The 144,179-nt window shown below is 36.4% G+C and overlaps 1 protein-coding gene, 1 long non-coding RNA gene and 1 pseudogene across 3 annotated transcripts in view; all 3 read left to right on the forward strand.

The window, feature by feature from the left end:
- The window catches only part of GMNC (geminin coiled-coil domain containing), a 9,343-nt gene extending 7,423 nt beyond the window's left edge, over positions 1 to 1,920 (forward strand). Inside the window, exon 5 of the mRNA XM_082625699.1 lies at positions 1 to 1,920. This exon is cut by the window's left edge and continues 1,098 nt beyond it. The gene's annotated coding sequence lies outside the window, so the exon portion shown is untranslated.
- A 25,842-nt stretch (positions 1,921 to 27,762) lies between these two features.
- On the forward strand, positions 27,763 to 85,725 carry LOC309806807. Its single transcript, XR_014294445.1, has 4 exons — positions 27,763 to 27,925; positions 68,401 to 68,580; positions 84,939 to 85,012; positions 85,618 to 85,725. It is a non-coding gene; the product is annotated as an uncharacterized lncRNA (long non-coding RNA).
- On the forward strand, positions 37,998 to 42,201 carry LOC309806530 (putative E3 ubiquitin-protein ligase HECTD2; annotated as a pseudogene). Its single transcript has 2 exons — positions 37,998 to 38,003; positions 40,552 to 42,201. The product of its transcript is annotated as a putative E3 ubiquitin-protein ligase HECTD2 (transcript).
- Positions 85,726 to 144,179: the final 58,454 nt, after the last annotated feature.

Genomic DNA, 144,179 nt, shown 5'->3' on the forward strand with positions numbered 1-144,179 from the left:
AAATAACTGGGGGTGGGGTAGAAACAAGAATCTTTGCCCATTGCCATTCCTGAAGACATAATGTAGGTGTCAGTAATGTTATGTGTAGTGCAGTTCATTAACTTGAGTGTCCCATGATGGAGCTGACAAAAAAATCTCTTCAACACCTGGAAATCTACTGATAAGCAACAACACTGGTAAATTAAAAGATAAAAGAGAATGAAAATTACTTCAAAATGCTTGCATGGTGTATCAGCTTCTATAGGCACCTGGCATTGTGTCTGCAACCAACAACACTCAAACAAGAAGATTTTTGAGGAACTCGTGGTAACAGAATAAATCACTATCCTAAACTAATTAGATACTGATACACTTCTATTCCTGAAAGTATAGTCTAGCCTAGCTCTGACACTGTCTTACTTATCCATTCAGTCATTCATGTGTTCATTTGCTCATTCATCAACACACCCAAAATATTTGTAGAACACCAACTGTGTACCAGGCATTATGCTATGGGGTGATGATAAAATGTGAACAAGTTAGATGCTGTGGCCACGCGCATGAGACTTAGACCCACTCATCTGCTGTGGCCTTGAGAAAGCTACTTCTTTGGTATGAAAATTCAGTTTTCCCAACTGTAGAATACAGAAGTCAATGTAGATAATCACTGACATTCTGTAAATTGAGCCTGGGTCCCATCAGCTTTACTCCAACACTGCCATCCCAGGGCACTGTTCTCTGCTTTTGATTGGCATTGCAGATATGTTGGGTGAACATTTTGTATACAATTTTTTAAAAATGTGAGCCATTTGTAGTTAACAATAGAAATCATTGCTCTGATCACAGTATTCTTTTTCTGGTATGAGCCCATTTCTGGGTTAATTCAGTCTGTGTGAGAACATGCATCTAAAATACAGAGACATTATTTTCTAAATAAGTGTGCATAGATTTAATGGAAATATTGACATCAAAAATCTCTCTTTCTAGATTAAAAAACATGTATTCTTCATGTTCATGCTAGTTCTCCTTCTTTCCAATTCCCCAGGCTCCCTATCCTTCCCAAAATAAGTTAGGTATCAAAGATGTGCACCTATGATTTTGGGGGGACCAAACTTCAGTTGATGATAAGACCCACTATGTTGTATGTCTTTCCCATTTTTCTTTATTCCACCCTTCAGTAAGTCATCTGTACAATCAATGCCTGAGAGCATGAGTATTCTATTTGGAATTCTTTGTGACTAGGACATGTCTTTTGTTTTTTTTGCTATTTGGTTTTTGCTTTATTTTGGTGATGTGAACAAATGATCTATTTTATAAAGTTTTGCTACCACCCAGTTTTCTTTCTAATCCGTGAAGGGGAATCAAATATATTAATTATTTTCATGACTTGGGAAGAAATAGAACACATTCTATTTTCTAAAAACAAAAACCAAAACAAAAAAGTGCCTTTTACATTCTAATATCTGTTCCCCTGTATGGTGAAATTTATCTCTTTTTAATTACAAATGTAAGAATTAGAATTGACTGTGCTTTAATAGTAGGAATCAAGAAAGCAACATAAATATTTTGAAAGTCTAAATGATCAAGCTGTAAAACAAAATTGATTAGTCAACAAATTGTTTTGCATTTCTTATGTGCCTCATCATGTATTAGGTGCTATGAGGAAGCACCCAGGCTTAACACATTTGGTACATACAACAAAGCCACATAAAATGTAATAGCTTTTAAGTGAAACTTGGTCTCAGCCCAGTTTAAAGAAATTACAGCATGTTTGTGGTAAATGATAACTCGCTCTGGCTTATGCGGGAGAAAATGACCACATATTCTTACAATCATATCTATAGGCATTTGATATTCACTGGAATTATGTATAGAAACTTATTTTACTGATGTTTGAAAAATTAGAAATTTCTCTCACCTGAGTATATGTTCTAAGTTTATGGTTTTTTTTTTTTTTTTTTTTTTTTTTTTTTTTTTTCTTTTTGCGGTATGCGGGCCTCTCACTGTTGTGGCCTCTCCCGCTGCGGAGCACAGGCTCCGGACGCGCAGGCCCAGCGGCCATGGCTCACGGGCCCAGCCGCTCCGCGGCATATGGGATCCTCCCAGACCGGGGCACGAACCCGTATCCCCTGCATCGGCAGGCGGACTCTCAACCACTGCGCCACCAGGGAGGCCCCTAAGTTTATGGTTTTACCATGCCCATCCAGTAAACCAGAGTTAATACTTTACTAATATAAAGTGAGAAATAAAAAATAAATAGCACTTTTGTGATTGCAATGAATATTTTTATATTGTGCATAACATTTTCGAATAATGGATTTTCTTCTCCTAGGTTTTAACCATAATCTTTTGATGTGCACCTCTTTTGTATGGTATATGTGGCCAGACTAATATTTTCAGCATTTAGGGTTCAATGGTTCTTTCCTTTATCCAGGATACATTAATGAGACTTTCAGATGTTAACTGACCTAAAAGGTCAAGTGCTTTGTGTGTACAGCATTCTCTTACCTAACCTCCCATAAAAATTAGAATCCAGTATCAGTTTTTAAAATTTGATCACAATTCCAATGTCCTCTAATCATCTGAAAATAATTCATACTTGTATCTCACTAACATCTGGAAACTAAGGGCAATTGGAAAACCTTACTTATGCAGGTGACATTTAATTGTTTAATACTGCAGTAATGCTAAACTATAATTTTGAAAATTTTGAAGAAAAGAAGCTATGTGTATCAATGAAAGGAATTAATCTGTTTGATCTATTTCAAGAAAACAGAAACATTTTTTTAAAGTGTGACAAATCAACAACTGACCTACTAAGTATAGAGTTAATACACCTATGATTTTTTTTGATAACTTTACCTCTTGCCTGTAAAGTCAAGATATGTAATTTACATTTGTTTCAGTTTACCAAAAGATTCACATAAGGTCAATATTAAATGCACCATTTAACAAAATTTTAATAAATCAAAATAATAAAAATTTAAATTAAATTTTTAATAATTTTATTTGGTTTACAAACTACAAATATATGGTATATTTCTTAACATATTTGTCATTTTTTTATCTACATTTTTTGTTACATGAACATAACCAGACATCCAGTTATGATTCTTAACGTTGGATACTCTATAAATGTAAGATATAACTTAACACTTAATATTTTAAATGATTTTGATTTGTTTATGATTTAAAATATTTCTAATTATATGTATCAGTCAATTTTGTAATGACTTTATATCTAATAAATAAATAAATGACAAAAAATGTAATCCTATTTTTTTGGTCTTATTTTAGAAAATATTTCAGTGAATGAACAACAGACAAAAACAAGTTTTGGGTATTTATTTCTGCCATAAATTTTGTCATAGAAAAATATATGTATTTTAACTTCCAAATAGTGGTATGATTAATAATTGAGGCACTCATTCAACAGATATAATCTATGCCAGGCTCTGCAGAAGATATAAAGATGAAATATGAGCTCAAACTAACATAGCTATAAATGAGAGAATATAACTTAAACATGCTTAATCAAAGCAAGGGAATAATTAACGTTCATAATTAAAAAGTTTGTGCTTCAGATATAGCTGGACCTAGGTGCTCAAGCAGTATTGTCAGGAATCTGGCTTGGGATCTCAAGGAAAACTGATGATTAGGAATGAATTCTGGAATGGTGTTAAAAGATAGTGTCACCACACAAAAGTACGGCAGAAACCAGGATGAGATAAGCAATGAGAGCCTAAAGAGCAGCAAGCTATATCCCATAAGATATTGTCTAGTTTTGTAACATTCTCATCTTTCACATTGTAACCCCTTCCCCCCTGAAATGAATAAAGTCTCAGTTAAATGTTCCAGATTGGTCTCAGTCATACCATGGTAGATTATGAAAATATTCGGGTGTCTGTACATACAAATTGTGAGCAGATTTTCCCTGAGGTCACTATAAAAGCCATATATCTATCCCTAAGGGGAAGATTAATATCAAGAGAAATAATTTGAGACTTGCATATCAGGCCAATAACCCACTGTTACACAGGTTACCAGTAATGGATAATCTGGATTTTACTTAGTTTCCTTACAGGGATTTTTTTTTTTTTCTTGGAGACAACTACCTCTGAACCTCACTCACTCTAAATAACCCTTGGAAATGCATGTCATAAGTACAGGTTACTAGAAACATCTTGATTCCCATTTTACAGAGAAAACTGGTTTTAGTGTTTTATAGATCACATTGTAACAAGTAGCTGAGGCCCAAAGTAAACCCTGGCACTGACTTTAGACCCAATTCTTTTTCTTCTATATTACACAATGATGATGTTTGGGACCAGTAAGTATATTTACAGTCTGCTGTCTGATACAGATAATTATAAGCCTCAGAGCTAGAGGCTTGGGAGTATGGGAGTTGTCTTAGATCTTTGCTTACATTCATCAGAAGGCTATTCTGGGGTCCAAGCTTTCTTAATCCCATCATTGCTAAAAGGGATTATTCACAAAAGACCTAATTAATCCTCCACCATTTCAAGAAAAGGGAAGTGTATAAATTGAAGACTATTGTAGAAATTTGGGATAAAGAGAGTGGGATGGAAAAGGTAGACTACGCACAGTGAAAAATATTAATATGCTTCTTAAATGAAAGGAAGATAAATTGAAAGGGCAATAAATCTCTCTTCTAATCTTGCTACTGCTGCTAAAAAGCCTAAAGCCTAAAGTAACAGTTTATAAGCAATGCTCATGAAGTCTCTTTCTTTTTCCCTTCGTACAGGAAATAGATTTTATGCCTGTTGAAGTAATAGCATTATGCCCTCTCCTGTCAATCCTTTTAAGTATAACTCTAGGGACAGTAAAAGAGTTGAGGAGGGGCTTCCCTAGTGGCGCAGTGATTGAGGGTCCACCTGCCAATGCGGGGGACGCGGGTTCGTGCCCCGGTCCAGGGGGATCCCACATGCCGTGGAGCAGCTGGGCCCGTGGGCCATGGCCACTGGGCCTGCGCGTCCGGAGCCTGTGCTCCGCAACAGGAGAGGCCACAACAGTGAGAGGCCCTGCAAAAACCGTTGGGGAAGCATATTTACAATGCTGAGCCCACTTCTTCTAACTTACAGGGAGCATTCTATTCTCTCCCTTTGGAAATCAGGGGTTAAATGATATTTTTTCAGGGGCACAGCTGACGTTTTTCTTTCATCTCTTTTCCAGGCTTATAATCTGAAATAATAAGGCACTGAAAGGTTGTTTCAAGGTAATTTCTCATTTCAAAAGGGTCCCTAATACTCAGTGGATGATCCCTCTGGGATAAGGCCTAGGATCTCAGATCTGTAATCAGGAGCATTCCAAAGGTACTGCTCCCTCAGGGTCCTCTGTTTGCTCTGAAGCTGAGAGGAGGAGAAGCCCTTTAATGAGTGTGGAGTGAGAAGTCAGAACCCCTAGTTATAGTCAGGCAAAAGGCTGAATCACACCCTCCTTTCAATTTAGTCTCCTGAGATTTGCCACCTTCCATTCTTCTTCCATCCCTAACCGCAGGGGAGTCAAAATGGATGGAACCTGAAAGTGACGTCTGCACAGTGCACCCCCTGCCCCGTCCACTGGGAGAGCTGTGGTGTATCCCAGGAATCCCAGCCTCCTTTGGGAGCAGAGCACCATATTGCTATAGACTTAGCCTTTCCTTCTTTTGATTTTAATGATCATAAGTAGTCCACCTAGTCCATCCTATTGTCCTCACTCTAAATTTCTACAATAGTTTTAATTAATATGCTTTCTTTTGAAATGATAAAGGTTGGATTAGGTTTCTTATGAGCTGTTCTGTTAGCAACAAAGGAAGAAAAAGGGCTGAACATCCAGAATAGTCCTCTGATAAATGTAAATATCTTCCTTCCAACGGCCTTGGAGTGGGCTTAAGAAAGATTGTTTAATATCTATGCTAATCATTAGCATTTATTTGTGTCAGTAGGTCAGAATACTGACAAAAGATTCACATTCCCCTTCCCTACATTTCAGTGATATTATGGAAGAAGAAAGGACTCTAGTCAAAAAATTGAGCTTCTTCCCTCACAGCTGTAACATCCCAGGAATTAATTTAGCATTCCTCAGCCTTCGTGTATTCACCTATAAAATGGAGATAATGTTTGCCCTATCTCATAAATTTGTGAAATAATCTTTTAATTTTTAAGAACCATGTGTAAGCTAAGATTCTGTTATTTTTCACAATCTTCACACAGAGTAAATGTACATTCAATTTAATTCTTGAGTAAAAAACTTCATACTTCATAAAATGCCATGTCTTAAAACCACTTATACATATTTCTATTGATTCAAATCAGTAAATTCTCTCTGTTTTTCTCTTATGTTCAAAGTGCAATTTTATGTTCCAAGGCCCATGCCTTAAAAAAGTTTACAGGTTAGTGAGTGGAGAGGAACTAAGAAAGGAGTCATTGAAGGCATGTTGAGACATTCATTGGATATTAAGTTAGAATTGCATCTGTAGAGATAGATGCAGGAGGAAAATAAAGAGAAGAGAAGCTCAACAGGGTAAACATGAGGCCTATGAAAGGAATGATCACTAGCTCAGGTGGCTTCAGGGTAGATTGTTTATAAAATAAAATATCTATTCTTGGAATCCAGCAGAAATTTCTGTACAGTGAGACCCGCTACTGACTCTACAAATGTGTTATTAATAATAGAAGGAGGCACCACATATAGCACCCAAAAGAGTAGAGGCAATAACTTAGATATGCTATTTGCATCCTTAAAATAAAACAATTCATTTATGATTTTCATGCCTATTTACATTGGTATTGATAACAGTAACTTTACATGGTTTACCATCTAAATGTCGTTAAATATATTTGCCATGCATATCTTAAGGGAGACAAATCATTTCCATGGCTGGTTATTCAGCTATTATATTTTCAACGTCTATCTGTATCTTACTCACTCAGTAAAAATTTACCTAGTAACCACCATGTACTAGTCTATGCTTTGAGTGAAAAAGGAAAAACAATGAGTATGGGAGATAATACAAAACAAACATGTATAATACACATGTTTTTAAACTTTACATTACTGAAGAAAATAAAAATAGTGATGTGGAATTTAAATATAGAAAGATAATTCCAGATTGGGAGAGGCAATTATTGCAAGTATGAATAAGTACTAAGGACTGAGGAAGTGACATTTGACTAATGGAAGTTGGAAGAACATTTGAGAGTAAAAAAAAAATAATGAGAATAAAATAATGAAGGAAGGAATTTTGGGTGCATGAAGTAAAGTGATGATATATTAACTGGGAAATTAGGTGGTAATAAATTGTAGATAACCTTCTATTCATCTAGAAACATTTTATTGGGTTTAGACTTATTTTTTAGAAACTGGTGTTCATGCAGGCTTTAGGGAAAGAGAATTATCCACTTATAACTATATTTTAGGAAAATAAAGATATCAATAAACGTAGGGGCAATAAGGAGGAGGTGGAACAATAAGGGGTTATGTGAATACCTTAGCACTGGCAGTAACAATAGAGAGGAAAGTCAGAAAGGATAGTATTGCATTATTTTTTCCTCAGAAGAAATAAAAATAAGATTTTATTTGTCTATCAAAAGAAAATCTTTAGCTGAAGTATTATATGCAGCATTTTTGTTGACCTTACTTAATTCTGTTGGAAAATCTATAATTGAGTATGAATTCTCATTTTTTCTTGCTCTATTTCTCATCCTCCCACTGTCTTAATTAATATTAGCTTGTTCATTTTCACAGATGAAAGAAAGGGAAGATAATGAGTTCCTGAGCTCTCTGTTTTTTAAAAACTGATAACCATTATGTGCTTAATAGAACATAGCCTAGTCATGTGTGTATAAAATTTTTAAATCCTACACAAAAGGCAGGATACACATGATCAGCCCCTTCTTTTTTGTTATTTCACTGAATATTTACATGCTGAATTGAGATCCATTCAGCATTTCATTTTTAACAATGCTTCCCCCTATATACTGAAATTCGTGTAAAGAAAATACTTGAATATAATTTATTATAGACATAATTTTCAAATAAACTGGAAAATGTTTATCTATCTTGGTAGCTATTCAAAGGTTATTCATTGAACAAATATAACGTTAATAGAGTACTTAATATGAGATGCTAAATTTGCTCAATTTAGGAAATAAATACATATGTGATACATCCCCTTGTCCTCAAAAACTTTTTATCCTAGTTTGGGACACAGATGTATAAACAGATAACTTATATATAATTATATATTTACATAAATTAAAAACTTATTGAGAGGATTTAGCAATAAGATGTAGAGGAAAGGGCACTGCAATGAGAGTCTGGAAGTCTGAGTTCTAGTTCTTTTTGTCACTTATACTCTGTATGAATTTGCATTCTAAGTCATTTTCTTTATGAAACAGATTCTGATACAGAAATTTGCATGCAGGAGATTTTCATGGGAGCGTTCTCAAGAATAAACTTCTAAGGGGACTACTTGCACATTTGGGAAAGAAGAAAAAAATGAATGGTGTCATGGTCAAAACAAAGCCTTCAGCTGAGATGGCCCTTCAAAATTGAAGCAAAGGGCTTAGTTTTTTGTACCCCGACATTAGAAGTGGGATTAATCTTGGATGGAGCAGCTCCTTTCAGCTGAAGTTCACCCCTGGAGAGCTGGGGGAATGAGTACTTTAATCCTGAAAGGGATTTTGGATGGTGCATCTCTTACAGCGTTCCTTAAGACGTACTTCTTGCATTGCTCTGATCCAGTTGCATCAAAAATAAGTTCATTCCATATGAAAACATTTCCTACAGTATTCTGGTTGATATTTGGTCTTTTTTCCTGGAGAAACCTAGAAGAATTTTAAAACTACAATGTTCATGTAGAAGTTCATCTTGGGATTGCAATGATATCCATTATATCTCTTGTTTATTGTCCATTCTTGGAGCACTCTAAACTTGTGCTAGCACCTCTGCTTGTCTAGGTGACTCACCTTGTAGTGACTCAGACAGTTATTCTCATGTGGTCTTCTCACCATAATGATCTTCTCACCATAATCAGCAGTGGCTGATGCTCTTGTCCATTTACCATTAAATTGAGTAAGAGAGTACTAAGAGTTATTCCAGTGGCTCAAACAGATGTTAAGCATTTCCTCCATATTACCATTTTGTAATGGTAGCCCACTCTCTTCCTGATGACCAAGATAAAGTACTCATACCAGTGTTGTGATTTGTGATTCTTTTCCTTATCTATTAGTCTCTTGTCATAGGAGCCCAAATGACTTAGAAGTAACCACAGCATAAAATTCTATGGGACTCTTAGTGTATCTCTGATGGAGGTGTTTCTCCTCTAAGAAGAGGACATCCAGAAAGCAGATGTTAAAGCACAAATTCTCCAAGTAACTCAGTGGGAGTGAGAGTAAGTGGTCCATTCTTACCTCCTCTTCTTTGATCTGGGACCCATATATTTTACTTAATGGGGGCCTAGCACCATAAAATGGGTCACTGATTTAGAGTGTAAACCACATCCTGGAGGATAACATATCACTCTTGTGGGTTATCACCCTTCCGTTGATGCCTCATCTGCATTACTCTATTATGCTGGAAGATTCTGGATGGGAAGGTATGTGATGAGTCATATGCTCACTTCCATACCTCCTTTGGTGTAAAGTAGTTTCCTCTTTCTGAAATGATATTATACAGTATTCTAAGTAGTAGATCAAAAAGTCTATATGTTTTTAGATAGTGGTACTGGCCAAGACAGTAGTAAATGTAGGCTTGTAACTTAAATATGTATCTACCTCAGTCAAAATGAATTTCTGTCCTTTTCTGATGAAAGGGGTCCAATATACTCATCTTGAAACCAGATAACTAATGGATCTCCTTGAGGGATGGGACAGAAGCTCTGCATTTGTCTCCATTGATGGCAGATTGATATTAAGCAACAGCTAGAGCAAGATCAGATTTGGGCTGTTGAAGACCATGTTGGTGGGTCTGTGTATGCATTGCCCTCATCTTCACCACCAAGTTTCCTCCATTTGTTAGCTCATTGTGCTCCACTACAGTGTCATTTGGGCCTCTCCCATGGTTAGATTTTTCTCTGGTGAGTATTAACTTGTAATGAAAAGATCCTTACATTCATGTCCACTCCCAAAAAGACTTTTTGATGTATCACCTTGTCCAGGAGTGGGGCTGGGGGATAGATTTAGAGATTTCCACTTTACCTTCCCCATTTCAACAACTCTGGTCCTACAGGCCAAGAAACCAACATAGGGTTCTTCCAACAAGCAAATACATCCATTCCAATTATGTGTTCAAGGACCAGAGAAATAGCTTCTGTGATGTCTGGAGACCCATTGGACACAATGTCAGCTGTGCCTGGGCCAGAATTCCACTTATTATCAAGTCCTCACATGCACCCACTTTAACAGCAGGACCATAATAATGATCCAGACCCTCAAGTGTTAATATCAACTTGAAATCTATTCCATAGCCCTCAAAATGTCAGAGCATTCACATGTTCACAGTGTACAGTTATTTGATTAAATAGCCATAAGTTCTTTGGGAGATTAGAGGAGTCATAAGTCTATATGCATGGCATGATGTTCAAAATCATTCCTCATGGCGACTCAGCCTCTCCATTAATCGATGGATTCATTAATAGGGTTTGAGAAATGGCTCAGATCTGGAAACAAGACAAGGGATTAGAATACTTTATTGGAGTGGCTATGTGTACTCTTATTGGCTGACCATCTATCTTTCCCATAGGAATACCGTATCCTTTGAATCTTTTCCATAGTTCTTGGGCTGCACACTGACAGTGACGCTCATTACCATAATGACTTCAAACTTGCTGTTATCTGGCCTCTCTTATTTTAGGATCTTATTATCCCCATTACTATCAGTGAGCCCATTTCTTAGCATCTCCTATCATCTACTTTGGACTGGAGAAGATAGCCATCACTGAGCTTTTCAAACATGCTAGTTCCTCTCTCATCAGTGCATTGTTAATCACTTTGGTAAACAGAGTCATGGGGGCTTTCTTTCATAACATAATCAGCTATTGTGTTTTCTGACTTCACTTAGTAAATCCACTCTAGCATGCCTACTTCTCTAAGCCCTCTTTCACCTTCTGCCTTAGTATTTCTGTCATTTCTACTTCACTTAGGTGTGGGCTATTATTCTTTTCTAACTTCCATTAGCCATTTTAACATTGTATCATTGTCATATCTCAGGGTCTTGTATCACTTAGCTTTGTAAACTTTCTGCCCCTCTTTGATCCAACACATTTAGGATACGTTTAACTATGTGTACCCAAGATATTCTTATGAATATTTTAAGAGGAGAGGTGATGCATTCAAGACATAGAAAAGGGGTTTATAAAAGATAATTATCTGTTAAGAATTAATACATACTTATTGGAATTCTACATTAACTTGATGTTTCCCATTTACCTACATCCTTATCCTTATTGAATGTGGATACACTAAACATGGAACTTGGCCTCATTTTTTTCAAGACATCACCACTTCAAATGCACATCACTTTGGGCATACATATGTACACACACACATACACACACACATTTACACATATGTATATACTCCTACATCCTCCCTCATGCTGGACCAAGGAATTTAAACAACAGGCTTAAACTTGGTCAAAGGATGAGAAGAGAAGTTCCAATCTTTTAATGTTTAAGTGACCCCAGTTATGCATGAACGAGAAGACTGAATTCAACTTGCCAAGTAGGTCAGCAGACAGTACTATGAAAGATCAGAACAGTCTGGACATGGATTATCTTTTCCAACACTGGTTCATTACCTTCCATTTTAGTTCATGAACATTATCCGTTATATCAAGCCTGGGTTATCTAAGATGAAATAGCCCAATGCTGCCAGAAATAAGGTGGGTGGAAAATGACAGATAAATTGCTAATTCAATATTGGAATCCTTTGGGACCTTTTTTACCAAGGTCAAGTTAGAGCATCATGAAGTCATATAGTCACAACAGAAAAACAGTCATTATTGTAGAGATGAGAAATATTGACAATTCCAAAACAGCTTTTAAATATGAAATAAGAAAATTTATTGTGACTAGGTGTTTAAAAAGAAAATACTAAGAGAAATACTGCTAATTGATAATATCTTCTGAGCAACTCTAAGCTTATTTTTTTATGATTATCAGAGTTTGGGGGTTTCACATTACCGTTTAATGCCATGAAAAAAATACTGAATTTTAATGAAATCTAAGTACTTAGGTGTGTCTTTTTCTTTTATAACTTGGCATTTTATTTACCATATTTAATCATGTAGGGTATAGTCTTCTCCCTATGTCTTTCCTCATCTCTACATTTTGAGGAAAAAAATGTCTCCTCAGCATAAATCTACCTCCAAAAATAGTTTTCTTTGCATGATTTGGTTGGAAGAATTAGTCCTTATAGAGGTTTGATAAGGACACTTGAAAATAGAACATAGATTTCATTAAATGAAGAAAAAGGAAGAGTGCTTTTGAAACCTCTTAATTAATTTCATTTAAATGGCCCCATTAAAAGAAAAAAAATCATGAACCATGTGAGGAGACTGGCATAACTAAGATTGCTCCCATCAGCAGGACCATATATTAAGTCGACCCATTTGAAATTTCCATTTCTATAGGACAAATATGGTCTAATATTGGCAATTTCATATAATTTAATCTACCTGAATAGGTATCGGTAATGTATTTTAATGGAAAAATATCTGTGAAAGTGCTTAGCAAATTGAACCGGTAAACAAAGTATATAAACAAAGAGCTAGAAGTGGCTACTTTACATGTAATTGAAATTAATATATTTTTTCCTGAAGATGCTTGCCTTGATTGTAAAATAATTCTTTTTAATTTCAAAACTCACTGCTAAATCAGATCATTTGTAACTATTAAATACACTTTGGAGTTTAGTCCAAATGTAAGACCAGTAATAATCATTACAAAATGCCAACCTACCAACAATGCGCTTGTTACTTAAAAACTCTATCTTGGATTTTATTGGATGGAAAAGCTTTCCTCTCCATACAGAAGTGAATATCTTCACTTGGAGACCTTCAATAGACTGTAAAATTCTAAGTGTGTTAGATGGTGAAGTTATAGTTACTTACAGTCCTGAGTAATAAAGTAAAGGCTCTAATTCAGATAGTCTTCTGATTTTTGTGAGCCATTGCTGCCATTGTTGGAACAGTACTTTAGAGGGATAGAAATATTTGCTGCTTATTTTGAAACCACTCCATTGAAAACGCTGTCCTTTACATGTATTTTTTTTTTTTTTTTTTCTTTTTGCGGTATGCGGGCCTCTCACTGCTGTGGCCTCTCCCGTTGCGGAGCACAGGCTCCGGACGCGCAGGCTCCGGACGCACAGGCTCAGCGGCCATGGCTCACGGGCCCAGCCGCTCCGCGGCATATGGGATCCTCCCAGACCGGGGCACGAACCCGTATCCCCTGCATCGGCAGGCGGACTCTCAACCACTGCGCCACCAGGGAGGCCCCTTTACATGTATTTTTAACTAGGTCAACACACACCAGCATTCAGCAGTCTATTTTTATTCTAATAGGTGCAATCGAATGTAACAGTAAAGTAAGGAGGTACTACCAAGGCCAATAACTAAGTGACTTCAGTGGCTAAAATTCAGTCTCTGGAATTACTACTGTCCTTCTGTGCTGCAGCAAATTATAAAATTATAAAAGTAATTGTTAAAGAATGATCGTCTTGCAAGATTATTTTTTCAATCAGTGTGCTAATATATAACGAAGAAATATATGCCAAATATACCTCTAGATCCAGATAGCAAAGTAGCACATCATATTCCCCTAGTGTTTAGGGAAGTGATGAAAACATTTAACAGGTATTCAGAGAAGGTTTATTAAAAGAACAAAAGAATAAATGCATTAATTGGTGCATTAATTAATTAATAGATCTAGTGATCACATAGTACATCATATGTATGCAACACCTTACCATTTATTAAGCACTTTCAAATATATACAATATAATTTGATACTCACAGTATGTATGATGTACTGGAATGCACATATACTTTGGAATGAGAGGATAAATGTTTGAGTTCTGTTCCTGTAATTTTTTCTGTTTAGATAACTTTGAACAAGTAAATACTCTGAATCTGATCTTTCCACATTTGTAAATAGGATTGATAAAACCTCTATCTTAAGTGTTGCTGCAAGAATTAAGTGAAAGATTGCATATAAAAAAGTGATCAGTAAAAACAATTCAAGTGTTAGAACATCTAATTAGAGATGAATAAGCTTCAACTCTGGAAATTAAGTTACTTGATCAAAGTCAAACCAGTTTCCCAGATGTGGTTTACAACAGTACCATTATTTATCATTTTTATCATTCTTATGAGCCCCTTATAAGGCCACATAGAGTGTTTGTATAAACCCTTTAAGAACACATATAGCATTCTTACATAGTTAATTCCATTATCCCTTATTGAACATATTTTATTATAAACATTATATTTTAACATTTCATTCAAGGCCTCAAGGTCCCCCTTTTAATGATCCTTAATGAATGGCTTGTATTCATGAATGGAACAAGGATCAGATACCCAGACTTTCCTTCACTGACTAGGGAATGCATCACTGGTACAGGCAAGTATGAATGGTCAGATTCAGGAATTAGTTCCCAATAAAACTTGCTTTCCAAGCCCTATCATTGATTTATAGACCAATCATTTTCCATCTGAGCCAATATATGTCTGTTTCTTCTTCTCAATTTAATATTTTAACTTTGTGCCAGTCTTTCTAACTAGTTCTCACAATCATTCTGATATTTGCTAGTACTCACTCTATGTAGAATTCTCTGTTAAATTCAGTGATGAATACCAGACAGTTTAGAATTAAACTTTGGCTTCTGTATATTTGAATAGAGTAGGTAGAAGTTATTCTTTAGTAGTTCAATAAATAACAAGAAGTGCCTCTGATCTTTGAGAAGATTAAATTCTAAATGCAGATAAACTTCTTCCTCTTTTCAGCTAGATTTATTTGAAAACAATTGGCTGATACCCTCATGGATAAATTTATTAATAACTCCACATGGCAGTTTCAGTTTTTAGACTTTCTTGTCTTTTTCTTCAGATTACAACCAGATGCAGAACTTCCTTCCAAGAAACTCCTTTTCTTATTCCTCTCAAATTAAGCTAAATTCTCTTGATTTTCTCTCCCAGAGAACCCTGAACATTTTCTTTATGGCAATTCCTACAGTTTGAGTTTTTGAGGACAGGTAAATTTCCAATATTATTCATCTTTTTTTGCCCAATATTATTCATCTTTATTTGAGATATAGCATCACTCTACAACCCTGTTAAATGATTGCATGGACCATCCAAAGTGTTTTCCTCAATGGTCTCTCTTTCTATTAACATTCCTTGCATCATTCTGCTAAGAAGGGCTTCAATGAAGATCTGGTATTTTAGTCCAGAAAATAAATACCTCACCTTGTGCTCATCAGAGCTAGGTACAGAAGAGGAAAATTGGTTTAATAGACCAACTTTTCACAAAAATCATGAGGGAAAAGTTAAAGTCTTTGAAACTAAACAAAATATACTTTTCTTTGCATATTTCTTATACCGTATAGCAATCCTCTTAGTCTGATTGCATCCCAAATCTGACCTATAACTAAATCTACTCAAACATATGGCATGCTGCTTTCTCTTTTGGTGTTGCTGACAGAAACTTCGAAGATTTTAGAGACTTGTCCTGTAAGTCCCATATGTGACTCTTTTTGTGAGGATAAAGTCTGATGGAGACAGCTGGAAATCACATATCAAAACAAGGTACTAGAATCGGAATAGTCAGGGATTCTAGGGTAGAAGTCACCCTGGTTTTCATTGTAGGGAAGATAAATATGTAAGTCTGGTGGCCTAGCGGTTTATTCTCTCCTCTAAGTGATTCTGTATTCTTACTCTTTTTTTTCTTGGCTTCTTTGGATCTCTTTGGAATGTGCTATTCATTTCAGCATGGATGCACTCAGCAGTTTGTGGCCCACTGGGCTGTTTTACTTCACCGTCAAGTCGCGTTTGCCAGCTTTTATTGAGAAATAACAGGAGGTCATACACGGTGTCAAGAAAATGTTGGCATAGTTAGAGAAACAGGTATTGTATTAGTTGCAATGAATTCAGACCTACTGATGGTAGGATTAATGAAATCCGTGTCTGGCACTCTCCACAGCTCGATGAAGCTTACAATGAGGTATAGCTTGGACCCCAGAGAAGCTCAGCAAGACCCCTGGCCTCCGGCCTGCTTGATCAAGCCAGATTGGCCCAAGGTATTGAGAAACAATTGAAAGCCTCCTGAAACACTTACCTAGAAAGGGAGGAGCTGATAGAGGTGAGAAGAGAGAGAGAGAGGGAAGGGAAGGGAAAGAAAGGAGAGAGAAAGAAAGAAGGGAAGAAAGGAAGGATGGAAAGCAGGGAAGGAAGAAAGGAGGGAAAGAGGGATGGAAGGAAGGAAGGAAAGGGGAGCTTAGAGACAGAATTACATAAAATATCAATCTTTAGCAACTCCAAATTGAATTAAGATAAACATTAGTAGGAACAACCCTTTATTAATTGCTTTGTTGTAGATAAATCACTGGTCCTAAACCTTTACATGTATTAATGAATGTAATCTCACAACTACACAATGATGTTGGCCCTGCTTATATAACCATTTTACAGATAACAGAGTGGGGCATAGGGAGACTAAGTAAATTGCTCAAGAGTTCACAGCTAGGAAAATGTGGACCTAGGATTTGAACTCAGAAAATCTGTCTGCAGAGTCTGTGTTCTTAAACACTAGGTACAACTGCTTCTCTCCAGAGGCTGTCACCCACACTCAACTGGTAACCCACAAATGTGGCTTGGTGGACAGGGTGAGTGAATTGGGAAGGAATCCTAGAAATATCGAATGACAGATGTAATAGACCTCAGAATGTAGATATTTTTACAGGAATACTGGAGTGAAGGAACTTATATATCCCATGCTTTGATATGGGTAATTGATTTTTCCCCTAAATTTTGTCATGCCAGGGAGCCTATCCTCCTGTTCAATACAAACTATTTGCCCTTTAGTCCTTTCCTTTTCTTACAGACTCTGGAGATTATACTTCTTTTAGATATCATTTACTTAAATTCCTGAATGTATGGATGAGGAGGGTCAAAGAGGGGAAAGACACTGTTGTGTAGAAAGGCAGTGGGGGTTAGAGAATCCAGGGCTTCTGAATCCTAGGTGAGTGAGTATTCTTTGTATTCCACACATGGAGAGACCATGAAGAAAGGGAGAGATCAACATGGAAGGAGACTCCAAGAGAGATGGCCAGAAACTCTTTCCCTTTCAGAGAGCCAAAGATAATAGTAATAAAACTCGTTATGTTGCTTTATTTTGTGTTTAATTCAGCAGTACACAATAGCCATCCCTACCCCATTTTCCTCCTTCTTTTAGTGTTTCCAGAACTTCAGGAGAATCCATGAAACATTGATATCTGCAAATATCTATCCACGTTACACTTAAGTTTACATGTATAACTTCTGTATGGCTACTTCACTTCCCTCTCTGCCAGGACTCCTAAACTGACACCAGCTGTTTTACAAATCTTCAAAGCTGCTTCTGAAGAAGATCATTTAGAAGAGAAAATGGATAAAGACAAACCCTTGAACGCATTTCTACTATTATGCTAGATTTCCTGATCTTTAACGGGGCTAGCAGGATCCAGACACAGACTAACTGAATGCCATTAATTAAAGATTCAATGTCTTTTCCCCCAAACACCGTGGTAAAAACAGCTGAAAATATCATTCCATTTCTGAATCACAACTTGGACATTTGCTTTTGAAGACAATTTTTTTTAAATATTAAATGATTTTGTTCTTTATTATGCACAAATGTCACTAATGTGTGTATATAGAATGAATGAAAAATATGATGTTGAAATATTCTTATAAGATTAGATAAAGTAATAGATACAGAGTTCTGTATGAGTTGAGTATACATGATATATACAATATAAAATTACTAACCCTGTTTCCATAGTGTAGTGGCTATCAGGTTTGCTTCACACAATATAAAATTACTTTCAAACTGGGGGACTGGCAGACCACCCTCAAAAGTTTAAAAAGTGGTTTTCATCTTTTCTCCAAATAACCAAGTTCAAATTCTCAAACTAAAACCAGCGTGCAGTAGATTAAAACTTATTAGGTGAGGTATGAGAGACCATCTATTTATAAAAGGCAATTTGAGGTATTATAAAATAATTAACAGTATATTTGAATAAAAGTTTGTATGAAAATGAAATTAGTAAAATCTAGTAATTACCTTAATTTGATTTTTCTAGTCTCTATCAAATAATTCAACATTTATGCAGTAGTTTGTGCTGCTTCTTTTTCACATATTACACTTGTATTTGCATTATTGTCTTTTCAGGTTTATACACACTATTCTATTAGATTCAGCATCTTTTATCAACATTAAAATTACTTGTATTATTTACTTTTATAGTCATAAAATATATTTACTAAAGCAGATCCACTTTCATTACAATTTGTTTTCTAAATGTTATTACTTATTTTGCTTACTTGTCCTTCTCTGACATATTTCACTTAGCATAATACCCTCTAGATCCATCCACGTTGTCAGAAATGACAAGATTTCATTCTTTTATATGGCTGAGTAACAGTTCATTGTATATGTGTGTGTGTGTGTGTGTGTGTGTGTGTGTGTGTGTGTGTGTAATGTATATACACATATGCTACATCTTCTTTATCCATACATCTATCACTGGACACTCAAGTTGCTTCCATATCTTGGCTACTGTAAATAATGATGAAAATAACATTAGAGTGCATATATCCTTTGAATTAGTGTTTTTATTTAAATTAATGAATTAATTAATTTTTGACTGCGTTGGGTCTTCATTGCTGCATGCAGGCTTTCTCCAGTTGCAGTTAGCGGGGGCTACTCTTCATTGAGGTGTGCAGGCTTCTCATTGTGGTGGCTTGTCTTGTTGCAGAGCATGGGCTCCAGGTGCGCGGGATTCAGTAGTTGTGCCTAGCGGGCTCTAGAACGCAGGCTCAGTAGTTGTGGCCCACGGGCCTAGTTGCTCCGTGGCATGCGGCCTCTTCCCATACCAGGGCTCAAACCCGTGTCCCCTGCACTGGTGAGCGGATTCTCAACCACTGCGCCACCAGGGGAGTCCCTGAATTAGTGTTTTTGTTTTCTTCAGGTAAATATCTTTTTGATACTTTGTTGTTAGTGTATAGAAATGCAACAGATTTCTGTATACTTATTTTATATCCTGCAATTTTACTGAATTCATTTATTAGTTATAAAAGGTTTTTGTAGCACTTTTAGGATTTTCTATAGATACTATAATGCATCTGCAAATAATGATGGTTTTACTTTTTCCTTTCCAATTTGGATTCCTTTTATTTCTTTTTCTTTTCTGAATGCTGTGGCTAGGACTTCAACTAATGTATTGAATAAAAGTGGCGAGAGTAGGCATTCATTTCTTGTTCCTGATCTTAGAGGAAATGCTTTCAGCTCTTCACCTTTGATTATGTTGGCTGCAGCTTTGTCATATATGGCTTTTATTATGTTGAGGTACATTCCCTCTATACCCTCTTTGTTGGGAGTTTTTGTCATATCTGGATGATTAATTTTGTCACTAGCCTTTTCTGCACCTGTTGAGATGATCATATTATTTTTTATTCTTCTATTTGTTAATATACTGTATCACATTGATTTATTTGTGGACAGTGAAGCATCCTTGCATCCCTGGGATAAATTCCACTTGATTATGTTGTATGATCCTCTTAATGTATTTTTATTTTCTTAATTTCAGATACCACATTAATAATTTCTAGGTTTTCCATTTATTTCTTTTCTACTACTTTCAAGTCTCTGAAATTACGCATTTCTTTACTCACCCTACGGATCTTCTCTTGTAGATTCTTTAATATATTTATTATGGTTATTTCAAAGTCCTTGTCTAATAGTTTCAGCATATGGATTGTCTTTAGGTTGCTTTCAATTTACTGAATATTATTTTGTCATGGGTCATATACTCCTGTTTTCTCATACATTTTGCAATTTTTACGATGATATTGTGTGAAGAAAGGCTGATGTAGAATATACATTATCTATCCATTAAATATATATATATATATATATATATATATATGCTTCTCCAAGAAGTAATGCACTTTCTCCTTTTAGGTAGTGAGCCCGAGGGACTGATTAGTTCATTGCTTCAAGCAGAAATTGAAGTGATTATGAAAGTGTTGTGACTTTAATCCCTCTAGCAGGGCTTGGAATTAAATCTCCAGGAATTGAAGAAGTTCTTTTCTTTTCAGCCTAGCTCCAACTACTTGGGCCAAAAAAAGGCTAAAATTTTGATGTTATTAGGAGTTTCATTAGCTGCAACCTTAGTTAGACTGATTTCAACTTTGTCTTGTCTTTAATTGCTTTGAAAGCTTGCTCAAAACTGAATAAATAATGCAAGATGGTAAAGTCTCAATAAAGAAAGAGTCTTCTACACCTTGAGACTATGAAACTATAATACTGCCAGACCTTCAGGCTGCAATATCTTGATGAGTCTTTGGAGATTGCAAGACTGCAGCATTATAAAAATGTAGGAGGTGAAATCCCTTTACATCACTGAAACATTATCAAATCTCCAGATAAACAAGAGCAACAAAAAACCTTTCCTTAAATTCACTGAAAAGCAATGGACCTGAGTATTTCAAAAATGTAAGAGTAAATTCAAGAATGATGATCGCAAGAGACAAAGGATGCTTCTCTACCTGGAGTAGGTTGGAGGTAGTGGGTTGGGAAGAAACTAACCTGCCAGAGAAGGACAGTTTCTCAGATGAAGAGAAGCCAAACTTTGGGTTAACCTGTCTTCTGGTATGCCAGAATTTATTGTGTAAAACACCCCAAAGCAAAGACAACCCTCTCTGCTAAGTGTTTCTCTTATACAGGAAATTTGCTAAGTAAGCAGAGGCTAGAGGTAGCCCTGGGTAGCAGAAAGCATCTCTCAGTCTTTCAGGCTTGCAGTTTAAAAATCTTGCAGTCTTGAAGACTTGCAATTTCAGAACCCTGTGATCTCGTGGATTCTTTTTCACAGTATCGAGTCTATCCACACACACACATACACACACAATGTGTCTATTTCTTAGGTTTAAAATTTAATATATCTCTTAATACAATGTTAATAATTGTATTTCTTTATACTTTATCCACATGTCCTCTATTGTATGTCATTCTACACATTCTCCCTTGTGATATAATCCATTCCCATGTTTTTAATTACTGAACACTGATCTTTAACCCAGATCCCTTTCCTAAGCTTCAGACTTACTTGCTTTACTTGTTCTCCCCACTTGAATAACACACCTACTTCACATATTAAAAATGCAAACTTAATTCCTCACCTACTCTCTCCTAATTCCACCCAAAACCTGCCCTTTCTCTTCCTTATCACAGAGAATCAGCCAGATTCCCAGGTCTAAATCCTGTATAATATCATAATTGATTCTTTTTTTCCCTTATCCTTATATCCAAATAATTACAGAGAACTATCACTGCTATCCTGTAAACATAGTTTGGTGCCATCTATTTCTCTTTAATCTTCTACCACTAATAATTCTCAATAGAGCATTGAGGGACTCCTTAATGGAAGCTAATTATTTGGTGTGCCTCTAGACAGGCTTTCTTTATATATCTGTTCAATCATCATTTTGAAAAAGAAAAGGAGAGTAGAGAAATATGGCCACTGGCAAGTGTTCTGCCTTTCTTTTATTTTCCTGAACTATTATCTCTGACTCCAAACTTGCATATATGTCAGCAAAACAAAACCTTAGTAAATATTGATAATAAGACTTACCATTTAAAATGGCATGTTGCTTTCCATCTGTGGAAAGTTTGAGTTTGTTGTTTAAGGATCTCTAGCATCATCCTAAACAGCTTATCAAAGTATTCCTTCCAAAAACATATTGCATTCTCACAGGGAGGAGCTTTGATAATTATAAATTTCTCCATTTTCTTACATTTTCAGCAGTTTCATCATTTTGATGATTTTTCTTTTACCCTTCTTGTTTGGCATCCCCCCAAAAAACTTTCTTGCTGGCCCATCTCTCTATCCAGGTCAGCCAGAGCATTTCACACTTGGAATTGCAACAGCTCCCTAACTGATCTCTCTGCTTCCAGTATTGCACTATGCTCTTTTCTACCACACATACACTGAATGATTGAATTTCCACATTTCAGCCAGAATGATCTTTGAAAAATACAAATCATATCATTCTCATACATGAATTATTATAGTAATTTTCTTTTTCTCTTAAGCAAAATCTCAATACCTATCAGGACTTATATTTCCCATCTTACTTTTTGACATTCTCCATCACACTATATTTCCCAGGTAAAACAAATTTCTTTAAGTTACTCATGTATCCAGTGATGTGTTTTATGTCCTCTGGTCTTTTTCAAATGTTGTCTTCTTTTCCTGGAATATTCTTTTTTGTGTGTGTGTGGTACGTGGGCCTCTCACTGTTGTGGCCTCTCCCGTTGCGGAGCACAGGCTCCGGACGTGCAGGCTCAGCGGCCATGGCTCACGGGCCCAGCCACTCCGCAGCATGTGGGATCTTCCCGGACCGGGGCACGAACCCGTGTCCCCTGCGTCGGCAGGCGGACTCTCAACCACTGCGCCACCAGGGAAGCCCTGGAATATTCTTAATAGATAGCAATCCCTTACTCATCATTTGGATAAAATATTAGACTTCATTTCTCTTGGAAAGCCTCTCCTAACTCCTAATATCAATGTGAAAGGAAGGAACTTTCCTCTGTCCTTTCACAACATCCTATTCTCCCACAATCATACACTTACCACACTATAGCTTAATTGCCTCTTATTTTCTCTCCTAGATCATATGCTCTGAGACCAAGAGCCTAACAGGTACTCAGTAAATATATTTTGAAAAGGGTGATTAAATATGTGTACAGAAAACTCTATCACTAAGGCATAGTGTGATTCACTAATCAATTATTCAATGCTAAATAAATATTTATTGAGCAAAAATCTAATGCTAGTAATGTTGAGATAAAATCCATAGAATCCTTTGAGTTCCCACTCCTGTGAAAGATACTTTTAAGGAAATATGAGGTATATCTGGTTCTTAAATAATAGAAATACAGGTTCTAGAAGAGAGCTGTTAAGCATGAGGAATAGACTCTAGGGATGGAGAAGAATGAGGGGCAAATAAGAAGTTTTCATATTGGAAAATAACGGGGCAATTATTTAACACTTGTAGAGCTAGGTTGATGTCACCAGGATACAAACGTTCCTCTATATTAGTGAAAATCTCTCCGTTGGGGTGAATAAAATTTCTATTTGATTTGACTCACCAGCACTATTCTAAAAGTTAAAAGCTAAATAAGAGTTGTTTCAAATACCTTTATAAAAGGTTAACTCACATTTTTATACCCCCGTTTCTAAACCACACAAATGTGCCTTTTTTTCTGTATCAACTATTCAACATTTTTCCCTCAGATAATACTTGTCTCATTCACCTTGAACCCCCGCGCTGCGATACTTTTCCCAGGCAAGATGTTTGCTAATGCACAGCGCCATCTACTGGCCAAAGTTTGAAACCAACTTGGTACTCGCAAAAATATTGAAGCTTGTTTCCTGTGGAAGGACTTGTTTAGCCCTGGCCATGGTTAGATGTTTGCTAACATAATGGTATTAAGGAACTGTAGTAATAACCACTGTGATAAGCTATTCCCTTTATTAGATATGAACCTTGGATTAGAAAGAGGTAAAGGGATACTATTCTTGCTTTTGTGTGTGCACGTAATAAACTACAAAATATGGATTTATAGTATGTGGTCAATTAATACTGTAGGCTGATAGCACTCTGACATCATACTTCATATTTGAGACTATGAAGAAAAATCACTCATCTGGAGTCAGGAAATCTGGATTTTAGCTATGTGAATCTAAGTGCCTTCAGTTTTGTGTCTCAGTTTCCTCAGTTTTGTGTCTCAATCTCTCTCACTTGCCTTGGAGTGCTATTCTGGGAACAAAGTATGATAATGAATGTGAAAATATCAGTGAAATGTGAAACACATAAAAGTAACAGTCGTAGTCATGGTTAGCTAATGAAGTTGGATTACACCTTTCAGGACACAATTAAATCTGAGCTCTGATACCATTTCAAGCAGGGATTATAACTGTGATGCTTTGTTGGGCTGAGAAAAATGGAGCATACAGATTATTCATAAAGCCACTTGTGTTCTGGGAAAAACAGAAAATCCATCCCTCCAAGGATAATATTCTCATTCCCATGAAAGCCACAGTCAACAAGGGCTGAGCAGTGACTCAGAGAAGGAACCCATCCTACCTGGAAAGAGGTGGCTTCACCACAGGGTGGTCAAAAACTCTATGTGAGGGTACACACACATGGTCAGTGCAGTTTTATCCTCTGCCCTCACTCAGAGTCCATGTAGGAGGAAACACAGAACAGATTAGTGGCAGCTCCTCATCCCATTCCCCAAACCACAGTTGCACCATTTGCTCTGATGTCCATCTTCTCACTTAAGATTAATTGTTAATGTACATTTTACCTTTTTGAAAATAAAGGTTTGGGGGAGTTGTGTTTATGACTCTAGTGAACAGTGAGTCCAACTTTTATTTTTTTTTAACAGTTGAGAAAACTGGTAACCAGAGTAGAAGCAGCAGAAATTTCCTCCTGATATCACAATGATGCTAGATAGGGATCCAGATATATTGAACCCCCAAGTGTTTGGTTTAGTCTGCTTCATTTTGATGGGACGAGTTGTTGTCCTGGCTTTGTGGCTCTCTTGATCTACGTACACTCCAAAGAATGATTCTGATTACTGAACACCAACATCATAAAACTGATAACATCCGATGGCCAAATAGCTCCTCCCTGGCTTAAAAACAGAGATCACAAACATAGATCAGAAGTTCCATCAGTGGTGAAACAGAGAGGGTGGGTACTTGGATATCCAAGAGGGAGAGACAGCAGAGAAAGATGGGCCCAGCTGCAAGTAATTAAGAAGGGCCAATAAGGCTGAAAACAAGTCCAGAGACAGGCAAATGTCAGCCACCCACATAGGTGTCTGGTGTCATGGAGGTCAAGGAGGAGACAACCCAGGTGATGACTAGACCTGTGGGCAGGCAGTAGCCAGGGGTCTGGGCCCAGGTAGGCAATGGAACTCTCTTCTATATTAGGCCAAAGCCATGGTCCAAGGGTTAAAACTAGCCACCCCTCCTCAGTGAAGGAGTGAAGATCTGAGCTGCTTATCAACAGTGAAAAGTATTCTCCTCTTACTTTCTCCAGACTACATCAGAGAGTCTGTGGGACCTTTCAATTTTGTTCTGAACCAAGAGCAGCTCTTATAGCTTCTGACTCTAGACAGTGAGCACAACAGTGGCTGCTGACTCTGACCTTACATTTGAACACTTTGGAGGCACAGGTTGGAATTTCATTGAGTTTTGGAGACTATTCAAGCTCCAGAGGGAAACTAGACTCCTGAGAGAGTAGGTGTGGAGAAGCCTGTAGGGCCCCGACCAGCAGCTTTCCTCACTCAGGCCTCCATCTGACCCCTTAGAAGAGTACATGGGACAAACACTCATTTAGTTAGCTGGCTCTAACTTGAGGAAACACAGGGTGTGGTACTTGGAGTATGATCTCATGTGGCTCTGGACTGCTTCTTTTTTTTTTTTTTTTTTTCTGCTCAAGGGCCATGAGCATGTCTGTTTCTGGACCCAAAATCTATAGGAGATAAACAGAAGGCCAAGAAACAAGCTGGCAACTTATGTATAGATTCAGGTTTGAGCATCCTGAAACCCAGAGCTGCAAATTCTGGAAGAGAAACCTCCTTCCTGCAGGTCTCCTTAAATTTTATCCAATACCAAAGAGAAATTCAACAGGGGTATCTGAACTTTACTCAAGGTAAACAAACAAGGCATATCCATTGCTAGATACATAAGTCTATGTGTATCTAGAAAGCATGGCCTAAGCAGGACTAAACACAGAGAGTTCTGGTCCTTCCTGACCTAGACACAACTTGAAACAGTTACTTCTAAAGGTCCATATAGCAACGCTCATTCTGCACTGTTAGTTATTAACACTGGCTGCACGCTCTGGGCCCATCAAAGCATAGTGGATTTCTACTGTCGTTTAAACTGCAACCTTGGGCCCTGTGTCAGACAGCATGCCAAGGAGGATGGAGGCACATTAACAAATAAAAAGGAGGCCTGAAACATACCACCAAATTCCTCTGCTTCAACTATTCATTTTGGAGTCGCTAATATTTAATATTTAATGGGTGCAAATATAATTGATCATTTTAATTCCTTGTTTATTTGCACACATTTAAAAACCAGCCAGCTCAGCTGCCTGTCTGTTGACCCTGTGGGGTAAATGTTTCTGGTCAGTGACCTGGGAGCAGTCTAGACTTATTCACGGCAGAAACCTTCCTCTTCAGATTGTTCAGTGGCTTCTTAGGAAAATATTAAAGTTTGAGCCCTATCTGGAATCACTCACTGTGACTAGGATAACGCTGGGCCTGAAGTCACATAGGCATCTCAGGAAGAATTCTAGGAGTGATTTTTAGAGCCATCTCTGAATAGTTACTTTCAGATTCTATTATATTCAACACACATTTACAACAACCTATTATCGAGATGGGCTATGAGGATTAAATCACAAAATTGATGTGTGAAGTGCCTAGCAGCATGCTCAGAACATAGGGGCTAATATGTGTGTTAAAATACATACCACTAAGGTAATAAATATTTAAGCAGATATCTTAGAAAATTCAGATAACATCAAACATAATAAAATCACCAGTCAGCTCCTGCCGCAAAAATAATCCCTGTTACCACTTTCCAATCATTATCCTATCATTAAAATAATGATAGCTATGTAAATTATATTTTCTAACTATGTTGTGGATACTAAGATAGCTATCCCTGAGAAATGTTGTGTAAAGAGTACTGAATTAAAAGTGGGAGATTAAGGTTTTAGTCTAATTCTGCAGTGAACTAGCTTTCTGACCTTGAGAGATTCTCTCCATCTCCGTAGTTTCCATTTTCACCTCTATAAATGTGAAAGTAGAACTAGAAAATCACTAATGGCCATCTCCACTATAAATGAACATTAGAAATAAAGTTCTATTGTCCTCTTTTCTCTTTTTTCAACACATTCACCCTAGTATGCAGAGACATGGAAAGGATTAAATCAGTTAATGTGGTTGAAACTATTAAGAAGCAAAATTAATTCTCATGTACATTTACAATTTTGATAAATGATCACTTATGTATAGATATAAACACGCATGTGTGCACACACGTGTACAGACACAGACTACACACGTATTGCTGGTAGCACTAATTACCAATAGGTCATATGTAAGACCTGTCACAGTTTCAGCAATCAGGGAAGCTAAATCCACTTGGTCTCTTAACTTGTCAGTAAAAAATTGATGCGTTGTGCCTGCTCAAGCTCTGAGCTGAGGTCAAAGCACCCTTGAGGAGAAAAGAAAAAAGAATAAGTGATTTACAGATAAGGCCAATAGCCTTGGCACCAAGAGCTTTTGTTTTCTCAGCTCTAGGCCCTGGGAGAGAAGTGTATCTCAGCGGGGCACAAAGTGTTCCTCAAACAATGTTAGACACACGCCAAACTGGAGACCAGCCAGGCTTCAGCTACAACGCTGAATTCCTGCTTGCTGCCCATGGGCACACACAAAAGGCGAGCCCAGGTTACCACAGCCTCCCAAGTAAGGACCAAAGCTGCTATTTTTCATCATTAAGCGAATAGGCCATTCTTCTTCCTTCTGTACTCTAATCAGTGGCAGTGAAACTGGACTGGAAAAAAAAGTGGGACAAAGAACAACTCCAAATTATGGACTTAGGTAAGAGTGAACTCCCTTCTCTCAACTGCTTCTATGTCAGGAAACTGCCTAATTTACTACTGATTCTCTGTGTCATCTTGAGTTATCTGTTTTTCTAAAAAGCTATGCAAATATTAATATAGTAATTCTTCTCTGAATATGAAAGTAATGCTTATCATTGTAGATTTAGAAAATCAGAAGAGTCCAAGAAAGAAACTAAGAAGCTCTCATAATCTATAACCCATATATGGCTACAGTGACCGTTTTCGTGTGTATTATTCTGACCATTTTCATCTATGTGTAGTGTATGTATATATAGCTTTACACACAAGTGAGTAGATGTGGAGAATCACTGTTTTCCATAATTAGTAACACACAACACATAATGTTTTGTATTTTCTTCATTCAACAACACATCCTGGACATTTTTTCAGGCACTGAGTAAATTGTAAAATTGGGAAAATAGTATCGTTCAGGGTCATTATAAGTACTAAACAAATAAATGTAAAAGCCCCTACAATGGCACCTGACAGGTAGCAATCACTGATATAATGCTAATTCCATTAGACTCTAATAAACATGAAATGATTTTTCTGTTTAAAATACTCAAAACTATAGAGCAAAGCCATATCTGCAAAGAGAAGGAGAGTGTAAAAGTGTTTTGCTGAAGATCACAAGACTAAAAATCAGTGGCCTTTGAGTTATATGGTATTTCCTCCCGTCCCTTCCTAACGAGTGAGCCTGATTATATGTGAGCAGAGTCCACTGGCACAGAAATCATTCGATACTAACACAGCCATTCTATTGTCTGGCAGCTTTAGTCATTAGAAAATGCTACGTAATGTCAAGATCGAATTGTGTCTTTATATCAACCCGGTGATCCTAGTTCAAGGTGTTCAACAAAACAAAAAAGTTTTATTTTTTTTTTTTTGCTCAAGACAACTGTGCAGACAATGTAGGACAGTAATGTTCAGAACTGAATGTGTACTCCCCTGTGTTCTAATAGAGAGCACTCTTTTATCTTATGCTCAGGGTACTTTGCTTCTATTTCTGCAGTCTGATAGCTGCAAGTTATTTATTTATTTTCTAACATCTTTATTGGAGTATAATTGCTTTACAATGGTGTGATAGTTTCTGCTTTATAACAAAGTGAATCAGTTATACATATACATATGTCCCCATATCTCTTCCCTCTTGCATCTCCCTCCCTCCCACCCTCCCTATCCCACCCCTCCAGGTGGTCACAAAGCACCAAGCTGATCTCCCTGTGCTATGCGGCTACTTCCCACTAGCTATCTATTTTACATTTGTTAGTGTATATATGTCCATGCCACTCTCTCACTTTGTCCCAGCTTACCCTTCCCCCTCCCCATATCCTCAAGTCCATTCTCTAGTAGGTCTGTGTCTTTATTCCCGTCTTACCCCTACGTTCTTCGTGACTTTTTTTTTCTTAAATTCCATATATATGTGTTAGCATACAGTATTTGTTTTTCTCTTTCTGACTTACTTCACTGTGTGTGACAATCTCTAGGTCCATCCACCTCACTACAAATAACTCACTAACGTTTCTTTTTATGGCTGAGTAATATTCCCTTGTATATATGTGCCACATCTTCTTTATCCATTCATCCAATGATAAACACTTAGGTTGCTTCCATCTCCTGGCTACTGTAAATAGAGCTGCAATGAACATTTTGGTACATGACTCTTTTTGAATTATGATTTTCTCAAGGTATATGCCCAGTACTGGAATTGCTGGGTCGTATGGTAGCTCTATTTGTAGTTTTTAAGGACCCTCCATACTGTTCTCCATAGTGGCTGTATCAATTTACATTCCCACCAGCAGTGCAAAAGTGTTCCCTTTTCTCCACACCCTCTCCAACATTTATTTTTTCTAGATTTTTTGATGATGTCCATTCTGACCAGTGTGAGATGATAGCGCATTGTAGTTTTGATTTGCATTTCTCTAATGATTAATGATGTTGAGTATTCTTCCATGTGTTTGTTCACAAGCTGTATATCTTCTGTGGAGAAATGTCTATTTAGGTCTTCTGGCCATTTTTGGATTGGGTTGTTTGTTTTTTTGTTATTGAGCTGCATGAGCTGCTTGTAAATTTTGGAGATTAATGCTTTGTCAGTTGCTTCATTTGCAAATATTTTCTCCCATTCTGAGGGTTGTCTTTTGGTCTTGTTTATAGTTTCCTTTGCGGTGCAAAAGCTTTTAAGTTTCATGAGGTCCCCTTTGTTTATTTTTGTTTTTATTTCCATTTCTCTAAGAGGTGGGTCAAAAAGGATGTTGCTGTGATTTATGTCATAGAGTGTTCTGCCTATGTTTTCCTCTAAGAGTTTTATAGTGTCTGGCCTTATGTTTAGGTTTTTAATCATTTTGAGTTTATTTTTGTGTATGGTGTTAGGGAATGTTCTAATTTCATTCTTTTACATATAGCTGTCCAGTTTTCCCAGCACTACTTATTGAAGAGGCTGTTTTTTCTCTATTGTACATTCTTGCATCCTTTATCAAAAGTAAGGTAACCATATGTGCAGGGGTTTAACTCTGGGCTTTCTATCCTGTTCCATTGATCTATATTTCTGTTTTTGTGCCAGTACCATACTGTCTTGAATACTGTAGCTTTGTAGTATAGTCTGAAGTCTGGGAGCCTGATTCCTCCAGCTCCGTTTTTCTTTCTCAAGGTTGCTGTGGCTATTCGGGGTCTTTTGTGTTTCCATACAAATTGTGAAATTTTTTGTTCTAGTTCTGTGAAAAATGCCATTGGTAGTTTGATAGGGATTGCATTGAATCTGTAGATTGCTTTGGGTAATATAGTCATTTTCACAGTATTGATTCTTCCAATCCAAGAACATGGTATATGTCTCCATCTGTTTGTGTCATCTTTGATTTCCTTCATCAGTGTCTTATAGTTTTCTAAGTATAGTTCTTTTACCTCCTTAGGTAGGTTTATTCCTAGATATTTTATTATTTTTGTTGCAGTGGTAAATGGGAGTGTTTCCTTAATTTCTCTTTCAGATATTTCATCATTTATGTATAGGAATGCAAGAGATTTCTGTGCATTAATTTTGTATCCTGCTACTTTACCATATTCATGGATTAGCTCTAGTAGTTTTCTGGTAGCATCTTTAGGATTCTCTATGTATTGTATCATGTCATATGCAGACAGAACAGCTTCTTCTTTTCTGATTTGGATTCCATTTATTTCCTTTTCTTCTCTGATTGACGTGGCTAAAACTTCCAAAATTATGTTGAATAATAGGGGTGAGAGTGGACAACCTTGTCTTCTTCCTCATCTTAGGGTAAATGGTTCCACTTTTTGACCATTGAGAACAAAGTTGGCTGTGGGTTTGTCATATATGGCCTTTATTACATTGATGTAGGTTCCCTCTATGCCCACTTTCTGGAATGTTTTTATCATAAATGGGTGTTGAATTTTGTTGAAAGCTTTTTCTTCATCTATTGAAATGATTATATGGTTTTTCTCCTTCAATTTGTTAATATGGTGTATCACATTGACTGATTTGCATATATTGAAGAATCCTTGTATTCCTGGGATAAACACCACTTGATCATGGTTTATGATCCTTTTAATGTGCTGTTGGATTCTGTTTGCTAGTATTTTGTTGAAGATTTTTGCATCTATATTCATCAGTGAAGTTGACATGTAGTTTTCTTTCTTTGTGACATCTTTTTCTGGTTTTGGTATGAGGATGATGGTGGCCTCATAGAGTGAGTTTGGGAGTGTTCCTCGCTCTGCTATATTTTTGAAGAGTTTGAGAAGGATAGGTGTTAGCTCTTCTCTGAATGTTTAATAGAATTCTCCAGTGAAGCCATCTGGTCCTGGGCTTTTGTTGGAAGATATAATCACAGTCTCAATTTCAGTATTTGTGATTGGTCTGTTTATATAATCTATTTCTTCATCGTTCAATCTCAGAAGGTTGTGCTTTTCTAAGAATTTTTCCATTTCTTCCAGGTTGTCCATTTTATTGACAAATAGTTGCCTGTAGTAATCTCTCCTGATCCTTTGTATATCTGCAGTGTCAGTTGTTACTTCTCCTTTTTCATTTCTAATTCTATCGATTTGAGTCTTCTCCCTTCTGTTCTTGATAAGTCTGGCTAATTGTTTATCAATTTTTTTTATCTTCTCAAAGATCAGCTTTTAGTTTTATTGATGTTTGCTATTGTTTCCTTCATTTCTTTTTCATTTATTTCTGATCTGATCTTTATAATTTCTTTCCTTCTGCTAACTTTGGGTTTTTTTTTTGGTTCTTCTTTCTCTGATTGCTTCAGATGTAACTTTAGATTGTTCATTTGAGATGTTTCTTCCTTCTTGAGGTAGGATTGTATTGCTATAAACTTTCCTCTTAGAACTGCTTTTGCTGCATCCCATAGGTTTTGGGTCATCGTGTTTTCATTGTCATTTTTTTCTAAGTATTTTTTGATTTCCTTTTTGGTTTCTCAAGTGATCTCTTGGTTATTAAGTAGTGTATAGTTTAGCCTCCATATGTTTGTATTTCTTACAGATATTTTCCTGTAATTGATATCTAGTCTTATAGCATTGTGGTCGGAAAAGTTACTTGATACAATTTCAATTTTCTTAAATTTAGCAAGGCTTGATTTGTCACCCAAGATATAATCTATCCTAGAGAATGTTCCATGCACACTTGAGAAGAAAGTGTCCTCTATTGTATTTGGATTGAATGTCCTATAAATAGCAATTAAGTCCATCTTGTTAATGTATCATTTAAAGCTTGTGTTTCCTTATTTATTTTCATTTTGGATGATATGTCCATTGGTGAAAGTGTGGTGTTAAAGTCACTTACCATGATTGTGTTACTGTTGATTTCCCCTTTTATGGTTGTTAGCATCTGCCATATATACTTAGGTGCTCCCATGTTGGGTGCATAAATATTTACAATTGTTATATCTTCTTCTTGGATTCATCCCTTCATCATTCTATAGGTTCCTTCTTTGTCTCTTGTAATAGTCTTTATTTTATAGTCTATTTTGTCTGATATGAGAATTGCTACCTCAGCTTTCTTTTGATTTCCATTTGCATGGAATATCTTTCTCCATCCCCTCACTTTCAGTCTGTATGTGTCCCTAGGTCTGAAGTGGGTCTCTTGTAGACAGCATATATATGGGTCTTGTTTTTGTATCCATTCAGCCAGTCTATGTCTTTTTGTTGGAGCATCTAATCCACTTACATTTAAGGTAATTATCTATATGTATGTTCCTATTACCATTTTCTTAATTGTTTTGGGTTTGTTATTTTATGTCTATTCCTTCTCTTGTGTTTCCTGCTTAGAGAAGTTCCTTGAACATTTGTTGTAAAGCTGGTTTGCTGGTGCTGAATTCTCTCAGCTTTTGCTTGTCTGTAAATGTTTTAATTTCTCCATCAAATCTGAATGAGATCCTTTCTAGGTAGAGTAATCTTGGTCGTAGGTTTTTCTCCTTCATCAGTTTAAATATGTCCTGCCAGTCCCTTCTGGCTTGCAGAGTTTCTGCTGAAAGATCAGCTGTTAACCTTATGGGGATTCCCTTGTATGTTATTTGTTGTTTTTCCCTTGCTGTTTTTAATATTTTTTCTTTGTATTTAATTATTGATAGTTTGATTAATATGTGTCTTGGTGTGTTTCTCCTTGGATTTATCCTGTATGGTACTCTCTGCACTTCCCTGATTTGATTGACTCTTTCCTTTCCCATAATAGGGAATTTTTCAACTATAATCTCTTCAAATATTTTCTCAGTCCCTTTAGTTTTCTTATTCTGGGACCCCTATAATTTGCATGTTGGTGCATTTAATATTGTCCCAGATGTTTCTGAGACTGTCCTCAATTCTTTTCATTCCTTTTTCTTTATTCTGCTCTGCAGTAGTTATTTCCATTATTTTTTCTTCCTGGTCACATAACCGTTCTCCTGCCTCAGTTATTCTGCTATTGATTCCTTCTAGAGAATTTTTTATTCATATATTGTGTTGTTAATCATTGCTTGTTTGCTCTTTAGTTTTTGTAGGTCCTTGTTAAAAGTTTCTTGAATTTTCTCCTTTCTATTTCCAAGGTTTTGTATCATCTTTACTATCATTACTCTGAATTCTTTTTCAGGGAGACTGTCTTTTTCCTCTTCATTTTTTTGTTCTGGTTTGTTTTTACCTTGCTAATTCATCTGCTGTGTGTTTATCTCTCTTCTCATTTTGCTTAACTTACTGTGTTTGGGGTCTCCTTTTTGCAGGCTGCAAGTTCGTAGTTCTCGTTGTTTTTGGTGTCTGCCTCCAGTGGGTAAGGTTGGTTCAGTGGGCTGTGTAGGTTTCCTGGTTGAGGGGATTAGTTCCTGTGTTCTGGTAGTTGAGGCTGGATCTTGCCTTTCTGGTGGGCAGGTGGTGTGTTTTGGGCTGTCTGTAACCTTTTATGATTTTAGGCATCCTCTCTGATAATGAGTGTGGTTGCATTCCTGTCTTGCTATTTGTATGGCATAGGTTGTCCAGCACTGCAGCTTGCTGGTCATTGAGTGGAGCTGCGTCTTAGCACTGAGGTGGCAATCTCTGGGAGAGCTGTCACTGTTTGATATTATGTGGAGCCAGGAAGTCTCTGGTGCACCAGTGTCCTGAACTCAGCTCTCCCACCTCAGACGCACAGGCCTGACACATGGCCAGAGCACCAAAACCCTGTCATCCATATGGCTCAGAAGAAAATGGAGAAAAAAAGAAAGAAAGAAAAAAAGAAAAGAAAATATTTAAATAAAAAAGTTAAAAAATATTAAAAATTAAAAAAAGTTAAAATGTAATTTAAGAAAAGAGAAAAAGAGAAAGAAAGAAAGAAAGAAGAGAGCAACCAAACCAAAAAAGAAATCCACCAATGATAACAAGTGCTAAAAACTATATTGAAAAAATTGGACAGAGAGACCCCTCAGACAAATCACACAAAGAAGCATACACATCACACTCAGAAAAAGGGAAAAAGGAAAATATATATATATATCTACATTTAAAAAAATGGAAGAGAGCAACCAAATCAATAAACAAATCTACCAATGACAATAAACTCTAAATACTAAACTAAGATATACATAAAACCAGAAACAAATTAGATGCAGAAAGCAAACCCCAAGTCTACAGTTTCTCCCAAAGTTCACGACCTCAATTTTCAGATGATGTGTTGTCTATATTCAGGTATTCCACAGATGCAGGGTACATCATGTTGATTGTGGAGTTTTAACCCGCTCCTCCTGAGGCTGCTGGGAGAAATTTCCCTTTCTCTTCTTTGTTTGCACAGGTCCCGGGGTTCAGCTTTAGATTTGGCCTTGCCTCTGCATGTAGCTCGCCTGAGGGCATCTGTTCTTTGTTCAGACAAGATGGGGTTAAAGTAGCAACTGACTAGGGAGCTCTGGCCCACTCAGGCCAGGGGTAGGGAGGGTTACAGAATGCAGGGCAAGCCTGTGGTGGCCAAGACATTGCAACAGCCTGAGGCGTGTCGTGTGTTCTCCCAGGGAAGTTGTCCGTTGATCACAGTACCCTGGCAGAGGAAGTCTGTACAGCTCCCAGGAGGGGAGGTGTGGATAGTGATCTGTGCTTGCACACAAGCTTCTTGGTGGCTGCAGCAGGAGCCTTAGTGTTTCATGCCCGTCTCTGGTGTCCCCACTGATAACTGTGGCTTGCACCTGTCTCTGGAGCTCGTTTAGGTGGTGCTCTGAATCCCCTCTCCTCGAGCACCCTGAAACAGTTTTCTCTTTCCTCTTAGGCAGGTCCAGACTTCTTCCCAGTCTCCCTCCCAGCTAGCTGTGGCACACTAGCCACCTTCAGGCTGTGTTCACGCAGCCAACCCCAGTCCTCTCTCTGGGATCTGACCTCTGAAGCCAGAGCCTCAGCTCCGAGCCACTACCCATCCAGCGGGTGAGCAGACAAGCCTCTCAGGCTGGTGAGTGCTGCTCGGCACTGACCCTGTGTGCGGGTATTTCTCCACTTTGCCCTCTGCACCCCTATTGCTGCACTCTCCTCCATGGCTCTAAAGCTTCCCCCTCCCCCCCAACACACCCCATCTCTGCCAGTGAAGGGGCTTCCTGGGGCATGGAAACCTTTCTCCTTCACAGCTCTCTCCCAGAGGTGCATGTCCCATCCTTATTCTTTTGTCTCTGTTTTTCTTTTGCCCTACCCAGGTACGTGGGGAGTTTCTTGCCTTTTGGGAAGTCTGAGGTCTTCTGCCAGCATTCAGTAGGCATTCTGTAGGAGTTGTTCCACATGTAGATGTATTTCTGATGTATTTGTGGGAAGGAAGATGATCTCCACTTTTTACTCCTCTGTTATTTTGATGGTCTCTGCAAGATATAATTTGAAGGTAGAGGCAATGGGATTTCCTTACAAAATGAATATAGGTTATTAAATGAAGAAAACAATCAGTAATGTCTCCAAGGTTTTTGTTTGTTTGTTTGTTTGTTTTTGCCTGACTAAATGGAGAGACAGAATTGCTATCAATTGAGAAGGAGGACACTGAAGTTGGAGCAAGTTTGGGGCATAGAAGTAGCAGTTCATTTGAACAGGTGAAGGGTGAGATGCTATAAATTATCCAAATGGAGATGTTGAGGACACAGTCGGGTATACAGAGCCAGAACTTGTGAAACAAATTTGGTAACCATCAGCATAAAGTTGTCATTTAAACCTATGAGACTAGATGAGATCATTAAGGGAGTGAGTGAAGATAGAGAAGAGAAGATCAAGGACTGAGCCCTGGGTTCTTCCATATTATCAATCTGGAAAAGAGGAAGCCCAGGTAATGTCACTGAGCAAGAGTAACCTATGAGCTACAAGGAAAACCAAGATATAGAAATGTGAGTATTATTAAGGAATATGTAGTTAATATTCTCTTTGGGAACATTGACATGCTTTTTTTTTTGCCATTTTGTAAATATTTTTATTATGAGCAGAGAGCTATGGTTTTTGTTTTACAAGAAAGAGCATGAACTATGAAGGCCAAGATCCTGAATAAAATTGAAAAAAATTTACCTCTAACCAACTATGTGATGCTGGTCAAGTGCTGTATATGTCTTTAACCCTCCATTTTTCATCTGCAAAATATAATGGATATGTAAAATGTGTGCAAATAAGAAACTTTACTTTTATCAATTTGACATAAAATATCCTATATCTTTCATTTCCCCTACATGCTATGAATAATTCCAATGTTTCTTCATATTTTGACTTGCTTGTTGTAGAAGGAAAAATTATATGATTAGTATGTTTTATAATTTCATAATACATGTTTAACTTCTAGGGAAACTGTGCTTTCTCTTATTTAACAGCAAAAAATGTTTTGGTTCTTTACCCAAAGCCTTACATTTTCAATTCTTAACTGTTCTGGCATATAGTAATTTGTATAGTTTGTAACAGGTCTTTCTCTTTTGTTTCAAACAGAAATAAACTATTGTTGTGAAATATTTACAGACCTAGATTTCTTAATTTCTCAAAGTCCAATTGTGTACTAACATTCTGTTAATCACTGAGCTTTAGAAGAGTGCTTCCCCAGGAAGGAAAACATAAAACACCAGAGGCATGAGATCTGAAATTTTTTTATATCAACACCCAGTGTTTAGATCTGGTTCTGTTTAACATTCGCTTGGTAGAATCTGATATCCTAGAAGAGTAGGTAGTCAACTCCTTCCCTTTTCCTCTCTCTACCTCCATGTCCTACATAAACAAAGCCAATATATTTCCTTCAAATCTTGTATGTTGGAGCTTTACCCATTCCTTAATGTCTAACAAAAATACCACTCTTTCTATAAAAACGTTCTCATCTCAATCATTTGGAAATTTCTGATTACCACCATTTTATAATTGTTATTATTTTCAATGGGGATATATGTATAATTATTTTTATAAAGAGATTTTCTTGGACCATTTTATTAGATACTCAAGGATAAAGACTAGGCTTTATGTATACATTTACCTCATATAATTTAAATTTATTGGTTACTCAAATATATGGGTTGATACAACAATAGCAGAATACACTTTTTTTTTTTTTTTTTTTTTTTTGCAGTATGCGGGCCTCTCACTGTTGTGGCCTCTCCCGTTGTGGAGTACAGGATACGAACATGCAGGTTCAGTGGCCATGGCTCATGGGCCCAGCTGCTCCACGGCATGTGGGATCTTCCTGGACTGGGGCATGAATCTGTGTCCCCAGCATCGGCAAGCAGACTCTCAACCACTGTGCCACCAGGGAAGCCCAGAATCCACTTTTTTAAAAAACACTATGGAATATTCACTAAGATAAACCATATCCTGGGTCATAAAATAAACCTTAACAAATGTAAGATACTTGTAATTTTTATAGTATGTTCTATGAAAATAATAGACTCAAACTAGAAATTAGTCTAGTCTCTAAAAAAGTCTCTATACTTGGAAATAGCCTAAATAATCCTTGAGTCAAGGAAGAAATCTCAATGTAAATTAAAAATTCATAGAACTAAATAAAAATGAAAATACAACATATTAAAATATGTGAGATTCACCTAAAACCTCTAATCAATAATGTAAAAAAAAATTTTAAAGAATGACAAAAACATAGGAAAAGAATAACAAAATATACCCAAAGCAAGAATAAGGAAGAAATAATAAAAACACAAGTAGAAATCAATGCAATTGAAAACAGGAAAACAATAGAGAAAATCAATGAAAAAGAAGTTGTATCTTTGGGAAAAAAATAAAATTGATAATGCTCTACTAAGACTGACAAAGAAAGCAACTAGCAAAGACATAAATTACTAATATTAAAAATGAAACAGAAACATCACTACAGATCTTGTAGTCATTAAATGCATAAGAGGAGACTCCTACAAACAATTCTGCAATTAAATTCAATTTAGAAGAAATGGACAAATTCCTCAAAACCTACAAACTACTAAGGCTCAGTAAAGATGAAATAGTCAAATGAAATAATCTTATTACCTTTAAAGAAATTGAATTTGTAATTTAAAAGCTCTCCAAAAAGAAACCAGACCCAGATGTTTCACTGAAGATTTCTACCAAACAGTTAAAGAATACAATAATTTTATATAATCTCTTCCAGAATATAAAAGTGTGTAAAACATTTTCCAACACATTCTATAAGGCTAGTATCAACATGATATCAAAACCAGACAAGGACAGTACAAAATAAAAAGGAAAGAAAGAGGAAAAACATCTATAGGCCAGTATCTCCATGAGCTTACAAATAAAACCTGTCAACAAAATATTAGAAAATTGAATCCAGAAAAGTATTAAAAAGTACATCATTACCAAGTGAAATCTATAACAGGTATGGAGGACTGCTTCAACATTTGAAAATCAATCAATTTAATTCACCATATCTATAAGCTGAAAAAGAAAAATCAAGTGAGATATCAATTGACAAAGAAAAAGCATTTTAGAAAATCCAACATTAATTCATGATAAAAATTCTAAGCATATTAGTAATAAAGTGGAATTACCTCAACCTGATGAAGAACATCTACCAAAATTTCTGGCTATCACCATGCATCAAGAGTGAAAGACTGCCTTCAACATAGATCACATGCTGGGCCACAAAGCAAACCTTGGTAGATTTAAGAAAATTGAAATCATATGAAGCATCTTTTATGATCACAACACTATGATACTAAAAATCAACTACAAGAAAAAGAAAAAAAAAACAGAAAAAACACAACCACATGGAGGCTGAACAATATGTTACTAAACAGCCAATGGTTCACTGAAGAAATCAAAGAGGAAATTTAAAAAAAAAACGTAGAGACAAATGAAAATGAAAACAAGATGATCTAAAACCTATGGGGCACAGTAAAAGCAGTTCTAAGAGGGAAGTTTATAGTGATACAAGCTTACCTTAGGAACAAGAAAAATCTCAAATGAACAACCTAAACTTACACTGAAAGCAAGTAGAGAAAGAAGAACAAACAAAGCCCCGTTAGTAGAAGGAAAGAAATCATAAAGATCAGAGCAGAAATAAATGAAAGACAGACTACAAAAAATCACTGAACCCCAAAACTGATTGTTTGAAAAGATAAATAAAATTGATAAACCTTTAGCCAGAATCATCAAAAAAATGGAGAGGGCCCAAATCAATAAAATCAGAATTGAAAAAAAAGTTACTACAACCAGCACCACAGAAATACAGAAAATCATAAGAGACTATTATGATCAACTATACACTGATAGAACAGGAAACCTAAAAGAAATGGACAACTTCTTAGAAAGGTACAATCTACTAAGACTGAATCAGAAAGAAATAGAAAGTATGAACAGACCAATTACCAGGACTGAAATTGAATCAGTAATTAAAAAACTCCCAAAAAGCAAAAGTCCAGGATCATATATATATATATATATATATATATATATATATATATATATATATATATATATAACTGAATCACTTGGAATCACTTTGCTGGACACCTGATAGTAACACAATATTGTAAATCAAATATACTTCAAGTAAAATAAATTAATTAAAAACAGAGTGAATTATCTGGGTTCTTCAGTGGGGTTAGTGCCTGACTCTGAGAGGGCTCACGCTAAGGAGTACTTCCCAGAACTTCTGCTGTCAGTGTCCTTGTCCTCACGGTGAGACAGAGCCACCCTCCGCCTCTGCAGGAAGCTCTCCAATACTAGCAGCCTCAAGACATTCAGAAGACAGTATTAAAGGGAATCATTAACAGCCTGTTACAAGAATGGAAAAGTCCACGAACAAAAGATTATCTTAGTGCATATTTTATAATTTTACAATTTAATTTATACTTTTACAATTTAATAACACACCTACATATGTCATCTATGCTCACTTGCTACGACAGATAGCTATGTTAGTGGAAGCTGACCATCATTTCCTAGTTCATTGGTTTAAAAAATTATCCCAGAAGAGGTTCAAACAATTGGTAGAGAGATTGCTACAGTTTATTTCTTTACACCTGTTTCCTGCAAAGCCTGAAGAATTTCCACCTATATCAAAGTGTTTCTGGTAGATCCCATCATCATCTAAAGTGTTGGCTTTACTTAATACTGCAAACAATTTGGTTCTTCCTCCCCTTATTCCTTATACTGATTTCTATAATTCTATATTGGATCATATTGATCTTATGGAAGAATACCACACCTGACAGAGCTTTGGAAATTCTCACAGCAAAGTCTTGTGGATAAAGTATCTAGAAGAGAGAGACCTGATATGAATATGTTATTTCTAAATATGAAAGTAATGTGGAAATATCTGGTCAGCGATTCTCTTGATGAGTTAACCCGATAAAGAGCAGACTTGAAAAAGAAGTTGAAACTTACCTTTTTAGGGGAAGCTGGTTTGTGTATGGGCGGCTTGACTAAAGAATGGTTCCTTCTTCTAATTCGCCAAATTTTTCATCCAGATTATTGCATGTTTACATATCATAAGGATTCATACTGCCATTGGTTTAGCAGTTTTAAATGTGACAACTATTCTGAATTCTGATTGGTTGGAATTCTTATAGGACTAGCTGTTTATAACAGCATTGTTTTGGATATTTGTTTCAGCCCCTGCTACTACAAGAAATTATTGAGCCTTCCCATCGTTCCGAATGACCAAAATCCCCCAGTAGGCACCTGCAGTGTTACCACTGACGACCTGTGTCAAATTATGCCCGAGTTGGCCCATGAATTAAGTGAAATTCTGTCATATGAAGGCAATGTTGAAGAAGATTTCTATTCAACATTTCAGGTGTTTCAAGAAGAATTCGGAATAATTAAGTCCTATAATTTAAAGCCAGGTGGTGATAAAATTCCAGTTACCAATCAAAATAGGAAAGAATATGTACAGCTTTATATTGACTTTCTTCTCAACAAATCCATCTATAAGCAGTTTGCTACATTTTATTATGGACTTCACATTGTGTGTGCTTCACATTCCCTAATGCTGCTTCATCCAGAAGAGGTTTAAATTCTGGTCTGTGGAAGTCCTGACCTGGATATGCACGCCCTGCAGAGAAGTACTCAGTATGATGGCTATGAGAAAACTGACTTGACTATACAATACTTTTGGGATGTTGTGCTTGGATTTCCTCTTGATCTTCAAAAGAAGTTGCTACATTTTACCACAGGAAGTGACAGAGTACCTGTAGGAGGAATGGCTGATTTGAACTTTAAAATCTCAAAGAATGAAACTTCTACTAACTTGTTGCCTGTGGCCCAAACTTGCTTCAATCAACTTTGCCTTCCCACCTACAAGAACAAAAAAGACCCGAAACAGAAATTGATTATTGGAATTTCAAATTCAGAAGGTTTTGGACTTGAGTAACTTAGAAGACTTGAAATATATTTTATATGTAGCATTCACTTCCCTCTTATTGTTCCTTTAAGCTTTTCATGTTTCTGTCTCAAAACAGCTTGACAGCGCTTTCCTGGTGGCGCAGTGGTTGAGAGTCCGCCTGCCGATGCAGGGGACACGGGTTCGTGCCCCAGTCCGGGAGGATCCCACATGCAGCGGAGCAGCTGGGCCCGTGAGCCATGGCTGCTGGGCCTGCACATCCGGAGCCTGTGCTCCGCAACGGGAGAGACCAAAAGAGTGAGAGGCCTGCGTACCGCAAAAAAAAAAAAAAAAGAAAACCAACTTGACAAAGCTTACCAACTTTAAAATACTGATTTTTAAAAAATCAAATATGAAGTATGTTCAGTAGAGGCATGGTTTTCTAAAAATACGACACTGCTTGGGTGAGAAAAAGACCAGATGGCAGAGACAGGTGTGGGTCCAGTCCTTCTTTTTTATAGCACTTTATCATTCTTCATAAGTAGTTTGTCACAGGTGTTCCACTGGGAAACATCATGCGGTAGAGAATGCACTGATGACAGAGTGGAGACCAGTGGCAGCTTGTGTGCTGTTAGCACACCGTAGCAAAACAGACAGCTGCATTATCATAAATGTAAGGCATGTAGCCATATTTTCATATAGCAGTTAAACGACAGTATAATTACGAAGGCAATTTACAGGTTTTTTTGATATACTGGCTTTCGTCCTCTAAGATTCTTTTCAACCATTGCTGAAAAGCATGTAAATAACTACATAATAGCCTGAGAATAATGGGATTTTGATAGTGCCATTTATTGCTAAAGATTTATTTTTATAAAGTAAATTCAGGGTTTTAGATGTGTATACAGCTTTTACAAATCAATAAAGATGATTGTACAAGGGTGTAAAAAAAAACAGAGTGAAAAACTGAATATATTCCCTCTAAAATTGAGATAAGTTGAGGATGTCTGTACTCACTACTCTTATTAAACTAGAAGTTCTAGTCAGTGCAATAGGGTGAGAAAAACATTAAAGAAATAAATTGACCCTATTTCCATATGATATGATTGTTTACATAGAAAATCTCAAGGAATATACAAAAAAATTCTTATAACTATTAAGAGATTTCAACACTGTTGCAAGATTCATGAGTGACACATAAAAATCAATTATATTTGTATATACTAAGAAGCAATCCCACTACTGGTTATATACCCAGAGAAAACCATAACTCAAAAAGATACATGCACCCTAATGTTCATTGCAGCAATATTTACAATAGTCAGGTCAGGGAAGCAACCTAAATGCCCATCAACAGATGAATGGATAAAGAAGATGTGGTACATATATATACAATGGAATATTACTCAGCCGTAAAAAGGAATGAAATGGGGTCATTTATAGAGATATGGATGGACATAGAGACTGTCATACAGAGTGAAGTAAGTCAGAAAGAGAAAAACAAATATCATATATTAATGCATATATGTGGAATCTGAAAAAATGGTACAGATGAGCCAGTTTGCAAAGCAGAAATAGAGACACAGATGTAGAGAACAAACATATGGGCACCAAGGGGGAAAAGGGGTATGGGATGAATTGGAAGATTGATGACAAATACACACTAATATGTATAAAATAGATAACTAATGAGAACCCACTGTATAGCACAGGGGGCTCCACTTCATTGTACAATAGAAACTAATGCAACATTGTAAAACAACTATATCCCAATTTAAAAAAAAAATTAAAAATCAAAAGAAACATGTAGAAATAAATTTTTTTAAAAAAAATTTACAATTGTTCTCCCAAAATAAAATACTCAAGTATAACTGTAATAGTACATGTAAAGGACTTTTATTATAAAAATCACAAAATGTTGATGAAAGAAATCAAAGAAGACCCTAATGGATTCATGATTTACAATTCACGTTCATGGATTGTAACACTGGACATTATAAAGATGTCAATTCTCTTTAAATTGTTCTATAGGTTTAAGACAATTCTGTAAAAAAAATATGTCAAAGACATACTTGATCTTAGCCAATTTATACATTGTCCATATATACAGAGATTGACATTTTGTCAGTAGTTACAGGCATAAATTTTCACAATTTAACTCTCAATATTATTAAATTTCTTCTCACATTTCACATTGGTATGGTTTAAAATTTACTTTTTTTTTTTTAATCGGTACGCAGGCTTCTCACTGTTGTGGCCTCTCCCGTTGTGGAGCACAGGCTCTGGACACGCAGGCTCAGCGGTCATGGCTCACGGACCCAGCTGCTCCGTGGCATGTGGTATCCCCCCGGACTGGGGTATGAACCCGTGTCCCCTGCATCGTCAGGTGGACTCTCAACAACTGCGCCACCAGGGAAGCCCTAAAAATTACTTTTAATTAACCTTTTCCTGGGTAGAAAGTGTTAAATGTCATTTGGGATTAAGAAGCCTATAGATTTTGACTGATTTCCAATTTACAGAATTTCAAAAACTGTTATATAATATTTTCAATGCATAGATTTGTACACTTATTTCTTCAGCTTTTTAAGTTAACAATAGTATGACTTACAAAAATGGGAGAGAGTTGTGAGCACTGAGAAGGTCCTTGGTTTTATTCCCAGCTTCAGATAGCAAATCTTGCAGTCATCTTCATGTGCTTTTATTCCACAGATGCTAAAGCTGTTTATTTTTAAATGTTTAGAATCATGTCTTCTTCTGATCTTTAAAACTAACAATGATTAGAGAATCTAGATTTTGAAATAAAGTACGTCCAAAGATATGTCAATGGCATTAAATAAAATCTGAAACTGAGTTTTTTAGGACGACATATCCTTACTCAGATAAGGATTTACTTCATTTTTCTTTCTCCCTGTATTTGGTAGAATTGAAAGTATTATTGCTTCTTGGCTTGAATGAGGGAATGATTTACATTTATCTAATACAATTTACTCTTACAAATTGTCTCAAAAGTGAGGTAATCAGACATTGAGGCAATGGAAAAGAGTTATTATAATAAATTTACAAATTTATGTGCATTCTTTCTCTTCTTTATAAGTCTGTGAGGTCCTTGATACCATGCATTACATGTGAGACCTCTCAGTTTCCAGATCAATGTTTTATTTTATGCTTCAATATATCAGAGGATATTCTCATACTCAAACCAGTTCAAGCAAAAATTTTATTATTTCACATAACTGAAAAGTCCAGGGACAAATTTGGCTTTCAGGAAAACTGAATCAAAGATGCCATCATAATTCTGTCTCTGCCCCTTGATTCTGCTTTCCTGTGTTCTGGCTTCATCCTCAGGGAGATTCTCCCCACAGAGCAGTGTGAAAGCTTCACACTTATATTCTATAGCACTGTAAACCGAGTGGAAAGAGTGCTCCTACCTTTTATATGTCCAGTTAAATTTCGAAGATTGAATGATAAACCTGGAGTAAGTCATGTGTTGATCCCTAAATCATTTACTGTTGACAGTACATGTGCTGCTCTGATCAGATGTGCATGCATCAACCCCACCCAAAGTCACAGATGGAGTGCAGCACTGGGTGTTTTCTTGATGGAAATTGAGAATTTATTATTAGAAAATAGTAAATTTGTGATGAACTTGCATAAATGAGATATCCAAACAATACACATCCAATGCAAATGCCTGAAATAAAGTAATGAGAGCAAGTAAATAATAAAAGTAAAACACGAATTAAAGAATGCTCTGAGATTTACATTTGAAAGAACAGTGTTGGAATTATGGTTCTGGCACTTTCAAGCCCTGTGGACTTAAATAAATGATAAATACTCTGTGAGCTTTATTTTCCTTGTTTTTTTAATTTTTGAGGAGTAAACAAAATGTTTATAATCCACTAATGAGATAATTGTGTGCAGAGATAAATTCAAAAGCATTTGAAAAATAAAATAATGTAACAGTTCAGCAGGTTTGTTGGAACTTAACAGATATCATAAAAATTAACCCTAACTTTATGCTTTAATAAATGGTACAACACTGAAATTAAAAAAATATATACTATCTAAAATGCTAACAAAAATATAAAGCATTCAAGAAGAATGCCCCACAAATATGTATGAGACCTCCATAAAAAAAGAAATTAAAAAAATTAAGTCAGGTTTATTAGGCTATAATTTATATGCAATAAATTCTTCTTTTTTCCAAGTACAGTTCTATGATTTTTAACAATGCACGCTGATGTGTAACCAATAGCACACTAAAGATAGTGAACAATTGCATCATCCCCACAAAATTCTCAACTGCTCCTTTGTCAACCTACTTTTCCCACATCCAGCCCATGGTTACCACTGTTCTTTTTTTGTTAAATAGATAGATATACACATCAAAGCCTTTACAACATCTTCCTGTATTCCTTACAAGCTTGAAAAGGTGAAATGTTATTTTATCAGCAAGGTATTAAAACGCATTTATAAATTCTTCTTGGCTTCAGTCATGAATAAATATTTGCTGTTAGCAATTAAAAAAAAACTTACAGTTTTGACTTTTCCAGAATATCATGTTAATGGAATAATACAATTTGTGACTTTTTGAATCTGGCTTCTTTCACTTAGCATCATGTATTTGCTAGTCATCCATGTGTTGCATACATCAGTAAATACTTCCATTTTATTGCTGCATAGAATTCTTTTCCATGGTGTTCCACAGTTTGTTTATCCATTTAACAGTTGATTGACATTTGCGTTGTTTCTAGTTTTTGGCAATTATCAACATGCAATAAAATTTCCCATACAGGATTTTTTGTGAACACATATTTTCTTTCTCTTGACTAAATATGCAGGAGGGAGATTTCTGAGTCAAATGATAAGTATCTAACTTTGTGAGAAAACTGATTTCTAACATGTCTATACTAGTTTGCATTCCCACCAACAATGTAGAAATAGTCCAGTTACTCCACATTCTTGCCAGTACCTGGTACTGTCTGTTTTATTTTAGTCATTCTCATACATGTGTAATAATATTTCATTGTGATTTTAATTTGAATTTCCTTAATGACTAATGGTAATGAGCATCTTTTCATGTTTTTACTTGCTACCTATGCATCATCTTTGATGAAGTTTCTGCTCAAATCTTCTGCACATTTTTAATTGAGTTATTTTCTTGTTAAGTTATAACAGGTCTTTATATATTCTGAATACAAGTCCCTCATCAGAGAATAATTTTGTATATATTGTCTCCTAGTCTTAAGTTATCCTGTCATTTTCTAAAGAGTGCCTTTTGAAATGCAAGAGTTTTAATTTTGAGGAAGTCCAATTTATCATTTTTAAAAAAACGTTATGGTTCATGACTTTTGTGTTATAGCTAAGAAAATTTTTGTTTGACCCAAGGCCACAAGGATTTTCTTCTATGTTTTATTCTAACATTTATAATTTTAAGTTTGATATTTATGTTTATCACTTATTTCAACTTAATCTTTGTATAGTGCAAGGTGGGATTGAGAGTTCTTTTGTAGAAAAATATCTCATAGTTTCGGCATTATTTGTTTAAATTACTATCCTGAACTTCCTTGGCATCCTTGATGAAAATTGGTTAACCATATATATGATCCTATGTCTGGAATCTCTTTATTATTATTTACAGTTCTATCTTTAGCCAATACCATACTGTGGTAGATTAAACAGATAGATAGTAATGATATAAATGTATATATAAGATAATTATATATAAATATATACATATTTATGTTATTTTTATCATTTAGTATTTATATAATTGGTATATATTGTATATAATTATATTATATGTATGCCAGAAAGAGAATATAAATTCTTTTCGAGCATACATCGAGTATATTTGTCAGGATCAATGAAATTATTTTAAAAACTCTTAAATGCCTGCTAGCAGACAAAACACATTCTGTAATCAAAAACAAGAAAAATTGAACACAAATGAGCTAAAAATTTGAATCAAGAAGCCAGAAAAAGAAGCATAGAATAAGTCTAAAATACATAGAAGGGAGAATAGATAAAAGCATAAATTAATAAAATAAAATTGTATAATATTTCTTATACTAAATATTGCAGAGAATCTAAAAAGGGGATTTTGTACAACTAATTTTATAAACCTAGTGAACTATGAAATCAGTGATAAGGACAATATAAAAATTATAGAACATTCTTACATATGAACATAAACTGTAAATATATTAAATAAGTAAATCTAATACAACTGTGTGTGTGTGTGTATGTATGAATTATATCATCAATCAGTGGGATTTATCATGAGAGAAATTATACTCAAATAGAAAAGTAATTGATTTACTTATATATTTTAACACATTAAATTTAAGAAATATTCAGATTAGCTTAATAAATAAAAAATTACTAAAATTAACAATTTGTTGATAGCTAAAAATAATAACAATAATGTTTTAGCAAAGTAGGAATAGAGAAAATTCCCTTAAACTGATTAATGAGATAACTACTAAAAGTCAACCATAAACATCATGTTCTATGATGAAAATTTAGGTGCATTTTAATTAATCTAAGAATTAAGGAGACCTTCAGGATGATGGGGGAGTAAGACATGGAGATCACCTTCCTCCCCACAACTACATCAGAAATAAATCTACATGTGGAACAACTCCTACAAAACACCTACTGAATGCTGGCAGAAGACCTCAGACTTCTCAAAAGCTATGTGGCTGACAGGGTTTTTGTGCTCCTGCCAGGTGTCAGGCCAATACCTCTGAGGTGGGAGAGCCTAGTTCAGGGTATTAGAACACCAGAGACCTCCCGGCTATACGTATATAAAAAAGAGAAAGCTCTACAAGAGATCTCCATCTCAGCACTAATACACAGCTCTACTCAATGACCAGAATATACAGTGCTGGACACCCTATGTCAGACAACTAGCAAGACAGGAACACAACCCCACCCATTAGCAGAGAGGATGCCTAAAATCATAATAAGGTCACAGACACCCCAAAACACACCACCAGACATGTTCCTGCCCACCAGAAAGACAAGATCCAGCCTCATCCACCAGAACACAGGCACTGATCCCTTCCACAGGAAGCCTACACAACCCACTGAACCAACTTTAGCCACTGGGGACAGACACTAAAAACAACAGGAACTACAAACCTGCAGACTGCAAAAAGGAGACCCCAAACACAGTAAGTAAAGCAGAATGAGAAGACAGAGAAACACACAGCAGATGAAGGAGCAAGGTAAAAACCCACCAGACCAAACAAATAAAGAGGAAATAGGCAGTCTCCCTGAAAAAAAATTCAGAGTAATCATAGTAAAGGTGATAAAAAACCTTGGAAATAGAATGGAGAAAATTCAAGAAACATTTAACAAGGACCTAGAAGAAGTAAAGAGCAAATAAACGATGAACAGCACAATAAGTGAAATGAAAAATTCTCTAGAAGGAATCAATAGCAGAATAACTGAATCAGAAGAACGGATAAGTGACCAGGAAGATAAAATAGTGGAAACAACTATTGAAGAACAGAATAAAGAAAAAAGAATGAAGAGAATTGAGGATAGTCTTAGAGACCTCTGGGACAACATTAAATGCATCAACATTTGAATTATAGGGGTCCCAGAAGAAGAAGTGAAAAAAAAAAGGGACTGAGAAAATATTTGAAGAGATTATAGTTGAAAATGTCCCTAATATGGGAAAGGAAAAAGTTAATCAAGTCCAGGAGGAGCAGAGAGTCCTATACAAGATAAACCCAAGGAGAAACACACCAAGACACAGATTTATCAAAATATCAAAAATTAAATACAAAAAAATATTAAAAGCAGCAAGGGAAAAACAACAAACAATGTACAAGGGAATCCCCATAAGGTTAACAGCTGATCTTTCAGCAGAAACTCTGCAAGCCAGAAGGGAGTGGCAGGACATATTTAAAGTGATGAAAGAGAAAAACCTACAACCAAGATTACTGTACCCAGCAAAGATCTCATTCAGATTGGACGTAGAAATTAAAAACTTTACAGAAAAGCAAAGGCTAAGAGAATTCAGCATCAGTAAATCAGCTTTACAACAAATGCTAAAGGAACTTCTCTAAGCAGGAAAAACAAGAGAAGGAAAAGACCTACAATACAAAACCCCAAACAATTCAGAAAATGGAAATAGGAACATACATATTGATAACTACCTTAAATGTAAATGGATTAAATGCTCCAACCAAAAGACATAGACTGGCTGAATGGATAGAAAAACAAGACCTGTATATATGCTGTCTACAAGAGTCCCATTTCAGACCTAGGGGCACATAGATACTGAAAGTGAGGGGATGGAAAATATATCCCGTGCAAATAGAAATCAAAAGAAAGCTGGAGTAGCAATTCTTATAGAAGACAAAATAAACTTTAAGGTAAAGACTATTACAAGAGGCAAAGAAGGACAGTACAGAATGATCAAGGGATCAACCCAAGAAGAAGATATAACAGTTGTAAATATTTATGCACCCAAAAGAGGAGCACCTCAAAACATAAGGCAAATGCTGATAGACGTAGAAGGGGAAATCGACAGTAACACAATAATAGTAGGGGACTTTAACACTCCACTTTCACCAATGGACAGATCATCTAAAATGCAAATAAATAAGGAAAAACAAGCTTTAAATTATACACTAAACAAGATGGACATAATTGATATTTATAGGACATTCCATCTGAAAACAACAGAATACACTTTCTTCACAAGTGCTCATGAAACATTCTCCAGCATAGATCCTATCTTGGGTCACAAATCCAGCAATGGTAAATTTAAGAAAATTGAAATCATATCAAGTATCTTTTCTGACCACAACGCTATGAGACTAGATATCAATTACCGGAAAAAAATGTGTAAAAAACACAAACACATGGAGACTAAACAATACACTACTTAATGACCAAGATATCACTGAAGAAATCAAAGAAGAAATCAAAAAATATGTAGAAACATATGACAATGAAATTATGATGACCCAAAACCTATGGGGTACAGCAAAAGCAATTCTAAGAGAGAAGTTTATAGCAATACAATCCTACCTCAAGAAACAAGAAACATCTCAAATAAACAACCTAACCTTACACCTAAAGCAATTAGAGAAAGAAGAACCAAAAAACCCCAAAGTTAGCAGAAGGAAAGAAATTATAAAGATCAGATCAGAAGTAAATGAAAAATAAATGAAGGAAATGATAGCAAACATCAATAAAACAAAAAGCTGGTCTTTGAGAAGATAAACAAAATTGATAAACTATTAGCCAGACTCATGAAGCAAAAAAGGAGAAGACTCAAATCAACATAATTAGAAATGAAAAAGGAGAAGTAACAACTGACACTGCAGAAATACAAAGGATCATGAAAGTTTACTACAAGCAATATTTGCAATAAAATGGACAGCCTGGAAGAAATGGACAAATTCTTAGAAAAGCACAACTTTCTGAGACTGAACCAGGAAGAAACAGAAAATATAAATAGACCAATCAGAAGCACTGAAATTGAAACTGTGATTAAAAATCTTCCAAAAAACAAAAGTCCAGGACCAGATGGCTTCACAGGCGAATTCTATCAAACACTTATCCTTCTCAAACTCTTCCAAAATATAGCAGAGGGAGGAACACTCCCAAACTCATTCTATGAGCCCAGTATCACACTGATACCAAAACCAGACAAAGATGTCACAAAGAAAGAAAACTACAGGCCAATATCACTGCTGAACATAGATGCAAAATTCCTCAACAAAATAATGGCAAACAGTATCCAAGTCATATTAAAAGGATCATACACCATGATCAAGTGTGGTTTATCCCAGGAATGCAAGGATTCTTCAATATACGAAAATCAACCAATGTAATAAACCATATTAACAAATCGAAGGAGAAAAACCATATGATCATCTCAATAGGTGCAGAAAAAGCTTTCAAAATAATTCAACACCGATTTATTATAAAAACTCTTCAGAAAGTATGCATAGAGGGAACTTACCTCAACACAATAAAGGCCATATATGACAAACCCACAGCCAAAATCATTCTCAATGGTTAAAAATTGATATAATTTCTTCTAAGATCAGGAACAAGACAAGGCTGTCCACCCTTACCACTATTATTCAATATAGTTTTGGAAGTTTTAACCACAACAATCAGAGAAGAAAAAGAAATTAAAGTATTGAAAAATGGAAAAGAAGTAAAGCTGTGACTGTTTGCAGATGACATGATTCCATACATATAGAATCCTAAAGATGCTACCAGAAAACTACTAGAGCTAATCAATTAATTTGATAAAGTAGCAGGATACAAAATTAATGCACACAAAGAGCTTGCATTCCTATACACTAATGATGAAATATCTGAAAGAGAAATTAAGGAAACACTCCCATTTACCACTGCAACAAAAAGAATAAAATACCTAGGAATAAACCTACCTAAGGAGATAAAAGACATGTATGCAGAAAAATATAAGATGCTGATGAAAGAAATTAAAGATGACCCAAATAGATGGAGAGATATAGCATGTTCTTGGATTGGAAGAATCAACATTGTGAAAATGACTATACTACGCAAAGCAATCTACAGATTCAATGCAATCCCTATCAAACTACCACTGGCATTTTTCACAGAACTAGAACAAAACTTTCACAATTTATATGGAAACACCAAAGACCCTGAAGAGCCAAAGCAATCTTGAGAAAGAAAAACAGAGCTGGAAGAAACAGACTCCAAGACTTCAGACTATACTACAAAGCTATGGTAATCAAGACAATCTGGTACAGGCACAAAAACAGAAATATAGATCAATGGAAGAGGATAGAAAGCCCAGAGTTAAACCCGTGCACATATGGTTACCTTATTTTTGATAAAGGATGCAAGAATGTACAATGAAGAAAAGACAACCTCTTCGATAAATGGTACTGGGAAAACTGGACAGCTACATATAAAAGAAAAAAAAATTAGAACACTCCCTAACACCATACACAAAAATAAACTCAAAATGGAATAAAGACCTACATGTAAGGCTAGACAATGTAAAACTCTTAGAGGAAAACATAGGCAGAACACTCTATGGCATAAATCACAGCAAGATCCTTTTTTACCCACCTCCTAGAGAAATGGAAATTAAAAATAAATAAATAAATGGGACTGAATGAAACTTCAAAGCTTTTGCACAGCAAAGGAAACCATAAACAAGATGAAAAGACAACCCTCAGAATGGGAGAAAATATTTGCCAACGAAGCAACTGACAAATGATTAATCTCCAAAATTTACAAGTAGCTCATGCAGCTCAATATCAAAAAAACAAACAACCCAATCCAGAAATGGGCAGAAGGCCTAAATAGACATTTCTCCAAAGAAGGTATACAGATTGCCACAAACACGTGAAAGAATACTCAACATCATTAATCATTAGAGAAAGGCAAATCAAAACTGCAATGAGTTATCACCTCACACCAGTCAGAATGGCCATCATCAAAAAATCTATAAACAATAAATGCTGGAGAGGGTGTGGAGAAAAGGGAACACTCTTGCACTGCTGGTGGGAATGTGAATTGGTACAGCCACTATGGAGAACAGTAGGGAAGTTCCTTAAAAAACTACAAATAGAACTACCATACGACCCAGCAATCCCACTACTAGACATATACCCTGAGAAAACCATAATTCAAAAAGAGTCATGTACCACAATGTTCATTGCAGCACTATTTACAATAGCCAGAACATGGAAGCAACCTAAGTGTCCATCGACAGATGAATGGATAAAGAAGATGTGGCACATATATACAATGGAATATTACTCAGCCATAGAAAGGAACAAAATTGAGTTATTTGTAGTGAGGTGGATGGACCTAGAGTCTGTAATGTAGAGTGAAGTAAGTCAGAAAGAGGAAAACAGATACCATATGCTAATATATATATATATATATATATATATATATATATATATATATATATGGAATCTTAAAAAAAAAAAAAAAAAACTGGTTCTGAAGCACCTAGAGGCAGGATAGGAATAAAGACCCAGACGTAGAAAATGGACTTGAGGATACAGGAAGGGGGAAGGGTAAGCTGGGAAGAAGTGAGAGAGTGGCATGTACTTATATATACTACCAAATGTAAAATAGATAGCTAGTGGAAAGCAGCCACAGAGTACAGGGAGATCAGCTCTGTGCTTTGTGACCACCTAGAGGGGTGGGATAGGGAGGGTGGTAGGGAGATGCAAGAGGGAGAGGATATGGGGATATATGTATATGTATAGTTGATTCACTTTGTGATACTGCAGAAACTGACACACCATTGTAAAGCAATTATACTCCAATAGAGATGTTAAAAAAAAAAAAACTTTCAATCTTTTCACCATCAAGTAATAGGTAATTCTTAGTGATTAACAAACCAGTGACCAACTTACAAGTGCCCAGAAAATATGACAACAACAAAGTGAAGGGACCAGATGGAAGTGGCAGTGTAAATGTGGAGATATGCATGTCTCTCCAATGTTTCACACCAGGCTTAGCTTGCGGTCAACACTCAGTAAATGTTAAACAACAATAATAATAATAGGTACCATCTGGATGCCAAATTTAGAGTGGTAGAATCATACAGGCCAGACTTCCCTTACTGATTATTCCCAATGCGTACAGCATTTTTCTTAGCTCAGTTAATAGGATATTCTTTCAGTCACTCAGGCAAAAAGTCACCTTTATCTTTAATTCTCCCTGCTTCACCATCACTCAGAAACCCTTTCAGAAATCTACCTGTCTTCAGTCTCCTTCTCTTCTAAACCAGACATAGCATTGCTGTTATTGTTTCCATAAAAAATGCAAGTCTATATTACTAACTCAGAAAACCTCTGATCATGTTCTGTTACCTACGAGGATAAAATCATAATATTTTAACTTGGTATATAAGACTTTTTAATTTCCTCAACTCATGTTTCCAACATAATATCATGCTACGTCACTTGAAAATCTTCTCCTGCTTTCTATTTGCCTCACATATGAGGCTAATGAATATTTTTTAAAAGATACCAAAAAAGAACCCTCATGTATTTCTAAGTACTCACACTTTTCTCATATGGAATGATCTTCTTATCTCTACCTGTTTGATTTCTATGCATTCTTCAAAGGTCAAGTTAAAGTCATCTCTTGTGTGAGAACATCACTGGTCGTCCCATGAGAATCTAATTTCTCTCTTTCATCTTCCTTTAATATATTGTTTTTGATCTTCATACCATATTATAGTCTGCTTTTTCTTAATAATTATAGCTAAAATTTATTAAACACTTATTATGCATCATATATTCTTCTAAGTTCTTTTATTATTATAGTAATAATATTATATATTAACACACAATCTTCACAACAATCCTAGAAGAGCATTATTAACCATTTTACAGATGAGAGACCTAAAGTATAGAGCAATCAACTAATTTGAGCAGAGATAGTAAGTGACAGGGCTGAGATTTGAACCCAGAGTGCCTGCTCTCAACTGCTAGACTCGTGGTGGGCTACCTGTCTTGCTACTAGATTCTGAGCTACTTGAGAGCATATGATTCTCTTAACACCACTTCATCAAGTTCTACCTTGACCCCATCCCCCATCCCACATAAATATCCGATTCCTCACAGCACCTAACAGAGCTTCTTATAGCTGGCAAATAATTATGCTATGAAAAGGAAAAAGAAAAAAAAAATGATTCAACTGGTATCACTTAAAGACATTATTTTCAGTATTATTATTATTAAACTATTATTATCTCAACAAAGAAAAATTAAAGCATCTCTTATTTATTCTACCCTTTACCCTCCAAGAATAGAGACTAAGTAGGCTCTGGAGTTATTGAGTTCTAGGCTATCTTCCCCACAAGGAATAATTAATAGCATTTTATGTTTTATGTACTCTAACTGGAATTGGAGCTACTCTGAAGACATTCACAACATACACAAGTTCTGGAAGGCTTAGGCCCTTGAGGGAATTAGGTCGAATTATTCACAAGGAAGCCTATGGACTAGAAAAGAGGAGAGTGCTATGGACTGAAGGTTTGTGACCCCACCAAAATTCATCTGTTGAAATCCTAACCTTCATTGTGATGTTATTAGGAGGTGGTGTCTTTGGGATGTAATTATTCATTAGGATGGAGACCACATGAATGGGATTAGTGTTCTTATAAGAAGAGATAGAAGAGTTTGCTCCCTCTCTCTCCGCTTTCTACTATATGAGGATACAGCCATCTGCAAATAAGAAAGCAGGATTTTACCAGACACTGGATCTGCCAGCACCTTGGTCTTGGATTTCCGAGGCTCCAGAACCATAAGAAATAAGTGTTTGTTGTTTAAACTACCGAGTTTATTGTAATATGCTATAGCCGCCAGAGCTGACTAAAACAGAGAGTAACCCTGGAAACTGGCTAGACGTGGTCTCTCTAAAAACTGGATAGAAAACAGCCATGCAGGTTCCTTTAGAAGCTATGCTCAAACAACTTCAGCTCTAGGGGATCCCTGTGTTCCAGGAACACTAAAACCATGAAACTCATAGTTCACAACACACTGCCTGAAAAACCAAAGGAAACAATGATACTGATGAAAATAACCAGACTCTAAGACTTCTCTAAATGTACCTATTTTTAGGACCATGTAAGTGCCAAAAAAGGAAAGCTGTCCTTTAATCATTGATAATCAACTTCTTGACAATCCTACTGAGCTGAGAGTATATAGGAAATTTAATTTATAAAAATAAGGAAATGTTGTAGAACAATTAATACCTATTAGAGTTCTTGAGTGAATTGATCACTCAAACCACAGTTTGGAAGCCACTTGTAAAATAAAAGTTTATTGAGAATAGACAATATTTTGCTTTGCTTGATTTTGATAGATCATAAAATCCATTGGTAGAGAAATAACAGTGACAATATGGTTAATTCCATTTAAACTTTTATGAAATTACATAATTAAATAAGAAATTATAAGAAACTGAATAGACTATCATTTTTCTTTCTTAAAAGAATCACACAAAAATGGAAGAATTTACAATTTATTTTGAAATATCCCTACTTGACTAAATCCTAATCTTGTCAATTCTTCATACAGGAATAATGCCAGAGGAGTAAAAGCTGTATGTGAAAAGATGTCCATCACACTATTATTTATAAAATAATAAAGTTAACCAAAATTGTATAATTTATTCAAATTGGGCCACTCTTTAGAGAGAAAGATAGCACTAAAAATGAACAGGCATTTATTGATCTATAACAGTCATAAATTAGGACTATCTTTTGAAGACTGGAAACTATGGTTACATCAATAATGAACTTAGTTAGGTAAATTACAGTCCACTCATTTAAAATAATGGTATGGAGACTATGCTTAAAATTCATGTTCAATTCAACTCAATAAATATGTATTACACAATGAGTATATAGCAGTGAACATGTTCCTTGTCCTTATGGAACTGAAATTTTATTGGCTTATGAAACTGTATCTATAGTGTGACTTCCCCATATAAATATTCTTAGCATATATATACTAATAATTAAAAAATTAAGAATTTGTGACTTTTAAGGTGATGAATAAAATTTGGGGTGTTTTTTTACCTTTTATTTGTGTTATTTCTACAATATTGTTTAGACAATACATTTAGAAATGATAAGTAATGAACTTGAATATTCAATCCATTGGCATTAAAAATTAGAGTTAATTGGTAAATATTTATTGAGCTCTACTAGGTAATAGGTATTGTGATAAATGTTTCACTTATATTTCTTCCTTTAATTCTTACAATAACTGCATGTGATGAGCTTGAGGCTTAGAGGAATTAAGTGATTTGCCAATGGTCAAACACAGGATAAATAGCTAAATCGAGCATCAAAATGTTGATTCTGAAAGCTGGGCTCTTAATCACTATTGCTCACCCACTGGAGAAGGCCCTGTTCTGTGGATGTTCCACACCTCACTTAATTTCCTATTGGTTTCAAGCTTAACATTAAGCACTCAAAATAAAAGCCTTAAATCTGGCTGTGACCCAATGCAAGATCTCCCAGGAGATTGCTAGCCTGGTATCAGAGATCCCAGATGGGAAAGCCATATAAGCCACTTTCCTAAGCTTACTTTGGCAGCCAGATGGAAACTGCAAGTGAACAAAACCAAACTGTACAGCTCAAATATGCAGGATTGATTCAACTCAAATTCTTTTATTTTAAGTTAAATTTTTTTTAAAGTGAAAATCATGGGATGGATAACTGTCAAATTAGAATTTTTTTTTTTTTTTTTTTTTTTTTTGCGGTATGCGGGCCTCTCACTGTTGTGGCCTCCTCCGTTGCGGAGCACAGGCTCCGGATGCGCAGGCCCAGCGGCCATGGCTCACGGGCCCAGCCGCTCCGCGGCATATGGGATCCTCCCAGACCGGGGCACGAACCCGTATCCCCTGCATCGGCAGGCGGACTCTCAACCACTGCGCCACCAGGGAGGCCCTAGAATTTTTTTTAATGTTGTCTTTTGACTATAAAACGTAGCCCTCTAAATCATAGTGAGGAATTGGAAAGATAATGCCTTACTTCAATACATTTAACCCTTTTGATAGGCAACTTTCATGGTTTTCCCCTTAGGTCTTTGTGTTTTCCTCATGTTTTTTATCCTGCTTTCACTTAACCATATTTGATAGATCAGGTACCCATCACCCGATAAGAAGGCAAAAGGTTTCTTCCTTCTCAATAAAGGGGTAGGGAATTCCCTGGTGGTCCAGTGGTTAGAACTTGGTGTTTTCACTGCCAGGGGCCCAGGTTTGATCCCTTGTCGGGGAACTAAGATCCCACAAGCTGCAGGGGAAAGCCAAAATAATAATAATAATAATGGGGTAAACCCAGATGCCATTGGAAATAAGATTATTTATAGTTTAACCTTAGTTGTAAAGCTTAGATTCTCCCTCATCCTGCCCTGCTGCTTAAACATTTCTAGGATAAAGTATTAATATCAGCACTTAGAAAATGTTCCCTCTTCCGCAAATTCAAAGGACATACTTTTTACTATAAAAATGTTCTAGGCTAAATCTTTATTCCATCAGTCATCACGCTGTGTAAGCTTGGACAATTTATGTAATCTCACTGACCTTCAATATCAGTGAGTAAGGGAACTAAAGGTAAAGATGGTTTGGTGGATAGAAGTCAGCTTATAAATGTTGTCCATTAAGGCAATATCTCAGATTTTATTCTGCAGTAGAAATATAATTTCTGTGGGAGGTTTTGTTTTTCTTCTATAAGCCCTGACATTAATGGCTGTGTGTATATGACGTGTTGTGTCTGTGATGACTATATGTAGGTCTTCGGTTTTCTACCATGAGTTTTCTGTGTCTGTGTCTATGGTCTATATTCTCTTTGGTGATTGCCCACTTTTTTGATACTGAATGATCTCCTTTAGTTCAAAAATGTCTCATTTGCAGTTTAAATTTTATCAAATGAAAAATGCACCTCTGTTGAACAGAAATTTGCATATATAATATAAAATGAATTTAAAATCTTCCCTCTATCACATGGGGCTCCACCCCAAAGTGCAGGATGTCTTCTAGTTTTAGTGCAGTTCCATGTAATTACTTTATGTTAGAGATCATGTGTGAATGGCTACTGAGTGTGGAAAACAAAAATTACCAAGTATAAAATGGAAGAGTTTATTAGTAACATTTTAAGAGAAGTCACCAAAGGCTACCTTTAAGAGACATTTTTCAAAATATGTAAAAGGCATACTACTGTTTTTAAAACCTATTTAAGCAATCTTTCCTCTCCTGCTCTCCATACTTTTACAGAAAAGATTAGAAGCATCTTACAATAAAAGCCACATTATGGGCTTCCCTGGTGGCGCAGTGGTTGGGAGTCTGCCTGCCGATGCAGCGGACGCGGGTTCATGCCCCGGTCTGGGAAGATCCCACATTCTGCAGAGCGGCTGGGCCCGTGAGTCATGGCCGGTGAGCCTGTGCGTCTGGAGACTGTCCTCCGCAACCGGAGAGGCCACAGCAGTGGAAGGCCCAAGTAACACCAAAAAAAGAAAAAAAAAAGCCATATTATGTTGTAAAGCTAGATATTAAAATAATTTGGGGGAAGGGACTTGGGCTAGGGGAAAAAATAAATTTATAGAAAGACTAAATTAACAATAGTTACTGTAATTGAACATTAAGTATAGCTCACAAACATTTTATGGGGAAGATATAGAAACTTTTGTATCAAGTCTTCCATTGAAATTATAATGTCTGATTCTTTTCTACCATTTAGGGAAAATTAATAACTTATCTGGATTTTAATTGTGGAAGAGCAGCCCTACCGGGGTCTCTGAGGAAGAAATTATGCCAAAGTTTCACAAAAGGGGAAGAAAGGGAAGAGACAATTATTTGATCAGTGAGAGAGATACAGCTAGACCTGGAAGGAAAAGTTGGATTCTCTATGGGTAGAGTGTGGAAGTGTCAGAGGACTCAGGGGTGATGACAACTTGCACTCTACCCCACATAGAGAATGGGCTGGATACCTGTGAGAGGGTCAGGCCAATGTATGTGCAGGATGGCTTTTCAGTACCACTCCTTGTGAGTAACAGTAGTTATGCCACTGGGTATAGCCTTTGAGCAAAAAATGGTAAAATGCTAACATTCAAAAGCTACATCTTAAAAAAAAAGCTACATCTTATAGCAGAGGGAGCAGAGCTAACCATGTGACCACAGTAGCAAAAGGACCCTGCATGTTCCCACTATCCTGACACCAAGTAAGATTGATGAACACCATCATGAGTAACACAAGATACTCTGTTAGCATGGGTGATAGGGTCTCAGATCTAGGTTTTAGTCAACCTGGAAAAAAATGTAAATGTGGTATTTCTTACACACAGGTTTTACAGAATAAATTCATAATGCTACATGTAAAATGAACTATATCGTAATAAGATTTTCCTACTGAAAATACCATGTGTCATCTATGAAAATGTTAAATCTCTGCCATCTGCAGATCTGTTTAAATATTTTTGAAAACAAGCTTCTTTGAAAGATTCACAAAGTAAAGCCTTTAAGTATAAATCTTGTTTCCAAAGATGAGGTATTTTCAGTTTTGAATATTCAGCAAAATGTAGGTGATGTCTTATAAGGGAAAGATTGAAAAGAATATGGACATTAATTTAAATTCAACAGCTTTTTCAGGTGGATGTATGGATATCTTTGCTGCATGGCAAAGCATTTGCAGAACCTCCCACTCACTCAACTACTGGGATTAAATCCCATCATACTTCCAGTTAAACAAATTTTCAGACCACTTTTCTTCAAATCTTGACATCTTGCAGATGTCAAGACAGCTTGGTACTAGACATCTAAATGGAAAAGATATGAATTCCAGAAATCCCTCAGCTAGTACTTTTGTATAATTCATCCTGAATATTAATTATCTCTTTTCAGCTGAAAAGTGGTGTAAAAAGATTAATGACTTTTTTTTTGACAAACTGTCTCCTTGATTTTTTTTTTTTTTTTGGCAATAGTGAAGAGATGTAAATATTTAAGTAGACGTATTTTGAGTGTGCTGCATGTGAAAATTCACCAAAATATTTTTTATACATTTTTATTATATAATTAGAAACAAACCCTACAATCAATATCTGTACTTTTGAGACCTATAAAAGATACCTCTTAATGTGCTACTTCAAAGCTTCTTGGCCTCATTTGTTTCCTCTTTGTACTCTCTGCTGTGAGTACCAGCTTTGCATGGGTTATGATAGCACTGTCCCTGGCACCTATGTCACATATCCCATTTTCTGCTCCCAAGTCTCCCCTGTTAATTGGAAGGCTTGAGTAGCTAAGCACCCATGAAGCACAACTGAGAATTGTCCATCCTTGGGTGAAACATTGATAAATGGGAAACAGAAACTAGTGAGTAATTCTCCTTCCCCACCACCCCCAAGATTGGCTCTCCTGGGATGAAGTTTATGCAGATACTGGTGGCTGGGATATCAGCAGTCAATTGTATTTTGTAGCAGCCAAATCAATAGCATGTCACAGTAATTGGCTTTTTGTTTTCATCTGCTTCACTCACCTTTTCCCTCACTCCTGCCACCTGGTATTATACTTCCCAATAACATGGTTTCATATAAGCCCTTTAGCTCAGGTTCTTCTTTCTGTGGAACTCAGGCTGAAACAAGACTCTCTATAAATTTCTCTGTCAGTTTTTAATTCAATTATTATATATTGTTAAAATACAAAATGTATTTAATCTTTTCTTAATTTTGAAAAGAATGCTGTATATTTACTTTGAAAAATAAAAGATTATTTAATTAAAAGTAAATGTGTCATATTTTTATTTTAAATTTATTCATATATAATCATGATGTGGGCTACTATAAATAGGATTCTGTTTTAAAAATGTGTAATTTTTGAGTGAGCTGATGAGGATGATTATAATTTTTGTGACTTTCTGAATAAAAATAAAAAAATAAAAAAAACTATAACAGAAAAAAAGTGTATAATTTTTTAAGAAGGATTCAATGCAAAAAAATGAAGAGCAAAACCTAGGTAAAACATTACAAAATGAAAATGAGCAGACAATTGATTACTTGTATTAAATGTTACTGATGATTCTAGTCCAAAATTTCAACATAGGAGGCTTCTGAGCTCACCTACTCCCATGGACACACCAAATCTACAGCTACACAAGAGTCAGTTCCCTCTGAAAAAAATCCAGAAGCTAGCTGAGTGAATTCTATACATTGAGCAACAAGAAAATACTCAAAATGAAATGGAAGGAAAGGCTGAGACACATTCCGGCCATCAACCTCAGTCTTACCACAGCAACATGTAATTGGGAGGGAATTCACAACTCACAGTTTCTCTCTGAGGGGCAATTGGTTTGGACCCAACATCAAGTCCTCCAAGTTTTAAGAATTCCACCTGAAAGATAGAACCCCAAAACACCAATGAGGTTCGAGTCCACAAGACCCACAAGATTACAGCAAATGAAGAAAGAGTTCTTAACAGGCTCAAGAGGACTTGCTGTGGCTATCTCCAAGTGCCTTTAGGTCAGGCTTCTAATTTAATTTCCATCTAAGGGCTCTAATGGAAACAGTAGACAACATGCAAGAGCACATGGATAATATAATGAGAGAATTTTCAAGAAAGCATCAAAAAGAAATTTCAGAGACCAAAAATGTTCTTTATTTAGAAATATAGAAGGTATTTGATGGGCTCTGGACATGACGGTAGACTGGACATGGCTGAGGAAGGAATCTCTGAGCTAGAGAATGTAACAGTAGAATCTTCAAAAACATAGAATTCCTTTATTCCTTTTTAATTTCTGTGGAATCTGTAGTGATGTCCCTCTTTTCTTCCTAACATTAGTAATTGTATCTATCTCCTTTTTTTCTTAGCTTAGCTATAGGCTTATTCATTTTATCAATCTTTTCAAAGAATCAGCTTTTGATTTCATTGATTCTATTGACTGAGCATTTAATAGGATTCCACTTTCTTTCCTTTCTTAACATATCTATTATATCAATACTTTGTTTACTTTCTTTAGTGACTGCCCTTGAGTTTGCAATATACATTTACAGCAAATCCAAGTCCACTTTCAAATAACATTATACCACCTCACATGTAGTGCAAGTACATTATTATAACAAATAATTCTAATTCCTTCCTGTCATCCCCTGTAATATTGCTATCATTCATTTTGGTTACACGTAAGCTATAATCATTGAATACATTGTTGCTTTTATTATTTTCAACAGATTTTCTTTGATCAATTAAAAATAAGACAAATAAAAGTTTCTATATTACTTTCACTCTTTTCTTTATGTAGATCTGAGTTTCTGACCTATATTATTTTCCTTATCTCTAAAGAACTTCTTTTAACATTTCTTGCAAAGCAAGAAATCCCCTCAATTTTTATTTGTCTGAGAAAATCTTTATTCCTCCTTCAATTCTAAAGTATAATCTTGCAGGGTAAAAATTTGGTTTCAGATCGAACAAATGCAAATTTATTGTAAACTGTGAAGTATCAGGTAAATTATTTAAAATCAATCTCTCTCTCTCCCCCACCACCTTTCTCTCTTCCTCCCTTCCTCTCTCTTGAGCCTATTGGATCTCTTTCTCTGGAGAACTCTCATACAGGGACATACATTAATAAATCACAGGTGGCCTCTAGAACCTGGCAAAAACAAGGAAACATATTCTCCTCTGGAGCCTCCAGAAGGAACCAGCTGTGCTGACACATTGAATTTAGCCCAGCGAATCTAACTTTGGACTTCTAGTAACCAGAATTGTGAAAGAATACACTTGTGTTATTGTAAGCCACCAAGTTTGTGGTAATTTTTACCCCAGCCCTAGGAAACTAAGGCAGGACCTTATCCTCACTTAATTAGTAAATTATTCCTGTTCTAATATATGTTTTTTTAGATAACAATACTTCTCCTCTTATCTAAATGACAAGTATAACTGACTCAACATGTGTCTCCCTTTACGTTATTTCAGCTTCCCTTTTTATTTCAGTTTTTGTTGTGTCAACCTACTGTGTGCAAGTGTAATCCAAGTATAAGTCACTTCACCTCAGCTGTATGGAATAAATTTATTTATTTTCCTGTGTTTTTCTTCCACGGCCTGAGGTATAATGGCCAGAAAATCATCAGCCATTCTGACATGGAAAAAGTCTCAAATTTTGAGGAAGTTAAACCTTGCATAGCTGCTTTTAACCAATGAGGGATAGAAACCAATGGAAAAATAACTTCCTTCTTCTGCAATTCAGGGAAAATAAATAAGTACTCTCTACCTGGTTCCTCCAGGGAACCAGATCTCTCTATCTCTAGCTACTCACCGTGGTGATTAACATGAAAATTTACTTCCTTCCCACTACCACTCCTACTCCTTGGGATCACTTTCAAAAATAAACCATTTGCATGGAGGCCCATATTTCATGCCTGACTTTTGGAGAAACCAGTCTAAGATGGCTGGTAACAGAAAAGACCCTGGAAAGCACACCATCAGATTAGGATTTTAAACTAGAACACTCACCAGTCAGATAGCAGTGAGGACTACATTGCTGGTGGTAAGTGGGATGATAACTCTTGCATGTCATAGCCTTATATTTACTAAGAATCTTACCAATGATAGATTAAAATAAGGTATGGACAGAAGAATAAACTTTAGCTTCTGAGTCAGTTTTAAAGGGTTGATATTTAAATATCACATAGGGACAATAGTAATTCTAAAGATTGTCATTTGGCTGGCTTTTATTTACAGCTTCAAAAGTTTTAAAATATAAAGTGATAGACTCAGGTAGTTATACTTTGAAAATAAAAAAGAAAGCCTCCATGGCAACGTGTATAAAGACCATCATCTCCTGTAGCTAAGGCAGAGGCCCAATTTTTAATTATAAAGGTAGCACAGTTACAACTAATTCTATAACCTTAATAGGTCTCTTATGTCAAAGACAAGGTGCTAATAGAAAAAGAATGAGACTCGAGGCCTGTAGTGGGACCATTTGATTGAACGAGCTTAGAACTTCTAACTTCTGGATTCTCCTGAGTAGTCTGACCCAGCAGAGGCAGTTTCCTTTCCCTTGTAACAAAAAAGATGCCTCTCGTTCCCTGGAGTTTCTGTAAAGACATCTGATATTTTTGCTTTGCAAGATCATATTTGATTTCATCAAAAATGCCCTTGCTTCCCTTTATTGTCTCCACAATAATAAATACAGTTGGCTTGAACAGGAAAATAAAGCCCTTATTTCAGGAGGAAGTAGACAGAGAGAGAGAGGGAGAGAGAGGATCACCAAGTAAATGGGATAAAATGCTAACAATAGATGAATTGGGGTTAAATTTTTATGGATGTTCTTTGTTCTCCTTTTATTTTTGCAACTCTTTGTAAGTTGAAATTATTTCCAAATAAAAGTTTTAAAAATGTATATCTTCCAAAATGCACTTTAAAGAAATGAGAAAAAATAAGGTTTTTCCTCAAGAGATTCCTAAATGCTACATCTCTAAGGAGAGCAAAAGTTAGACAACTATTCTTTGACTTTAAGATATTAAAGGGGGCTAAAATCTTTAAAAAATTCACACACAATATCCCCAAACACATTTCAGGAATAAGTTTTACATGATTAGTCGGATGAGTAGCTTTTTATATGTAATAAAACCACTTTCCTTAGACATGCCGGAGCAGGAGATTGTGAAATTGGTATGAGCTGGTTCAAAAGTAATCCGAGTCCTTGCTTGCATTCCAAACAAGGAAGATCAAAAAGTAAGCTCAAGGAGCGAGTTGTTCCTTAAATATTTGACTTCCTTGACCCTAAAAAATACCTGAATTTTAAGGGACAAAATAATATCCATGAAATTGAATTTCCTAAGACCTTAAAATGTAAGATGTAATGTAAATGTCCAAAATGAATACCTTCTTAACTTTAGCTAAAAACTATTAGAAAAGTATCTTGCATTTTTTTTGAGTTTATAATATATGACAGGGAAAATAATTTAAAAAATAGGTCTGAGATTGTTTTATTATTCCATCTGATGAAATATTTTCATGCACTTCTATAATCTAATGTCCACATTACAAACGGTAAAGTGCTTCAACTAATATATAATGTCATCCTGTTGGAAATATTTAGGATGAGTGGTTCTTTATTTCTCTAATCTAACCACTGCTTGTCTGCCTCTTCATTGCAAAATTGGCATTCTATGTATATTGTGAAACAAAAGAGACATTTAAAACCTCTTTTTGTGAGATAAGTCTCATAAGGCTAGGCATGTGGAGATGAAAACATGTCTCTCATTGCAGAGATAATAATTCCTAGGGAAAGTCTTAACAGTTCTTTCTCCTTTCTCTCACTTTCCAGAAGCAGCAGTTTAGGGCTTAACTGCTTAATCAGTTCAAGCTCCCATATTAGGTGAGCTATAACAGCAAATTAAGACTTCTAAGTTGTGCTAAAAATATCAGGTGATTCTCTACTCTGGGATAGGCAAACTATATTTGTCCTACAGGTCATACGTTCAATAACTAAATTTTATTTTAACCCACTTACTTTACATCAAAATAAATTGTGGCCTAGACAGGGGAGGTAACTTGTCCAAAGATGAGCTGGAATTAGCATCCAGGCATCCTGTTTCAGTCTAACATTATATGCATCACACCTAGAAAACTGTTCTTGTTTATTCTGGCTTTACCCTGCTGGTGACTTCAGCCTGAATACAAGGAGAAAGTTCAGACTCCTTGTGTTGATGACGATACTTGAATGATTGTCTATATATTAGTTTTAATGTGGAACAGGATTGTTCCCATGTGAAATCTAACTGGGTCTGCAGAGTTCAAACTGGTTGTAACTTTTTGGGTGGTTGATGCTCGACTTTAGCTTAAGTCTTCAACATATATTGTTTTTGCTATTAAAAATGGATTTTTAGAGCTGCCCCATTGGCACAGTGGTTGAAAGTCCGCCTGCCGATGCAGGGACGGGTTCGTGTCCCGGTCCGGGAGGATCCCACATGCCGCGGAGTGGCTGGGCCAGTGAGCCATGGCTGCTGAGCCTGCGCGTCTGGAGCCTGTGCTCCACAACGGGAGAGGCAACAACAATGAGAGGCCTGCATACAGCAAAAAAAAAAAAAAAAAAAAAAAGGATTTTTAGTATTTCAAGATAAAGTAGAGACTAGGAAAACGATAGAAAATACGAACATAACTAAATGTTGTTTTTTTGAAGAGATAAAGTGCATTGACAATTCTTTAGCTAGTTTAACCCCAAAAAAGAGAGAAAAGACTCAAATAAACAAGATTGTGAATGAAAGAGGAGGCATTACAACTGATACTATAGAAATTCAAAGAATCATACTAATATGAACAATTATACACCAAAAAAATTTGGATAACATAGACGAAACGGATGAATTCCTAGAAACATAGAACTTACCAAGACTGAATCATAAAGAAACAGAAAATCTGAACAGACTAATAGCAAGTAATGATGTTGAAGCAATAATCATAAACCTCCCACTTGTTCATCATAAACATCCTACTTGTGAATTTTACTAAACATTTTAAAAAGAATTAACACCAATCTTTCTCAAACTCTTCAAAAAAATTAGAGAGGAAGGAACACCTTAGGATTGTAAACTCTTGTTATGAGAAATACCCATGGAAAAATTTGAGGCCTACATTGATGTTGTATTCTTCCAAAGAGAATTTGTGTTTTCTTCTGCCACATGACTGGGTATGCTATCAACTTGGGATCTTTTTATTTTATTTATTTATTATTATTATTATTTTTGCAGTATGCAGGCCTCTCACTGTTGTGGCCTCTCCCATTGTGGAGCATAGACTCCGGACGCACAGGCTCAATGGCCATGGCTCACGGGCCCAGCTACTCCACGGCATGTGGGATCTTCCTGGACTGGGGCATGAACCCGTGTCCCTTGCATTGGCAGGCAGACTCTCAAAAACTGCGCCACCAGGTAAGCCCATTAGGATCTTTTTAAATAAAATTCTGAGCTTCAGTTTTGTTGGATCAATTAGGTACGTAACCCTGAGTTACATAACCATATGAGAATCAGCTTATGTTTGTAGGGCAATTATGGAATCTGAACTGACACTGGATCTAAAACATGGGTTCACAATACATTGTATACCCCTTATTAGGATGAGAACTTGTGGAAACCAGGTGATAAATGGAATTATGGTCCAAATATATCTTACTATATGTGAAACAGGTCCTTGGACACATCCTCAGGTCATTCCCTGATCCCCAGTACATAACTGAAATGCATATATTCAGAAGATAGTAGAACCCTCATATTGATTATGTTGACTGCAGAGTGAATTGATATTATAGTAAGAAATGCCAAGTGAAAACTGAAACTCTCCCCTCACACTGCCAGAATAGTAAGTCATCTGCATTACCACATGCCAGAAGGAATTGCAGAGGTAAATGTAATCATCAAAAATATAAAATATGATGGGGTGGTGACCCGTCATTCAATTCAGCAGTACCATGCCTGAAAATTCTCATTGATAATAACAGGTAACAGAAATACAATAACTCTCACCAAATGACAGTATTCATTGCAGCTCTACCAACTGTGGATGCTTGTTGGAATAGGTCAAGACAGTCTCTGACCCTTGTTATGCAGCTATTGACCTCGAGAATGTATTTTTATCAATTCTCATCAGTAAAGGAAAAATGTGTTTGTTTTATATGAGACAGACAGCAGTATGCATTTATTGTTTTGACCCTGAGCTATGTTAATTCTCTTGATCTTTATCACAATAGTTGGCAGGTACTCTGATTATCTTAAAATTCTACATAATATTATACTAGTCCACTACATTGCTCCACCATGCTAGTTGGACTTGGTAAGGAGGAAATTTCAAGTACTTTGTGTAATTTTTCTATGACTTCAAAAATGATAAAATATTATGGCTTCAGAAAACTAATTGCATTTTTTTAATGTATCTAACTCTTTAATCTAACCTTATATAACTTTGGTCTACCTTGAGAAGTTAAATTTTTTTTCTAATTTTCTAAACATTTATTCTTCTTATTAAATAAGACCCAAGCTCATTATTGATTTGCAAATGTCTTCAAAATATGTTACATTCATTGGCAGTCTATTCTATTACCTATTTTTTATTTTGCACATCTATTTTATCAAGTACAATATTTTTTAATTTATAGAAATACTTAAAGTATGTCCATTTTTACCTTTAAAATATTCTTTGATATTCTTACCTGTTTATGATTCCAGATAATGTCTATTGTCTCATTATAGAGTTCCAAGAAAAAACTTGATAGGTTTAGTAGTGAAATTATGTTAACTCTACTAATTAATTTGGGAAAATTGAAATCTTTACAGTTATTAGACTTCTTATCCATAATAAAAGTTTCTGCACTTATATATTCAATAAATTGTTACTGTTTTATATAAAATATGCATATTTTCATTGGGTTAGTCACTAAAAGGAAATTTTGTATTATTCCCTTTGTAAACACAATCTACATTAATAAATATTTTATTAAGAAACATCAATGAATAAAGCAAACCAAGAAATAAACCCTGAAAAAAAATGTGTTTTACTTTCTGTGTAAATCTAAACCTTATAAATGTAGATATACTTTAGTGTGTGGAAAAAGAAATAATAATAGTGAAGAGTCATTGGCATCACATAGAGAATTAATTGAAAAGTAACAGTATTTAGCCTATATAGATGAGAAGTTATAAGTTAATTCTATTGGAAAGTTTTTCATGTGGACACAATAGATATATCTGTGGTCATAATAAATATAATTGTACCATGGATAGAAATCTCTAGGCAACAGATTTTGACAAAGTATTTTAATAAATTCAGTTATAGATAACTTAGGCTACCCTAGGTGGGAATGAGTTAGTTCCCTGCTCTTGCAGAAGCTGATACCACTTGGAAGGGTACCTGTGAAACAGATAAGATATTAAACAGTGATATTTTGAATTTGTTTCAATGATAAGTCTTTGATAGCATGGAACTTACTGTATAGTTTATTCTTCATTCCGATGGTTTTCTAATCCCACGCACAAAATTTATGATCTTAAAAAAATATAGTAGATCATCATTCCCATGACTGTATTGTTTCAGTTCTTAGTTCAGTAGGCATTTTTTTGGCAGATGTAAAATTGCACTTGTAATGTAGGATAACGTTTAAGGATATAGCTCTTATTTAAGTTCCTTCATGGTTCATTTTAAAGTTAATGGTTTCAGCTGATGTGTTGGATTTGATTCACATTGTTAAATGTTTTAATACAAGTTGGAAAAGCCAACTTTACATTCTTTTGCTTGTGAGCAGCATAAATCCTCTGAGACAAAAACCAAGAAGGATGATTGACCTAACTCAGCTTTTGTGCCTTTATTTGTTAAGGAAGTCAAAAGTGCCATGAGATTGATTAAATCAAATAAATAGGTTGGGGTTGACACTTGGGTAATTTGTACAATTCTCTTTGTTTGGTCTCCCTTCTAAGTATTGCCAAGCCTGTTGCCATGTGGACAAACATGACCGTTTACTGGTAAATTACCACTTTTTGGAAACTGAGCTAACAATAATTCTTCACTTAAAAAAAAATTGTTAAGTCTAGTGTAAATACCTAACAGCCCACCCCTGTTTGTGTTTCGGTTGGGTGGCTTAAATGGTTTGTGAATTTTGTGTTTCTCACATACAAAATCAGCTAATTTTCTTAGCCTCCAACTCGAAACTGACAACTTCTGCTCCTTTGAACACAAATAGAACAGATTTGAATCTCTGGGAATAGATTTTAAGAAAACATTTATTTTTATTACCATTAACTTATACATTTTCAAGCATTTCTGAGTGGCACAGTGAGTGAATAGATTTTAAGAAAACATTTATTTTTATTACCATTAACTTATACATTTTCAAGCATTTCTGAGTGGCACAGTGAGTGAAACAAAGTACTTATCAGCTTTGTTCAGTGAGGTTGAGGCATCTGTTGAAACCTACTGTACTCCAGGACCTATGGGGGCTTCTAAGGAAAGAGAATGAGCCCAGTTTCTTGCAGAGTTGCTTATGAAGCAATAGGGGAGGAAAGAAAGAAGCATAATTCATTATCATTCAAAACAAAACCTAAGTGGCACGAGAAAGGGATTAAGTGCCATAAGGTTTCCTGCACAAGAATAAGCACCTTCCATTGGGAAAGATTTTGTGAGCTCAAAGGTAAACAGAATTTGAACCAGGAAAACAAAAAAGAAGAGGAATTGAGGCCCAATAATAGGTAAGTAATCTGCTTTCTAAGTGAGTCAAATAATTCACTAAAGAATTTTAAAAGGCATATGCTTTAGTCTACGGTAAGGTGAATATTGCCCTTTATGGCAATTATTTTTATAACCAAATTAGGACATCCAGAAAGGCTTGATTTTTCAGGGACATTGGAAGCATACAACACTATAAAATCTCCAGAGAAGCCTGACCTGATACTGCATGTAATTGAGACATTCCTGCTTCCTTCAGGGAGTAAATCAGTTGATTTTCAACTCTTTTATTCACCTCTAATTTAAGTGTCCTCTTTCTAAACGGTAATTTGACCCAGAACATCCCTGAAATGTCTGAGACATTTAGGAATTCCTCAAGGGACTATTACACCTGTGAGTTATGATGAATTCAGAAGTTGGAACAAGTTAATGACTTTTGAAAAAAATGTATTTGATGTGGTAGGATTCACTTCCAGGAAATCACTTAGCATAAAACTAAAGGTCAGGAGGATGGAAAGTAGAAACATGATTGCCGAACAGCACTTCCTTTAATGTTAAATAAGGAAAATTTCTGAGTACTTATCAGAAGAGATGCTTTTATAAACTGACATCAGAAAGGCAGCGTGATATTGTTGAAAAAGGACTGGGGTAGGAATTGGGAGACCTGAAATCAGTTCTGATTTTGATACAAATTTATTGTGTAACTCTAATCATATACTTCTCTTCCTGGGACCCCAACTTCCTCCTGTACCTGTCTGTTGAAAGAGTTGGAGAAGATCAACTTTAAGGTCATTTCTAGTTCTGACAGTGTTATCTTACCTTATCATGTGTTTGATCCTTTCATACTTTTAAGAGTGAGAATTAAGATGGAGTCCTGGTTTGAGTTTACAGGCTTGAAAATTTGGAAGCTATTCTAGTAGTGAATTGTACAAAGCCAAATCACACCTAGACTTACATTAGAAATGAAGCTGAGAAGTTTAGGAATACATTACTTGGCCATAAACCAGTGTCTAAGAATCTGATGTTAAAAGAAACAGAATATATTAATAAGTAATAGTTTGAGGTTTTGCATTACATTTGAGGCTCAATTTGAAAGTCTTAAAATAGCAAGTGTTTGCAAAATCTTAGGCCCAACAGTAACTACTAGGAAATTAATTGAACAAAAGAATAGAGTGACTCAGAATTCCCTGTCAGTTCAGTGGTTAAGACACTGTGCTTTCACTGCAGATGGCCTGGGTTCAATCCCTGGTCGGGGAACTAAGATCCCACAAGCCGCACCACACAGCCAAAAAAACAAAAATGGAGTGACTAATTTTCTGATCCTAATGACAAAAAAAATAGGTTGATTATATTTAAATGGCAGCCTAGAAAACCAGTTCAGAAACTGGAAATATCAGGGTTGGATAAGGCTTTTCAGGCTGACACACTCATTTTATAGATGGAGAAACTGAGGCACCAGAGAGATTTGTCTAAGGGAAAGAGAGCAAAGAGAAAATGGAACATAAAACAAAATTGACTAACGTATATACATATATATTAAATATTTTACATATATATATATATATACATATATATATATATATATATATATATATATATATATATATATATATCCATGCAAGATCCTATGGGGACTTCCTGGGGAGAGCTCCACCCTCCAAATGTCCCCTGCTTCTTGTTTGTAGAAAAGTTTTAGCCTTCTAGACCTTTATCAAGTTCCAAAGAGCAGATTTAGTCAGGGAAGTGAGAAAGTGTGGAAAAAAAGGAAAAATTCAAGCAAGACAAAATAATAAATGTTTAGCCATAAAACAAAGTCAAGGACATTTAGTTCCTCCTCAAGGGCTATAGATAATATTCTGAGCCATATCCTTGAGTTGTTTTGCAGCTACTAAAACCCGCACCCCACCAGGAGGAAGAAGTTAACTGTATTCTGACTACCAGCAGGTAGACTCCACACTCCAGACTGGTTGGAACTAGAAGGTTGGTGATTTTAACTCCTGAAACATCACCCTGTTACCTTACCACCAACCAATTAGAGAGATGCCCACGAGCTGATCACACACCTTTGACCCTCTCCCTTACCTTGCCTTTAAAAACCCTTCCCTGAAAGCCTTTAGGGCATTTGGGTCTTTTGATCATGAGCTGCCCATTCTCCTTGCTTGGCCCTATGTTGGACACCCTGCAGTAAATGCTGTACTTTCCTTCATCACAACCTTGTGTCAGTAGATTGGCTTTACTGCTCAAGGACAAGCAGACCCAAGTTTGGGTTGGTTATATATACATATAGAGAGAGAGGGGAGGTAGGGAGAGACAGAGACACCTTGTACTCAGATATGTAGATCTGACAAATTTAAAAGGTCTAGAAAAACATTTAACTGCAGAAAATATCAGAGACTAGCTCTCTGATTTGAATATTATTGAGTAGAAGTATTTGTCTTCTTGGTTTCAAATTGAGCAAATGTAAATTTATTGTAAACTATGAAGTACTAGGTAAATTCCAGGGATGTTGTTAATATATTAGCTCTTCTAAAGTTATCTGTGTGTTAGAAGGAAATTCCTGCAGTTGTGATGACCTTACTTTAAAGGACTGATAGATTCAGAAATATTGGGCTCAGTGGCAAGAACTGGACTTTGAGTCATACTCTGAAATTTTAGAGGGATAATTCAGGGAAGTTTCACAAACGTGATACTGAGAATTGGTTTCAATTCTGATTATGACTTGACCAGGCATAAAAATGAAGAAGGACCTCCCCAGAGAAAAGACTAGCATGTGGGAAGATACAGCTTGTTTAAAGAGCCTGACGTATTTGAAAAAAGAGTGGGGAGAGTGGTTGCAGTTGGACCTGGAGGTGTAAGTTGAGGCAAAACAAAGAAAGATGTTCATTTGCTGAGGTGTTTGGATTTTATATTGTAAGCAACAAGATGTCAAAAGAGTTTTTTAAGCATGGTAAATAGAGATCAAATCTGCTTTTTAGGAAGGTAGCTCTGGAGAAAAAACACAGTAAGGAAAAAAAGTATGTGAAATTCAATATAATGTTCTTTGGCAGAAGTACAGGTGAGAAATGATTTTTTTCAAGTAAATCAATGAAAGTAAGAATAGACAAGAACAGAATTCCTAAAAATATAAGTCGGATTCTGTGCCCTTTGCAACAAATCTCTTTGGATTTGGATATAGAGCCTGAGAAGAGCAAGCAAATGACCTTGAATTTTCTAGATTGGAAAACAAGTGGATTAGACACCATTATTCAAGATTGAGACAACTTGACTTATGATTCTGAACAATCAAATTTGCACAGTTACATTATCTGTTTACTTTTATTGGTTTTATTTATCCCTGTTTTATGCCAACAGGTACCTGTATGGCTGCAGATATTTCTCTACCCTTTGAAACTTTCAGTCTACTTAGGGAGTTGGACATGGATCCAGTGACATAAGAAAGAATGCAATAAGAATTATGAGATCATAGTACTAGGTAGTGCCAAAGCAGAAAGACACTGATTCTGACTGCTCATGCACTGGGTCTGTGTCTCTGCAGTTAAATTGCAGGCTTTTTGGGGTCAGGAACTGGATGTTATTCATCTTTGGATTTGTGAACCTAGCACAGCATCTTGATCCCTAGTTGATATCCAGAAAATGTTTATTGATTGGAATTGGTTGTAAATATATTAACAGAGAAGTTTTTTGTACACAAAACTTCAGTAAAGAGTACCTGTTAATCTCTCAGTTTCTTATAGTCCAATAGAGAAAAACAATAAGTGAAAACAAATTCAGTTTTGAAAGAAGTTGGGCAAAACTAATTCAGAAGATATGTATTTTTGTATGGATAAATCTTCTGTGAAATGAAGAGCTGGTTTAACTGGGCACGTCTCTGGGACCTTACCTCAAACTTTTCAGTCAGAGTTTTTAGGGACAAGGACTTGCCCTCCACCCTTTATTATTTTGTTTCACAGGTAATCCTCATATATCTTACCTAGTTGAAAACAAGGATCCAATGTAATACGTCGGTGGGTGAGACAGAATCACATTCTCATTTATACAAACAATCAAAACACAATGATAAGATTCACTGTCTCTAGCTACCTGGCCATCTCTTCCCTAGGGTATGTCTCAAGTTTTGATGATTCTGTCTCTCATTAACTTTAAATAAGCAAACATATACTTAGAGTATTTCTTATAAAGGTAAACTCCCTACCTCATCATGACACCTGTAATTTTTATAAGATTGAATTAGCTCATAGGAAAAATACTCCAAAGAATTTGATGGAACCAGAGCAATTCATTTTTCAAATTGAGATACCCTCTGATACTTTTGCCTACCAGTTATTAGCTGGACTTTTCTTCTTCTATATCTTTAAGCTGTCTGTAAAGTTTTCTCTGCCCCCATTTTTTTTGAGCTGAATTGTAGCTCCTAAACACACGGCACAGACCCCAGAGTGTATGACTATCAGCAATGCTTAATCCTGTTAAAGCACTTCTCTAACCACAAACCCTGGAGCACCCAAATATCACCTGCTGCCTCCCAGGCTATCCTTCAGAAGAAAGTTGGAATTATTTCCTTAATTAATATCTTCAATATCTCTAGTCATTTTCACATTATGTACTCCTCAAGAGTCTTAAATGAAGTCACTCATTTCATTTGTGATGGTTGCTCATGAAGACAGGCTGCCAAATCCCTGGATTGTGAGGATGTGATTGTTGGGATGTCCAGGCAAGCAATTGACTCATGATCCCTTTGTCTGCACATAATTCAGAAGCATTCAGTTTTGAATAAGTAGGGCTGTAAAAATACTAGCCCTAGAGTTCTAAGACTCAACTCTAATTCTTGAAATAATGGGATTTCTGAGCAGGTGGTAAAACATAGGTAAAACACTTTAGACTTCTGAGGTAAGTTTCTGTTAGGGGCCATGTTTTCACTGGGCTAGATTCTCCTTTTGAATCTAAAGCAGTTTCAGTTCAAATAAGAAAGGAAACTCTCTCCCTGAATATACATACATTTCTTCCTGACTTCTTCCAACCCAATAGGTATACATTTGTTCTGAGTCACTCTTGATTTCCTTTGCATGAAAAGAATAACTGTTCCATCCTACTTTATAACATCCCCAAGAAAATATGTAGGTAAAAAATATTTCTTACTAGGTAATAAGCAATACTCAGAAAAAATGATTTTATAAGGTTTAAAATATTTTGCAGGGTGACCATTCTTGAAATATCATATCAACATTATCAAAATTACTATTACTGTCATTGTAATGCTCATGGTAGCAGTTGTAATAGTATTACCAATTTTTTCACAAGGTGAATACCTTGTATTCAGGTGAATGATTCCTTCTTGGTAAGGGAAAACTTAGTTGAAGATACAAGTTTAAGAGAAAGTCCGTAAAATTTTGAAGATACTTTATTTTAGAACTGCTGGTATTTTACTTAGAACACTGTACAATCATCTTTTTAAGGACAAACACCTGAAGGAGTTACTGTATCTCCCTCAAATCATTAGTTTGTTCTCTGCAAAGTGTCATTATCATCATCATTCCTTGAATATGGAAATTTTAGTAATGTATATTTTAGATCAATGTTCATTTAACATTCATGAAAACTCTGTTAGGCAGATATTACTATTCTTATTTTACACACAGGGAACTAAGGCCAAAGATGACATGTGACTTGCCCTATACAACAGAGTATTAAGCAGTGGAGGCAGAACTAAGACATTAGATTTCTGACTTGAGTGCATTTATTAAGAAGAACTTATCCAAAGCAAATAAAATTGTACTATGGGAAGATAGGTAAATAGCATCAAATAAAATCATCCACTTTGACCTAGTTAACTGTCTGACACCCAAGCTGCCAAGACCATTTATCTTACGGGCACTATATGTCTCCTGAGACTCTACAGCTCTTTACAACACAAAAGGCTATTTCAACCTTAGACTGTTTTTTGTTTTTTGTTTTTTTTTTTTTTTATGAACTGGATATTTTCATTCCAGGGCGAGGAACTCTTAGATAGCAATGTAATGTCCCAGGATAAAAGAGAAATAACAGACTTAGGACTGAAGGTAGAAATAAGAATGCAAAACTTGTTTCTTGAAGAATCACAATATGCTATGGTCGGAAGAGACCATATACAGCTATTATTTACTCAAGGTTACTCAGAAAGCTGTCAACAGTGCTAGGACTTCTAATCAAATTCAGCTCTCCAGATGCAGTATAGTGCTTTTTCTACCATCTTGCTCTATAGCATTGTCCTCTTTCCCACTGCCCTAGTATACAACTCAGGTCTCCATATTATACTGGTCCATAGCTCCCTGAACTCCAAGAGTTCGACTGAAAACACTCCTGTTAACTTCAAGCTGAAATGAGAAAGTGAACCCTAACAACAGAAACAGTATTGGGATTGCAATTTTTTTTGGCCATATGAAGTCAGTTTCCACCTCCACTTTTGTGAGAAGGCATCCAAAAAATACCAGTTATTCACCATATGACACTAGTATAAATACATCACTTACTAAAAATGCCAAAGCTCAAAACACGGTGTTTAAGAGAAAGGACTACTTGTGATTTTGCAAATAATAAGCTTGTGCTAGCTGGCTATAGTTTCAGTAATTGTATCCATCATTATATTTACATTCCTATAATTAGTTGCAACGATTAAGTCTCTAGTTTAATGCAGTCATTATTATCAGTTAGTAAATAATAAGCTTGAATTCTACTGATATGTTTGCAAAGCACTAATTTTAAAAGAATACATTTCAAATGCAGCCCTAGTCTCAATCCAACAATTACTGAACACCCACTTTTGGCAAGAAACAGGGATGGTAAGAGGTAGAATTCATAGACCTCACCTCTAAACAACTTACAGTAAAGTTGAATAAAGTGACATAATAATATAGAGCCCAGTATATAATAATATAAGATATAATAATATATGATGGTCCAGGTGAATGGTATAAACTCTAGGAGCTCAGAAAGGGAAGAGATTGCTGTTAACTAAGGGGAGAAAGACTGTGAGGACATGTCACTTTCTTTAGTAAAAACAAAGTCCATTACTTATAGCAATATTTTATCTGTAAGAAAGAATATTAAAATTTAAGTGTGGATTTGAACTCAGACATCTTACTCCTAATTTAGTCACATTTCCCATGACACTTAAGGTCTTATTAGTCATAAATTTAACAAAACCTTTAGGATCTTATTCTCTCAAAAATCTATTTTCCTCTCCACTTTTCTCTCAATATTATTTTGTGTTTCCAGAAAGAAATTATATTTCCTTCAGTATACTACATCTGTTTTACAGAGAATATTTGGAGATAATAAAATATTTGAATTAAAGTTTGGACTCATTGTCATTCATACCCTCATGTCACATCATCATTTTCTCACCTGGAAAAGCAAGAAGCTGAGCACTTTAAAGCTGGTATTACTTCCCAGAGGAGGTTTGTTCTTTTCATTGTCCAGCCATCAGTTTGGCCATTTGCCTCTTCTTAGTGAGGGAGGAACACCTTTAGCAACAGCTTACCTCTTACTAGTTAGAGTAGTTCTTTTAGGAAAGAAACTCCAGGAATGTATTGAATAGGACACCCCTTGGTTCACTCAGTAGCTAAAGTTAAAGGAGTCATAATGAAGAGATTGCTAATGATTCCAGAACAATCCTCGGAGAGGTTATTATGGTGTTAATGGTGTTGGTAGGCCCCTTAATTAGAGAGTAAGCAGCTTTACTACCAAAAGGTAAAATTTTAAGGGCAGAAATTATCTTCATACACTCTGCTAACACCTGCATGTGCAACACAAGCCACAAGGTTTTGCACATAGCACAGTGATTGCCTACTTAGTGAATGAAAGGCAGTAGAGCAAAATATAGTGATTAAGAGCACAGAAATCAAGGCCCATCACTGCTATAAATCACTGAGTAATTGTGCAGAGAAGCAGAGTCAGTGCAAAGCAGTGGTAAGAGCATGGCTGGGGGAGGACGACAGCAGTATTTCAGTCCCAGTATTATTTCGTTAATAATCCACCTCTTATTAATGGAGACTGAGGAGTATCTTAACCTCTCTATGTCTCTATTTCCTCATCTAAAAATTGAGACTAACAATAATAGCTACTGAGTGGATTTTATTGTAGATTAAATGAATTAATATGATTGTGTTTTTAAAACCAGGGTCTGGCAAATAATAAGCATTGGATAAGCATTTATTATTATCGTTACCAATTTATTTGACTCCCACCTTCCTCATCTGTAAAAGGGAAAGATAGATAATACATTTAACTCATAGTATTGATTTGTAATTAAAAGAAATCATGTACGTAGAGCACAAAATACAGTGACAGCACATAGTGGGATCACATATTTTATCTATTATTATTATTGTTATATGGAACATTGATTTTATTAAAATATGACAATTTAAAATGTGTTTAGTTGCTTGATATATTTGAGTGTCCCATTAAATAACATGCATGCCAATAACCTCATAGTTCTCTAAAGGCCATCAGCCTCTTTCTATAAGTAAATCTGATCTATGGTCATCAGAATTCCTTCTGGTAATTCTCTCTTCTGAGTAGCAAAGGAGCCTGGAGTGTCATTTAGGAGATGAAGTGTTCTTTAATGGTACACCTGGGCAAGAAAAAATAAGTCTACATTAGTTTCAAAAGATTGTCTTCACACACGTTGCCCATTTTTGAAAAAAAAAAAAAAGACTCTCCTGGGTGACAAACTCATCAAGGAAATTTCATTGAAACCTTTACTTTGTAGTGGAAATAGGTAAGGAAGTAATCCAGCAGGGAGAAAAATGTAACAACCTGTTTCATAGGAAATGCTGTTTGGATAAATCCACAGAGAATACTCCATTTCCCCTTCAAAGGGTCTTTTGACACTAGTAAATATATTCCTAGGAGTAGTCATTTGATGACTTCATTTTTCCTCATCAGCCTTTAGCGATAGAGTTGATATGTACAGAAACAAAATGGGACAGGAGGCAAAAGCAAAGTACAGTCTCAGGGACTACTTTCTGATATGAAGGCTGAAGGCTATTCTAGGTACTGCCTGCTTTAGATCAAAAACACTGAAATTTAGCTTAATAGAAAGAAAGAACCAGGTATTTCATATTTGGTCATCGCATCTAAAGAGATGACCCTTGTGCATACAAGTAGCAGAGCAAGAAGGAAGAAATATATTTGTTCTGAAAGGATTCTTGCCACTTCACTGGAGTGGATACATTTGAAACCAGATAGTCACCATGGCTTTCTGACAGATGAGGCCAGAAAAAGAAACATAAACCATGCGTTTAAAATGTCCTAATGGATTTTCTTTTTATGTGGTTAAATATGTCTAATTCATTCAGATTCTTAAAACAATAATAAATAATCAGAGATCCTCTACTTTTTAAGTCATGTAAATGGATTAATTACTCTACTGTGATTTACTGACTGAAAAAGTCGGTAAGATATCCTATTAGGAATATAGATTAGACACTGACTTTTTATAGAAACTCCTCCTCATATGAGTTCCATTGACAATTAACCAGTGGACTCTTGATCTAGAGAATACCTGTTTTCTCCAACTTAATAAAAATGTGATTACATTTACAGTGAACCATCCGGGCCTTAGTTAACTAGAAGCTTATATGTGTGCAAATATCAAATGTGCTTTTTCCAGGCAATAAATTTATACCAGTTCACTGACTAGTAGTAGCTTAACAGATGGAAAATTTGTTTACATAATGTTAAAAACAGATTGAGGGGCTTCCCTGGTGGCGCAGTGGTTGAGAGTCCGCCTGCCGATGCAGGGCACATGGGTTCATGCCCCAGTCCGGGAAGATCCCACATGCCGTGGAGCGGCTGGGCCCGTGAGCCATGGCCACTGACCCTGCGCATCCGGAGCCTGTGCTCCGCAACTGGAGAGGCCACAACAGTGAGAGGCCCCCATACCACAAACAACAACAACAACAACAACAACAAACAGATTGAGTTTGGCCAAAATGTTGAGTTTCATTTAACATATGCTGTTGGGTTGAAAAGAAACAAATATTATTTTGGATTAATTTAACAGGGACTATGAATTCAGTTAGTGACTAAAGCATACATAGATCCAATTTCCCTTCCACTTCATGGGAGAGTCAGGAGACAGGTTTCTTAAATGAAGGAATCAAACTGTGGTATCCCTGCAGCAATATTTAGAAGGCTTTTTTTAGGAAGTTGGACACATTTCAACATCAAACCCTCAGGTGGAAGAACTGAGGTGATTCAACACCAGAATTGTAATAAATATCACAAGCATAATGGAAACTTACCTTCTTTTCCTGAGGTAACAAGGCGCCAAAACACTAATTTCAAACTGTAATTACCAACCACAGTCAGAGGTCCTCCATGTATCCCAAAATGTTGGATTAAAAGAGGAACTGTTTGCACTGTATTGGCATTTCTTGGTAACATGGCTAGTACTAAATGGTTCAAATGATTATTTCAACATAACCTTGCAAATTGACTATAAAGATGTCAGTTTTTTCTCCCTCCCTCTTAACCTATAACTTTTCACATCCGTGATGAAAATTTGACATAAATAGCACAGGAATGCTTACTGTATCTCATAACAAAGGGACTCAGATGACCAAACATTATTAAAAGAAATGCATTAGCTTTCACAGCCAACATTCATCCAACCACAAAGATGTATGCAAACATAGTCAGAGTTGTATCTCATGACAGGGAGATAAATAAACCTGAGATCAAAAAAAAATTTTTGTATTTCTTTAATATTCAGTCAAGAAGTCATAAATCTATAGCATGCTGAGATTCTTTAGTGTGAATGTTCTCTTGCCTCCTTATTTTCCCCATTTCAGGAATCTCAGGGATCAACAATGTCACACTGATAAAAACCACAGTCAAACAGTATTCATCTGTATAGGGCTGAGGAGAAACTACCATACTGAATATATTCAGAGAGGAAAACTCAGATGTTCTGTTTTTTCCAGAAGTATGAGATAAGAGCATGGCAAAAGAGAAAAAAAACAGAAACATGAAAAGGCATATTTCAGATGATTGAATCTTCTTAGATAAAATGGAATGAAGTAGATATGAAATTTGTTTTAACTATAAACTATAAAGATCTAAAGGATTATTTAGTTATTGCTATTTAGTGAGACTTTTCCTTATGAGATCTTTCTATAAGGAACATTTTGAGGGAAGGAATGATTACATAGTCATGTATGAATTCTCACAACAGACCTGGTACACAGTTAATGTTCAGTAAATGCCTTGGATTAAATAATGTTATTTATCTTGGTGTTCTATTCTTTAATACAGTATCTGACCATAATAGGTGCTTAATTGCTTAGGGTTATTTTTTAGTGAACAAATGATGACTACATAAATAACTACTACCTTTCAATTCCATGTGCATCTATTGCACATTCTCTCCCAAGCATTATGATCATCCTTGGGTACGAGTAAGATAAAACCAATCCCAAAGATAGGATAGAACCTCCTTGATTGTCAAAGCCTGCTGCATGCTTTGTTCCTGATACCATAGCTGTTCCAGTCTTACCCTTTCCAGTCATTGAAATATGAGAGAACTCCATCAGAAGAAAGCCTCAGCCATTTAAGTGGGAAAAAAGCAGTAAATAATGGAGAGTAGTTCTACCATTCCATCTTATACACAGGTTGAGTTAAAGAAATGCAAGACAATAAATGAGGACTAAGTGTCTACAAACACCCTAAGATAAGTGAAATAGCACGCTTGACTCACTCTGGGAGGAGAGCAAATACCAGAGCTCTTGCTTGGCTTCTCAAGCATGATGGGGTGTTCTTTCGTGGGTTTGTTGTCTTTCTGGTTGTATAGTGTAAAAGAGCAGAAACTCCAGGCGACAACATGACCTCCTCACTTTAGGCCCCTTTAGCAAAGCTCTTTTTGCTGAGGGATGTCAAGAGGACAGTCTTGGGAAAGACCTTGTTGGTGAGCATTTTTACTTTAGTCCAATGGGATGTCTCAGTTATAAAAAAAGGTTTTATTGAGAAAAGATTAAAATATTTCACTGAGACATATTCATGAAAATGATGTATCTTAATTGGCCTAATATATAATAAATCCTTACCTATTATGTACTTGGCATGGTGTTTTTAATTGTATATACAATCTCCCTCTTAATCCTAGCAATAATCTCATAGGATACAGGTAAAGAAAACAAGGCATAGAAAGGAGAAGTAATTTGTCCTATACGATATATCTAGTCATTGGTGATATGCTTTCCATTGTAACTGAGCTATTGAGACAGTCTCTCTTAGATGGCGATCCTCTCCACTTCTTACTCTAGTTCTCTCTTCCAACACAAATACCACTCTTCTTTCATTATCACCAGAACTTTCATACTAAAGCAAAGATTTAGCTATGCCCTCATTAATGTTAAAAAACAAAACCAAACCTGTTTAGTGACCCACTGTCACTCCCTTGCTGAATAACCTTCAATAGCTTCCTACTGCTCATGAAAGAAAGTGCTCTGTTAGTCTTTAAGGTGCCTCATAATCGTGCCCCAACCCAGAACCTTTCCATTCCATGCCTTTTATGTCTCACCCAAACCCATTCCCCCAATATATCTTCAGCAGATTCTTACCTCAGGACTTTGATCTCATGGTTTCTCAATTTGAAACATTTTTCATCCAATTCTACAACTAGCATACACACCCACTTATCTTTTAAGACAACTCAAGTTTCCCTTCATTTAAGACTAAAAGGACTGAGGAAAGATGCAAATATAATACCTCTTTCTTAAGCATTAAAAGACAAAGATAAAACCATGAGGTGAATGCTGTAAAGTCAGTGGAGGTAGTTGCTGTAGATAAAATATAAAACAAAACAAAAGGAAAAAAAACCTAAATTATATCATGGTGTACAGACAGGAAGAGCTAAGAAATGAACAAATAAGTCCTAATTTGAGGTTTTTGAGGCTGTTCTCTATCCATGTGAAACATTTATGTCATCTATCCATTCTCACATGTATCATGATTGTGCTCAAATAAAGGTATGAGTTCTTTGAAAAGTTCCATTTCTACAGACTTTTATTGATTATTTCTCTTCCTTTCTCCTCCTCAGGAGTTCATCTATAGTTCACTAAAGACCAAAACATCAGAGAATTTAGATCTTGTCTTTTTCCTTGCATCAACTAGGTAAGGCACCCTGACAACTCACTGCAACTGTTTCTACATATGTTAAATTGTATAATAATACTTCCCTATGTGCCTCACATAGTTTTTTGTGTGAATCAAATTGTTTAATTTATCCAAAATGCCTTTACAGCATATTTACATATGTCAAGCATTATGTTATGAAAAAAATATGATTGAGACATTTTGTACATTATTTAATCTCTCATAATATAGTTAACAATGGATGCAAAAGCCTTTTGAAAATGCTAAAATGCTTGTAAGGTATTATCATGTGTAAGGGATTATCATCAGTAAAGGTGTATAAGGAATACTTTTACTACATACGTTAACTTTTGAGGTTAATGTCATAACAACTCCCTATGTTTTCTAAATACTTGTCCTGTAGACAGCCTTTGTAAAAAAAAAAAAAAAGTCTGCAGAACAAGACCCATTGCTTATTGATATCAATGTGACATGGTTTTCTTCAGTTCTTATAAATTTGCTTAGTCCTAGTTTCAATAGTGAGATTTCTACAAAAGCTATAGTTAGTAACTATCACTAGTAGTCAACATCTAGGCATTTTTGGTTTTGTGAAATATTAAAATCAGTATTATTGCTTTTTATAGTTTCCCAAAGAGCTCTCTGGGGTCATAGTTCAAATGTGATGGATCTGGACCCACCCATAATTTCCTTTGAAGACAGCTTCCTATGGTGGTATGGGGAGAAGAAAGAAGTACTTAACAGATTATAATGAGCAAACACTGTCATCTGACTACCCATGTACTGTCAATCACTGTAAATTAAAACCTAAACTTTCTTCACTAGTGTCTTCCTTCAGTTTTAAGTGTCCGTATCACAAGTAAGGCAATAGGTTAATCAGTAGTTTCCTTTCCAGTCATTAATTTAATATTAGTTTGTAGCCATCTTGGCATCTTCCCCTACACACAGTTACTGGCAATTGCATGTTTAGAAAGCACATATTCTTCTCAGTTTTAAGGGTGTTTCATTTTCAAGTCCTTTCATGGCAACTACTAAACAGGTCATACAATGGACATTTAATTGCCATATTTTAATTTTCTGTTCTCTGCTTCCTATGGTACTTTCAGACCACTGCTTCTCTCACAGCAACGGATATTTACTCAGGAAACATAGTTTTTAATTTCAATGTTGGATTAAAATCAAAACAAAACAAAATCTTATGAAAGAAAATCTGAGCCTACTCAAGGAAGTTCATCTTATCAAAAATAAAAATTAACACTTTCCTGGTGGCACAGTGGTTAAGAATCCGCCTGCCAATGCAGGGGACACTGGTTCGAGCCCTGGTCTGGGAAAATCCCACATGCAGCAGAGCAAGTAAGCCCATGCACCACAACTACTGAGCCTGATCTCTAGAGCCTGTGAGCCACAACTAATGAAGCCCGCATGTCACAACTACTGAAGCCTGAGTACCTAGAGCCCATGCTCCGCAGCAAGAGAAGCCACTGCAGTGAGAAGTCCGCCCACTGCAATGAAGAGTAGCGCCCACTCACTGCAACTAGAGGAAGCCCATACACAGCAACGAAGACCCAACACAGCCATAAATAAATAAATAAATAAATATATTAAAAAGTAAATAAAAATTTAAAAATACATGGTTTAAGGCTTACTTTAAATTTTTGAAAAAATGTGCAGAGCTTTTGGCAATGTTTGAAAATCATTTGAAATCCACATTTTAGAATGGAGGGCCATATAATATTAAGCCAGAAGAACCTATAGAAATTTTTCCAGTCCAGTCTGTGTACCTCAAAAATAGCTAAAGTCCATTCTTTTTCTATTTGATATGACGAAGGTGACTCATCAACTTGGTGGCAGAGCCCAGGCATCCTGATACTGTCTCAATTCACTTTACTATCTCCTATCAACTGGGTTCTGAAAACCTCATTCTGTGAATTCATAAGAGCACATTGTCATCTGATAATATGCTTCTAAATTTTGTGGTTAGAATTAGATGCAAAAACACACAATGAACGGTATGAATTTTCAGATTCTCTAGATTATTTTTCTAGTTACCTAAATATTACATGTAGAAAATCGGAAACATTACAAGAAGCATAAAGGACTTAATTGACATGGGGAGTGTAGATTTTACCAGACCTCTTGAGGAAGTGATTTAAGATGAGTTCTGAGGGATGATTCTGAGGTAGCCATAATTGGTGGTAATGGGGAGAGCATTCTAGGCATACAGAGTAACATAAATAAAATACCTAAAGTAGGAAATATCTTGGGACTTTCAAGGATTTGAAATAAAACCATTATGGCTGGAGCATAATGAGTAAAATAAAAACAAAGTTTGGAAAAACAGATGGAAATCAACCTATGCAGACCTAGTGGACCATGTTAAGGATTCATATTCTAACATTTTTGTTATTATGAAAAACCTTTACAACATTTAAGCAGGAAAGGACATGATACATTTGAAAATATTCTTCTAGTTTCTATATGCATTATGTTTAAAAAGTGGACAAGAAGGATGGGAAGTCATCAGGTAGAAAGCTACTGTGCTAACCTAGGAGAACATGAGTGTCTGGAGAGTATAAGAAGACACAAACTTGAACCTCAGTTTGGAGGAAAAATAGATTTAGAATAAACTTCTCTTGTTGAAAGGATTGGAAATGTCCAATTAATTATGTATTCAAGTAATATTGTTTCTAACACTAAAGTGCTTTTTATATTGATTCTTTCTTCATCCATATATATAGGAACTGTCAGATTCTCATAAAGTATCAGAGAAACTGTTTTCTGAGCCACAAGTCTTTAGTACCATGTCTATGAAATAAGCCTCCTCTGTGTTCAAATCTTGACTTATCCACTCAACAGTTATGAGAACATGGACAACTCATAAAACCCCTTAAACCTCACGTCCACAAGGATAAGATTAACACTTTACACTCACCTAACTCCATCTTAGTTTTCTTTAAGATTTAGTAAGGTAATGGAGACATCCCAGTTTTTTTTAAAAAATCATTTTGATCACAGCCACCCCCTCTCCAAAAAGAAAAACACAAAATACACCAAAAATATGTTTTAAGGCATTAAACACAGAATGACAACATTGAAAGTGTCTTTTCTTCCAATCTGGCCGGTCTAGGGAGAAAGACTAAAATCATGCTGAGTCCAGACAGACTCACCTTACAAGTAACAAGCTCTGCCCAAGCACTCAGAGAATCCAATCCACTCTAGGGTCCCCATTTTTAAACATGAACAGACAACTGCCAGTCGTGGAAGAAAATAAATCCAAACTGAAAGAAATATGAGAACTCAGGATACAAAAAGAAACATCTTACAAGCTTCTAGAGAGGAGAAAGACACAGCTAGATATTGTACATATGACTGCGATTCAGAATGACAGGACTTCTCAACAAACAACACTTGCAGCAAGAAGAAAACTGAACAATGCCTTCTGAATTCTTAGTTATGTAATTTAAAAAAACCTAAAATTTTAACCCAGCCAAATTGAAAATTAAACCTGAAAATAAGATAAAAATATTTTAATTCACAAAACATTTTCATGAGCCATTCTCATAAAGCTTCTGATTTTTTCTTTCACTTTAATACACTATTCAGGTGATCCAACACAGGAGACCGGTAAGGACACTCCCAGGATAACAAATGTACAAGAGACATAAAGAGCAACCAGCCCAGATTTAAGCCAATGAAACAGTCCCGCTAATGGCTCTCATCACTAAAATACCTTCTGCTCTGGTGAGCCTGGTTCAGGCTCGTGCTGATGAAGTTCCCACTCTCACTTCCAGTCACTATTGTCAACTAAGGACGTTCACCCAATTGTACTGAAATTTCCTGAGAACTGGAGTTGGCTATGGTGAGCTCAGGATTCCAGGGAAAAAAATTCAAACTATCCCATTCCCCCCAACCTTATCCAGTATCCAGCTCATTTTACAGATCTGACAAATGCCAAACCGTGAAACTTTTTGTATTTCCCAAGGCTCATTCACTGCCTTTACCACCAAATTCCCCAAAACAAATTTTTTTAATAACCTCAAAAGGAATCTAAAAACCAAACAATGATCCAAACTCCAACTAAGTTGTCTTCTGCTATGATTCTTGTTCTTATGACAATATGGCTTTTCTTACAGAGTCGTTCGTGCTTCCTAATCAATTTCTATATGTATAAGTCTTCATATTTATTCAAAAATAATTTTAAAATAGGGAAAAATCATTTAGAAAAATATATGAAGTGTCTAGCATCGTGAATATATATGGTGTTATAGAAAACTCTCAATAAATCACAAGTACAGTTGTTATAATTTTATGTAGTCTTTCTATTCCTTGGTATTAATTATTTTTCTGAAACACAGTTTGGGTGAAAAAATCTTTCAAATAGTCATATGATACATGTGCCCCAAATGCCCTTTCCCTATCACTGATAAACACAAATCCAAACGTCCTTGAAATGTTAACAACAATAAAAACCCCCAATTATATTATTATCCATAAATAAGTTATATATTAATTTTAATAAAAATATTTGATGAATGACCTACATAAAGATTTTAATTCACATTCAAATAATTATGTTAATGTAGCACATATGCAGATATAAGCTAGAAAAAATGTAGTAGGGAAAAAAAAAGAAAACTACTTCAACAATCAAGAGAACTTGAATCTAGTTTGGTAGGGTCACTTCCCTCAAGGCAGCAGATTTCTTGTTTGCAAAATTAGAACACTGGACATTGTGCTGGATTGTGCCTTGTCAACTTGACTAAGGCTGGGGACTAAATTTCCCAGAATCCCTTTCTCTATATGGTTTTAGGCTAGAGTTGCCAAAAGAGGAACTTGCCTGAGATTTGGAAGGTAAAGCAGGTACCATTACTTTTGGGAGACTGTCTCAGTCTGGCCTGATGTTGAGCAGATGCAGGGTGTCTAGTAGACCTCAGCTTATGTTCATTTTCTTCTACTTTGCTTATAGCTTACCTTCCCCACTGCTAGGCCCACCAGCAGGGACTTGGCTGCAGAATTGCAAAGATAACAGCTACACAGAAGCATAGCTTCCTGAGAGGTGGCGATTTCCATTCAGCTCCCCTCCAGCTTCCCCCTTTGTGGTCCTCACTCACAGACTGAAAATGCTATTATCCTGGATTCCCAAGAAAGCTTCTGTTTGTTCACTCTCATCAGTGATTCAGTTGGACTGGTCAGTGACCTTTTCTCAGATCTTCCAACTCCCCTCTAGACTCTCACTTCTTCAGTTCCTCCCATATTTGGGTAAGTTCTAATTCCTATAATAAATCCTTTATTCACATAATACCTATAGTGGTTCTCTTTCTCTTACTTACAACATGTGATGACGAGCTTTAAAGCCCCGTCCAAATCTAATATGCTAGGATTTTCAGAGTCCATTCTGTATGATATTGTATGATCTGTGCATATCTCAGCAAACAGCAGGAGCAGGTTCAAGTCCATTCATCTATTTCTAGCAGACAACAGGGAAGTTAGGCCACACTGTGAGTTTTCATGTGACTTCCCAGAACACCAACAGAGTATTGAATTCTCCAATTTCAGATATATAACCAATAAAAGGATTTACAATGACTGCATATGGATTAAGTAGACACACAGGCTCACCTGCATAATAGTATATATTTAGAGCACAAGTGCTTAAATAAGAAATTAAATAAGAAATAACAAATACTTCTATTCATGCTTCTTAAGTATACAAAGATAAAATGGAATCTAAAGATTTGTTCAGTGGCCAAGGTCACAGCTGAACCCTCACCCCCAACTCCTTCCCATTAGTCCTCAATTGTTGCAAAAGCATTTCACTTGTACCTAAAGGAGAACAATATCTCAGAAACTATTCCAAGACAATAAATCAAGAAAACTGGTTTGTTCACATTTTTTTTCTTTTCTTTCCATTCTTGAGGTAAACCTCCCACAGAGAAAGTTATACCATGAAAAGGATTCAACAAAATGAATGAAAATATATTCATATCACTCATGGATTACTTTTCTGTGGCACAGTTTCAATCAACAGACCTGGAGAAAAAATGTGTGTGTGTGTGTGTGTGTGTTGTATGTTTGCTTAACTTTATAATTGCAGCTGTTCAAACATTTATCATTTCATGTTACAAAATAAGGAATTCACCAAAGCACAGAGAAGCCCCATATTCTTCCATCAGTTTAGCATTAAACAAAGTAAGTTAAGAATGCATGTGGTTTTCACATAAACTAGTTTGGCTTCTTCAAACCAATTCCAAAATTATCTCTTTTTTGCTACCTTCTTCGGCTGAAAGCATTATCGATTCATCTTTGCCTGCCACATTAGTTATAAAACTTAACACTGGAATATTATTTTATAGCTTAGAAAAATGCTTTTATGTACATGAAATAGATCAACAAGGTATAGTAGAAAAAGATACTGGCTTTGCAATCCAAAGATCCTTACCACCTGTGCAACAGAGTGAGTGGGGCTGAGGTAGGGGATCACTGCTATTCTGAGCCTCAGGATTCTAATAGAATTTCTGTAAAATTTAGATGAGATCATGTATGTGAAGGTGATTTGTGAAAGGCCTGGAATGAGACAAATAAAGGGCATTAAAATCGATTTGCATTTTACAGATGAGGAACAGCCATTAAATGATTCACCCAAAATTAAATAGAGGCGTATCAGGACCAGAAATCCAATGTCTTGACTCTGAGTGCAATATTCTTTCAACCCCATTTTACTGCCTCTCATTCATTAATTTTGTTTAAAAACAAAAACTAGTTTTTAGTATGAACCACATCATTTTGTGTAGAAATTTCAAAAGAAACAACATATCTTAAAGATGAAGGATTAAGATCAGGAGATTAGAATCCAAACATTCTGAGTTTAAATCTGAGATTTCTTCCTCACTAGCTTTGTGACTGAGTACATTAATTAATTTTTCTGTGCCTCAATTTCACTATCTTTAAAATCAGGATACAATTATCATCAACATCATAGGGCAATTTTGAAGATTGTTTGAGTCAGTATATTGTAAATCTCTGAGAATAGTCCTGGTATAAAAGAAGCATTATATAATATTAGCAAATTTTATGTAAAGAATCATACAGGGTCACTATGTAAATGAGATCTATCATACCTGATATTATACTGAACTTGTCATCAATAGCAAAAGGACTGGTATCCTGGTATCCTTAAGAGCATTAGGCATAAAGTGAGGAGGATATGTGATGCTGACTTCATCACCAAAGCCTGTGCAGAGCTTCTAAGGAGAAGCTCCAGATTCAAAATGAACAAAACCATCCATTGCTAGAAAGTTCAGAGCTCATGGAACAACCATATTTAAATAAAGACATGCATTACTTATTTTATCCCTTTCAGTAAAACTGTAGCATCCTTGAAAGGGTTAACAATGACTAGAAAATATTCAAGATGGACTGTTTTTGATACTTTGAGCTATTTAGAAGCTTAATTAATAGAAGAGTCATTTGATTCAATATATCTATAGTAAATGCTGTACTCGAGAAACACAAATCTTAGAATGTTAAGGTGGGAAGGGAATTTACAGCACATCTGGTCACATCAATCCCCATACAATCCAATAATTAACTTTCCTCTTCAGCATCACTTATAAGCAATCTTTCAGTCACTAAAAAATTCTCACCTCCTAATAAAGTTCTCTTACCTGACAGTAATAGATTTTCAGAAAGGTTTTTTTCTACTTTTAATGCAAAATTTTTTCATGGCAACTTCTAGCAACAATAACTAATTCCTGGTCCAAAGAGAATGATAATAATTTATAAATAATAAGAACTGTGTAAAGGTACTATAAAACTTAAGTTGTTGCTATTAGTAACCATTATAAAATAATCAGTATTTGAGTATCTTGAGATGGTCCTGACCATTATGGTCCTGAAAATAGACATCTGAAGCTTCTAGTCATTATCTTTTACTTTTCACACTAGATATAACCCATGCCTACACCATGTGCCCAATTTACACTTTTCATAAATGAATCCACAGTTTAGCTTATGTAGACATTTATTTCCTTCTGCTCAAATTCATTTGTTGATGACATATTTGTTTCTATTTTTACCCCATTCTGACCTACATTTTCATTACTGTTGGAGGAGGTCATCTAGATGACATGACCACTGGTTGACCAGCAAGCTGGACCTGGGCAATTGAAGGCTTCTCACCCACTCTCTTGCCCTTGCAATGTTCTCTCTGCTCACTGTTCCCATAGCCAGAGCTATTTCAAGGATACAACCTTGGGAGAGTTATGTGTCTTGAGACTATCAGGATGGTATATGTGACTCAACCCTGTTAAGACTTTCAAGAATTCTGGCAGGTGGGTGTGAAGATTTACTTGTCTTGTGACAGACCAAGACAAACCTCTTATGTAAGTTCCCTTGCTAATTAAAACTGCCACCTACCAATCTGGAGTGACCTGCTTCTTTCTTCGGTCTCTCCTTGCCCTCCATGTATGGGGTCCAGTTTCAAATTTCACCTGGGGAACTTCTAAGGTTGAAAGCAAACAATTGGAGAGCCAACCAGGAGACTGAAGGAATGGGTCTTGGGAAAGAGGCACTTGTTGGGGAAATCCTGGGTTGGCCATTGAATTCTATATGTGGAGGGGTGCCCTATAGATTAGATGCCTGTGGATTGCTTTGTGAGTGTCAGGATACCCCAAAAGTGCCAGCTGGTATGATGTACTTTTTTTGAGAAACTGTGCATAACACATTGTAGCAAAGAATGGAAACAAATGGTTGCCTTGGTGGGCTGGCCTCTACTATGACAATTCAGCTGACCACCAATGCCCAGCTAGAGGCTGAACCTGAGTTAGAAAGTTGGAAGAAATGCTTAGGTTAGAGAAGTTGTCCACTTCTCTACTAGCTTCTTGGTGAGCAGACAAGGTGGTAGCTCAGGATAATGAGTTGCAGCACATAGTGTGTCATTTTGCAAAGCTAGGAGGGTGCAAACTGCTACAGATTTAGAGTCTAAGTGCTTGTGACAAAGCCTGATTGAGACACTAAGAAGTGGAACTCTGGAAAAGTGATGAGAACAAAGAGGAGGATGTTGTGGTGATTGACAGTGAAGAGGACAGAGCATCTCATGCTGTCCAAAACTTAATTCAGAGGGAAATTTTAAATAGTAATTACCCTAGATTTCTGATAATAAAGAAATATACTCTAAAACCCCTAAAAGAAAAACTTGCATTCTTTCTCTGTTCCCTGAAGGTTTAAATTTTATCATGTCACTGAAAAAAGGGGGGGGGACAAGTTTTTAAACATACACTATTCTATAGAAGCTCCCTTGCCCAAAATCTATCTCACAGCCTCCATAGGGTTATCCATCTAGAGCAAATATGCATCTTAAAAGTCTTCTCCATAAAAATTAGTGAAAAACTTTAGCCATGTGAGTAACTAAACTTAACTTGACACAATTTGTATTCAACTATTGTTTATAACTAGTGAGTTTTGTATTGTTGTACATGATTAATGGCTAAAATTTTGGAATAAAAACTATAGGGTCTTTATGCCTGTTTGTATGTTTCTGTATATCTATGGATGTATGATACATATATGTGATATGCTTATACCGTTAGACGGTATAGCCAAAATTAATTTGTAAAAGAGCTCATTTAATTGACTAAAAATAAGTGCATGTGTAAATTATGTATTCCTAAAACTCTCAGAAATTTAGAAATTAATGCAAATAGTTTTCAAGTTCGTGTGATCTGGGTTAATCTTCAGTAAATAAAAGCTAGTTTAAGTTTGTTGGCTTAATTAAAATAAATATGTTTTCAGAGTTATCAGCATTAAATTTAATTTAAGCATACAACTTTTCTTCTACCTGGGTTTACTAGTCAAATAAATTCATATTGTCTCTATTACAAAATTTGTTGGCAAGAAAAACAATTTAATATGATGGTTAGCTATTTAAAGTCTCATGAAATTTTCATGAGTAATCTAAACAAAATTGTTAAGAACAAGCAAATTAAATAGATGTAAATGGTTATAGAGAGTTGGGAAGAGAGATAGAGAATCTTACCTTGTACAATTTAACCTTGTGTAATTTCAGCTGACTAAAACTGGATGAATTTGTTATAGTTATTTTAAATAAGCTTTAATATAAATTGTGTACGTATGTAATGCTAAAACTTAATTTTCCTTCATCTGCTGAAAGGCAAGTTTTCTTGAACTATCGGTCAGCTCCTGATGAGAGATTACAAAACGATTTTCTTTACCTTTTAATTAATCTTCCTAGAAAGCAAAGATTTTGTATTTTATCAGAATAATTTCCTGTGCTTCATGTTGTCTTTGATTACTTTAGAAAACTGAATCTTCTCAACATTAAAAGAACTGTTTCATTCACAACTATGTAAGCTTCTGTATTTGTCTTTAAAATATTTTATTGTCACTTTAGTTAAATTGATAATTAAGTATTGTTGCATAAAAATCTGTGTCCTATTTAGTCAACTTTCGATATTTCCCCAAACTCAAGTTCTAAATGAAATCAATGTCTTTGACCCTCTTTAAGTGTGATTTTTTTTCTCTTCTTAAGTTGAAAGAATAGTTGATTTGCTTTTAATCATTTTTATGTTCTAATTAATGTATTTATAGCAAAATAATTTCCTCTAAATACTATTTTGACCTCATCCTGTGTATTTCCATACAGTGCTATCATATATTCAGTAAGTAAGCAGCAGGTCTCAGAGAGATGACCAGCATAGTTGTTATACAATTAGTTACTTGTATTTTTAGTTTTCAATTCTTGTTTAACCAAACTTTTGTTTTTTGATTGTCTTTTTTTATATTTAATTTTTACTATTATTAAATTGTGGTCAACAAATCTGATCTACATCATTTTTCAATTTTTTGAATTACTGAAATCTTATAAATACTCCAGGGTGTGGAAAAAAATATGCACTCTTTCGTTGACTCTATCTTCTAGCTTAGATATTCACTCTTCAGCTGTATTTGTTCTATTTTCGCCTACCTATTTTTTGTTTCTGTAATCCTGTTTTTATTTTTGAAGTCTGATTTTTCTCTTCAAAACAGCCTGTACATTTTCATGAATGAGAATCCTCAAAATTTTCTTTAAGGATATTAATTATACCTAGCTTTCTTCTGGTTCCTAAATTAAGACCTTGGAGTTTAGTTCTTTGATATGATTATTTGAAATCCTGATTAAGAGATATTGGGAAGAGATGATGATTTTTTCACTCCACCAGAAATCTTTATTGCCATGAATGTAAAGGCAGATCTGAGAGAAGGTTAACTGGGAGGCTTATTCCTCTGAGCACAGACACATCTTCACTTAAAGCCTGGAACCACTGCAACTACCTTGCAACCATGGTGGGAGAAGCCATGGAGACATAGCTAATGAGCCAATGATGCCTGGGTGAAAAGTTTAAAAGGCTCTTGTCCTTGATGTTATTGATGTAACTGAATAAACAATCCTGGAAATGTCCTATCTATGGATTTTTTATTTTGGTTAATACATTTTTAAACTTTTATATTCACTATGAGTTAGTTTTTCTATAATTAGAGCCACAGCCATACAAATCAAAATATCACTTCCTACAATTCATTTCCCAAAAATTAATCAGAGCAATCTTAACAGCATACAATACATTATGCTACTTGTCTATCTACAATTCTCCAGTTAGCTTTTTGTCCTATTTAAAATAAAATCCAAACTCATCTCTTACATGATCTGAACTCTGCTTCCCTCTGTGACCTACTTTTTTACCATCACCCCACTTGCCTTCTTTCAGATCTTCAAACATTCTAAGATCATTCATACCTTAGGGCCTTTGCACTATCTCTTCTGTTTCCCAGGAATTTTTCCCCAGATCTTTAAGCAGTTGGATCCTTCTCAGTCAGCTCTCAACAAAACATCAGCTTCTTAAAGAGCTCTTCCATAACTATCCAAATTAGAATGACTACTCAATAATTTTTCTATCATATTACTTATCTTAATTATATGCATTGCATTTATCACAATCTGATATATATGCATTTTTATATATATTAAATTCCTGATATCCCTTTCAATAATATAAGCTCCATGAGAACAAAGACATTTAACATCTTGTTCCTTGCAGTATTCCCATCACCTAGAAGAGTGTCTGGCATATAATAAGTCCTCAACAAATACTTGTTGAAAAAGTGAATGAATCTACTCTTTACCTTCCAGAAATCCTTCACTTCTCTGATCAGCTGGTGGTACTTTTCTCCAATTATTCATACTGCTATGGATCTATTTTCATATCTGTTACATCATTTCAGTAGGATTTGGGAAGGAAACATAAATAAAATCTTATATTCAGTAGCATTTTTATAGGAATCAGAGATAAATTTTCTGAATGAAATCATCATTGCCCTTGAACATTTTGGTAATGTGAACACCAAGTTGATTTTAACAAATATGAATTTTCTTACACTTCCCAAATTACTATAATTTCAATGCCTGAAGATAAACAGAGAGCCAGAAAGGAGCATCAAACATGAGCCACATACAGAAGGTGCTCATTTAGTTCTTCCTACCTTAGACTTGTTAATTTGCTTTAAATAAATATAAAATAAGCAGTCTCTAAAGTCTAAGTATAGACTAGAAGAAAAGTGTATTAGTGAGAACTCAACCCCAAGTTTTCTTACCTGAGATGTAATAGATCACTGATTCCCAGATTTTTCATATTGTAGATCATAGTATTTTTCAAATAGGAATTAACTTTTTATTTTACCCACCTCAGGCGTTTATGAATACTATCATCATTGTTATAAAATAAAGGACACTATAACACCAAATATTGCAAAGATTATATCTAAGAATAAAGAACACTTATTTAAATGAAAAACTTTCAGGTTTGTGAAAATTTTACTTCATTGTTCTTATTTTTCTCATTTTCCAGTGGGCCAGTGGAAAACTTATTAGTGTTCAGCACTAGTTCTAAGAGTATTTAAAAATTCCTGGGACTTAAAATCTGAAGATGTGAATTTCAGGGTTAGAATAAATACTTAATCTTCTAGAGATCCAGTTTCCTTATCTTCTTTTTATCTATCCAGGTGAAGAAGGTTGAGAACCAAAGGAAATAATCATCCTTGAAGATATTTTATGTTATAAATCTCTTTATAAATATAAATTATGGATTTGATATAAGGTATGAGTGAGGGGGTAGGGTGACTCTTGTCTTTTTCACCTGAGGAAGTGGAAATGGATTTAAACTGAGACAGGAAAACTACATTCTGGAGGAAAGATCGGGAATTTAGTTTTGGATATGTTAAGTCTGTGTTATCTATTAGACACTCAAGTAGACATGTCAAGTAGGCATTTTGATATAGGAATTTGGAGTGTATGGGAGAGACACAGCCTGGGGCTTTAAATTTAACAATTAATTGTTAGCCTACAGGTGGTTTTAAAAATCATGAAGCTAGAGGAGATCACCAAGGAAATGAGGCAGACACAGAAGAAAATCGGTCCAATGTCTATCCCCTGGGCATTCTGTTGTTCTGAGACCAGAGAGGAGAGGAAAGTAAACAACACTGAGGAGGAGCAGTCTTTGATGTCACAGACAGTCCAGGAGAGCACAGTGCTGAAAGCCAAGTGAAAAGTTTTCCAGAAACATGAGGTTAGAATATCTTCTTGATGCCCTTCAATGCATGTAATGAGCAGGCAGAATTGAAAATTAACAGGGTACAGGCTCTCACAGGGGCACAGCTTCAAGGTGCTCAAGGAAGCATCAGTGGTCCATGAGCAGAATCTGTAGATATGCCAAATGACTGCTTGGAGAGTTGGAAATCTAATTTATGTTTTGCCACTGGTCTAGTTGGGTAGTATGCTATTCTACTGAATCAAGTCTCAAGTAACTTAGCAAAGTGTTACTCTTCAAATCAATGTAATAAGGAATTCGTAGGTGTGTTCAAGTATTAAAATGATATTTTGCTTTCCTAAAGGACCACTTCTGATTTTGGAAAGACCTGCTTATGCCATCTTTTAATGGTGAAATAACCTATCATCATTAAAACAGGTTTTGATTTTCATAAACTCAATTTATATTAAACTTTTAGGTAACATACTGATGACATGACATGTATCACATGCAGCCATAATGCCATAGTCAATTACAACATCTATGTTAACAGTGTGTGGGCTGAGAATAAAATTTGGGGAAGCACCCACCCCATGTTGACAGCTCTTTTTTAAACTTCAGTCTCAGTTCCAACAAAATCTTGCCTTGAGATACTTAGTTATAGCTTAGTTTGCCCTGGTGCTGTCTGACCCTATTGCCACATCTCACCTTTGTTCCTTAACTTTCTCCCAAGGTAAGGGGTGCTATTTACCTCCCTCACTGCTGACTGGCAATGCCCTCCAGTGGTCATTGTGGAAAAAGAGCCCTGAAAATAATGTCCCAACTTGCCAATGGACTGTGATAATAAGAGTTAACTGATACTGAGAAACTATTGCTAGAGTATTTTAGCTTGCACCAGTTATTTTTTTTCTTTCATTCTTCTTTATTTGGTTCCTCTGGCAAGCTATTTTTCCTGATATTCTTTCCAAACATTCTTTCTTTCTTGACATTATTTCTAAACATATAAACCTGTATATCTAATATCAATGTGATCTTGATACAGATTTATATGCTTAGAAAGAAATTATGGCTATCAGGCAAGCAAAGGCAGATGGTGCAAATGCTATTTTAAGCTTGGATGGATCCTAGAACAAAGAGGAAGATTATTTGAAGAAATTTTTATTCCTGGAGAATAAATGCAAACACAGTATTCACCGCATTCTTTTCCTAAAATATGTTGCCTAGAGACCAAATTGAATCAATTGTCAATTGATCTGGTGGGAATCTCAATGGATGGTCTGTTTGACTACCTTTTATAAGGAAGAATAAGGATGAGCTTGTGAAGCTCTATCTACCCAGAGGAAAGGAATCTGTGGCAAGAAGGAATTAGAGAGGGGGAGTAGAACTAAGGACAGGAAAGAATATAAAGAAATGAGAGCAAAAAAAAGGTTCAATTTAATTTGTTGAAAAAATGATTATTTTTTTATCTAAAAGACAAGAAGGAATAAGATAGAAAATGTATAACAATAATTAAAGAATGCATGTACATTGCCGGGCTTTATATATATTTACATGTTTAATCTCTACAACTGTCATATGAGGAAACGTGTTAATATCATTCTCCTTTTATATTTGAGAAAATTGAATCAAAGAAAGTTAAGGAATTTAACCAAAGTAGAAGATAGTCTGGGTTCAGAATCCATTTCCTTAAGAAAGAACATTATGAAAAAATATTTTTTTAAAAATAGGAAAGAGAATGTAGAAGTTTGGAAGTAAAACAGTAAGGACATTTTAAGACGTTTAATGTACCTACATATATTAGCTCAGGCTGCCACAACGAAATACCATAGCCTGGGTGGCTTAAACAACAGAACTGTATTTTCTCACAGTTTTGGGGGCTAGAAGTATCAGATCAAGGTGCCAACTGATTCGGTTTCCCGTGAGAGCTCTCTTCCTGGCTCGTAGACTCCACTTTCTCACTGTGTGCTCACATGGCCTGTCTTCTATGAGCACATAGAGAGAAAGACAGAAATATACAGTTAAACTCTTCCTCTTCTTGTAAGAACACCAGGCTTCTGGGATTAGAGCCCCACCCTCTGACCTCATTTAGCTTTAGGTACCTCCCTAAAAGTGTTTTCTCCAAATACAGCCACATTGGAGGTTAAAGCTTCAATATATGAATTATGGGGGACACAATTCAGTCCACTGCAACATATTTTATCCTATATAAATAAAACTAAAAACTAAAAGAGATATCAAAAAGTTCAAGGGAGGGCTTCCCTGGTGGTGCAGTGGTTGGGAGTCCGCCTGCTGATGCAGGGGACACGGGTTCGTGCCCCAGTCTGGGAGGATCCCACATGCCACGGAGCTGCTGGGCCACGCGCGTCCGGAGCCTGTGCTCCGCAGTGGGAGAGGCCACAGCAGTGAGAGGCCCGAGTACAGCAAAAAAAAAAAAAAAAAGTTCAGGGGATATGTACAAGAATATGTATTGTAGCATAAGCCATAGTGGTTAAACAAAACAAGACAAAACTGAAAAACAGAGAGAATGTTCTTTAATAGGGCAATAGGTGAATAAATCATGGTTACATCCATGTTGTAGAATATTATGCAACCATTAAAAAGTGTGAGTTAGAGCTAGTTGATGTAAAAATTTAAGTTAAATAAGCAAGAAAAAGAGATGTGTGTATAACATGATCATATTTTTATATTAAAACAGTAACAAAATAATCCTATATATGTTCCAGTTTTTTATTGAGACATAATTGATGCATAACATTATATTACTTTCAGGTGTACAACATAACTATTTGACATATGTATATGTTACAAAATGATCACCACAATACATCTAGTTAACTTCCATTCACTAAAGAAAATATTCTTCAATTCAGTATGTGCAATACAATTAAATTTCATACAGCATAGGTGACATAATCCAGAGCTAGTTTAGCATTCAATGAGAGAACAGATTAGATTTCTAAAAGGAGCAATTAGTGAAGAAAAGATGATCAGGTCTTAAATCAAAGCCTCAGAAATGGAGATTCTATATACAGGCATGTGGCATGACCCCAGGAAGGCCCACAGAGCTGGATTAAAGTAGAATATAATTTGAGTAGAGTATCTTAGACTCATCTTTCCCAAAAATTGAACTCTTCATTTCCATCCCAACATAAATCACTTTCCAGTAAAGGTGTCCTTTGTGTTTCCCCCAAAACACAGAGGGAGGTAAACATTCAAATGATCCTAGGAAACACAGAAATGTGGGGAAGTAAAACCTGAAATGGAAGAATGCCAAAGAAAGGTGCATTATAAAGCCACTTACCATTACGGTTAACTGGAGCTAAACCCACTCAGAAACTCTAGAACTCTAGTGCAACAGAGTTCATAGGTATATTTCTGAGGGAGAGGAAGCTGGAGTATTGATGTCAGCTCCCCATATATCATGGGTTGGGGACAATTCTCATTATTTCTGGGGCAATAACTGTAACACATCCAGGTTCCTCTTGAGTGTGGAGCCAGTATGTTCCCACAGTCAGGAAAAAAAATCCTCAAGCAAGCAGTAGAATTTGCCCAATAAGTTTTTTTTTTTAAACTCCGCTTGATGTTATTCCCACTAAATGTCTTTCTTTTTAAATTTTTTTTTATTGAAGTATAGTTGATTTACAATGCTGTGCCAATCTCTGCTGAATAGCAAAATGACTCAGTTTTATGCATATATACATTCTTTTTTTAATATTCTTTTCCATTATGGTTTATACCAGGAGATTGGATATAGTTCCCTATGCTATGCAGTAAGACCTTGTTGTTTATCCATTCTAAATGTAATAGTTTGCATCTACCAACCCCAAATTCCCAGTCCACCCCTCTCCCTCCCTCCCTCCCCCTTGACAATTACAAGTCTGGTCTCTATGTCTGTGAGTTTCTGTTTTGTAGGTAGGTTAATTTGTGCCATATTTTAAATTTCCCTTCTTTTTTTAAACATCTTTATTGGAGTATAATTGCTTTGCAATGGTGTGCTAGTTTCTGCTTTATATCAAAGTGAATCAGCTATACATATACATATATCCCTATATCTCCTCCCTCTTGCGTCTCCCTTCCATCCTCCCTATCCCACACCTCTAGATGGTCACAAAGAACGGGGCTGATCTCCCTGTGTTATGTGGCTGCTTCCCACTAGCTATTTTGCATTTGGTAGTGTATATATGTTAATGCCACTCTCACTTCGTCCCAGCTTACCCTTCCCCCTCCCCGTGTCCTCAAGTCCCTTCTCTACATCTGCGTCATTATTCCTGTCCTGCCCCTAGGTTCTTCATAACCTTTTTTTTTTTTTTTTTAGATTCCATATATATGTGTTAGCATACAGTATTTGTTTTTTTCTTTCTGACTTACTTCATTCTGTATGACAGACTCTAGGTCCATCCACCTCATTACAAATAACTCAATTTTGTTTCTTTTTATGGCTGAGTAATATTCCATTGTATATATGTGCCACATCTTCTTTATCCATTCATCAGTCTATGGACACTTAGGTCACTTCCATGTCCTGGCTATTGTAAATAGAGCTGCAATGAACATTGTGGTACATGACTCTTTTTGAATTAATCTACAAACAGTAAATGCTGGAGAGGGTGTGGAGAAAAGGTAACCCTCTTGCACTGTTGATGGGAATGTAAATTGATACAGCCACTATGGAGAACAGTATGGAGATTATTTAAAAGACTAAAAATAGAACTACCGTACGACCCAGCAATCCCACTACTGGGCATATACCCTGAGAAAACCATAATTCCCAATAAGTTTTAAGGTAAGATAATCTTCTCTAAACTGTTGTTCATCACCACAGATACCTCTGATCTATTTCCAAGTTTTGTTGTTTCTACATCCCTAAAATCCTTGAATCCAGCCACATCTCAACATCCACAGCACTACCAGGCTAGATCAATCACCATCTCTTGCCTCAGTGGTTGCACACATTTCTAATAGAGCTTCCTCCCTTCAGTATGCTTTTTCCAGATTATTCTACACATGGAAGCTTGACTGGTACAATATAAATATAATCATGATATTTCTCCACTTAAAACACTGTGATGTTTCCTCAGTGCCATTTGAATAAATTCTGAATGTGTTAGCCTACTTTAGACTTCTTAGCATGGTCAAGAAGGTATATTTCAAGTGCCTATCTCCCCTATACACATACTTACAGACTCACACCACTTGATGTTATTCCCGCTAAATGTCCATCATGGTTAGCAAACCTTTTCTTGGCCTAAGAAGTGGATCTCTGCAACTTTTTCATGCTTCTCATTCCTCAGGGAAAGTATCTCAAAAAAGATAGGAGCTATAGATACACTATTTCCCTAGATGATCTTTTCCTAGAAGGATATTCTAGGAATATCATTTCCTAGAATGTTATAAATAATCTCAGCCTCCCAATCCCATTGTATAGGATCATTATTTCTTGCGATGCTGGTGATCTATTCCACACTTCCTCTGTTGCTTGAACCACAACCCAGAGATGATTCTATAATCCATCTCTTCATTTAGGTCTGATAGAAGTTTCTGCAGAAACTTCTCAGGCAAGCTTAAGATGGGAGGCTACATTCTGAGAGACAATCCCTGGTTTGGAAAAATATTTAAAACTAATTTACAGAAAAAATACCAGTTTGAATTGAGAAAGTTGTGGATTAGTCACACCTCAAAAACAAAATCCCATCCTCTGATTCTCTTTTCTGGCTGGACCTGTAATGACTTCTGTAAGACCACATGCATAGAGGGGCCTTAAGTATTGCTGAAGGATAGCATAGTTCTGTTGTCACAAAATATCCTCTTCTATAAGGGACAAATTGCTGAGGTTGGAGGGACAATTTGCCTGTTTCAACACCAGCTAGTAAAATTATTGACAGCAAAACTTTCCTCTTATTTTTACTTAAATCTGAAGTGTGTTGCATAGTGTCTGGTACAGAAGATGCTATATAAACTATAATGCTAGGAATAGATAAAGATGCTATATTAAGTAAGTGAAGTAGAGTAGACTTGGCCACTCATCTTTTCTCACACTAGGTACCAGCCCTGGTTTTATAGTCTGTCCTAAAATTTAGTTTAAGTCATTCTAAATGTCCTGGCTTCTCAGGTTAAATGATCAGGGAGACTCATCCATAAGCCTCACCTTCTTTCCTTCTGATCCAGATAAGATATGAATTTCATGATGATTTCAAGGAAGAAATGTACAACTGCAGGAAGGTAGTGGTTGGTCTGAAATTTAGTGGAAAATTCCATGGGTCCAAGGACCTGAAATCTTGCATCCTCAACTCTTCCTACTCTTTGGCAGTTATGTTAACTCAATGATCAAATCCTGTCAATTATATTTCAATAATGTCACTAGACTCTTGTGTTCTTGCCACCTTTACTGCTACAGCCCTAGTTCAAGTTCTTTTCTTTTAATCTTTTACCTATAAGATGTTGGTCACAGATTCCTTCTGTCATCCAATCCCCTACACCTCCTTACTCCTCATCCCATGTCATTGTCCACACTGCAGCCAGATGGACCAATTATAAACAAATATTATCAAGTCATTCCCTTTTCAAAATTTGTATGTTATCTTTGCTTATAGAAAAAAATCCATATAAGGTATTTCAAAATGTGTCTCATGAAAAAAAGAATAATAGTTAATGAATAACATTTATTGTTTCAAATTATTTCTGTAGTGGTGACTGCTTCTCCTGCATCAAAATTTGGGGGGGGGGGTTTACAGCAAGAATGTCCTGAAAATTATTCTTGAAAATTTTTATTGTAATATATTTTGCTGTTACACTGAGCACCTGCAATGTCTGATACTTTGCTAGGAGTATCCAGTCGCAAAAGAATTGCGATTCAATGTCAAAGTTGGTTTTTGTTTAGGAAGGGCAAGGAGGTCCACAGCATTGTGAAAAGTTGCTTAAGAACTACTGGGTGGCCTTACGTTTCAGGATCCGCCACCAGGTGGCGCCAGATAAAACTTTTTCAAGCTGTTTCCACACAACATTTATCAAAAAGTAACAGGGTAACACATATGATGTGATTTTCCTCTTCTGAATTCTTCATTTTGGCTGTTTTTTGATAATTTTAGTAGATTCATCTCAGTAAATGTGGCAGCCTGCCAGATTTAGGGGATTCCTCAATTTTCTCAATTTCCCCCAAATCTTCCTACAACTCAGGAATGCTACAATTTGACATACACATACATACTGTGTATTTCAGAAATTAAGCTAAGGCTTTCTTCCTTGTTATGATAAAACAGACAAACAGACAAAAAACATGCTTAAGAGAGGTAACTTCTTTGTCAAGTATTTTAGTCTAAGTTTTATCTATCAGAGAGCCAGGGCCAGCCCAGCCCATTAACTGGTCATTCTAGTTAGTGGTTGAGACTGGGTCCTCAGGGAAAAAGCTAACAGGTTTTTTTTTTTTTTTAGCCCAGCCTGGCATCCAGGACCAGAGGAAAAGTCTAAGCTCAAGTCCTGGGAGAAATCTGGGACTTAAAATTCATTATTCGTCTTATAATTTCTACTTAAGGAAACTGAAGCAGGTCATGAGCAGGACTTCAGTAGGGGAAACTGGAGAATAGGTAGAATAGGTAGGCCATTACACAAAGAGGATCCCAGGAGACTGGAAATTGGGCACTAGATAGTTTAATATACACTATAAGCCTGACCAGATAGACGTTAATCTTAGACTCACAAATACCAAAAATTGAAGTGGTTTAGAAATCATATAATGTAGTGATTTCAAAACAGATTATGAGGTTATGACTTCAAAGAGCTTACTCAGATGAGCAATTGAATATTGCCAGCCATATCAGTAAACAAAGGATGTCACAGTCATAAACAGTTGCAGCCACCACCCATGGTGAGCCCTGAGGAAACCCAGGATCTGAAAACACAGGATATTGGTCCCAGATGGCTGAGGTGCCTATCAAAGGAATGATTTCAGTGAGCCCAGACTCTTGCATCTTCTTATACACAGAACAGCACTGAATTCCTTAGCTTGAGATATCTGGCTTTCTGTAATTAACAATAATCTTTTGAAGTTCAGACTATCTGTCTTTTGTTTCAAAACTCCTATATACCCTTCCTTCACCCTCACCTCCTCTAAGCAGTTCTCTCAGGGTAACTTGAGATGCTGCCTCCCAGGTTTGAGGTCCTAAAAATTTTCAGTAAATAAAACATAACTCTCAACTTTTAGGTTGTGAATATTTTTTTAGTTGACACAGAGAAGTGAGGATAGTGGAGAGAGGGTTGAATGACTGGGGCTTTGGTAAATTTCTCTAATTCAACTAAGGTGAATTTTCTTCTGTTTCTTTAATTTACCATGTTTTCATGAAAGATTTCCTTGTGCTTTTAGTGGCATATCCAAAATAAAAGAAAAAAAATTATTGCCAATATCAAGATTTCTCCATATGTTTTATGGTTTCAGGTTTTACATTTAATAAGTGTTTAATCCATTTTGAATCAAGTTGGCATATGGTGTAAGATAAGGGTCCAATTTCATTCTTTTCCATGTGGATATCCAGTTTTCACAAAATCATGTATTAAAACAACCACCTTTTTCCCATTGTGTATTATTTCCTCCCTTGTCAAATATCAATTGATCATCTATGCATGGATGTTCTCTATTCTCTTCCACTGGTCTGTTTTTTGTGCCAGTACCATATTATTTTGATTACTATAGCTTTGTATATAATTTGAAATCAGAAAGTGTGATGTCTCCAGCTTTGTTTTTCTTGTTGAAGACTGCTTTCCTTATTAGAACTCTTTTGTGGTTCCATACAGTTTTTTTAGATTTTTAAAATTTATTTCTGTTGAAAAATGGCTTTGGAATTCTGATAGGGATTTCACTGAATCTTAAATTGCTTTGGGTAGTATGGACATTTTAACAATATTAACTCTTCCAATCCATGTACAGGAAATGTATTTCCATTTATTTGTCTTTTCTTCCATTTCTTTCATCAATATCTTTCTTATAGATTTCAATGTACAGATTTTTCATCTCTTTGGTTAAATTTATTCCTAAGTATTTTCCACTTTTTGGTGCTATTTTAAATGGGATTTTTAGAATTTCCTTTTTGGATAGTTTATTGTTAGTATATAGAAATGCAAGTGATTTTTATAGTTGATTTTATATCTTACAATTTTACTGAATTTATTTATTAACTTTAACAGTTTATTGATTGTGTCTTTAAAATTTTCTATACCTAATGTCATGTCATCTGTAAACAGACAATTTTAGGTCTCCATTTCTGATTTGAAAACCTTTCATTTCTTTTTTTTTTTTTTTTTGCTTCATTGTTTTGGCTAGAAATCTCAGTGTTATACTGAATAGAAGTTGTGCAAGAGGGATCCTGGTCTTATTCCTGAGCTTAAAGAAAAAATTTTAAGCTTTTCACTCTTGAGTATAATGTTAGCTATGTGCTTGTCATATGTAACCTTTATTATGTTGTGTACATTCCTTCTATACCTAATTTGTTGAGAGGTTTTACCATGAAAGGATATTGGATTTTGTCAAATGGTTTTTCTGTCTCTTTTGAAATGATAAATTTATTTTTATCCTTCATTTTGTATATGTAGTATGTCACATTTATTGATTTGCAGATGTTGAAACATCCTTGCATCCCAGGGATAAATTCCAATTAGTCATAGTTTATGACCCTTTCAATGTACTGTTGAGTTCAGCTTGCTAGCATTTTGTTAAGAATTATTTCACCTATGTTAACCATAAATATCGGTCTGTAATTTTATTTTCTTGTAGTATCCTTGTCTGGCTTTGGTATTAGGGTAATGGAGGCCTCACAAAATGTGTTTGGAAGTGTTCTGTACTCTTCTATTTTTTTGAAGAGTTGAGAAGGATTGGTATTAATTCTTCTTTAAATGTTTGTTCATTCACCAATGAAACCATGTGCTCCTGGTCTTTCCTCTGTTGGGAGGTTTTTTTGATTACTGATTCAATCTTTTTACTTGTAATTGGCCTGTTTATTCTATTTTTTCATGATTCAGGCTCAGTAGGTGTATGTCCTTAGGAATTTATCCATTTCTTCTAGGTTATACAATTTGTTGGTATATAACTGTTCATAGTAGTCTCTTATGATCCTTTGTATTTCTGTGGTATCAGGTGTCATGTCTTGCCTTTCATTTCTTATTTAATTTATTTGATTATTCTCTCATTTTTCTTGGTTATTCTAATGGTTTGCTATTGTTCATTTCCAAAAACCAACTCTTAGTCTCATTAATCTTTTCTATTGCTATTCTAATATATATTTCATTTATTTTGGAGCTGATCTTTGTTATTTTCTTCCTTTTGCTAACTTTAGCCTTACTTTGCTCCTCTTTTTCTAGTTTCATGAGGTATCCATTCATCCACTCTCTGTCGTTCGACTGGAGAATTTAATCCATTTACATTTGAAAAATTTACTGATAGGTAAGGACTTATCGTTGTTATTTTATTCATTATTTTCTGGATGTTTAGTGGTTCTTTTGATCCTTTCCTCCTCTCTTGCTGTCTTCTTTTTGTAATTTGATTATTTCTTTAGTGGTATATTTTATTTCCTTTCTCTTTATGCATCTACTATAAGTTTTTGCTTTGGGCCCGGAGAAAGATGGCGGAAGAGTAAGACGCGGAGATCACCTTCTTCCCCACAGATACATCAGAAATTCATCTACACATGGAACAACTCCTACAGAACACCTACTGAACACTGACAGAAGACCTCAGACCCCCCAAAAGGCAAGAAACTACCCACATACCTGGGTAGGGCAAAAGAAAAAAAGAATAAACAGAGACAAAAGGATAGGGACGGGACCTGCACCAGTGGGAGGGAGCCGTGAAGGAGGAAAGGTTTCCACACACTAGAAGCCCCTTCGCGGGCGGAGACTGCAGGTGGCGGAGGGGGAAAGCTTCGGAGTAGCGGAGGAGAGCACAGCAACAGGGGTGTGGAGGGCAAAGTGGAGAGATTTCGGCACAGAGGATCGGTGCCCTCAGGCACACACCAGACCGAGAGGCTTGTCTGCTCGGCCGCCGGGGCGGGCGGGGCTGGGAGCTGAGGCTCGGGTATCGGGTTTCAGTCGGAGCGCAGGGAGAGGACTGGGGCTGGCGGCAGGAAGAGAGCCTGAGGGAGTTAGTGCACCACCGCTAGCCCGGAAGGAGTCCGGGGAAAGGGTCTGGAGCTGCCGAAGAGGCAAGAGACTTTTTCTTCCCTTTTGTTTCCTGGTGCGCGACGAGAGGGCATTAAGAGGGCTGCTTGGGGAAGCGCCGGAGACAGGCGCGAGCCGCGGCTAAAGGAGCGGACCCCGGAGACGGGCGTGGGACGCTGGGGCTGCTGCTGCCGCCACCGCGGGGCCTGTGTGCGAGCGCGGGTCACTGTCCGCCCCGCCTTCCGGGGGGCCTGTGCACCCCACCACTGCCGGGTTCCCGGGACCCGGGGAAGGCTTTCCCGGGAAAGCGCATGGAGCGCCTCGGTCCGGTGCAACGTCACGCCGGCCTCTGACGCCGCAGGCCCGCCCCACACTGCGCGCCCCTCCCTCCCCTCTGCCTGAGTGAGCCAGAGCCCCCGAATCAGCGGCTCCTTTAAACCCTTCCTGTCTGAGCGAAGAACGGACGCCCTCTGGCGACCTACGTGCAGAGGCGGGGCCCGGTCCAAGGCTGAGACCCGGGAGCTGTGAGAGCAGAGAAGAGACAGGGAAATCTCTCTGTGCAGCCTCGGAGGCAGCGGATTAAAGCTCCACGGTCCACTTGATGTGCCCTGCGTCTGTGGAGTGCATGAATGGACAGCGAATCATCCCAAATTGAGGAAGTGGACTTTGAGGACAAGATTTAAGACTTTTCCCCCTTTTCCTCTTTTTACAACGAATTATCCCAAATTAAGGAGGTGGACTTAGAGAGCAAGATTTCAGATTTCTCGCCCTTTTCCTCTTTTTACAACGAATTATCCCAAATTGAGGAGGTGGACTTGGAGAGCAAGATTTTTTATTTTTCCCCCTGCTCTCTTTTTGTGAATGTGTATGTGTATTCTTCTGTGTAAGATTCTCTCTGTATAGCTTTGCTTCCACCATATGTCCCAGGGCTCTATCTGTCCGTTTTTTATTCAATAATTACTTTTTAATTTTAATAACGCTACTATATTTCATACTTTATTCTATATTACTTTACCTGCTTTCTTTTTTTCCTACCTTCCCTTCCCCCTCCCTCCCTCCACCCCTCCTTTCCTTCTTTCTCTCTTTCTTACCTTCCTCCCTCACTCCCTCCCTTCTTCCTTTCACTCTTTTTCTTTCCTTCCTCACTCCCTCCCTCCCTCCTGTCTTTCTTTCCTTCCTCCCCCCCTCCCACCCTTCTTCCTTTCACATTCTTTTCTTTCCTCCCTCTCTCGCCTTTCTTTCTTTCTTTCTTTCTTTCTTTCTTTCTTTCTTTCTTTCTTTCTTTCTTTCTTTCCATCCTCCCTCCCTCCCATCTTCCATTCACTCTTCCTTTTTCTTTCAATCCTCCCTCCCTCCCTCCTTTCTTTCTTTCTTTCTTTCTTTCTTTCTTTCCATCCTTCCTCCCTCCCTCCCTCATTTCTTTCTTTCTTCCTTCCTTTCTTTCCTTCTTCCTTTCTTTCTCTCTCTCTCTCTCTCTTTCTTCTACTAATTCTTTCTTTCTACTTTTTCTCCCTTTTATTCTGAGGCGGGTAGATGAAAGGCTCTTGGTGCTGCAGCCAGGAGTCAGTGCTGTGCCTCTGAAGTTGGAGAGCCAACTTCAGAACACGGGTCCACAAGAGACCTCCCAGCTCCACATAATATCAAGCTGCGAAAATCTCCCAGAGATCTCCATCTCAACACCAGCACCCAGCTTCAGTCAACGACCAGCAAACTACAGTGCTGGTCACCCTATGCCAAGCAACTAGCAAGGCAGGAACACAACCCCACCCATTAACAGAGAGGCTGCCTAAAAATATAATAAGGCCACAGGCACCCCAAAACACACCACCAGACGTGGACCTGTCCACCAGAAAGATAAGATCGAGCCTCAACCACCAGAACACAGGCTCTAGTCCCCCCCACCAGGAAGCCTACACAACCTACTGAAACAACCTTAGCCACTGGGGTCAGACACCAAAAACAACGGGAACTACGAATCTGCAGCCTGCAAAAAGGAGACCCCAAACACAGTAACATAAGCAAAATGAGAAGACAGAAAAACACACAGCAGGTGAAGGAGCAAGATAAAAACCTACCAGACCTAACAAATGAAGAGGTAATAGGCAGTCTACTTGAAAAATAATTCAGAATAATGATAGTAAAGATGATCCAAGATTCTATTTCCAAGATCCAAAATCTTGGAAATAGAATAGACAAAATGCAAGAAACAGTTAACAAGGACCTAGAAGAACTAAAGATGAATCAAGCATCGATTAAAAACACAATAAATGAAATGAAAAATACTCTAGATGGGATCAATAGCAGAATAACTGAGGCAGAAGAACGGATAAGTGAGGTGGAAGATAAAACAGTGGAAATAACTGATGCAGAGCAAAATAAAGAAAAAAGAATGAAAAGAACAGAGGACAGTCTCAGAGACCTCTGGGACAACATTAAATGCACTAACATTCGAATTATAGGGGTTCCAGAAGAAGAAGAGAAAAAGAAAGGGACTGAGAAAATATTTGAAGAGATTATAGTTGAAAACTTCCCTAATATGGGAAAGGAAATAGTTAATCAAGTCCAGGAGGCACAGAGAGTCCCATACAGAATAAATCCAAGGAGAAATATGCCAAGACACATATTAATCAAACTGTCAAAAATTAAACACAAAGAAATCATATTAAAAGCAGCAAGGGAAAAACAACAAATAACACACAAGGGAATCCCCATCAGGTTAACAACTGATCTCTCAGCAGAAACTCTACAAGCCAGAAGGGAGTGGCAGGACATAATTAAAGTGATGAAGGAGAGAAACCTGCAATCAAGATTACTCTACCTAGCAAGGATCTCATTCAGATTTGATGGAGAAATTAAAATCTTTACAGACAAGCAAAAGCTGAGAGTTCAGCACCACCAAACCAGCTTTACAAAAAATGCTAAAGGAACTTCTCTAGGCAAGAAACACAACAGAAGGAAAAGACCTACAATAACGAACCCAAAACAATTAAGGAAATGGGAATAGGAACATACATATCGATAATTACCTTAAATGTAAATGGACTAAATACTCCCACCAAAAGACACAGATTGGCTGAATGGATACAAAAACAAGACCCATATATATGCTGTCTACAAGAGACCCACTTCAGACCTAGATACACATACAGATTGAAAGTAAGGGGATGGAAAAAGATATTCCATGCAAATGGAAATCAAAAGAAAGCTGGAGTAGCAATTCTTATATCAGACAAAATAGACTTTAAAATAAAGCCTATTAGAAGAGACAAAGAAGGACACTACATAATGATAAAGGGATCGACCCAAGAAGACGATATAACAATTGCAAATATGTATGCACCCAACGTAGGAGCAACTCTATACATAAGGCAAATACTAACAGCCATAAAAGGAGAAATCGACAGTAACACACTCATAGTAGGGGACTTTAACACCCCACTTTCACCAATGGACAGATCATCCAAAATGAAAATAAATAAGGAAACGCAAGCTTTAAATGATACATTAAACAAGATGGACTTAGTTGATATTTATAGGACATTCCATCCAAAAACAACAGAATACATATTTTTCTCAAGTGCTCATGGAACATTCTCCAGGTTAGATCTTATCTTGGGTCACAAATCAAGCCTCGGTAAATTTAAGAAAATTGAAATTGTATCAAGTATCTTTTCCGACCACAATGCTATGAGACTAGACATCAATTACAGGAAAAGAGCTGTAAAAAATACAAACACATGGAGGCTAAACAATACACTACTCAATAACGAAGTGATCACTGAAGAACTCAAAGAGGAAATTTAAAAATACCTAGAAACAAATGACAATGGAGACACGATGACCCAAAACCTATGGGATGCAGCAAAAGCAGTTTTAAGGGGGAAGTTCATAGCAATACAATCCCACCTTAAGAAACAGGAAACATCTCGAGTAAACAACCTGACCCTGTACCTAAAGCAATTAGAGAAAGAGGAACAAAAAAAACCCCAAAGCTAGCAGAAGGAAAGAAATCATAAAGATCAGATCAGAAATAAATGAAAACGAAATGAAGAAAACAATAGCAAAGATCAATAAAACTAAAAGCTGGTTCTTTGAGAAGATAGACAAAATTGATAAACCATTAGCCAGACTCATCAAGAAAAAAGGGAGAAGACTCAAATCAATAGAATTAGAAATGAAAAAGGAGAAGTAACAACTGACACTGCAGAAATACAAAAGATCATGAGAGATTACTATAAGCAACTCTATGCCCATAAAATGGACAACCTGGAAGAAATGGACAAATTCTTAGAAATGCATAACCTGCCAAGACTGAATCAGGAAAAAATAGAAAATATGAATAGACTAGTCACAAGCACTGAAATTGAAACTGTGATAAAAAATCTTCCAACAAACAAAAGCCCAGGACCAGATGGCTTCACAGGCGAATTCTATCAAACATTTAGAGAAGAGCTAACACCCATCCTTCTCAAACTCTACCAAACAATTTCAGAGGAAGGAACACTCCCAAACTCATTCTATGAGCCCAGCATCACACTGATACCAAAACCAGACAAAGATGTCACAAAGAAAGAAAACTACAGGCCAATATCACTGATGAATATAGATGCAAAAATCCTCAACAAAATACTAGCAAACAGAATCCAACAGCACATTAAAACGATCATACACCATGATCAAGTGGGGTTTATCCCAGGAATCCCAGGATTCTTCAATATATGCAAATCAATCAATGTGATACACCATATTAACAAGTTGAAGGAGAAAAACCATATGATCATCTCAATAGATGCAGAGAAAGCTTTCGACAAAATTCAACACCCATTTATGATAAAAATCCTGCAGAAAGTAGGCATAGAGGGAACTTTCCTCAACATAATAAAGGCCATATATGACAAACCCACAGCCAACATTGTCCTCAATGGTGAAAAACTGAAACCATTTCCACTAAGATCAGGAACAAGACAAGGTTGCCCACTCTCACCACTCTTATTCAACATAGTTTTGGAAGTTTTAGCCACAGCAATCAGAGAAGAAAAGGAAATAAAAGGAATCCAAATTGGAAAAGAAGAATTAAAGCTGTCACTGTTTGCAGATGACATGATACTATACATAGAGAATCCTAAAGATGCTACCAGAAAACTACTAGAGCTGATCCATGAATTTGGTAAAGTAGCAGGATACAAAATTAATGCACAGAAATCTCTGGCATTCCTGTACACTAATGATGAAAAATCTGAAAATGAAATCAAGAAAACACTCCCATTTACCATTGCAACAAAAAGAATAAAATATCTAGGAATAAACCTACCTAAGGAGACAAAAGACCTGTATGCAGAAAATTATAAGACACTGATGAAAGAAATTAAAGATGATACAAATAGATGGAGAGATGTACCATGCTCCTGGATTGGAAGAATCAATATTGTGAAAATGACTGTACTACCCAAAGCAATCTACAGATTCAATGCAATCCCTATTAAACTACCACTGGCATTTTTTACAGAACTAGAACAAAAAATTTCAAAATTTGTTTGGAAAAAGAAAAGACCCCAAAGAGCCAAAGCAATCTTGAGAACGAAAAATGGAGCTGGAGGAATCAGGCTCCCTGATTTCAGTCTATACTACAAAGCTACAGTAATCAAGACAGTATGGTACTGGCACAAAAACAGAAAGATAGATCAATGGAACAAGATAGAAAGCCCAGAGATAAACCCATGCACATATGGTCAACTTATCTTTGATAAAGGAGGCAGGAATGTACAGTGGAGAAAGAACAGCCTCTTCAATAAGTGGTGCTGGGAAAACTGGACAGGGACATGTAAAAGTATGAGATTAGATTGTTCCCTAACACCATACACAAAAATAAGCTCAAAATGGATTAAAGACCTAAATGTAAGGCCAGAAACTATCAAACTCTTAGAGGAAAACATAGGCAGAACACTCTATGACATAAATCACAGCAAGATCCTTTCGGACCCACCTCCTAGAGAAATGGAAATAAAAACAAAGATAAACAAATGGGACCTAATGAAACTTCAAAGCTTTTGCACAGCAAAGGAAACCATAAACAAGACCAAAAGACAACCTTCAGAATGGGAGAAAATATTTGCAAATGAAGCAACTGACAAAGGATTAATCTCCAAAATTTATAAACAGCTCATGCAGCTCAATAGCAAAAAAAACAAACAAGCCAATCCAAAAATGGGCAGAAGAATTAAATAGGCATTTCTCCAAAGAAGATATACAGACTGCCAACAAACACATGAAAGAATGCTCAACATCATTAATCATTAGAGAAATGCAAATCAAAACTACAATGAGATATCATCTCACACCAGTCAGAATGGCCATCATCAAGAAATCTAGAAACAATAAATGCTGGCGAGGGTGTGGAGAAAAGGGAACACTCTTGCACTGCTGGTGGGAATGTGAATTGGTACAGCCACTATGGAGAACATTATGGAGGTTCCTTAAAAAACTAAAAATAGAACTACCATATGACCCAGCCATCCCACTACTAGGCATATACCCTGAGAAAACCATAATTCAAAAAGAGACATGTACCAAAATGTTCATTGCAGCTCTATTCACAATAGCCCAGAGCCGGAAGCAACCTCAGTGTCCATCATCAGATGAATGGATAAAGAAGATGTGGCACATATATACAATGGAATATTACTCAGCCATAAAAAGAAACGAAACTGAGCTATTTGTAGCGAGGTGGATAGATCTAGAGTCTGTCATACAGAGTGAAGTAAGTCAGAAAGAGAAAGACAAATACCGTATGCTAACACATATATATGGAATTTAAAAAAAAATGTCATGAAGAACCTAGTGGTAAAACGGGAATAAAGACACAGACCTACTTGAGAATGGACTTGAGGATATGGGCAGGGGGAAGGGTAAGCTGTGACAAAGCGAAAGATAGTCATGGACATATATACACTACCAAACGTAAGGTAGATAAATAGTGGGAAGCAGCCGCAGAGCACAGGGAGATCAGCTGGGTGCTTTGTGACCGCCTGGAGGGGTGGGATGGGGAGGGTGGGAGGGAGGGAGATGCATGAGGGAAGGGATGTGGGAACAGATGTATATGTATGACTGATTCACTTTGTTATAAAGCAGACACTAATAAAAAAAAGTTTTTGCTTTGTGGTTACCATTAGGCATACATTAAATATCTTTTACCTTTCTATTTTAAGGTGATAACAGCTTAATTTTGAATGCATGCAAAAAGTCATCTTTCTTACTCCATCCCATTTTCTGTCTTTTGGTGTCACAATTTACATCTTTTTATATTATGTAACCATTAACAAATTATTGGAGCTATATTATTTTTAATACTTTGTCTTCTATGCTTTATACTAGAATTAAAAGTGATTTACACACCACCATTTTAGTATTAGACTATTCTGAATTTCATTATATATAAACTTTTAACAGTGAGTTTTTTACTTTCATAATTAGTGTCTTTTCATTTCAGCTTGAGGAACTTCCTTCAACATTTCCTATAAGGCAATGTTTTATTTTGTTTTAGCACTTTGAATGTATTATCCACTTTTTCTTAGTCTGCATGATTTTTCGCTGATAGCTCTGTAGGTGTTCCCTTGTATGTGATGGTTTTCTTTTCTTTTACTTCTTTCAAAAATTTCTCTTTGCCTTTGATTTTTGACAGCTTGGTTATAATGTGATTTGCTTATGTCTTCTTTGGGTTGAATCTAATTGTGGGCCTTTGAACTTCTTGTGTTGGATATACATATCTCTCCTTAGATTTAGAAAGTTTTTCACCATTATTTCTTTAAATAAGTTTTCTGACCCTCTTCTGGTATTCCCATGTTGTGTATATTCACTTCTTGATGGAGTTTCATAAATTTTATAGCCTTTCTTTACTCTTTATTATTTTTTCATTCCTGTAATTGGGTAATATCTAATGAGTTATATTCAAGTTTGTAGATTCTTCTTCTACTTGATCAAGTTTGACATTGACACTCTCTACTGCATTTTTCAATTCATGCATTGCAGTCTTCAGCTCCAGTGTTTGTGTTTGATTCTTTTTTATGATTTGTCTCTTACTGAACTTCCTATTTTGTTCATTTGTTGTTTTTCTGATCTTATTGAGTCATCTATTTGTTTTCTTGTAGCTCACTAAGATTCCTTAAAGCAATTATTTTGAATTATTTGTATATCTCCATTTCTTTGAAGTCAGTTACTGGGAAATCATTGTGTCCCTTTGGTGAATCACGTTTCCTTCATTTTTGTGTGTTTCTTATAGTCTTGTACAGATGCCTGCACATTTTATGAACCAACCACCTCTTCCAAACCTAATGGACTGGTTTTGGAGAAAGATCTTTACCTATAGGTGGGTACAAGAGTGCTGGCAGGGTAGAGTGTGGTAATTATGGCTTTGGGGATGGTGCAGTTGTGTATCCTCCATGTAGTTCCATCAGCTGAGTTCAGCATCACCAAAGATTGAGGGGGTCCTCATTAGTCAAGGCTGTGAGTTTCTGTCATCTTGGTGAGGGCTGTTAGGGTCTTTGGTAATGAAGGTTCCTGGGGTCTTCCTGATCTCTTTTTTTCACACAGGGGAAGTCATGGCTGAGTGGATTCCTCTTGGCACTGGGCTGGTTTGTGGGTGCTCTCACATTTGTAATGGCACCAGTGTCTGATGTGTAGGTATCTGTGAAAAGGTCATGGAATTGTAGTCTGTAGTATGGGCATGCATGGAGAGACTGTGCCTTTAGGGTTTGGAGGCACTAGTGCCCAGGCAAGGTGCCCCAACCTTAGCATTGGTAATGGTGTGAGCAGTGCAGGCACTTATGGAGTGACCACATGAACCTGAGGTATGGCACAGATCTACAACAGCTCTAGGTTCTGGGATACAGGCACACCTTCTGCAGCAATGGCTCCAGTCCCTAGGTGCAGGCACTTTTGGAGCCAGGGCATGGAGAATGGGTATGCATGGAGCTACCACAGCTCCAGGGGTTGAGACATAGGAACCACTTCTGTGGTGGTGGCTCCAGTGTCCTTGGTGTGGGCACTTGTGGAGAAGCTATGAAATCAAGGTCTGGAGCACAAGTGTGTGTGAGAGAGTGAACATGTTTCTGGAGCCAGGATCTGGAATGTGAGTATGCATGGAGTCCAGGATGTGTTGGGTTTGGGGTTGAGGGGAACTCATTACCATTGTGGGTAACAGTGGCTCTTTCTTGGGGGCTTCAGTAACGTCCCTTTCTCAGGGGGGGTTCTCAGGCAGTGACAGCTGTTGTTTATTTCAGTGGTGAAAGCTGCCAGTGTCCTTAGTGGAGGAGGTTACTGGGGTCTATGCTGACAAACTCTACTGAGTCCTCCATTGAGAAGGTTGCAAGGAGTCCTTGACTATCAGAAGGGCTGTTGAGGTCCTCTATGGCAAAGACTGTTGGGGTCCTCTATAGAGCAGGGGACTACAGTGACACCCTCTGTAGAGCTGATACTGATAGCTTCCACTCTTCTTTGTTCCTAGTCATATTCAGATGGCTTAGCTATGTTGATCTCCCCAGTGATCTTTTCTGTGTGATTCTTCTATTTTTTGCTCTACTGTGTTGTTGTATGTTCTTATTTGGACTCTTTTTTTTTTTTTTTTTTGCGGTATGCAGACCTCTCACTGTTGTTGCCTCTCCCGTTGCAGAGCACAGGCTCCGGACATGCAGGCTCAGCGGCCATGGCTCATGGGCCCAGCTGCTCTGCGGCATGTGAGAGCTTCCCGGACTGGGGCACGAACCCGCATCCCCTACATCAGCAGGTGGACTCTCAACCACTGTGCTACCAGGGAAGCCTTATTTGGACTCTTGAATCTTCCCAAAGCTATTTCCATGTGAATAGCTATCTGTTTTTTTGTTTTGTTTTGTTTTGTTTTGGTGTGTGAAGGGATGAAGGTTGGTATCACCCAGTCCACCATTTTGCTAAAATCACCACTCCTTACTCTGTCTTTAGTTATTGTGATTATTGGACGTGTTTTATCATCCTTACTAGTTTATTTGTTCACTTTTATTTGTGTATTTTCTGCTTATTCTTAACACAGTTCTTGGCTCATGGTAAACCTCATGAATATTTGTAGAATATGAACTATCCAGTGCCTGGCATATAGTAGGCACTCAAAAAATGTTTGTATATAATTGGTCTGGGTGAAGTATTATAGTGTACAGCAATGCATGTCCTTCTGCCTTCAGCAGTAAGAGTCATTTCTTTTAATCTCCTAAAGCTGGCTTAGCTAACATACCTGCTCCAAATATTCACTTGCATATAGAAATAGGGGGTCTATTCCTGGAACAAACTATATCCATAGGCTCCATGAGGGCAATAGCTTTGCCTAGAGCACCTCACTGACATTTATTCACAGAAGGAAACCACCCTAACATTAGAATGATCTGAGCAAGCTGTAGGTGTTACAAATAGGATTCCACTTGGGAAACCCACACAGCACACACCAACAAAAAAACCTGCAGCAAGTTTTAAGCTAAATGCACAGATGTGTGTGGGGAATTCCTTAAATAGCACAAGTGGGTTGTAAGTTTAGACTGTGATATCTCAACTGTGTGCTACGGGGGTGTGGATATGGAGAGGAAACAAAAACACAAGTGCAGGATATTTTAGGTTGGAATATGACAGTAGAAAGAACTGGATACCCAACATTTAGAGAATATCATACTTCTCTTGAGAAAACACTTAGATAAATAGAATGATAGGTAAGTGCACACACGCACGCACGCACACACTCACACAACCTATACCTATATTATATCATGCTCCTTCCCCTGTTGTAAAAAAACAAGCTGGATTTATTTGGATTTCCAATGCAAAAAAAAAGGTAAGAAACCACAAAAGTACATACAATTGAAAATTAAAACAATGTTGTCTTTTTTTTTTCTTTCAAAAGAATATTGAAAATGCTCCATCTGGGAATCAAGATATATATGTATCTAGGAACCAAGGGAAGGAAATAAGATTCTCAACTCTCACCATTCCTCCCTATGTCCCAATTGCATAATTGGTCTTGCTTGTCACTGCACACTTAAACATCACCAAATTAGAGTTCCTGGTTCCCAAAAAAGTAAACACTTTTCCAGGAGCCACAGTAAGGTTTCTCATAAACTTGAAACTGAACCTACCACCTGCTTTCTTCTGGCTGCTCATGTCAGTAGATCAATAGGCAAAGTAAATAATTGATGTAATAAGGGTGCAATCAGCCCAGATTATCAGAAGTGATGTTTTCTGTTAGCTAATGTTGCCAGGGAGGTGTATGTTTGGAACTGCCTTGTTACTTTCATATTGAGTAATAACAGTTATTGGACAATAGCACCAACCACAGCCTAGGAAGGCAACTAAGGGACTAGACTTCATGGGGCTAGCAACTCAGACCAGCCAACATTCTGGCCCAAGATGAGGAAACACTACAATGAACAGTTGGAGAGAAAGAAAATGATGACAAGCATCAATCACAGCCTCACTACTGTAGCAAGGACTGAAGTATATTTCAATAACTAACTTGCCTTAAATCTTAACATCTAAGTGGCAGTATGTGGCCAACGTCTAGAATGAGACTTGGTGACAGATTGGAAAAAAGTGAAGGCAACCTGTTCTCACAAAAAGGGAAACTCCATATTGGGGTGTGGAGACCTGAGTGATGTAGAGGGTGGTCTCTATCAGATTTCATTTATGGACTATTTTGGATCCTCTCAGCCTCACCTCTCTCTTGCTATGTTCATAGCTGCATAGCTTTACAACTTCACACATCTGAAATTCAACAGTGTCTTGTCTCATAATCACACTGTACACTTCTTGCCTCCCACCTTGGAACTTTTCTATCATTTGGAAATGAGAAGCTGTGGGACTCCACTTAAGCCCACATATGTGCACACCAGTGGTGTGGGGAATTTGACAACTTATGGGGCAAATATTTTCCCAATAGGAAAAGAGAGTTGGAGTATAAATGATTCCCTCATTTTCTCCATGCAGAGGCTGTTCTGATGTGTACTTTATATGGCTTCTCAGAGGATAGTACCTAGGGATCAACCCATTAGTCACACTTAGTGGTAAACCACTCAATAATATAAACTTGTATCAGTTCCCCCTCTTTCCTTTTTACTCTTCCCTTGTCCTTCATTCTTATTCCATAAGATCCTTCTCCCTAATAAAGAAATAAGTTACAAACCTTTTTATATCTGTCTCACTTTCCTTAGGAACCCAGGCTAAGACACCCGGAGAGTGCTGTTAGCCAATTTCCACAAAAAGTAGTTGGAAGATGTTTCCATCTCACCTGGAGATGGAGAACCTTGGAGCCCTTCAAAAGTAAGCCCTTATTTTAAAGTTTTTCACTTTTGGTAAATTGAAGTCCTTGATGACATTAACCAATAAAATTTTGTATTTCTTCAAGTCATTTTAGGAAAATCTGCACTGAAATTACATCTGATACAGCACCCCAAAACAAGTTCCTAACCTGGTTCTCTCATTTATTTTAGTTTTAAGGCCGTTCCCACCCTTGTATTAAAGAGAAAATAAGACAGAAGAACAGAGACAGATTTAGAAGAAGGAGAAAGATGAGAAGGAGACCATTGTTGTTAACTGAATAGTCCAAAGAAACTGTACAGGAATACGTGGTGTATCAAGCAGGGCCATCCCTTCCTGTCTGAGTTACCTGGTTAGGTGAGTAACCAAACTAATTTAGTCATGTCTCAGACTAGACCATCACCATCATCATCACAATGATAAAACCTAATTAGGTTAATGTAGGTAACAAAAGGTATTTGGTAGGAAGAAGGACTTCATGAAATGTAAATCTCTGTGCAGACTAAGTTACTGCTATTATAACTATTCTCAGCCTAGAGATTCTTAGCCTCTCTCTGTGGGATCTCCAGAGAGGCAATATGTGATTATAGGGGAGGTGTGAATTTTGAGAAGACTCGTGTCATTTCCTGTCTCCATCACTTCCTGCTTGGTCTATATCCATGTCCCTACATTGCTCAGAGCCTCAGATTCTTCATGAGTAGAATGAGAATAATAATAAAGACTACAGTACATACTCCTGACAGAGATGTTGTGAAAATCAGTATTTGTGAAAGCACTTTATTAACTATAAAGAGCAAGATAAATATTAGTTATTATTAATATTCTCTCCCATCATCCTATTAAGGCATTTTCCTGGTTGAGGAGATGATTATTCCACATTATACTTAGCTAAGCAAATTACAAATATATAATTGCCCCCTTGAATTATCAATAATAAGTTGAAGTGGAAACTTCATCTTCTTCAGGTTGTCAGACTGAGAAATCTTTCTACATTACCACCATGGGAACTTAAGATCACCAAAACTTGTGGGACATCTCTAGTCCATTGAGAACAAACACACACAGATAGTTATAAGTGATTTCTTCAAGTACCAAATTATTTAATAATAATTTAAAAGTCCTTTAATTCAGAGATGGAATATAGCTGATTTTGAGCTGAGAAAAACGTAAAATTAACTTTTGAGCAAATAATTTTAGCCTCTCTGTGTTTCAGTCTTGATTAGCTTAAAAATATGGGTGAATAGACTTATCTGTAGAGGCTGGGAGGAGAGAAGAAAGACTGGCGATTTAAAAAATGGAGTGGAAACAGTGAACCTCCCAGTGACATTTTCCCTAAACACCCCAGAAAGTATTTTTTTTTTTGTAAAACCGAAGTACTTACCCTTCCAAAGGAATTTAAAACAAAATATAACTTTATCTAAAATGTGTACTTAAATATCTTCACAAAAACTTAATATACAACTTCCAGTTTCTAGTTCTACCTGTAAGGAGCTTGGAAGTCACCACTCCATCCTAACAACAAGTGTAAACCTGAACAGATTGAAAAATCAAGAACTCTTCTTAGGTCCATAAGAGAGGAAAAGACACCAGGCAAACCCTGCCCCCAAAGACTGGAGAGATCAATAGGTGTACACAAGGAGTTGTGGCTTACAAGAGCAGAGACTCAACAATGGAAACCACGCTAAGAACAAATTTCCGAGTGGGAAAATATGACTGTAATTGATGAATTGTTGGAACTCTAACACCTCTGAGTTGTTTCAGTGCAGGGAGCTCTGGGAGTCAAAAACTCCCAGAGGACACAGTCCCAGTGGTGGAGGTGAGAGGGACAACATAACACTGTGAGATTTATCTCCAGGATCTCGACCAGGTTCTCATAGTAAATATGGGAGAAAAACCCCTTGGGGTTTTTGGCGAGGGAGTAGAAAGAAACTATTTTGAAATATGCCAGTGCAGTCTGTTCTCAACAAGGTCTGCTTTCAGAGAGAATTAGTAAACTAGAGTAACCTGATGGGGTATTATCAAGTCTAACTGACCTGGGCAAGGAAAATATTTAACTGAGCCCACTCCAACCATACTGTCCTACCTAAGAGGGAGGAAAAAGCCAATAAACACTTGTGAAATTCAAAATCCAGAAGCATAGGCTAACTAAAAGACTGAAAGTTAATCTTAAAATTATACAACACTCCCACACACCTCCCCCATCCCCAGCAACACAACCTCAACACCACATTACTAAAAGCCTATTTACAACAGTTATTTTTCTTTTTTTGCAGTTTTCTTTTTTTAAAACATCTTTATTGGAGTATAATTGTTTTACATTGTTTTGTTAGTGGCTGCTGTATAACAAAGTGAATCAGCTATACATATACATATATCCTCATATCTCCTCCCTCCTGCGTCTCCCTCCCACCCTCCCTATCCCACCCCACTAGGTGGTCACAAAGCACAGAGCTGATCTCCCTATGCTATGCGGCTACTTCCCACTAGCTATCTATTTTACATTTGGTAGTGTATATATGTCCATGCCACTCTCTCACTTCGTCCCAGTTTACCCTTCCCCCTCCCTGTGTCCTCAAGTCCATTCTCTGTGTCTGTGTCTTTATTCCTGTCCTTACACAGTATATCATGTCAAACTATTAAGAAAAATTACAAGAAATACCAAAAGGTAAAAAGACACAATATGAAGATGCAAACCAGCATCAGAACCAGGCATGGCAGGGTTGTTAGAATTATCAGACTGGAAATTTAAAACAAGTATGATTAATATGCCTAGATCTCTATGAACAAAATAGACAGCATGTAAGAACACATCTAAAAATGTAAGCAGAAAGATGGAAATCCAGAGAAATAATCAAAAAGAAATGCTATAGTCTAAAAAAAAAAAAAACAAAAACACTGTAACAAAAAATGAAGAATGCCTTTGATGAGCCTATTAGTATATTGGACACAGCTGAGGAAAGAATCTCTGAGTTAGAGAGATTGAAGAAAACAGAGCAGAGCATTCAAAGACTGTGGGAAAAATATAAAAGGTGTAACATATGCATAACAGGAATATAAGGAGAAGGAAGAAAGAAACAGAGAAATATTTGAAACAATAACGACTGAGAATTTCCCCATTAGTGTCAAACAATCATGAAACCAAGAAGATTGCAGAATACTAAGCATGTTAAATATCAAAATATCACATATAAGCATATTCAAATTATCAAAAATCAAAATAAAGAAAAAACCTGAAAAGAGCCAGAGCGCCTGTAGAGAAACAAAATAAGAATTACTTCTGACTTCTCCTCAGAAATCATGTAAGCAAGAAGTGAGTGAAGTGAAACATTTAATGTGTCAAAAGGACAAAATCAGCCACCTAGAATAAGCCTAGCAAAAAAGGCAAGAAAAGGAAATAACAGGTATTCACATTGAGAAGAAAGACATAAAACTTTCTTTGTTTGCAGATGACATTATTGTCTATGTAGAAAATCTGAGGGAATTGACAAAAAACTCCTGAAATTAATAAACGATTTATAACAAGTTCGCAGAATACAAGGTTAATGCACAAAATTAATTGTTTACCATATACCAGCAATGAACAAGCGGAAGTTAAAATTAAAAACTCAATACTATTTACATTAGCACTAAAAAAGTGAAATACTTAGATATAAATCTAACAAAATATATACTAAATATATTTGAGAAAAATTACAAAACCCTGATAAATAAAAAGAAAAAGGACTAAATAAATGGAGAGATATTCCCAGTACATACATAGGATGACTCTATATTATCAAGATATCAGTTCTTCCCAATTTGATTTATAGATTCAGTTCAATCCCAAAAAAATACAAGGAAGGTTTTTTTATGGCTTTTTGACAAACTGATTCTAAAGTTTATATGGAGAGGAAAATGACACAGAATAGGCAACAGAATATTGAAGGAGAGGAACAAAGTTGGATAAAAGATGTTACCTAAATATATTATTTACTACAGATAGAAATTAAAAGGGTGTGGTATCAGTGAAAGATTAGACAAATAAATCAATGGAGCAGAATAAATAGCCCAGAAATAGACCCACATAAATGTAGTCAACTGATATTTGACAAAGGAGCAAAAGCAATACAGTGGAGCAAAGATAGTCTCTTCAACAAATGGTGCTAGAATAACTGGATATCCACATGCAGAAGAAAAGAAAGAAAGAAAGAAAGAAAGAAAGAAAGAACCTGAATCTAGAAAAAGACCTTACACCTTTCACAAAAATTAATTCCAAATGGATCACAGACCTAAATGTAAAACACAAAAGTGTAAAACTTTTAGAAGATAACATACAAGAAAACCTAGATGACTCTGGGGATGGCGATGATCTTTTTAGATACAACACCAAAGGCATGATCCATGAAATAAATAATTGAGAAGCTGGATTTCATTAAAATTAAAACTTCTGCTCTGTGAAAGACAATATCAAGAAAATAAGGGCTTCCCTGGTGGCACAGTGGTTGGGAGTCCGCCTGCCGATGCAGGGGACACAGGTTCATGCCCTGGTCTGGGAAGATCCCACATGCCACAGAGCAGCTGGGCCCGTGAGCCATGGCCACTGGGCCTGCGCGTCCAGAGCCTGTACTCCACAATGGGAGAGGCCACAAAAGTGAGAGGCCCATGTACTGCAAAAAAAAAAAAAAAAAAAAAAAAGAAAGAAAATGAGAAGACAAGCCACAGACTGGGAAAAAGTATTTGCAAAAGACATATCTAATAAGGAGCATTATCCAAAATATATAAAGAACTCTTAAAATTCAACAATAAGAGAGCAAACAACCTGATTAAAAAGTGGACCAAAGACTTTAACCTCATCAGAAGAGATACAGAATTGGCAAATTAGTATACAAAAATGTGTTCTATGTCATGTCATTAGAGACATGCCAATTAAAACAATGAGATATACCTGTTAAAATGGTCAAAATCTCGAACATTGACAACACCGAAGTGCTGATGAGGATGTGGAGCAAGAAACTTTCATTTATTACTGATGGGAATGCAAAATTGTACAATTAATTTGAGAAAAAGTTTGACAGTTTCTTACAAAATGAAATACACTCTTACCATATAATACAGCAATTGTACTACTTGGTATCTTTCCAGAAGAGTTAAAAACATTGTCTACACAAAAACCCTCACATTAATGTTTATAGCAGATTTGTTCATAACTGCCAAAACTTAGAAGCAACAAAAATGGCCTTTAGCGGGTGAATAGGTACATAAACTGTAGTACATACAGACAATGGAATATTATTCAGTCTAAAATGAAATGCGTTATCAAAGCATGAAAAGATTTGGAGGAAACTTAAGTGCATATTACTAAGTGACAGAAGCCAATCTGAAAAGACCACCTATATGATACTCTGGAAAAGGCAAAACTGGGAGACAATAAAATGATCAATGGTTACTGGGATTACGGGTGTGAAGAGATGAGTAGGAAGAGCACAGAGGAGTTTTAAGGCACTAAAATATTCTGTATGTTATTATAATGATAGATACCTGTCATTACTCATTTGACCAAATACTTAGAATGTACAAATTCAAGAGAGAATCCTAAGATAAACTATGGACTTTGGGTAATTATGATGTGACAATGTAAGTTCATCCTTGATTAAAAAAAAAAAAAGTACCCATCTGTTGAGTGTTGTTGCTAATGGGAGAGGCTATGCATGTGTGGGGGCAGGTTGTTTAAGGGAAATCTCTGTACATTTTCTCAATTTCATAGTAAATGTAAGACTGCTCATAAAATAAAGTTTTCAAAAAGTTATTATGCATGTTTATTTTATTTTTAACCACAATTCCTTTTTGGAAAATAAAATACTCTGAGGTACAGAAAAACTGGAGAAAGAGGTGCACATAGGTGTTAGTTATATTGACAGTAAGTTCATACAACTAAACTCAGTAGATGTTTTTCAGTCTTTAAGCTACTTGTCTTTAAGCAGCAATCCTTCCTGAAGAAATATCTTTCTTTGGCATTTGGAATACCACATTCTGTCATTTGTTTTCCTGCTTCTGTTCTGCTTTCTTCTTAATCTTCCTGATTCTTTCTTTCTTTGTTCAACATGTAAAAGGTATATTAATTTATGACTTAGTTTGTAGTACTCTTTCCTATCTTCCAACTCTAAAGTTTCTTTTTAAGTGAATCCATTTTATCCATGGTTTCAGGCACCACCAAGTAAATTGATTCACATTACCTTAACCCAGAGATTTTGTCTGTATTCTAGAATCTTAGAAGTAGCTGCCATCTTGACATTTCTACTTGAATATGTCAAAGCTATTCCAAGCTCAACATGCATAACACTGAACTGATGACCCTTCCAACCAAATAAAAACAAAACTACGATGACTCAAAGAAAACCCAAAGAACCCAAAAGCCCCAAACCCTGTTTTATCAGTTTAACAGTGTTCCTTATCTTGATGAAAGATAACATCACTCATTCAATTGTCCCGCCTAAATAGGATTTATCTTTTCATTCATTAATTTGATTTCTTGTGTGCCAGACATTATTTTATACATTTAGAATAATATCATTAAATAAAACAGACACAGATTCCTGCCCACCTGAGGAAACAATTTAATCTCATCTACACCCCTATCAAATTCTAATTTTTTGCCACCTAACAGTCTCTTAACTTTGTGCACTTTGTTTCAACATGAGCATGAGCTAGTCTAACTACCATTAATTCTCATTGGTACCATTACTAAAATAGCCTTCTGAATGGTCTTTCTTCTCTATTCTTGTCCCTTTCAATACCTACTCTTTTTCCTGTGGCCAGAATGATCTTTACAAAATACTAATCTCATCATGTCCTCTTCTTGTTCAAAAATTATTCAATAGTTCTCCATTACTCTCAAGCTTAAGACCAAAATACTTCACACAGCCTGTAAGGTTCCACATAATCTGGCCACTATTAATATATCCAGCCTAAGTTTCTTATTTTGTTTTTCTTCACTATTCCCACTCTTGTCCACTGACCTTTTTTCATGTGTCCTTAAGAACACAAAAATCTATTCCACTAAAGCTTTCAAACGTGCTTTTCCTCGTGTTGGAAATGCAGGTCAACTCCATTCCTACCCATCTTCAACAAGGTGACTTATCATAATTCATAACTGAAGTTAACTGTTGCACAGTTAGAGAAGTGGAACTCAGAAATGAGTTCCTACACTAGTGATACTTAATTTTATATAGGACTATGCACTTCCTCTTATGAGTACATGAGACAATTATAATCATATTATATCATAACAAATCAAAATAAGGATGAAGGGAAATCTGCTTTCAGTAATGATAAAATAGATTATATTAATCCAATTCTCACATAGTTAACAATTATAAACATTGGACAAAATTAAGAAGAAACAATAGGAAACACTGAAGAGTCACAAAACAGACAAAATGGAGGTGAATCTATCCTTAAAAGAAGGAAAATATGCTGGGTGAACTTTGCATTAATGCAGCTTTCTGCCTGAGGGAATGCCCTAGTTTGCTCACCATAGTGTGGTTAGAAGTCAGGCACAAAGATACTATTTGAAGAGAAAAGAACAGAGTTTGAGGCTACTGTAGTGGCTAAAAATTAAGTGGGCAATCCTGAGATAGAGGGATCCAGAGCAGGAGAATTACAAAAATCTACAAATTACACCACCCAAGTCCTTGACTGAACTCTTAACTACATATATGCAGGATATAATCCAGATAGCTCAGAGAAAGCAATATGATGAGGATGAATATAATTTTTGTGATTTTCTGTTTGAATAAAAATAAAAATCCCCCCAAACCAAAAAAAAAAAAAAAATGAAAGAAAGAAATAGATGAAAGGATGAAAGAACTAAGCATAGATTTCACCTGTGGTCAAGCACAAGGGAAAAGAGTTTGAACTTTGACTCCAGTCAAGTTAGTTAACTGCTAGAACAAAATTCATCATATTTCATTGAAAGGTAAGAACAGTCAGTGTATCCATGATATATTAGGAAAATGTCTAACATAATATAAAAATGATGAAACACATTTAAAAATAAGAAAATATAATTAATATTTTAAAATTATCAATGTAAACAAACTCTAAGATGATCCAGAAGTTGAGACTAACAGATGAGAACTTTAGAGCAAGTATCATATTATCAATATGTTCAAATACTTAAAGGAAAACACAGTTATAAAAAATGGAGAGGACCCCGGAGGAAGATGGCGGAAGAGTAAGACGTGGAGATCACCTTCTTCCCCACAGATACATCAGAAATTCATCTACACGTGGAACAACTCCTACAGAACACCTATTGAACGCTGACAGAAGACCTCAGACCCCTCAAAAGGCAAGAAACTCCCCACATACCTGGGTAGGGCAAAAGAAAAAAAGAATAAACAGAGACAATAGGATAGGGACGGGACCTGCACCAGTGGGAGGGAGCCGTGAAGGAGGGAAGGTTTCTACACACTACAAGCCCCTTCGCGGGCGGAGACTGCAGGTGGTGGAGGGGGAAAGCTTCGGAGTAGCGGAGGAGAGCACAGCAACAGGGGTGTGGAGGGCAAAGCGGAGAGATTCCGGCACAGAGGATCGGTGCCCTCAGGCACTCACCAGCCCAAGAGGCTTGTCTGCTTGGCCGCTGTGGCGGGGGGGCTGGGAGCTGAGGCTCGGGTATCGGCTTTCAGTCAGAGCGCAGGGAGAGGACTGGGGCTGGCGGCAGGAAGATAGCCTGAAGGGGTTAGTGCACCACGACTAGCCCGGAGGGAGTCCGGGGAAAGGGTCTGGAGCTGCCGAAGAGGCAAGAGACTTTTTTCCCTTTTGTTTCCTGGTGCGCGAGGAGAGGGCATTAAGAGGGCTGCTTAGGGAAGCGCTGGAGACAGGCGCGAGCCGCGGGTAAGGCGCGGACCTCGGAGACGGGTGTGGGCGGCCGCCGCCGCCGCAGACGCCGCCCGCGGCCCGCCGCCGCCGTCGCCGCGGCCCGCCGCCGACGCCGCCGCCGACGCCACCGCCGCCGCGGCCCGCCGCCGCCGACGCCGCGGCCCGCAGCCGACGCCGACGCCGACGCGGCCCGCCGCCGCCGACGCTGCGGCCCGCCGCCGCCGCCGCCGCCGCCGCGGCCCGCCGCCGACGCCGCCGCGGCCCGCCGCCGCCGACGCGGCCCGCCGCCGCCGACGCGGCCCGCCGCCGACGCGGCCCGCCGCCGACGCCCGCCGCCGACGCCGCCGCCCGCCGCTGCGGGGCCTGTGTGCGGGCGCGGGTCGCTGTCCGCCCCGCCTTCCGGGGGGCCTGTGCACCCCGCCACTGCCGGGGTCCCGAGACCCGGGGGCGGCTTTCCCTGTAAAGTGCATGGAGCGCCACGGGCTGCTGCAACGTCACGCCGGCCTCTGCCGCCGCAGGCCCGCCCCACACTGCGCGCCCCTCCCTCCCCTCTGCCTGAGTGAGCCAGAGCCCCCGAATCAGCGGCTCCTTTAAACCCGTCCTGTCTGAGCGAAGAACGGACGCCCTCCGGCGACCTACGCACAGAGGCGGGGCCGGGTCCAAGGCTGAGACCGGGAGCTGTGAGAGCAGAGACAGGGAAATCTCTCTGTGCAGTCTCGAAGGCAGCGGATTAAAGCTCCACGGTCCATTTGATGTGCCCTGCGTCTGTGGAGTGCATGAATGGACAGCGAATCATCCCAAATTGAGGAAGTGGACTTTGAGGACAAGATTTAAGACTTGCCCCCCTTTTCCTCTTTTTACAACGAATTATTCCAAATTGAGGAGGTGGACTTGGAGAGCAAGATTTTTGATTTTTCCCCCTGCTCTCTTTTTGTGAATGTGTATGTGTAATCTTCTGTGTAAGATTCTCTCTGTATAGCTTTGCTTCCACCATATGTCCCAGGGTTCTATCGGTCCGTTTTTTTTTTTTTTTTTTTTTTCAATAATTACTTTCTAATTTTAATAACGCTACTATATTTCATACTTTATTCTAATTTACTTTACCTGCTCTTTCTTTTTTTCCTACCTTCCCTTCCTCCCTCCCTCCCTCCGCTCCTCCTTTCCTTCTTTCTTCTTTCCTCCCTCCCTCCCTCCCACCCTTCTTCTTTCCACTTTCTTTTTCTTTCCTTCCGCCCTCCCTCCCTCCTGTCTTTCTTTCTTTCTTTCCTTCCTCCCTCCCTCCCTCCCTTCTTCCATTCCTCTTCCTTTTGCTTTCATTCCTCCCTCCCTTCCTCCTTTCTTTCCTTCTTTCTTTCCATCCTTCCTCCCTCCCTCCTTTCTTTCTTCCTTCCTTCCTTCCTTTCTTCCCTTCTTCCTTTCTTTCCCTCTCTCTTTCTTTCTTCTACTAATTCTTTCTCTCTACCTTTTCTCCCTGTTATTCTGAGCCGGGTGGATGAAAGGCTCTTGGTGCTGCAGCCAGGAGCCAGTGCTGTGCCTCTGAAGTGGGAGAGCCAACTTCAGGACACGGGTCCACAAGAGACATCCCAGCTCCACATAATATCAAGCAGCGAAAATCTCCCAGAGATCTCCATCCCAACACCAGCACCCAGCTTCAGTCAACGACCAGCAAGCTACAGTGCTGGTCACCCTATGCAAAGCAACTAGCAAGGCAGGAACACAACCCCACCCATTAGCAGAGAGGCTACCTAAAAACATAATAAGGCAGTAGGCACCCCAAAACACACCACCAGACGTGGACCTGTCCCCCAGAAAGACAAGATCGAGCCTCAACCACCAGAACACAGGCATTAGTCCCCCCCACCAGGAAGCCTACACAACCTACTGAAACAACCTTAGCCACTGGGGTCAGACACCAAAAACAACGGGAACTACGAATCTACAGCCTGCAAAAAGGAGACCCCAAACACAGTAACATAAGCAAAATGAGAAGACAGAAAAACACACAGCAGGTGAAGGAGCAAGATAAAAGCCTACCAGACCTAACAAATGAAGAGGTAATAGGCAGTCTACCTGAAAAAGAATTCAGAATAATGATAGTAAAGCTGATCCAAGATTCTATTTCCAAGATCCATAATCTTGGAAATAGAATAGACAAAATGCAAGAAACAGTTAACAAGGACCTAGAAGAACTAAAGATGAATCAAGCATCGATTAAAAACACAATAAATGAAATGAAAAATACTCTAGATGGGATCAATAGCAGAATAACTGAGGCAGAAGAACGGATAAGTGAGGTGGAAGATAAAATAGTGGAAATAACTGATGCAGAGCAAAATAAAGAAAAAAGAATGAAAAGAACAGAGGACAGTCTCAGAGACCTCTGGGACAACATTAAACGCAACAACATTCGAATTATAGGGGTTCCAGAAGAAGAAGAGAAAAAGAAAGGGACTGAGAAAATATTTGAAGAGATTATAGTTGAAAACTTCCCCAATATGGGAAAGGAAATAGTTAATCAAGTCCAGGAGGCACAGAGAGTCCCATACAGAATAAATCCAAGGAGAAATACACCAAGACACATATTAATCAAACTGTCAAAAGTTAAACACAAAGAAATCATATTAAAAGCAGCAAGGCAAAAACAACAAATAACACACAAGGGAATCCCCATCAGGTTAACAAATGATCTCTCAGCAGAAACTCTACAAGCCAGAAGGGAGTGGCAGGACATAATTAAAGTGATGAAGGAGAGAAACCTGCAACCAAGATTACTCTACCCAGCAAGGATCTCATTCAGATTTGATGGAGAAATTAAAACGTTTACAGACAAGCAAAAGCTGAGAGAGTTCAGCACCACCAAACCAGCTCTACAACAAATGCTAAAGGAACTTCTCTAGGCAAGAAGCACAACAGAAGGAATATACCTACAATAACAACCCAAAGCAATTAAGGAAATGGGAATAGGAACATACATATCAATAATTACCTTAAATGTAAATGGACTAAATGCTCCCACCAAAAGACACAGAGTGGCTGAATGGATACAAAAACAAGACCCATATATATGCTGTCTACAAGAGACCCACTTCAGACCTCGAGACACATACAGATTGAAAGTAAGGGGATGGAAAAAGATATTCCATGCAAATGGAAATCAAAAGAAAGCTGGAGTAGCAATTCTCATATCAGACAAAATAGACTTTAAAATAAAGACTATTAGAAGAGACAAAGAAGGACACTACATAACAATAAAGGGATCGATCCAAGAAGAAGATATAACAATTGTAAATATTTATGCACCCAACATAGGAGCACCTCAATACATACGGCAAATACTAACAGCCATAAAAGGGGAAATCGACAGTAACACAATCATAGTAGGGGACTTTAACACCCCACTTTCACCAATGGACAGATCATCCAAAATGAAAATAAATAAGGAAACACAAGCTTTAAATGATACATTAAACAAGATGGACTTAGTTGATATTTATAGGACATTCCATCCAAAAACAACAGAATACACATTTTTCTCAAGTGCTCATGGAACATTCTCCAGGATAGATCATATCTTGGGTCACAAATCAAGCCTTGGTAAATTTAAGAAAATTGAAATTGTATCAAGTATCTTTTCCGACCACAATGCTATGAGACTAGACATCAATTACAGGAAAAGATCTGTAAAAAATACAAACACATGGAGGCTAAACAATACACTACTCAATAACGAAGTGATCACTGAAGAAATCAAAGAGGAAATTAAAAAATACCTAGAAACAAATGACAATGGAGACACGACGACCCAAAACCTATGGGACGCAGCAAAAGCAGTTCTAAGGGGGAAGTTTATAGCAATACAATCCCACCTTAAGAAACAGGAAACATTTCGAGTAAACAACCTGACCCTGCACCTAAAGCAATTAGAGAAAGAAGAACAAAAAACCCCCAAAGCTAGCAGAAGGAAAGAAATCATAAAGATCAGATCAGAAATAAATGAAAAAGAAATGAAGGAAAAGATAGCAAAGATCAACCAAACTAAAAGCTGGTTCTTTGAGAAGATAAACAAAATTGACAAACCATTAGCCAGACTCATCAAGAAAAGAAGGGAGAAGACTCAAATCAATAGAATTAGAAATGAAAAAGGAGAAGTAACAACTGACACTGCAGAAATACAAAAGATCATGAGAGATTACTATAAGCAACTCTATGCCAATAAAATGGACAACCTGGAAGAAATGGACAAATTCTTAGAAATGCACAACCTGCCAAGACTGACTCAGGAAGAAATAGAAAATATGAATAGACCAATCACAAGCACTGAAATTGAAACTGTGATTAAAAATCTTCCATCAAACAAAAGCCCAGGACCAGATGGCTTCACAGGCGAATTCTATCACACATTTAGAGAAGAGCTAACACCTATCCTTCTCAAACTCTTCCAAACAATATCAGAGGAAGGAACACTCCCAAACTCATTCTACGAGGCCACCATCACCTTGATACCAAAACCAGGCAAGGATGTCACAAAGAAAGAAAACTACAGGCCAATATCACTGATGAACATAGATGCAAAAATCCTCAATAAAATACTAGCAAACAGAATCCAACAGCATATTAAAAGGATCATACACCATGATCAAGTGGGGTTTATTCCAGGAATGCAAGGATTCTTCAATATACGCAAATCAATCAATGTGATACACCATATTAACAAGTTGAAGGAGAAAAACCATATGATCATCTCAATAGATGCAGAGAAAGCTTTCGACAAAATTCAACACCCATTTATGATAAAAACCCTGCAGAAAGTAGGCATAGAGGGATCTTTCCTCAACATAATAAAGGCCATATATGACAAACCCACAGCCAACATCGTCCTCAATGGTGAAAAACTGAAACCATTTCCACTAAGATCAGGAACAAGACAAGGTTGCCCACTCTCACCACTCTTATTCAACATAGTTTTGGAAGTTTTAGCCACAGCAATCAGAGAAGAAAAGGAAATAAAAGGAATCCAAATCGGAAAAGAAGAAGTAAAGCTGTCACTGTTTGCAGATGACATGATACTGTACATAGAGAATCCTAAAGATGCTACCGAAAAACTACTAGAGCTAATCAATGAATTTGGTAAAGTAGCAGGATACAAAATTAATGTACAGAAATCTCTGGCATTCCTGTACACTAATGATGAAAAATCTGAAAATGAAATCAAGAAAACACTCCCATTTACCATTGCAACAAAAAGAATAAAATATCTAGGAATAAACCTACCTAAGGAGACAAAAGACCTGTATGCAGAAAATTATAAGACACTGATGAAAGAAATTAAAGAAGATACAAATAGATGGAGAGATATACCATGCTCCTGGATTGGAAGAATCAATATTGTGAAAATGACTGTACTACCCAAAGCAATCTACAGATTCAATGCAATCCCTATCAAACTACCACTGGCATTTTTCACAGAACTAGAACAAAAAATTTCAAAATTTGTTTGGAAAAACAAAAGACCCCGAATAGCCAAAGCAATCTTGAGAACGAAAAACGGAGCTGGAGGAATCAGGCTCCCTGACTTCAGACTATACTACAAAGCTACAGTAATTAAGACAGTGTGGTACTGGCATAAAAACAGAAAGATAGATCAGTGGATCAGGATAGAAAGCCCAGAGATAAACCCATGCACATATGGCCAACTTATCTTTGATAAAGGAGGCAGGAATGTACAGTGGAGAAAGGACAGCCTCTTCAATAAGTGGTGCTGGGAAAACTGGACAAGGACATGTAAAAGTTTGAGATTAGATCATTCCCTAACACCATACACAAAAATAAGCTCAAAATGGATTAAAGACTTAAATGTAAGGCCAGAAACTATCAAACTCTTAGAGGAAAACATAGGTAGAACACTCTATGACATAAATCACAGCAAGATCCTTTTGGACCCACCTCCTAGAGAAATGGAAATAAAAACAAAGATAAACAAATGGGACCTAATGAAACTTCAAAGCTTTTGCACAGCAAAGGAAACCATAAACAAGACCAAAAGACAACCCTCAGAATGGGAGAAAATATTTGCAAATGAAGCAACTGACAAAGGATTAATCTCCAAAATTTATAAACAGCTCATGCAGCTCAATAGCAAAAAAACAAACAACCCAATCCAAAAATGGGCAGAAGACTTAAATAGGCATTTCTCCAAAGAAGATATACAGACTGCCAACAAACACATGAAAGAATGCTCAACATCATTAATCATCAGAGAAATGCAAATCAAAACTACAATGAGATATCATCTCACACCAGTCAGAATGGCCATCATCAAGAAATCTAGAAACAATAAATGCTGGAGAGGGCGTGGAGAAAAGGGAACACTCTTGCACTGCTGGTGGGAATGTGAATTGGTACAGCCACTATGGAGAACAGTATGGAGGTTCCTTAAAAAACTAAAAATAGAACTACCATATGACCCAGCAATCCCACTACTAGGCATATACCCTGAGGAAACCATAATTCAAAAAGAGACATGTACCAAAATGTTCATTGCAGCTCTATTCACAATAGCCCGGAGCTGGAAACAACCTAAGTGTCCATCATCGGATGAATGGATAAAGAAGATGTGGCACATATATACAATGGAATATTACTCAGCCATAAAAAGAAACGAAACTGAGCTATTTGTAATGAGGTGGATAGACCTAGAGTCTGTCATACAGAGTGAAGTAAGTCAGAAAGAGAAAGACAAATACCGTATGCTAACACACATATATGGAATTAAAAAAAAAAATGGCATGAAGAACCTAGGGGTAAAACGGGAATAAAGACACAGACCTACTTGAGAATGGACTTGAGGATATGGGGAGGGGGAAGTGTAAGCTGTGACAAAGCGAAAGAGAGGCATGGACATATATACACTACCAAACGTGGGGTAGATAGATGGTGGGAAGCGGCCGCATGGCACAGGGAGATCAGCTCGGTGCTTTGTGACCGCCTGGAGGGGTGGGATGGGGAGGGTGGGAGGGAGGGAGATGCATGAGGGAAGGGATGTGGGAACAATGTATGTGTATGACTGATTCACTTTGTTATAAAGCAGAAACTAATAAAAAAAAATTGTGTATAAAAAAAAATGGAGAGATGATGAATATTGACAGAGGTATGGAAACTTAAAAGAAAGAACTAAATGGAAATTCTACACCTAACATTTACAGTATCTGAAATGCAATAGTTGCTATATGAACTTAACAACAAATTAGAGGTGGCAAAATAATGTGTAAGTGAACTTGAAGATAGATCAATAGGAAATTCCAAGTCTGAAGAAGCATGCGAAAAAAATGATAGAAAAGAAGGAACAGAATCACAGTTATCTGTATAAAAATATCAACAATTCTAACATAAAAGTAATTGAAATTTCCTAAAAAGAGGTAAAGGAGAATTGGATACAAAATTATTTTAAAATGATGATGGCTGAAATTTTCATAAATTTGTTACTAAATATAACTTATAGGTCCAAGATAGAAAAAAAAACTCAAAAGAAGTCCACAAACCTCAGTAATAATAGATGACAAGGAAAACATCATTGATATCTCATAGTCAAACAACTGTGTACTGAAGATAAAGACACAACTCCAAATGTCGGCAGAGAAAAACAACACACTACATACAGCAGAACAATATAAATATTGCCACTCTTTGGCTAATACCACTAAAATAATTATGGCTTCACAATACTTGTGTGAGACTGTGTACAGAAAAAAGTATTTTCATTACAATACACATCACATGTTGAGAACTTTGTGTGTGTCGTATTTTATAGTTCATCAAGGTTTAATATTTATTTACTGTGAGGAAATATTTATTTAAATATAAGGCTAGTCTACAATTACAATATTTAAAACCCCTTGGGAGCATTCCTTCTAGACCTGAGCTACTATTCACACAGCCCTGTTAGTGTTCTAACTAGTCAGTTTTCCCCAAAGTGCCATTGCACTGTTCCAGGTGCCCAAAGGAGGAGCAAGACTCTGGCTATAAGAATTAAAACTGAAGATGTGTTTTGAAATTCACAGCATTTTCCTTATAGGAGCTTCATGTTATGTTCAGTGGTTTCAACCTTCTATCTTGCTAATTCTTGTCAGAAACATGGAACAGTGGAAAATGATGGAAATAGCATCTCTAAAAAATCTATTAACAAAATTTTATATCCAAAAAATTTTATATAGAAAAGCATACTTCAAAAATAAAGTAAGGGCTTCCCTGGTGGTGCAGTGGTTGAGAGTCTGCCTGCCGATGCAGGGGACATGGGTTTGTGCCCCGGTCCAGGAGGATCCCACATGCCACGGAGCAGCTGGGCCCATGAGCCATGGCCGCTGAGCCTGTGCATCTGGAACATGTGCTCCACAGTGGGAGAGGCCACAACAGTGAGAGGCCCGTGTACTGCAAAAAAAAAAAAAAAAGTAAAAAAACAATTTTTAGATAAAAAAGACTAAGAGAATCTGCTTCTATTAAACACACAAACTACAATAAATGTAGAAGGATTTTTTTTTTCTGGCTACGGATAGCAGACATGAAATTGAAATGTGGATTTAAAGCAAGGAATGGAGACCATATAGATGGTAAACATGTGAATAAATCTAAAAGACTATATTTTTATTATATAATTTCTTTAAAAAGACATAAAGCAAAATATTATAACACTATCCTGAGGTTTATACAGTAGGTAGTTGTATTAAGTAAGACAAATAGCTCGAAGAATGGAAAATGGTAATAGAACTATACCATTTTAAAGTTATTATCATGCATTTAAATATGATACTAGCTCTAAGTACATGGTGATAATTTAGAAATATATATTGTATTTCTCAAAGTAACCACTAAAAAATAATGCAAAAATCCCCTCCAAATCAAAAAAAAGGAGGATTAAAATATGATGCTAAAATTTATCTAACTCGAAATGAAACATGAAAGAAAAGTTGACATAGATAGAAAACAAATAGAAAATTGTTAGATTTAAGCCCAACAAAAAAAATAATTACATTAAAAATAAATGGATAAACCACTCCATTTAAAAGTCAGGCAAGATATAAAAGCAAGAATAAGCTACTAGTTATCTATAAGAGATATATTTAAATATAAAGACAAGTTTAGTTAAAAGTAAAAGGATAACAAAGAATATATAACATTCAAATAGTAATCATTAAAACCCTGGAATGGCTGTTTTAATATCAGACAAAATCAATTTCAAAAAAAAAAACGGAAGTATTTCCACAGATAAAGAGGGACATTTCCTCATTATAAAAAGGTCAATTTATCAGGAAGATATAATAATCCTGAATGACTAAGCATCTAATAATAGAGTTTCAAAATACAGGGATTAAAAGCCTGACAGAACTAAGGAAATATGGAGAAGTCTGTAACAATTGCTGGAGATTTTAAGAACACCTATTGATAGAAAACCTAAACAAAAAAATCAGTAAATACATAGAAGTTTTAAAACAACATTATCAACTATATTGGCTCAATTGACATTTATGGAACAATTCACCCAATGAGTACAGAATAAACAGCACATCATGGATCATAAAACAGTGTACTCAATATAATTATAAATTAAAATATAATTAAAAATTGAAATATTTCAATTGAAATATTTTAGAGCATATTCTTTGACTACAATATTAGAAAGCAATAACAAGTTGTCTAGAAAATCTCCAAGTATTGGAAAACTTGACAACTCACTTCTAAATGACCCAAACAGCAAAGAATAAATCACATGGGAAATTATAAAATGTTTTGAACTGACTTATAATTAAATACAGCCCAATATAATTTGTGATAAGCAGTCAAATATATGGAGGGTAATTTTTAATTTTAAATGCTTATATTAGAAAAAAATAAAGGTAACAGATCAATGGCTTAAGCTTTAATCTTTTGAAGATAGTAAAAATAAATAAATCTAGAGAATGTAAAAAGAAGTAATAAAGATGAGGACAACAATAATCATGCAGGAAAAAAGCACTACAAGCAATTAACATAGGAATATTTGGTTGTTTGCAAAGAATAATATAATAAACTCCTAAAGGAAATAAACAATAAAACAGAGAGCAAACAAATTGCCAACATCAGAATTAAAAAAGAGATATCAACACTAATCCTAAGACACTATAAAGTAAAAATGGAATATTATAAATAACTTTATACCAACAAATTTAATAACTTAGATTAAATGGACAAATTCCCTGGTAAACCTAATTCACCAGAAGTGGAATAAAATAAAATAGAAAATCTGCAAAGCATAAAATTTATTGAATATGTTGAATTCATTACCAAAAGCATTTACACAAAGAAAATTTAAGCCATATGGTTTCTAAGGGTTTATTCTAATAAATATTTATGGAAGAAATAACATCAGGTTTGCATAAACTCTTCCAAGTAATAAAAAAAATGGGAGACCATTTCCAAATCACTTTGTGAAGCAAGAAACATCCTGATAACAAAACCTGATAAAGATATGCATTGAAATAAGATACTACAGACAAATATCCTCCCATTAACATAAAAGCAAAAATTCTTAATTTTGTCAAATTAAGCCCAACAATACATAGGAAGAATCATACATTATGATTTGTGTGTATATCGCCATCTATCAAACACATCATATTTATTGGCAAAATATCAGATGATAATCCTCTCCCCTCCAAGATCAAAAACAAAGCAAAGATGTCTACCCTCACCAATTTCATTCATTATTGTACTGAAGGTCCTAGCCAGTGTAACAAGACAAGAAAAATAAATAAAAGGCAGAAAGATGGGAAAGGAAGAAATAAAACTGTATTCATAGATAGCATGGTTGCTATACAAAAAGATGAATGACAACGATTGTACAAAGCAATTTTTTTTTTGATATTTTTATTTATTTATTTATTTATTTATTTTTGCTTTATAACAAATTTAATCAGTTATACATATACATATGTTTCCATATCCCCTCCCTTTCAAAGCAACTATTAATATAGATAAACAAGTTTAACAATGTTGAGAGATACAAAATCAACTTACCATAAACAACTATATTTCTATAAAATAGTAACAAAAATTGGTAAATACATAGTTTTAAAAAGCAGTTCCATATAAAATAACATCAAATAACAAAAATAATTAGCAATAAATTTAACATAAGAGATACAAAACTGAGCAGATTTAAAAATACCTAAATAAAAGATATACTACAAACATGGATGGGAAGACAGGATTTTGTTCAGATGTTAATTCTCATATACATACAGTCTCAGTCATCATAGCAACAGACTTTTTAAATTGACATTGACTAGATGATTCTAAGATTTATATGAAAATATAAAGGGCTTATAATAGCAAATCTAACTCTTTAAAAAAACGTGAAGAATATACACAACCTGATATCAAGATTTATTATGAACCTACAGTAATTAAGACAGTGTGGCATTAACACAAAAATAGACAAATAGGTCAATGGAACAGAATGCTAAGCATAGAAATAGATCCACAATTATACAATTGAAATTCAATTAAGATTTCCTTGGTGGTGCAGTGGTTAAGAATCCGTGTGCCAATGCAGGGGACATGGGTTGGATCCCTGGTCCAGGAAGATCTCACATGCCACAGAACTAAGCCCATGAGTCACAACTACTGAGCCTGCACTCTAAAGCCTGCAAACCACAACTACTGAGCCTGCATGTTGCAACTACTGAAGTCCGCATGCCTAGAACCTGTACCCAACAAAAAAATGAAGCCACCACAATGAGAAGCCCAAGCACCTCAATGAAGAGTAGCCCCCACTTGCCACAACTAAAGAAAGCCTGAGAGCAACAACAAAGATGCAACACAGACAAAAATAAATAAATAAATAAATAAATTAATTAATTTTTAAAAAAGAAAAGAAATTCAATTTTAAAAAGCACCAAAATAATTCAATTGAGAGACAGTAATCTTTACAACAAGTGATGTTGGAACTACTAGATATTCAAAGAGAAATGAACCTCAACCTTTTCCTAAAGTGATATACAAACATTGCTTCAAATGAGCAATAAAACTAAACCTAAAAGTAAGCTAAAAATACATGCTTCTATAATAAGACAGGATGATAATTTTCTGACATGGGGACATGAAAATTTTCATAGGTAAAACACAGAAATTTGCAGGCATAAAAGAAAAAAATATAAATTAGACTTCATTTAAATTAAAATTTCTGCTTATAAGAAGATTACATTAAAAATTAATAGGCAATACTCATACCGGCAGGAAATCTATATGCATGTGTATGTATGTATATGTTGTATATAAATGTATACATGCATATATATATATATATATATATATATATATATATATATGATGAAAAATTTGTATCCAGACTATATCAAGAACTCCTATAACTCAATAATAAAAAGATTTAACAGAATACAGTTGAACAAGGGAGGCAAAAATCTTGAACAGACATATGCAAACGCCAAACCCGATAAGCATACGAAAGAGTTTTTATTATCATTATCCATCAAGGAAACACAAATTAAATTCATAATGTAATACCACTGCCCACCTGCTTGAATGACTAAAATTAACAAGCCTGACAACACCGAATATTGTATGTGAAGCAATAAGACCTTTCATACATTGCTTGTGGGGATACAAAATACCACAATCACTTTTGGAAAAGGTTTAGCAGTTTCTTATATAATTTCAAGCATACACCTACCCTATAACAAAGTAATTACACTCTTAGGTATTTATGCAATAGAAATGAGGACATATTTCCTCAGAGAGGCTTGTACAGAATATTCATAGAAGAATACTCTTAAAAACTCCAAACTGGAAACAATTCAAAAGTTCATGAAGAGTACATGAATTTTTTTTTAATTATGGTATAATTATTATCACAATAGAATATTATTCAATAACTAAAAAGGAACAAACCACAGATTATGCCACAGTATGGATAAATCTCACAGATATTATACTGAGTGAAAGAACATAGATACAAAATCATCTACTTTATGATTATTTATATGAAATTATAGAGAAGGGAAAACTTGTTTTATAATAATAATTTTAAAAAAGGTTACCTCTGGCAGAGGAGGCAGAGAAGGAAATGAGAATTGACTGAAAAGGGGCTCGAAGGAACTTTCTGGAATGATGGAAGTATTCTATATCTTGATTAAGATGGTGATTATATGGAGATATATATATATATATATATATATATATATATATATATATATCCACATATGTAAAATGTTATTAATACATACACATGTGTACATTTTAAT

This window comes from Mesoplodon mirus, assembly GCF_964341445.2.
Source record: "Mesoplodon mirus genome assembly, chromosome: 6".
Taxonomy (NCBI): domain Eukaryota; kingdom Metazoa; phylum Chordata; class Mammalia; order Artiodactyla; family Ziphiidae; genus Mesoplodon; species Mesoplodon mirus.